The following is a 144179-nucleotide window of genomic DNA, read 5'->3' as shown; positions in this document are numbered from 1 at the left end:
CTGGGAATGTGATGAAAGAAATCAAAGCTGAAATAAATCATTCTCTCTACTATTATTCTGACATTTCACATTCTTAAAATAAAATGTTGATCCTAATAGACCTAAGACAGGGAATTTTAACTACGATTAAATGTCAGGAATTGTGGAAAAACCGAGTATAAATGTAGTTGGCTAAGGTGTATGTAAACTTCCGACTTCAACTGAATATTGAATTGCAATGTTTTCCACCAGATCCTCCAACCATTTGGGTTGGTAAAAAAAAGGGTGATCAGAAATAATGCAAGCAAGGTTATTTGATAGACTAATCAGTCTTCTAGCAAAAAAAATCTTTATTTATGTTTCTGCTGTGTAATGCAACCTGGGAAGTGGTCGTTTTTCAGATCAAACATCATTTAGTTTGCTTGAACAATTTACATTTCGGTTCAAGTAATCCCTAATCACCTCCGCTGTTACGACAGTGTGCCTTCATAAGGCAGTTATGACTTATAGTTCTATAGGTGATGTGATAGATCAGTGAGTGGTGACTTGAATGTCAAAGTGAAGTTGTTGATAAGTTACTGGAGATGAGTCCCATGGCAGTCCCATGGTCTAGTGGAGGAAATGTGAACCACTCGGTACGCATCACCCACGTCACTGGAAGTGTGGCCTCAGAAATATGTCAGCAGGGTGGGGCTCAGGCCATGTGTGTGGGTGGGTGTCATATGTCAACCCGTTCCCCGTGCTGGGTTGTGACTGCTGAGGGCCATGTGAGGGCTGTCATGTGATCAAGCGGCAGCCTCGACCTGACAGACACTGCCAGAACAGGAGCCTGCTAGCCTCTCAGGCAGCTGTCCAATAATACTATGGCCAGGCTGAATCACTGTTAGTTCTTTATGGTATACTGTACACTAGATACCGATAACTGCCAAAATAAGGGAACTCTTGAGTAAATGAGGGATACAAAGTATATTGAGAGCAGGTGGTTCCACACAGGTGTGGTTCCTGAGTTAATTAACCGATTCACAGCCCATCCTGCTTAGGGTCATGTATAAACATGCCCAGTTGCCCATTATTTTGGCTACCATAGAAGAAGAAGTCTCAGTGACTTTGAAAGAGGGGTCTCAAAGGAGAATAGGGGGTTTAAAGGGTGTGTGTGTGTGTGATTGCATGTGTGTGTGTCTCAGTCACCAGATCTCAACCCAAATGAAAACTTATGGGAGATTCTGGAATGGTGCCTAAGACAGCGTTTTTCCATCAAGAAAACACCAAATGATAGAATTTCTAGTGGAAGAATGGGGTCATATCCCTCCAATAGAGTTCCAGACACTTGTAGAATCTATAATGCGCATTGAAGCTGTTCTGGCGGCTCGTGGTGGCCCAAAGCCCTACTAAGATGCTTTATTTTGGCATTTACCTGTATCTCTTCACTGATTTATGATATGATACACATCATCAAGGCTGGGTAATGGCACAGTGGTAGTGGTAGTAGTACATGAAGCTAGGAATAGAGGAAGGATGGATCGATAACTATATTCCACTCTATTGTTAATTGCCAGAATATAGATGTTCTTCACATTTATTTGATTGAAATTTGAACCAGCTTTGGATACATTTTTTAGGTATTCGAAGATGTTCTCTGATACTGTGTGTTGGTCCAACCCGTTCCTGACAACCTACATACAGTACATTCAAATAGGTCTACTGTAGTTGTCATAGGACTCACAAGCTTTGCTTGCACTGCAGTGATCCACTGAAATCAATTGATTGCTGTTCTTTAGGGACAGGGTGGGCTGGATATTTTCATTATTTTCTTGGCAGGTTTCCAGGCCCTGGCAGCACTTAACCACACATGATGTGAATGGAAAATCCCATCAGCAAGCTCAATTCAGATGATTCATCTGGAGGAATCAAGCATTATTGACCCATCAGCTTTGCTGATGATAAATGAGGATACTTAATGATAGTCCAATCAATATTGTTCTGAAAAGCAAAATATCTTGGGGAGCCACTCCACTATTACAGTATCATGTGACAAGCACAAACTATGTTGAAAGGGTACAGTATATCCCAATCAGAAAGGACATAATTGAGTTGAGATTGACTGTGAACATTGCAACAGCACTACAGGAGATGTCTAGGGAAACTCCATGTATAAATGACAGGCCTGTGTAGACCAGTGCTAACTGCTAATCCTTTCTCTGGTCTTTGTTTTTCCTCCACAGTCTCCGGCCTCTCGTCTTCCCCCACCCCACCCAGCACCCCCACCCAGGCCCCTAGCCAGTCCATGCTGTTCCCCCAGGAGGTTCACCAGAGTGTCCCTGAACGTCTGGGCCGCTCCCTCTCATCACCCCCACCAGACACCGGACAGCGCCTCAGCCTGCCCACCTCTGCCAAGCCCTCTTCCTCTCCGATACCCTACGCCTTTCCACTGCCCCAAGCTACATCACAGCCAGTGAGTGATACCTCTTACTACCTACTACACCAACTGCTGGTTTAGACTGTGTGTTAGTGGCAGTGATAATTGATTGTGCAGTGAAGCAATATTGCAGGGTTGCCGAGGAAAAGTGGTGTAAGGGAGAAGCTGAGGTGATTTTCTGTGAGTCTCCTAGACCGGGGGTTGCCAACCTTTTTCCCCCAGGGCACCCTTTTTCACATTGTTTAATGCCCCCCCCCCCCCCCCCCCCCCTTTCAATTATTGTTATTAAATACAACACCAGCCTGATTTTTCTTTTATTTGAGGGACCTAGGAAAATGTTGTTGTTTAAAAATAAATTCTACATAGTTTAACAAGACTGATGTCTTTAAGATAAGAGGTAAGATAGTACTTTATTAATCCCCCAGAGGAACATTTTTGTTGCACCAGCCAATAGATATATTACCAATAAATACACCATAAAAACACAACAAGAACACACAGACACTAAGAGCAGCACATCATCAATGAATATAAAAATGAAGTGTTCGTGTTAAAAAGCCTCATAGCATATGGTAAAAAGGATTTATGTCTGCCATCAAACTGCAATGCTCCAGGCAGATACTGTGGAGGTAGCTAGTGTTGGCCTCTATACTGCTGAGCTTTTTGAGGATCCTCTTATCCAGGATGGGCTCTAGATTGTCCTGGTGGGTGCTAATGGTAGATCCAGTCTTCTTTGTGATTTTGTTTAGCCTGTCTCTAATGATGTTAGCCCCCCGAGCAGATTACGCTGTAAAACAGGACACTAGACACAACGCTATTAAAAAAACATTTGGAGCATTTTTGAGCAGACATCAAAGGATCTGAGCTTCCTCAAAAAGAATAGCCTTTACTGAGCTTTTTTGAAAAACCATGGAGGTGTTCTCTTTCCACTGCTGCTTACCGTCAATCACCACCCCCAGGTATTTGTACGAGTCCACCCTTTCCACAGTGATGATCACAGGAGATGCGCTCCTTCTTCCTCCTGAAGTCTATCAGCTCTTTGGTTTTAGACGCATTAAAAGCTCCAGGTGGTTTTAGATGCGCCGTGCCACAAATGAGGATATTTCCTCCCTGTGTAGGGAGTCATCATCCTTCGTGATGTAGCCTACAATGCCTGAATCATCTGAAAACGTTTGTAGGTGACAGGAGGCTTGGGCGTGCCGGCTGTCTGCTGTGTAGAGGGTGAAGAGGAATGGTGACAGGAGGCTTGGGCGTGCCGGCTGTCTGCTGTGTAGAGGGTGAAGAGGAATGGTGACAGGAGGCTTGGGCGGGCCGGCTGTCTGCTGTGTAGAGGGTGAAGAGGAATGGAGACAGAACCTTCACTTTTGTGGCACCTGTGTTAGTGATGATGGTTTCTGAGACCGAGTGGTTCTGTTGTCTGACCTGTTGCGGCCTGTCAGTGAGGTAGTCCATGAACCAGGTGATGGTGGAAGGATGTAACTGCATGACCTGTGGTTTGCAGGCTAGAAGATTGGCTTGGATATTGTTGGAAGGCACTGGAAAACTCTAATAGCATAATGCGAACTGCTCTCTCCAAGTGCATCTTCCACACCTATCTTGGCCTGGTTGGCAAACTGCAGGGAGTCAAGAAACCCCTGCACCTGCTGCTTAAGTTGTGCAAGGACCACTCTCTCAAACGCCTTCATCAACTGAGAAGTGAGTGCAACAGGCCTGACGTTGTTTAGCTCTGTCTCTTGGAGTTTTTGGGAACAGGCACAATGCAGGAGGATTTCTACTGTGTAGGTACAGTAGAGGTAGACAGTGACTGCATTTGTATTTATTATGGATCCCCATTAGCTGTTGCCAAGGCAGCATCTACTCTTCCTAGGGTTCAGCAAAATGAAGGCAGTTATACAATTTTAAAAACATTATAATACAACAGATTTCACAACACATTGTGGACCCTCAGGCCACTACTCTACATCACAAAATCCATGTGTACATGTGTGTATCGTGCGTATGTTATCATGTGTGTCTATGCGTGTGTCTATGCCTGTGTGTGTCTCTTCGTAGTCCCCGCTGTTCCACTAAGCCGGGTGGACACTACACGACTTTCACAATTCTAACATTGCTGAGCCTCTTACTTTAAACGGCCGTCTTTCCTCAAATCAAATCAAATTAATCATGCGCGCCAAATACAACAGGTGTAGACCTTACAGTGAAATGCTTACTTACGAACCCCTAACCAACAGAGAAGTTTCAAAAAAATATGCATCATAATTAGAGATAAAAGCAACAAGTAATTAAAGAGCAGCAGTAAAAAATAACAATATACACAGGGGTGTGCCAGTACAGAGTCAGTGTGCCGGGGACCGCTTAGTTGAGGTAGTATGTACATGTAGGTAGAGTTCATTAAAGTGACTATGCATAGATGACAACAGAGAGTGGCAGTGGAGTTGAGCAATGCGAGTAGTCTGGTTAGCCATTTGATTAGATGTTCAGGAGTCTTAGGGGTAGAAGCTGTTTAGAAGCCTCTTGGACCTAGACTTGGCGCTCCGGTACCACTTGCAGTGCGGTAGCAGAGAGAACAGTTTGACTGGGGTGGCTGGAGTCTTTGACAGTTTTTAGGGCCTTCCTCTGACACCGCCTGGTATAGAGGTCCTGGATGGCAGGAAGCTTATCCCCAGTGATGTACTGGGCCGTATGCAACTACCCTCTAGTGCCTTACGGTCAGAGGCTGAGCAGTTGCCATACCAGGCAGTGATGCAACCAAGCACGACTCAGGATGCTCTCGATCGTGCCGCTGTAGAACCTTTTGAGGATCTCAGGACCCATGCCAAATCTTTTTAGTTTCCTGAGGGGCAATAGGCTTTGTCGTGCCCTCTTCACGACTGTCATGGTGTGCTTGAACCATGTTAGTTGTTGGTGATGTGGACACCAAGGAACTTGAAGCTCTCAACCTGCTCCACTGCAGCCCTGTCTGAGAATGGGGGCATGCTCGGTCCTCATTTTCCTGTAGTCCACAATCATTCTCTTGATCACGTTGAGCACTACATGGCCAGGTCTCTGACCTCCTCCCTATAGGCTGTCTCGTTGTTGTCAGGCCTACCACTGTTGTGTCATCAGCAAATTTAATGATGGTGTTGGAGTCGTGCTTGGCCATTCAGTCATGGGAGTACAGGAGGGAACTGAGCACGCACCCTTGAGGGGCCCCTGTGTTTAGGATCAGCGTGGCGGATGTGTTGTTACCTACCCTTACCACCTGGGTGCGGCCCGTCAGGAAGTCCAGGATCCAGTTGCAGAAGGAGGTGTTTAGTCCCAGGGTCCTTAGCTTATTGATGAGCTTTGAGGGCACTATGGTGTTGAACGCTGAGCTGTAGTCAATGGCATTCTCACATAGGTGTTCTTTTGTCCAGGTGGGAAAGGGCAGTGTGGAGTGCAATAGAGACTGCATCATCTGTGGGGGCGTTATGCAAATTGGAGTGGGTCTTGGGTTTCTGGGATGATGGTGTTGATGTGAGCCATGACCAGCCATTCATAGCACTTCATGGCTACAGACGTGAGAGCTACTGGTCGGTAGTCATTTAGGCAGGTTACCTTAGTGTTCTTGGGCAGAGGCACTATGGTGATCTGCTTAAAACATATTGGTATTATAGACTCGGACAGGGACAGGTTGAAAATGTCAGTGAAGACACTTGCTAGTTGGTCAGCGCATGCTCGCTGTACACATCCTGGTAATCGGTCTGGCCCTGTGGCCTTGTGAATGTTGACCCGTCTAAAGGTCTTACTCACATCAGCTGCAGAGAGCGCGATTCCTGTAGTTTTTTGTGTGTTGCCTACGTAGTGGTGCGCACACTAAACGATCTGGCACAGACGGTGATCACACACTACAAGATTCTTCACTTGGATTCTCGATGCCATGCTGTCTGGCAAAATCTATGATGTGATTCGATTTACGTAGCTACAAGCTGTTGCTCAAAGCAGCCTCATAAACATTCAGTCAGACATTCACGCTTGCCATACAGCTTTGAAATATCTAGCCAACATTTTGAATTGAATAGCATTGCTTGTGAACTTCAGAGCTGTAACGATTTGTCATTTTGGCTTTGTTTGAAGGCAAGTACAAACACATACTGGTAGTAGTCATCACTCCTGCTCGAGAGTCTCCACATTCTGGGTGAAGCGAAACAACGTCATCTCACTGGCTTCTTCTCTGGCGAGCTGTCATTGGCTATTGCTGATTACCGTTCTCAAAACATGTCGTTGCATATCTCATACTACAAGAGCGTTGCAGATTTTGTGCCAATTAAAATCAAACCTGTTTGAAAATATCAGGACGTCTGGGACTGCTCAAAGACGAAATGTGCCTTTGGCCCGCTCACATTAAACGAGTGACGGCCGCGCGCCCCAAGTTGGCAATGACAAGGGGATTTTGTCTCCGATCTCACAAACTTGTCTGGGACAGCTAAAATGCCGGCCAAAATCATGTAGTGTACACCCGACAAAAGGTGTATTTTTATCTGTTTTTTTTACTGCCTGCATGAGTTACTTTATGTGGAATTGAGTTCCATGTAGTCATGGCACTATGTAGTACTGTGCGCCTCCCATAGTCTGTTCTGGACTTGGGGACTTTGAAGATTCAACATGTTAATACTTCTCACAAGTACAAGTAGTGATGAAGTCAAGCTCTCCTCTACTTTGAGCCAGGAGAGATTGACATGCCTATTATTAATGTTAGCTCTCCGTGTACAGACCTCTCCCCATTTTAGCAACTTGTCTGCTTTGACCATGACAGTTTTCAATCCTGGCAGTTTAGTCTCCTCAACTTGCTCAATTTCCACATTATTCATTACAAGATTTAGTCGAGGTTTAGGGTTTAGTGAATGACTTGTCCCAAATATTTAGAACTAACTTATTCCTTGCCATCCATTCTAAATCTGACTGTAGCTCTTTGTTAAGTGTTGCAGTGATTTCACTTGCTGTGGTAGCTGATGTTGGATGGTGTATCAATAATCCCTGTCATTGCAAAGATACAGGTGTCCTTCCTAACTCCGTTGCCAGAGAGGAAGGAAACCGCTCAGGGATTTCACCATGAGGCCAATGTTGACTTTAAAACAATTAGTTTGGCTGTGATAGGAGAATAACTGAGGATGGATCAACAACATTGTACTTACTCCACAATCCTAACCCAAATGACAAAGTGAAAATAAGGAAGCCTGTACAGAATTCAAATATTCCAAACCATGCATCCTGTTTGCAATAAGGCATTGAAGTAAAACTGCAAAAAAAATGTGTCAAAGAAATAAACTTAATGTCCTGAATAAAAAACATTATGTTTGGGGCAAATCACATCACTGAGTACCACACTTCATATTTCCAACCATGGTGGTGGCTGCATCAGGATATGGGTATGCTTGTCATTGGCAAGGACTAGGGAGTTTTTTTTTAAGATAAAAAGAAACTGAATAGACCTAAACGCAGGCAAAATCCTAGAGAAAAAACAGGTTCAGTCGGCTTTCCATTCTAATGTGTATTGACTCAGTGATGTGAATACTTATGCAAATGAGATATTTCTGTATTTCATTTTCAATACATTAGCTAAAATTTCTAAAACAAACTAATTTTCACTTTGTCATTATGGGGTATTGTGTGTAGATGGGTGAATGTTTTGTTTAATACATTTTGAATTCAGGCTGTAACTCAACAAAATGTTGCGGGGTATGAATACTTTCAGAAGGCACTGTATTTGATTGATTGAGGATGTGATATATTTTTTTAAAACTAATACTTCAAGTAACTGTCTGTCTGTCTGATTGAGCTATAGCACACACTACCCTGATAGTGTAAGTCAATACTTCATCACCATCTTTGGTTTTGTTGTTTGACTATAAGACCATGAGCCATAAGTATATCTCTCTCCTCACCTCTCTCTCAACACACACCAGGCTCTCCTCTTACCATAATCAAAGGAATGACTTCTCTGCCACTTCCAGTCTGGAAGCGTGTTAATGAAACAGCCCTCCATCTCTAATTTACATCCCCGTGTTTACCTACAGCGCGTTCCCTTCCCTGTTCCCTGTGGCAGTGCAGCAGCAGATTGGGATGGGATTCATGCCCGTGCTGATGCTGGGTTAGGCTGAAAATTGCTGTGTCACGATGAGGTATAGGGTGACTCTGGGGGGTTGGTTGGACATGCCAGGGGTGATCTTTCAGGGCTGTTTCTTCTACTGCACTGGATTAGGGTCTAATCAAGGGTCTAGGGGAGATGAAGAAAAACTTTTTTTTTAAGGATTTTGAATCCTCATATGCTACAAAGAGCACAGTATGGCGTATGGCTTGGCTCATGGTACGTGCCATGATGAAGTGTTTTGTTGGATAGGGAGGAAGGCAACTTGCCTCATTGATATTTGCATGTTAGCACTGTACACAGACGTATTTTGTTGTAGGATTATTTTGCTGCAGCACAGCCTCTATCTCTGCACAGTGTCTTAGTCATTGTGCAGTAGCCAGCCTTCTTCATCCCTTGCCATACGGATTTATTTTTATGCACTACCCATATACGTAAATAATTCTCTATTGTGCAAATTGTTTCATTTTAATGTCTTGCAAAAAAAGTTAAGGGCATAGAGAAGGACGGGGAATCCTTGGCTTCTGGCTGCTTGGCAACATAAGGGATTTCCTAATATGGTGAAAAGCCGTGGTTGTTTCGCATGTAGGATTCTAGTGCGGGATCATAATAATAAATGCAAATTGAACGAATTCCCTTGTCGTTCACAATCCACAGAATGCGCAAAAAAAACATATGCTTCCGAGCAGATACACTGTCACACGTAGCCTATGTCAGTCTGTTTTTTTAAATAAAAATATTTTTGCTTCGTTTTTTATCCGGAAGACTTCCGGTACTCTCCTTTGTTTTATTCAGTAGTATGATCCTACTGTAGGCATTGGCTGCTTGATTGCAGCCAAATACATTTAGGAATGTTCCACTAATACAGAGTTAAGGGGTGTGTAGTCTACTAATAATGTGCCATTACAGTTACTGGCAGGCACAGTGCTCCAGATATGAATTGCCCACAGTCTACAGTAGAAACTTGGACAAGGGCAATTGAATGAGTTGCACGCAGTACGTACGTTTTGTCATTGTCAGACAGACGGGGCTTGCTTTTCTTAATGTTGCCTTTGCGCAAGGACATTTAGCCTACTGGAAGTCTCTCAAAAAGATAGATGATTTTGTCATGGTGTAAAGTGGGATCAGTTATTGAATGTATATTGTTATTTTAATCTTAACTTTGCCAAACGGCGAGTGGTTGTGCGCCTGAAAGCGTGCGTCTGATGTCATATTGTGGTAGGTTTGGAGCGCGTTCTTGACTGTCTCTTATTCTTACAGAATTTCTACGGTTTATTCGAAGGCATGCTGGAGAAACTTGAACTAGACGATGATGGTGTTGGTAAGTGCATTTACGTAGTCGACTAGTCTACATTTTCATTTTACTTGATGGTGTTACGTAGCCATTTATTTGTCGTTTTTGCAATTGTATCCGCTTATAGTTGAAGACCAGGGCTCAATATGGAATGCAGCATGCTGATTTGTAAAGTGCTGGTGTGAATTGTAATGTGAATATTAATTCCATTACATTGGTGACACCGGTTGCTATTCACAGAATATGACGCTTCATAGGTTAAATTACTCCGGTTTTGCTCATTTTTACCAATACAACAAGTGTCATCCTGATTGCAAAATCACAATCCTTCACATTGAAGCCTTATTATGCAGGATGTGTTTTGATCGTAACCCAACTATTGCCTGGTGATAGCGCAAAGCCTTCTGCAGTCCTGTCTGCATGCTCTGTTGGAATAAGGGATCCCCCAGCCCAAGAGGTGGCATCATTGGTTCAGTATGAATATTCAGATGATCCGATATACACATTTGGTGTGAATATTTGTGTCTGTCTTTACAGCTGCTGAACCAGACAGTGACATTTACATGCGCTTTATGAAGTCCCATAGCTGCTATGACATCGTCCCCACCAGCTCCAAGCTGGTTGTGTTTGACACTGGACTGCAAGTAAGTAAGCCCAGCTCCTCCACATGACTACACGTTGACATCACCTTGGAGCCATCATGGATAAGGGACCATATTCAAAAAGCGCTTCAAAGTAGAAGTGCTGATTGAGGATTTTTTTTTTTTTTTTTTTGCGTTTTAGATCATAATGGATAAGACTGCATGGACACACGGGGCACCTGATCTTAGATCAGCAATCTGAGACACTTTCTGGCCAGGCCCAGACAGACACACAGGGTTGAGAATTCAGACTATGTATGAATACGTTTGAGTAGGCCTGACCATAACCTAACATTGAGCATCTGTATAGCTTTTGTTTATCTTACTAGGTTTGTCCACTGAGGGACATTCTTATGGCCATTGAAGTGTCTCCTTGGTTTGAAAGGCACTGAGAGGGGTTTGGTTAATGTTCCATGAGGAGAGCAGTGCTATTGCTAGTGCTAATGATTTGCCTCATAAAATGGTTAAACAGTAATCAGCCACTGAATCTATTAAACTCAAGGTTGTAGTTCCCTTATCTGAGTATGAAACCCCTTAAAACCAGAATGCTTTAGTGTTTGATTTGGATTTCAATTGAACACTTCCACATTTGTACAATATGTACAACACCACCTTCAGAACCTTGCCATCCATGTGTTTTTGTGCATGATTGTGGTCTTTTCTCACAGGTGAAAAAGGCTTTCTATGCCTTAGTGGCCAATGGGGTGCGAGCTGCTCCACTGTGGGACTCGGAGAGGCAGTGTTTTGTGGGTAAGAAACGCCTTTTGTGTATGACACACGTTCACATGAAATGCATTCATGCTTAATGCATTCACTGATGCGAACACCTATATCCACCAATGAATGCATATCAGGGCCATAGCCAGGGTCTGAGATTTAGTCAGGTCCGGGAAGAAAGTTGAAGCTCGTTTAATGCATTTCTATACAATTAAAACATTCTTAAAATACTAATTCAAAGAACAGCAAAAACAAGCAAAACCCCAGCCATTATCACATTGGTTGCTGTAGCGTCATTCACATCAGTCGATCTATAAACACACAGCCTGTTAGCCATATAGCTAGCCACTACACATTAACTCAGCACCAGAATTAAAAACTTTTTAGTTGTTCCAGTTTTACAGCTAATTTCCTACAATTCTACACATATTGCAATATTGAAAACTTATCTGAGTGAGACTAACAAAATGAATGGGGTTCCTGCAGGCCCTGTCGGTAATTCCTCTATGATTATTACATGTTTAGATAGCTGGCTAGACTCTAGACTAATTTACCCATCTAAAACATGTTAATTGACATGGGCTAATTGAATGACTGTCAGTGAGTGACACAACAAGAGTAAAACTGATGTTGCACAACCAAGTTTTGAAATTGCACCTTGTGTATTCTACTATTCTAACTCTCAAATTGAAACCCCAACTGAGTTCCAAATGTATATATATATATACAGTGCCTTGCGAAAGTATTCGGCCCCCTTGAACTTTGCGACCTTTTGCCACATTTCAGGCTTCAAACATAAAGATATAAAACTGTAGTTTTTTGTGAAGAATCAACAACAAGTGGGACACAATCATGAAGTGGAACGACATTTATTGGATATTTCAAACTTTTTTAACAAATCAAAAACTGAAAAATTGGGCGTGCAAAATTATTCAGCCCCCTTAAGTTAATACTTTGTAGCGCCACCTTTTGCTGCGATTACAGCTGTAAGTCGCTTGGGGTATGTCTCTATCAGTTTTGCACATCGAGAGACTGAAATTTTTTCCCATTCCTCCTTGCAAAACAGCTCGAGCTCAGTGAGGTTGGATGGAGAGCATTTGTGAACAGCAGTTTTCAGTTCTTTCCACAGATTCTCGATTGGATTCAGGTCTGGACTTTGACTTGGCCATTCTAACACCTGGATATGTTTATTTTTGAACCATTCCATTGTAGATTTTGCTTTATGTTTTGGATCATTGTCTTGTTGGAAGACAAATCTCCGTCCCAGTCTCAGGTCTTTTGCAGACTCCATCAGGTTTTCTTCCAGAATGGTCCTGTATTTGGCTCCATCCATCTTCCCATCAATTTTAACCATCTTCCCTGTCCCTGCTGAAGAAAAGCAGGCCCAAACCATGATGCTGCCACCACCATGTTTGACAGTGGGGATGGTGTGTTCAGCTGTGTTGCTTTTACGCCAAACATAATGTTTTGCATTGTTGCCAAAAAGTTCAATTTTGGTTTCATCTGACCAGAGCACCTTCTTCCACATGTTTGGTGTGTCTCCCAGGTGGCTTGTGGCAAACTTTAAACAACACTTTTTATGGATATCTTTAAGAAATGGCTATCTTCTTGCCACTCTTCCATAAAGGCCAGATTTGTGCAATATACGACTGATTGTTGTCCTATGGACAGAGTCTCCCACCTCAGCTGTAGATCTCTGCAGTTCATCCAGAGTGATCATGGGTCTCTTGGCTGCATCTCTGATCAGTCTTCTCCTTGTATGAGCTGAAAGTTTAGAGGGACGGCCAGGTCTTGGTAGATTTGCAGTGGTCTGATACTCCTTCCATTTCAATATTATCGCTTGCACAGTGCTCCTTGGGATGTTTAAAGCTTGGGAAATCTTTTTGTATCCAAATCCGGCTTTAAACTTCTTCACAACAGTATCTCGGACCTGCCTGGTGTGTTCCTTGTTCTTCATGATGCTCTCTGCGCTTTTAACGGACCTCTGAGACTATCACAGTGCAGGTGCATTTATACGGAGACTTGATTACACACAGGTGGATTGTATTTATCATCATTAGTCATTTAGGTCAACATTGGATCATTCAGAGATCCTCACTGAACTTCTGGAGAGAGTTTGCTGCACTGAAAGTAAAGGGGCTGAATAATTTTGCAGGCCCAATTTTTCAGTTTTTGATTTGTTAAAAAAGTTTGAAATATCCAATAAATGTCGTTCCACTTCATGATTGTGTCCCACTTGTTGTTGATTCTTCACAAACTAAAAATAGTTTTATATCTTTATGTTTGAAGCCTGAAATGTGGCAAAAGGTCGCAAAGTTCAAGGGGGCCGAATACTTTCGCAAGGCACTGTATATAGATAGATATAGTGCCAGTCAAAGGTTTGGACACATTTACTCATTCAAGTTTTTTTTTATTTGTACAATTTTCTACATTGTAGAATAATAGTGAAGACATCAAAACTATGAAATAATTCATATGGAATCATGTAGTAAGTTTAAAAAAAAGTAAAACAAATCTAAATATATTTTCTATTTGAGATTCTTCAAAGTAGCCACCCTTTGCATTGATGCCAGCTTTGCATGCTCTCAACCACCTTCATGGGGAAGTCACCTGGAATGCATTTCAATTAACAGGTGTGCCTTGATAAAAGTTAATTTGTGGAATTTCTTTCCTTAATGCGTTTGAGACAATCAGTTGTGCTGTAACAAGGTAGGGCTGGTATACAGAAGATATCCCTATTTGGTAAAAGACCAAGTCCATATTATGGCAAGAACAGCTCAAATAACCAAATAGAAACGACTGTCCATCCTTACTTTAAGACATGAAGGTCAGTCAATCCGGAACATTTCAAGAACTTTGAATGTTTCTTCAAGTGCAGTCGCAAAAACCATTAAGCACTATGATGAAACTGGCTCTCATGAGGACCGCCACAGGAAAGGAAGACACAGAGTTACCTATACGTTCATTAGAGCTACCAGCCTCAGAAATTGCAGCCCAAATAATAGCTTCACAGAGTTCAAATGACAGACACATCTCAACATGAACTGTTCAGAGGAGACTGTGTGAATCAGGCCTTCATGGTCAAATTGCTGCAAAAAAAACACTATTAAACGACACCAATAAGAAGAAGAGACTTGCTTGGGCCACGAAACATGAGCAATGGACATTAGACTGGTGGAAATCTGTCATTTGGTCTGATGAGTGCAAATTTGAGATTTTTGCTTCCAGCCGCCGTGTCTTTGAGGCGCGGTGTGGGTGAACGGATGTTCTCCGCATGTGTGGTTCCCACCGTGAAGCTTGGAGGAGGAGGTGTGATGGTGTGGGGGTGCTTTGCTGGTGACACTGTCAGTGATTTATTTGGAATTCAAGGCACCCTTAACCAGCATGGCTACCACAGCATTCTGCAGCGATACGCCATCCCATCTGGTTTTCGCTTAGTGGGACTATCATTTGTTTTTCAGTAGGAAAAAGTCTGACTGTTCTCTCTACTACCGCATGGCAAGCGGTACCGAAGTGCCAAGTCTAGGACAAAAATGCTTCTCAACAGTTTTTACCCCCAAGCCATAAGACTCCTGAACAGATAATCAAATGGCTACCCGGACTATTTGCATTGTGTGCCTCCCCCAACCCCTCTTTTTACACTGCTGCTACTCTGTTTATCAAATATGCACAGTCACTTTAACTATACATTCATGTACATACTACCTCAATTGGGCCGACCAACCAGTGCCTGTATGTAGCCTCGCTACTTTTATAGCCTCGCTACTGTATATAGCCTCGCTACTGTTTTTCACTGTCTTTTTATTGTTGTTATTTTTCTTTACTTACCTATTGTTCACCTAACAGCTTTTTTTGCACTATTGGTTAGAGCCTGTAACTAAGCATTTAACTGTAAGGTCTGTGGTATTCGGCGCACGTGACAAATAAACTTTGATTTGATTTGACCCAACACACCTCCAGGCTGTGTAAGGGCTATTTGACCAAGAAAGAGAGTGCTGCATCAGATGACCTGGCCTCCACAATCACCCGACCTCAACCCAATTGAGATGGTTTGGGATGAGTTGGACCGCAGAGTGAATGAAAAGCAGCCAACAAGTGCTCAGCATATGTGGGAACTCCTTCAAGACTGTTGGAAAAGCATTACTCATGAAGCTGGTTGAGAGAATGTCAAGAGTGTGCAAAGCTGTCATCAAGGCAAAGGTTGGCTAATTTGAAGAATCCAAAATCTAAAATATATTTAGATTTGTTGAACACTTTTTTTGGTTACTACATGATTCCATATTTGTTATTTCATAGTTTCAATGTCTTCACTATTATGCTACAATAAAAAAATAATACAAATAAAGAAAAACTCTTGAATGAGTAGGTGTGTCCAAACTTTTGAATTTCTTTCTTAAATGTCTGGAATTTGTGAGTATTGTTAGGTACTGTATACTGCATTGTTGGAGCTAGAAACATAAGAATTTTGCTGCACCTGCGATAACATCTGCTAATTATGTGTACAAGACAGATAAAGTTTTATTTGATTTATAGACCACATAAGATTAGACAACATGAATAAAATTTGGTGAACTGGTTCTACTCTTTTTGGCCATTTCTGGTGTTTTGTGGTGTGAAACTGAATGGGTCGAGCACAACACGTCAACTCTCTGTTACCCATAGCTAGACAGGCTACAAATGTTTTATCAATACGTCTTTTTTGTTGTTAAGTTTGCATTCAATTGCCCATCCCTGTTGCACATAACAAGCTTCCATTCCCCCTGTCACGAGGGAACTCATGGCTGATGTAAGATGAAATTGGCATCCCTGTTACGGTCAACCCTGTTACGGTCAACCCTGTTACGGTCAACCCTGTTACGGTCAACCCTGTTACGGTCAACCCTGTTACGGTCAACGCTGTTACGGTCAACGCTGTTACGGTCAACGCTGTTACGGTCAATGCTGTTACGGTCAACCCTGTTACGGTCAATGCTGTTACGGTCAACCCGGACACTTTATTTGACACTTAGGAACTTACTATAGTAATTTTTATTTAACCTGTTGAGATGGGAAAACGTGTTTTTTAATTAAGTTGTACATGTGCTCTTTTTTATTATTTAGATGAAGCTATATTACCCAAAAGGTATTTGGTGGAACGACCCAGATAACAATTATCTCCAGATTTAAATACGATGTTAGTCACTTTTGTTACGAGTCCTGGCCAGTCGAGCGTGATTTGTTGACATGAAGTCCGTTAGCAACCTAAAGCTTTACGACAGCTTCATGACAACCGTTAGTCATTCTGAAGGCATACATGTCTTCTCATTTCAGGAATGTTGACAATCACCGACTTCATCATCATACTACACAGATACTACAAGTCACCGTTGGTAAAGTTTGAGTTGACGAAACCATGTTGCGTTATGTTTGTTCAACATTTGAAACCTATGATGGATTTCTGTAGTTCTGTATTGTGTGTGTGTGTGTGTGTTTTTTATTTTTTATATCTATATAGTTGTGTTGTTTTATAGGTGCAAATATATGAGTTGGAAGATCATAAGCTTGAGACATGGAGAGGTATGTAAAGAGCTCTGGTTTATATTATAACATTAAACTAGATGTACCGAACGTTGAACTCCCATCGTCCCTCTCCACAGAAGTATATTTGCAAGAGACATTCAAACCTTTAGTGAACATATCACCCGAATCAAGGTAAGTTGTTACTGCATAACAATGTCTATTATGCAGTTGTGAATGTGTGCATGACTGTTTGCCATGTACAGTGGGGCAAAAAAGTATTTAGTCAGCCACCAATTGTGCAAGTTCTCCCACTTAAAAAGATGAGAGAGGCCTGTAATTTTCATCATAGGTACACTTCAACCATGACAGACAAAATGAGAAGAAAACAAATCCAGAAAATCACATTGTAGGATTTTTTATGAATTTATTTGCAAATTATGGTGGAAAATAAGTATTTGGTCCACTACAAACAAGCAAGATTTCTGGCTCTCACACACCTGTAACTTATTTTTTAAGAGGCTCCTCTGTCCTAAACTCGTTACCTGTATTAATGGCACCTGTTTGAACTTATCAGTATAAAAGACACCTGTCCACAATCCCAAACAGTCACACTCCAAACTCCACTATGGCCAAGACCAAAGAGCTGTCAAAGGACACCAGAAACAATTGTAGACCTGCACCAGGCTGGGAAGACTGAATCTGCAATAGTTAAGCAGCTTGGTTTGAAGAAATCAACTGTGGGAGCAATTATTAGGAAATGGAAGACATACAAGACTGATAATCTCCCTCGATCTGGGGCTCCACGCAAGATCTCACCCCGTGGGGTCAAAATGATCACAAGAACCAGAAATCCCAGAACCACACGGGGGGACCTAGTGAATGACCTGCAGGGAGCTGGGACCAAAGTAACAAAGCCTACCATCAGTAACACACTACGCCGCCAGGGACTCAAATCCTGCAGTGCCAGACGTGTCCCCCTGCTTAAGCCAGTACATGTCCAGGCCCGTCTGAAGTTTGCTAGAGAGCATTTGGATGATCCACAAGAAGATTGGGAAAATGTTATATGGTCAAATGAAACCAAAATAGAACTTTTTGGTTAAACTCAACTCGTTGTGTTTGGAGGGCAAAGAATGCTGAGTTGCATCCAAAGAACACCATACCTACTGTGAAGCATGGGGGTGGAAACATCATGCTTTGGGGCTGTTTTTCTGCAAAGGTACCAGGACGACTGATCCGTGTAAAGGAAAGAATGAATGGGGCCATGTATTTGTGAGATTTTGAGTGAAAACCTCCATCAGCAAGGGCATCGAAGATGAAACGTGGCTGGGTCTTTCAGCATGACAATGATCCCAAACACACCGCCCGGGCAACGAAGGAGTGGCTTCGTAAGAAGCATTTCAAGATCCTGGAGTGGCCTAGCCAGTCTCCAGATCTCAACCCCATAGAAAATCTTTGGAGGGAGTTGAAAGTCTGTGTTGCCCAGCAACAGCCCCAAAGCATCACTGCTCTAGAGGAGATCTGCATGGAGGAATGGGCCAAAATACCAGCAACAGTGTGTGTGAACCTTGTGAAGACTAACAGAAAATGTTTGACCTCTGTCATTGCCAACAAAGGGTATATAACAAAGTATTAAGATAAACTTTTGTTATTGACCAAATACTTATTTTCCACCATAATTTGCAAATAAATTCATTAAAAATCCTACAATGTGATTTTCTGTATTTTTTTTCCCTCATTTTGTCTGTCATAGTTGAGGTGTACCTATGATGAAAACTACAGGCCTCTCTCATCTTTTTAAGTGGGAGAACTTGCACAATTGGTGGCTAACTAAATACTTTTTTGCCCCACTGTATGTGGTTTGAATATACATACCTGCGAAGACAACGCCTGCATTTTCTTTTAATGTGCATTTTATGTTTGTCTTTGAAGCATATTTGATGCAGTGTATTCCCTCATCAAAAACAAGATCCACCGTCTGCCTGTCATCGACCCTGTTACGGGAAACCCACTTTACATCCTCACACACAAGAGGATCCTCAAGTTCCTACAGCTCTTTGTAAGTCTCTAACCATTACTGACAACCTGACATTAGGTTTTATGATAATACACACTAGTCCCATTGGGGAAGAATATAAGAAAAACGGTCTTTCTTGAAACAATAATCTGACAACTCTGCTTTTACTTGAACACTGCCCTTGGAGTTGGACAATAATCTGACAACTCTGCTTTTACTTGAACACTGCCCTTGGAGTTGGACAATAATCTGACAACTCTGCTTTTACTTGAACACTGCCCTTGGAGTTGGAGAAGAAGGTGAATAGAAACTGAAAGTGTCTCTCTCGCTATGTTGTGTTGTTCCAGGGGCGCGAGATGCCCAAGCCAGCCTTTATGAAGCAGACCCTGGGGGAGCTGGGCATCGGTACCTACAAGAACATAGCTTTCATCCACCCTGACACACCCATCATCAAGGCCCTGCAGATCTTCGTAGAGAGGAGGGTGTCTGCCCTGCCTGTGGTGGACGTATCTGGTACGTGTTACTGTAAAACACTTTGTGACAGCTGTTGTTCAAAGATGCTTTAAAAGATTCAGTTTAACTCTCGTGGTGAAGCCTAATGGTTATGTTTCAATCTCCTCACAGGGAAAGTGGTGGATATTTACTCCAAATTTGATGTCATAGTAAGTGGTTACTAAATATTGATGATCTTAATACATCTTGGTAATCACCTGACTTCCTCCCTCAACAATATATTGTGAATATTTTCCTTCAAAATAGATCCATATGAGTGTGTGTATGTATCATGTAGAACCTGGCAGCAGAGAAGACATATAATAACCTGGACCTCACCGTGACCCAGGCTCTGAGGCATCGCTGCCAGTACTTTGAGGGGGTCATGCAGTGCCACAAGCTGGACACACTGGAGACCATCGTGGACAGGATTGTCAAAGCAGAGGTGAGTTCTAACACACACGCCTCTTCCTCTCTTTTTCTCTTTCTCTCTAACTTTGTGTGTGTGTGTGTCAGGTCCATCGGTTGGTGGTGGTGGATGATCGTTCGGCCATCGAGGGCATCGTCTCCCTGTCTGACATTCTGCAGGCCCTGGTGCTCAGCCCAGCAGGTATAGACGCTCAGCATTCCTAACCCCCCTCATCCTACACCTGGACCCTGAGCTCCCTCCCTCCCCACCCACCCTGTCGTGCCCCGCCCTGTACCTCTCACACAGGTAGGACACAAACACAAACTCTGGCCCTTGCTGGTTGGCACCCACATGCGGATGGCACGTGCCTGTGCTCGTGAGCTGTCCTGTATTGACAACTTGTTATGGTGTAGTATGGGCTTGTCTGTGTCCTGTCCTTTCCTCCTACCCTCTGATTAAAATCGAATCAAATCAAATTGTATTTGTCACATGCGCCGAATACAACACGTGTAGACCTTACAGTGAAATGCTTCATTACAAGCCCTTAACCAATAATGCAGTTTTAAGAAAATACCTTAAAAAAGTAAGAGATAAGAAAAACAAATAATTAAAGAGCAGCAGTAAACAACAATAGTGGGGCTATATACAGGGGGTACGGGTACAGAGTTAATGTGGAGGCTATATACAGGGGGTACGGGTACAGAGTTAATGTGGAGGCTATATACAGGGGGTTCCGGTACAGAGTTAATGTGGAGGCTATATACAGGGGGTACGGGTACAGAGTTAATGTGGAGGCTATACACAGGGGGTACCGGTACAGAGTTAATGTGGAGGCTATATACAGGGGGTACCGGTACAGAGTTAATGTGGAGGCTATGTACAGGGGGTACAGGTACAGAGTTAATGTGGAGGCTATATACAGGGGGTACCGGTACAGAGTTAATGTGGAGGCTATACACAGGGGGTACCGGTACAGAGTCAATGTGGAGGCTATGTACAGGGGGTACGGGTACAGAGTTAATGTGGAGGCTATATACAGGGGTACCGGTACAGAGTTAATGTGGAGGCAAAATACAGGGGGTAGCGGTACAGAGTTAATGTGGAGGCTATACACAGGGGGTACCGGTACAGAGTCAATGTGGAGGCTATGTACAGGGGGTACCGGTACAGAGTCAATGTGGAGGCTATATACAGGGAGTACCGGTACAGAGTCAATGTGGAGGCTATATACAGGGAGTACCGGTACAGAGTCAACGCGGAGGCTATGTACAGGGGGTACCGGTACAGAGTTAACGCGGAGGCTATATACAGGGAGTACCGGTACAGAGTCAATGTGGAGGCTATATACAGGGAGTACCGGTACTGAGTCAACGCGGAGGCTATATACAGGGGGTACCGGTACAGAGTCAATGTGGAGGCTATATACAGGGAGTACCGGTACAGAGTCAACGTGGAGGCTATATACAGGGGGTACTGGTACAGAGTCAATGTGGCTATATACAGGGGGTACCGGTACAGAGTCAATGTGGACGCTATATACAGGGGGTACCGGTACAGAGTCAATGTGGAGGCTATATACAGGGGGTACCGGTACAGAGTCAATGTGGAGGCTATATACAGGGAGTACCGGTACAGAGTCAATGTGGAGGCTATATACAGGGGGTACCGGTACAGAGTCAACGCGGAGGCTATATACAGGCAGTACCGGTACAGAGTCAATGTGGAGGCTATATACAGGGAGTACCGGTACAGAGTCAACGTGGAGGCTATATACAGGGGGTACCGGTACAGAGTCAACGCGGAGGCTATATACAGGCAGTACCGGTACAGAGTCAATGTGGAGGCTATGTACAGGGGGTACCGGTACAGAGTCAATGTGGAGGCTATATACAGGGAGTACCGGTACAGAGTCAATGCGGAGGCTATATACAGGGGGTTCCGGTACAGAGTCAATGTGGAGGCTATATACAGGGGGTACCGGTACAGAGTCAACGCGGAGGCTATATACAGGGAGTACCGGTACAGAGTCAATGCGGAGGCTATGTACAGGGAGTACCGGTACAGAGTCAATGTGGAGGCTATGTACAGGGAGTACCGGTACTGAGTCAACGCGGAGGCTATATACAGGGGGTACCGGTACAGAGTCTATGTGGAGGCTATGTACAGGGAGTACCGGTACTGAGTCAACGCGGAGGCTATATACAGGGGGTACCGGTACAGAGTCTATGTGGAGGCTATATACAGGGAGTACCGGTACAGAGTCAATGTGGAGGCTATGTACAGGGAGTACCGGTACAGAGTCAATGTGGAGGCTATGTACAGGGGGTACCGGTACAGAGTCTATGTGGAGGCTATATACAGGGAGTACCGGTACAGAGTCAATGTGGAGGCTATATACAGGGGGTACCGGTACAGAGTCAATGTGGAGGCTATATACAGGGGGTACCGGTACAGAGTCAATGTGGAGGCTATATACAGGGAGTACCGGTACAGAGTCAACGCGGAGGCTATATACAGGGAGTACCGGTACAGAGTCAATGTGGAGGCTATGTACAGGGGGTACCGGTACAGAGTCAATGTGGAGGCTATATACAGGGAGTACCGGTACAGAGTCAATGTGGAGGCTATATACAGGGAGTACCGGTACAGAGTCAACGCGGAGGCTATGTACAGGGGGTACCGGTACAGAGTTAACGCGGAGGCTATATACAGGGAGTACCGGTACAGAGTCAATGTGGAGGCTATATACAGGGAGTACCGGTACTGAGTCAACGCGGAGGCTATATACAGGGGGTACCGGTACAGAGTCAATGTGGAGGCTATATACAGGGAGTACCGGTACAGAGTCAACGTGGAGGCTATATACAGGGGGTACTGGTACAGAGTCAATGTGGCTATATACAGGGGGTACCGGTACAGAGTCAATGTGGAGGCTATATACAGGGGGTACCGGTACAGAGTCAATGTGGAGGCTATATACAGGGGGTACCGGTACAGAGTCAATGTGGAGGCTATATACAGGGAGTACCGGTACAGAGTCAATGTGGAGGCTATATACAGGGAGTACCGGTACAGAGTCAACGCGGAGGCTATATACAGGGGGTACCGGTACAGAGTCAATGTGGAGGCTATATACAGGGAGTACCGGTACAGAGTCAATGTGGAGGCTATATACAGGGGGTACCGGTACAGAGTCAACGTGGAGGCTATATACAGGGGGTACCGGTACAGAGTCAACGCGGAGGCTATATACAGGCAGTACCGGTACAGAGTCAATGTGGAGGCTATGTACAGGGGGTACCGGTACAGAGTCAATGTGGAGGCTATATACAGGGAGTACCGGTACAGAGTCAATGCGGAGGCTATATACAGGGGGTTCCGGTACAGAGTCAATGTGGAGGCTATATACAGGGGGTACCGGTACAGAGTCAACGCGGAGGCTATATACAGGGAGTACCGGTACAGAGTCAATGCGGAGGCTATATACAGGGGGTACCGGTACAGAGTCAATGTGGAGGCTATGTACAGGGAGTACCGGTACAGAGTCAATGTGGAGGCTATATACAGGGGGTACCGGTACAGAGTCAACGTGGAGGCTATATACAGGGGGTACTGGTACAGAGTCAATGTGGCTATGTACAGGGGGTACCGGTACAGAGTCAATGTGGAGGCTATATACAGGGGGTACCGGTACAGAGTCAATGTGGAGGCTATGTACAGGGAGTACCGGTACTGAGTCAACGCGGAGGCTATATACAGGGGGTACCGGTACAGAGTCTATGTGGAGGCTATGTACAGGGAGTACCGGTACAGAGTCAATGTGGAGGCTATGTACAGGGAGTACCGGTACTGAGTCAACGCGGAGGCTATATACAGGGGGTACCGGTACAGAGTCTATGTGGAGGCTATGTACAGGGAGTACCGGTACTGAGTCAACGCGGAGGCTATGTACAGGGGGTAGCGGTACAGAGTCAATGTGGAGGCTATATACAGGGAGTACCGGTACAGAGTCAATGTGGAGGCTATGTACAGGGAGTACCGGTACTGAGTCAACGTGGAGGCTATGTACAGGGGGTACCGGTACAGAGTTAATGTGGAGGCTATATACAGGGGGTACTGGTACAGAGTCAATGTGGAGGCTATATACAGGGAGTACCGGTACTGAGTCAACGTGGAGGCTATGTACAGGGGGTACCGGTACAGAGTTAATGTGGAGGCTATATACAGGGGGTACTGGTACAGAGTCAATGTGGAGGCTATATACTGGGGGAACCGGTACAGAGTCAATGTGGAGGCTATATACAGGGAGTACCGGTACAGAGTCAACGCGGAGGCTATATACAGGGGGTACCGGTACAGAGTCAATGTGGAGGCTATGTACAGGGAGTACCGGTACAGAGTCAATGTGGAGGCTATATACAGGGTGTTACGGTACAGAGTCAATGCGGAGGCTATATACAGGGGGTACCGGTACAGAGTCAATGTGGAGGCTATATACAGGGTGTTACGGTACAGAGTCAATGCGGAGGCTATATACAGGGGGTACCGGTACAGAGTCAATGCGGAGGCTATATACAGGGGGTACCGGTACAGAGTCAACGCGGAGGCTATATACAGGGAGTACCGGTACAGAGTCAATGTGGCTATATACAGGGAGTACCGGTACAGAGTCAATGTGGAGGCTATATACAGGGGGTACCGGTACAGAGTCAATGTGGAGGCTATATACAGGGAGTACCGGTACAGAGTCAATGTGGAGGCTATATACAGGGAGTACCAATACAGAGTCAATGTGGAGGCTATATACAGGGGGTTCCGGTACAGAGTCAATGTGGAGGCTATATACAGGGAGTACCGGTACAGAGTCAATGTGGCTATATACAGGGGGTTCCGGTACAGAGTCAACGCGGAGGCTATATACAGGGAGTACCGGTACAGAGTCAATGTGGAGGCTATATACAGGGGGTTCCGGTACAGAGTCAACGCGGAGGCTATATACAGGGAGTACCGGTACAGAGTCAATGTGGAGGCTATATACAGGGAGTACCGGTACAGAGTCAACGTGGAGGCTATATACAGGGGGTACCGGTACAGAGTCAACGTGGAGGCTATATACAGGGGGTACTGGTACAGAGTCAATGTGGAGGCTATATACAGGGGGTACCGGTACTGAGTCAATGTGGAGGCTATATACAGGGGGTTCCGGTACAGAGTCAACGCGGAGGCTATATACAGGGAGTACCGGTACAGAGTCAATGTGGAGGCTATATACAGGGGGTACCGGTACAGAGTTAATGTGGAGGCTATATACAGGGGGTACCGGTACAGAGTCAATGTGGAGGCTATATACAGGGAGTACCGGTACAGAGTCAATGTGGAGGCTATATACAGGGGGTACCGGTACAGAGTTAATGTGGAGGCTATATACAGGGGGTACTGGTACAGAGTCAATGTGGAGGCTATATACAGGGAGTACCGGTACAGAGTCAATGTGGAGGCTATGTACAGGGGGTACCGGTACAGAGTCAATGTGGAGGCTATATACAGGGGGTACGGGTACAGAGTCAATGTGGAGGCTATATACAGGGGGTACCGGTACAGAGTCAATGTGGAGGCTATATACAGGGGGTACCGGTACAGAGTCAATGTGGAGGCTATATACAGGGGGTACCGGTACAGAGTCAATGTGGAGGCTATATACAGGGGGTACCGGTACAGAGTCAATGTGGAGGCTATATACAGGGGGTACCGGTACAGAGTCAATGTGGAGGCTATATACAGGGAGTACCGGTACAGAGTCAATGTGGAGGCTATATACAGGGGGTACCGGTACAGAGTCAATGTGGAGGCTATATACAGGGGGTACCGGTACAGAGTCAATGTGGAGGCTATATACAGGGGGTACCGGTACAGAGTCAATGTGGAGGCTATATACAGGGGGTACCGGTACAGAGTCAATGTGGAGGCTATATACAGGGAGTACCGGTACAGAGTCAATGTTTCAATGTGTGGGGGCACCGGTGTCAAGGTAATTGAGGTAATTATGTACATGTAGGTAGAGTTTGAGTGGCTATGCATAGATAATAACAGAGTAGCAGCAATGTAGGGGGGGGGGCTCCTCTGTTGTCTTGTTATTGTCTGCTTATAGTTTCAATAAAAGATTAATGATAATTGATGTAAGATAAAGTGTTTGCATTTCTGTGCTTTGGAAGGAAATGCATTTGCTGCTGCAGTCATAATGCATTTGGAATTTGCTGGTGCATCAGTTCCCAGAATAAAAAGTACAGTGAGCAAGACACATTATCTTTGATGTGAGACGTGATGAGAAAGAAACCTGAAGCATCTTGCACAACTCTCTCCCTGAAGCAAAGAAGCCTACTGTTATGTTGGGCATTAGCCTGGTCCCAGATCTGTTGGTGCTGTATAGGCAACAACTATTGTCGTTGCTATGCCATAACAACAACCATAAGAGTTGGCTATACAGCACAATAAGATCTGAGACCAGGCTAGTAGGATGTGTTATTGTGTTCTCACATGTCTGTCCTCTCCCCCTCCTAGATGCCTGCAGAGAGGAGGGCCTGCTGGAGTGAGAGGGGAAAAGCTGTGGGGACCACTGAGGTTGAAGGCTGTTATAGAACTTAGTATTCTACTTCTATAGCTTCAGACATGGGGCCCGGAGCCCTTGGTATTGATGCTCTAGACTTTGAAACCAGAAGGATGGGCTGGACTTCACTAGACTGGATTGGACTGATACGGGGATGTAAAGGGCTCTAATGCCCGAGGACCAGCATCTCTCTGTCTAAATGGAACTGGGCTTCATTCACTGTGGGAGGGTTATAGTAGGGTGGAATGATGACGCAGGGTGAGGTTGAGCCAGTCTGGAGACTGTGGCTATGTATATGAGAGCTATGTATATTTAGGGTTCTCTCTCTATCATGCTGCTCTGTCGTTGTTCCCAGCAACAGTGCCTAGTCACTCCCAGTAAGTTTTAAACCTTCAAGGATCAAGAAGATTGACCGATATGGTCAAAGCATCTTAGACTTGATGATACACACTTTTAGGAGAAATGGCAGGTTTTCATGCTTTACCTTGTAATGGTGGGAGGGTCTGTATTTTCATATGAGTAATATGCTGTGAAGAGAGACAGAACATAAAAAAAGGCCTTATTTTAAGACGTGTTTTGCCTGCTTTATGTACTTGCAAAGGAAAATGGCCGATTCTGAACTGCTCACTACTGGTCTCCTGTGCAGTGGCCAGAGTAACACAACTCTGGCAAAACTCATCTGTGTTCCATTACTGTAAACAACAACGTTTTGAAGAAAAGTGCCAGAGAAAGCTTTTTTTTTATTTAAGTTTAAACAAATTATGTTAAACTGACTACAGTTTAATATTCTCTTTGTAAATATGTGGCAGTAATATTCAGAGCAAGATGGACTACGTGTGCAAGCGATAAATGACACTATAACAGTTGTAAATGTTGTTCTTTACTTTTCTAAAAGCAGCTAAATAAACAATGACACTGTATTTTTATGTAATGTGTGTTGCTGCGTATGTTCATTTTTATGGTACATTTTCACCACCACATATTTAACTATTGTTTTATTTTGAGTTAGCAAGAAAGCCAAATTAAAAGTGCCTAGGTAAATACATTTGATATAATGATAATCCTAAATACATTGATGTAATATTTTGATAACCGCCATACACAATCATTTTAATGTCATACAGTATAACACATGTTTTATGCTCTTCTCTGATGAAACTTATTTGGTCATGGCTATAATGCCTTCAATGATAATCATCGTGGCATTGGATGTCTGAACACTGCCACCATCTAGTGGTTAGGAGCTGCACTGCAGGCATATCTGCACCTGTTCAATGATTGACCATCACGAGTCCTGAGAGTAGTCTTTGATGGCACCATAAGCATATTTAGTCTGAGGCTCAGAGGAGATCAATGGCAGTTTGTCTTTTCCCCCCTCTTGTCTTCGAAACTTCATGCTAGCAAATATTTGGAGGGCTCCTATGACAAATTGAAATGGAAGCAACATCCTAATGTGTAAAACATGATTTTAATATTTAAAGTAAACAAAATGTCTTCGGGCCATAGACAGATCAGCAAACACCACCAAGGTGCCCCTCAAAAGCTGTTCTACTTCAGCTTTTAAGCAAAGGATACTCCCAAAACATTTCCAAACACCAGCCACAAGATGACAGTGTAATATAAGCAGTATTTTTTTTATTTTTTTTTACCTTTACCTTTAACTAGGCAAGTCAGTAAAGAACAAATTCTTGTTTTCAATGAAGGCCTAGGAACAGTGGGTTAACTGCCTGTTCAGGGGCAGAACGAAAGATTTGTACCTTGTCAGCTCGGGGATTTGAACTTGCAACCTTCCGGTTACTAGTCCAACGCTCTAACCACCATGAGGTGCTAATGCTGCATTCATAACCAAGTTTACCACATACGACTGGGAAAATCCACTTCAACGCCACTCCTAGTCGTCATTACTAGTGGGTCATCTATCATCCCTGAGCTCCCACTTCTCCCTTAAGTGACCTCTTAAGTCACCTATTAATTAAATTACCATTGATAACAGCATTTCAGCAGTTAAATGTAACAAAATATTTATGAAAAAAAAATCTAATATAGTTTACGAACCCTCATTTGTTTACAAGCATAATAGCTGTACTTTTAGTTTATGGTTGATGCAACTTGTTGGCCATTAGCCAATCAGCGTTTCTTGAGTTCAAAGCATGTGAATGCATCCAACTGGTATTTACGACTTCACAACTGGTAATTACAATGCCTTCAGAAAGTATTCAGACCCCTTGACTTTTTTCACATTTTGTACAGCCTTTTCTAAAATTGATTCAATAGTTTTTTTCCCTCATAAATCTACACACAATACCCCATAATGACAAAGAAAAAAACTTTTTTAGAAATGCTAGAAAAATTATTACAAAATTTAATTTAAATGTATTAAAATTGAAATACCTAATTTACATAAGTATTCAGACCCTTCACATAGTACTTTGTTGAAGCACCTTTGGCAGCGATTACAGCCTCGAGTCTTCTTGGGTATGACGCTATAAGCTTGGCACACCTGTATTTGGGGATTTTCTCCAATTCTTCTCTGCAGATCCTCTCAAGCTCAGTCAGGTTGGTTGGGGAGCGTTGCTGCACAGCTATCTTCTCCCCCTATTGCTCAGTTTTTCCGGGTAGCCAGCTCTAGGAAGAATCTTGGTGGTTCCAAACTTCTTCCATTTAAGAATGATGGAGGCCACTGTGTTCTTGGGGACACTACTGCAGACATTTCTTCCCCAGATCTGTGCCTCGACACAATCCTGTCTCGGAGCTCTAGGGACAATCCCTTCAACATCTTGGCTTGGTTTTTGCTCTGACATGCACTGTCAACTGTGGGACCTTATATAGACGGGTGTGTGCCTTTCCAAATCATGTCCAATCAATTGAATTTACCACAGGTGGACTCCAATCAAGGTGTAGAAACATCTCAAGGATGATCAATGGAAACAGGATGCACCTGACCTCAATTTCATGTTTCATAGCAAAGGGTCTGAATATTTATGGAAAGGTATTTCTGTTTTATTTTTTAATAGATTTGCACATTTAAAAAAAAAAAAACTGTTTTTGTTTTGTCATTATGAGGCATTGTGTGTAGATTGTAGAAAACGTCAAGGGGTCTGAATACTTTCCAAAGGCACTGTATCACCTTCCCACTTGGTTATGAACACAACATAAGCACCATGTGCGTGTATGATAGATAGACACACTGTGAAGGCTAGTATAATGTCGTTTCGTGGCACTCCAAATGAGACGAGATGTTTTGCTCCAAATTCCCCAACAAAACAGTATTTATTTATAGAAATGACATGCCATGTATTACCAGGCAGTAGATACAGGCATCCGCTAGTCTGTGTGTGGAGTAAGAATGGTACTGTAAACTCAATGCATCTTCTGGACTTTACTACAAAGGTAAAACTATTTTTCTGGACACTGGTCTTAGATCAGTTTTACCCCCCTCCACTAACCAGCAGTGAGGATGAAATCTCGCCAATACCTTGTATCCTTAAAGCAAGATGGCTTATCTGCTTGCTGGCCCCCTCCTGAACTGACAGCCCATCACACATACACACACTGGACGTTCCCTTTAAAGTGTATGGGTGATTTAAAATTCTCCTTCTTCGGAGTGTCATGTATTTTATATGCATGGAGTGAGAGGAGAGTTCTCCTTTCATTCTTTCTCTCTCCCCCTCTGTCTTTTTCTCTCTCAGCATTAGTTTTACTGCATCATGCTTTTCAGTAATTGTGTGAAGGAGCACATGACCCTGGCCTTTGAAGACAAATGTGATATGAATGATGAGGGGAGAGTGTAAAAACCAGGCCTCGGGGCATTTGATTTTTACACTTGTCGCATTTAGCTGCACGAAAGAGCAGTCGGAGAGGGCGAGGACTGACTAGCTCTAGGTTTCAGAGGGTCGGCTTTGATGTCTTGTGGGGTGCGGTTGCTGTTCCTCTGCAGAGCCCCTAAGAATGGGAGGATGTGGGTCTCAGACAGTCATGTCTACCCAGCCACCCGTATGCACTGACTAGACAGCACACAGCAACACAGACAGGGAAAAGCACTATGATCACACCTCTGATAAAAGTCTCTTTCCCTCACACTCCCTCTCTCCCTCTCTTTCCCACACTCCCTCTCTTCACCTCAAACTCCCTCTCTCCCTCTCTTTCCCTCACTCCCTCTCTTCACCTCACACTCCCTCTCTCTCTCTCTTTCCCTCCCACTCCCTCTGTCTCTCTTTCCCTCCCACTCCTTCTCTCTCTCTCTTTCCCTGCCACTCCTTCTCTCTCTCTTTCCCTCCCCCTCCGCCTCTCTCTCTCTTCCCTTACTCCCTCCCCTTCTCTCTTTCCCTCCCTCCCTCCTTCCCACTCTCTCTCTCCCTCTCTTTCCCTCACTCCCTCTCTTTCCCTCCCTCTCCCTCCCCTCTCTCTTTCCCTCCCACTCCCTCCCCTCTCTCTTTCCCTCCCACTCCCTCCCCTCTCTCTTTCCCTCCCACTCCTTCTCTCTCTCTCTTTCCCTCCCACTCCCTCTCTCTCTCTCTCTCTTTCCCTCACACTCCCTCTCTCTCTCTCTTTCCCTTCCACTCCCTCTCTCTTTCCCCCCCACTCCCTCTCTCTTATTCCCTCCCACTCCTTCTCTGTCTCTCTTTCCCTCCCACTCCCTCTCTCTCTCTCTTTCCCTCCCACTCCCCCTCTCTCTTTCCCTCCCACTCCTTCTCTCTCTCTCTTTCCCTCCCACTCCCCCTCTCTCTCTCTTTCCCTCCCACTCCCTCTCTCTCTCTCTTTCCCTCCCACTCCCTCTCTCTCTCTTTCCCTCCTACTCTCTCTCTCTCTTTCCCTCCCACTCCCTCTCTCTCTCTCTTTCCCTCCCACTCCCCCCTCTCTCTCTTTCCCTCCCACTCCCCTCTCTCTCTTTCCCTCCTACTCCCTGTCTCTTTCTCTCCCATTCTCCCTCTCTCTCTCTTTCCCTCCCACTCCCCCTCTCTCTCTCTTTCCCTCCCACTCCCCTCTCTCTCTTTCCCTCCTTCTCTCTCTCTCTTTCCCTCCAACTCCCCCTCTCTATCTTTCTCTCCCACTCCCCCTCTCTCTCTCTTTCTCTCCCACTCCCCCTCTCTCTCTCTTTCCCTCCCACTCCCTCTCTCTCTCTCTTTCCCTCCCACTCCCTCTCTCTCTTTCCCTCCCACTCTCTCTCTCTCTTTCCCTCCCACTCCTTCTCTCTCTCTCTTTCCCTCCCACTCTCTCTCTCTTTCCCTCCCACTCTCTCTCTCTCTCTCTTTCCCTCCCACTCTCTCTCTCTTTCCCTCCCACTCCCCCTCTCTCGATTGATAGATGTAGTAGTGCACAGACATGGTGGATGAAACATTTGAGACAATTAAATAAAAAAATGTTAGTCACGTAATTTAATAGAAGTCAATCTTTGACTGCGTTTTTTATTTTATTCAGAATGTTAGAAACACCATCCTAATATTGAGTTGCGTTCCCTTTTGCCCTCAGAACAACCTCAATTCGTCGGAGCATGGACTACAATGTGTTGAAAGCGTTCCACAGGGATACTGGCCCATGTTGACTGCAATACTTCCCACAGTTGTGTCAAGTTGGCTGGACGTCCTTTGAGTGGTGGACCATTCTTGAAACGCATGGAAAGTGTTGAGCGTTAAAAACCCAGCAGTGTTGCAGTTCTTGACACACTCAAACTAGTGCGTCTTGCACCTACTACCATAACCCGTTTAAAGGCACTTAAATATTTGATCTTGCCCATTCACCCTCTGAATGGCACACATACACAGTCCAGGTCTCAATTGTCTCAAGGCTTAAAAAAATCCTTTAACCCGTCTCCTCCCCTCCATCTACACTGATTGAAGTGGATTTAACAGGGGACATCAATAAGGGATCATAGATTTCCCCTGGATTCACCTGAGTTGACCTTTGTATTTGACTGTCTCTATGCACACTCACAGGGCCCTACACACTACGCGCACTGATACTCCAACACACATACAAACACTCTATCATTAACTCACACACATAATATGCACATACATTTATACGGACTCTACACACACCCACTCACATACAATCATCATATACGCTGCTGCTAGTCTGTTTATCATGTATCCTGTGGCCTAGTCACCTTAACCCTATACATATCTACTTCTATCGATACAGTATCCTTACACATTGTAAATATGGTATAGGAACTGACCCTTGTACATACAGTGCCTTGCGAAAGTATTCGGCCCCCTTGAACTTTGCGACCTTTTGCCACATTTCAGGCTTCAAACATAAAGATATAAAACTGTATTTTTTTGTGAAGAATCAACAACAAGTGGGACACAATCATGAAGTGGAACGACATTTATTGGATATTTCAAACTTTTTTAACAAATCAAAAACTGAAAACTTGGGCGTGCAAAATTATTCATATGTTTATTTTTGAACCATTCCATTGTAGATTTTGCTTTATGTTTTGGATCATTGTCTTGTTGGAAGACAAATCTCCGTCCCAGTCTCAGGTCTTTTGCAGACTCCATCAGGTTTTCTTCCAGAATGGTCCTGTATTTGGCTCCATCCATCTTCCCATCAATTTTAACCATCTTCCCTGTCCCTGCTGAAGAAAAGCAGGCCCAAACCATGATGCTGCCACCACCATGTTTGACAGTGGGGATGGTGTGTTCAGGGTGATGAGCTGTGTTGCTTTTACGCCAAACATAACGTTTTGCATTGTTGCCAAAAAGTTCAATTTTGGTTTCATCTGACCAGAGCACCTTCTTCCACATGTTTGGTGTGTCTCCCAGGTGGCTTGTGGCAAACTTTAAACAACACTTTTTATGGATATCTTTAAGAAATGGCTTTCTTCTTGCCACTCTTCCATAAAGGCCAGATTTGTGCAATATACGACTGATTGTTGTCCTATGGACAGAGTCTCCCACCTCAGCTGTAGATCTCTGCAGTTCATCCAGAGTGATCATGGGCCTCTTGGCTGCATCTCTGATCAGTCTTCTCCTTGTATGAGCTGAAAGTTTAGAGGGACGGACAGGTCTTGGTAGATTTGCAGTGGTCTGATACTCTTTCCATTTCAATATTATCGCTTGCACAGTGCTCCTTGGGATGTTTAAAGCTTGGGAAATCTTTTTGTATCCAAATCCGGCTTTAAACTGCTTCACAACAGTATCTCGGACCTGCCTGGTGTGTTCCTTGTTCTTCATGATGCTCTCTGCGCTTTTAACGGACCTCTGAGACTATCACAGTGCAGGTGCATTTATACGGAGACTTGATTACACACAGGTGGATTGTATTTATCATCATTAGTCATTTAGGTCAACATTGGATCATTCAGAGATCCTCACTGAACTTCTGGAGAGAGTTTGCTGCACTGAAAGTAAAGGGGCTGAATAATTTTGCAGGCCCAATTTTTCAGTTTTTGATTTGTTAAAAAGTTTGAAATATCCAATAAATGTCGTTCCACTTCATGATTGTGTCCCACTTGTTGTTGATTCTTCACAAAAAAATACAGTTTTATATCTTTATGTTTGAAGCCTAAAATGTGGCAAAAGGTCGCAAAGTTCAAGGGGGCCGAATACTTTCGCAAGGCACTGTAGTATGCTTATTTACTTTATTGTGTTCTTGTTTTTACATCTTGTGTGTTTTTATCCTACCTTGTTATTTTTAGTATTCCATTGTTATTGATTACAGAATTTTTGGGGTTAGAGCTGGCAAGAAAGGCATTTCACTGCACTTGTGCATTGGACATGAAAACTTGAAACTTGGTCAGTCATGGAATGAGCAGGTGTCCCTACTGTTTTATACACTCAGTGTGCTGTATATCTATCACAAGCCAAAACAATACCCGACCACATGCAGAAAACACACATCTCAGACTGCAGGAAAGATGTGGTTTATTGGGAACAACATGATCCCAGCTAGCTTATTGTGAATACATACTTAGCAGTAAACAATGGTAACGCATTTCCTTCCACCTTTTAAGTGCCACAGGCTGAGGATTCTATTTACAATGCTACAACCATGGTGTCATGTAGGCTACAATCATTTAAACAGCATTACAGTAGGGGATCTGAGAAAACCATCACACAACTTTGAATTATGAACAGGTTAATGACTAATTATCTAAAAGGTCTGGACAAGACTACAGTACTGAAAACAATGTTTTTATATGTGTCTATGTGCATATCCATCGAGGGTTTATCACGAGTAGGGGGGATTCACAACTAATGTTATTATAGAAAAAGAATAGTGCCCGTGGTTAAGATGATATCATCTAGCAGGTAAAAAGCACAAGATGTGGAGACTGTTTTCTGCCACTACATACACGTGAGAAGGAATTCATAATTATGTTAACAATCACCGTACATACATATCATTAAAGCACAGGTGACCATATATACAGTTGGGTGCCACAGTCTCTACTGAAACGTTATGAACAACCTCAAGCAGGCTAATATTTACTGTGCCCCAAATGATATCCTATTTCCTACATGGGGCACTACTATTTACTGGAGCCCCACAGGCCCGAGTCAAAAGTAATGCACTATAAAGGGGATAGGCTGCCGTTTGGGACGCATCTTTACGACAACCCTTCCACAGAAATCCTGCAAAATCTGACTCTGACACTCTTTCAAAGGAGTGAAAGTGAATTGGCATGTGTTTATCTCGTCATGCTACATCTTCACATCCTATTAACACAATGTTACTTACAGGTTAACTTTGGTTTACAGCTTTCTATAACGATACTGTATCTGTGTGGCAGTTTGAAGCTGTGAGTTAAGTTAAATCAGGACTATACAGTATAGCAGCGATAAGCCAAAATTAACACGTCTTACACAGAAAGTCACTATTCAATCTTACGTTCGATACAATAGCAGCCCCAAATAGTGTATTGATCCATTAATAAAACTAAAGATACAATTTCTCTAGACACTTGAGTGTCTCCATGATCTTAACTTGTTGTCCCATCTATGATTTAAATATCTGTGTTCTGGTACCTCTCAATAAATACAAATCAGAAGTTGGTATATGTATCATTTGTCCTATTCTGATATACAGTAAATATGGGTATACATAGTGAATATTCATTCTGGGAAAACTTCAGATTCATTTAGTTTTTTTTGCATTGATGTAAGAAGACATTAAAGAAGAATGAGATTTGTTTTAGATTTTTTGTTAAAACAAAAGTGACAGTCTACACATGACAGTCTACACAGAATTTAGATGGTTCAACAACATGCTCTTTACACTTATCTACATAAACATATGGTGTGTGTGTGTGTGTGTGTGTGTGTGTGTGTGTGTGTGTGTGTGTGTGTGTGTGTGTGTGTGTGTGTGTGTGTGTGTGTGTGTGTGTGTGTGTGTGTGTGTGTGTGTGTGTGTGTGTGTCTGAAAGAGAGAGCAAGAGAGTACATATGGATAGTAAGGGCTATATTCAATCCAGATCTCCAGAGTTCAGCGCGAAAGCCCAACTGAAATATAAAGGTAATGTTCCCTCGTTGGCGGAGACGGCATTCACGGTAAAGTCTGTATATGTCGGCTCAGTCAGAAATGACCTTCACGTTTCTGCCACGCCATCTGCAACGCTTCAGCGACACGGTTTGAGTAGAGCCCTAAGCTTTTCCGAAACGCTAGACACACACATAAAACATTGTTGGAAATGATTGTTTACTCTGAAGAGATGTTGCGCTCTGTGCCAGCCGGTGCCAACCTCGCAAAGGGTGCTCAAATATCTCAGTTTACTGGGAATACAATGGACACCACTTCACTCCAACACAGTACAGAGTCCAACAGGGATTTTTCTTGCTGTGAGAGTTTGATACGGTTCGAGATACTGTGAGAGGTGCACACTGGGATTTACTGTGTCTCCAACATGGTCGTCCTAAATGTGGAATCAACCATCAACGTGGCCTGTGGGGAGGGCCTCTTTGTCCCCTAGCTAAGAGCCCAGCAACAGTAGCAGCTGGAGGACACATGTTCTAGGAGAATTGGCGGTTTGGTTCAGTCCCCTTACAGCAGTGGCTTGGCTTGGGTGAGGCCATGAGTTCTGGTCAGACATACTGTACAGGCAAGAATGGGGGAGAGAGAAACCAAGAGAGATAGAGAGAAAGATAAAGAGTACTACAACGAGAGGCAGTCAGAGACATCCAAAATGCTGACACAGTGAGTGAGTGACATGAGTCCAAACTGATCCATGCCTTTCTGGGAGAGTCAGTTCTTCCTGCAGATGAGACTGAGAGTGTCTAGCTTCTGGAGAGGGAGGCTCACTGTCCCTCTTATGTTTGTCCCCAAGCATTGTATGTTCCTAAAACTCCTTGTTATCTTTCTCTGTACCCACATTGACTTTCTCTCTTCTCTTTCTCCCTCTTTTTTTATTTCTCACACGTTCTCTTTCTTTCTCTCTATTTACCTCTCTCCCTCTATCCCTCTCTGATCTCGACTAAGCCAGAAACCCAGCTAGGTGGGATAATATTTTTTCACTTTCTGTCAGTAACATCTGATGATTATTATTATCTGACCATGCTGGTCATCTATGAACATTTGAACATCTTGTCCATGTGCTGTTATCTCCACCTGGTACAGCCAGAAGAGGACTGGCCACCCCTCATAGCCTGGTTTCTCTCTAGGTTTCTTCCTAAGTTTCTGCCTTTCTAGGGAGGTTTTCCTAGCCACTGTGCTTCTACATCTGCATTGCTTGCTGTTTGGGTTTTTAGGCTGAGTTTCTGTAGAGCACTTTGTGACATCGGCTGATGTAAAAAGGGCTTTATAAATACATTTGATTGATTGATTGATTTGATTGATAAAACAGGGGTTTGGGCTGCCAAAAGCTCTAACTAACCTGCTTTTCACTCCTTCAATGCCTCCCTCTATCCTCTACAATGCCTCCCTCTATTCTCTCTACAATGCCTCCCTCTATCCTCTCTACAATGCCTCCCTCTATTCTCTCTACAATGCCTCCCTCTATCCTCTCTACAATGCCTCCCTCTATCCTCTCTACAATGCCTCCCTCTATCCTCTACAATGCCTCCCTCTATCCTCTACAATGCCTCCCTCTATTCTCTCTACAATGCCTCCCTCTATCCTCTCTACAATGCCTCCCTCTATCCTCTACAATGCCTCCCTCTATCCTCTACAATGCCTCCCTCTATTCTCTCTACAATGCCTCCCTCTATTCTCTCTACAATGCCTCCCTCTATCCTCTCTACAATGCCTCCCTCTATCCTCTCTACAATGCCTCCCTCTATCCTCTCTACAATGCCTCCCTCTATCCTCTACAATGCCTCCCTCTATCCTCTACAATGCCTCCCTCTATTCTCTCTACAATGCCTCCCTCTATCCTCTCTACAATGCGTCCCTCTATCCTCTCTACAATGCCTCCCTCTATCCTCTACAATGCCTCCCTCTATCCTCTACAATGCCTCCCTCTATCCTCTCTACAATGCCTCCCTCTATTCTCTCTACAATGCCTCCCTCTATCCTCTCTACAATGCGTCCCTCTATCCTCTCTACAATGCCTCCCTCTATCCTCTACAATGCCTCCCTCTATCCTCTACAATGCCTCCCTCTATCCTCTCTACAATGCCTCCCTCTATCCTCTCTACAATGCCTCCCTCTATCCTCTACAATGCCTCCCTCTATCCTCTACAATGCCTCCCTCTATTCTCTCTACAATGCCTCCCTCTATCCTCTCTACAATGCGTCCCTCTATCCTCTCTACAATGCCTCCCTCTATCCTCTACAATGCCTCCCTCTATCCTCTACAATGCCTCCCTCTATCCTCTCTACAATGCCTCCCTCTATCCTCTCTACAATGCCTCCCTCTATCCTCTCTGCAATGCCTCCCTCTGTCCTCTCTTATTACATTTCATATGGGTCAAATGCAAAGAAAGAGGCTCCACTGCACAGTCCAACAGCTCTCTCTCAGATCTCTGCAGAGCAAGCTGCATCTGTGGCACCTAGATGGCGTTCTGATGAGACCTTGTATCTATACATGTATTTATAACGATGCTGTGTGTTCAGAGTTGAGTGATGCTCCTGGTATATTGCACTGTAGAAGCGGTGGGTGGACAGACACACCGTTCTGGTTAGTGGCGAACTCCTTCCATTATACATTCAGAGCTGCTGTTGTGTGGAGGAAGTCCTTTGAAGGTGGGTTGAAGGGGACACACAGTTCAAAAAGAGCTCCTCGCCCTAACAACCGGTGTCGGGGCCATCACCTTGGTGCAAGCGGTTGAATCATCAATGTCCTTGCACTCCTATTAGTAAATCCTTCAAGGGAGGCCTCAGGTGTAATATCTGCTTTCTTTTGCCACACCGACACATGCTACACAAATCTACACGAGCACACAAAGGTTTCATGCTACAACTAGTACTGAAGCAGGCCGAACAAAAAGGACACATGCCAACCTGCCCCTCCTCTCCCCTCTTGTCAAGCCCTCAGTTGTCTCTCCAAACATTCTGTGATTACAGTTAAACGGCACGGCTTTCATTACATGTTTTCTTCTCTGTGGGCAGTGACTGTTTCATGACATGTTTTCTTCTCTGTGGGCAGTGACTGTTTCATTACATGTTTTCTTCTCTGTGGGCAGTGACTGTTTCATTACATGTTTTCTTCTCTGTGGGCAGTGACTGTTTCATGACATGTTTTCTTCTCTGTGGGCAGTGACTGTTTCATTACATGTTTTCTTCTCTGTGGGCAGTGACTGTTTCATTACATGTTTTCTTCTCTGTGGGCAGTGACTGTTTCATTACATGTTTTCTTCTCTGTGGGCAGTGACTGTTTCATGACATGTTTTCTTCTCTGTGGGCAGTGACTCTGTTTCATTACATGTTTTCTTCTCTGTGGGCAGTGACTGTTTCATTACATGTTTTCTTCTCTGTGGGCAGTGACTGTTTCATGACATGTTTTCTTCTCTGTGGGCAGTGACTGTTTCATTACATGTTTTCTTCTCTGTGGGCAGTGACTCTGTTTCATTACATGTTTTCTTCTCTGTGGGCAGTGACTCTGTTTCATTACATGTTTTCTTCTCTGTGGGCAGTGTCTGTTTCATTACGTGTTTTCTTCTGTGTGGGCAGTGACTCTGTTTCATTACATGTTTTCTTCTCTGTGGGCAGTGACTCTGTTTCATGACATGTTTTCTTCTCTGTGGGCAGTGACTGTTTCATTACATGTTTTCTTCTCTGTGGGCAGTGACTCTGTTTCATGACATGTTTTCTTCTCTGTGGGCAGTGACTGTTTTATTACATGTTTTCTTCTCTGTGGGCAGTGACTGTTTCATGACATGTTTTCTTCTCTGTGGGCAGTGACTGTTTCATTACATGTTTTCTTCTCTGTGGGCAGTGACTCTGTTTCATTACATGTTTTCTTCTCTGTGGGCAGTGACTCTGTTTCATTACATGTTTTCTTCTCTGTGGGCAGTGACTCTGTTTCATGACATGTTTTCTTCTCTGTGGGCAGTGACTCTGTTTCATTACATGTTTTCTTCTCTGTGGGCAGTGACTGTTTCATGACATGTTTTCTTCTCTGTGGGCAGTGACTGTTTCATTACATGTTTTCTTCTCTGTGGGCAGTGACTCTGTTTCATTACATGTTTTCTTCTCTGTGGGCAGTGACTGTTTCATTACATGTTTTCTTCTCTGTGGGCAGTGACTCTGTTTCATGACATGTTTTCTTCTCTGTGGGCAGTGACTGTTTCATGACATTTTTTTCTTCTCTGTGGGCAGTGACTCTGTTTCATGACATGTTTTCTTCTCTGTGGGCAGTGACTGTTTCATGACATGTTTTCTTCTCTGTGGGCAATGACTCTGTTTCATGACATGTTTTCTTCTCTGTGGGCAGTGACTGTTTCATGACATGTTTTCTTCTCTGTGGGCAGTGACTCTGTTTCATGACATGTTTTCTTCTCTGTGGGCAGTGACCGTTTCATGACATGTTTTCTTCTCTGTGGGCAATGACTCTGTTTCATGACATGTTTTCTTCTCTGTGGGCAGTGACCGTTTCATGACATGTTTTCTTCTCTGTGGGCAGTGACTCTGTTTCATGACATGTTTTCTTCTCTGTGGGCAGTGACTCTGTTTCATGACATGTTTTCTTCTCTGTGGGCAGTGACTGTTTTATTACATGTTTTCTTCTCTGTGGGCAGTGACTCTGTTTCATGACATGTTTTCTTCTCTGTGGGCAGTGACTGTTTTAATACATGTTTTCTTCTCTGTGGGCAGTGACTGTTTTAATACATGTTTTCTTCTCTGTGGGCAGTGACTCTGTTTCATTACATGTTTTCTTCTCTGTGGGCAGTGACTGTTTTATTACATGTTTTCTTCTCTGTGGGCAGTGACTCTGTTTCATTACATGTTTTCTTCTCTGTGGGCAGTGACTCTGTTTCATTACATGTTTTCTTCTCTGTGGGCAGTGACTCTGTTTCATGACATGTTTTCTTCTCTGAGGGCAGTGACTGTTTCATGACATGTTTTCTTCTCTGTGGGCAGTGACTCTGTTTTATTACATGTTTTCTTCTCTGTGGGCAGTGACTCTGTTTCATTACATGTTTTCTTCTCTGTGGGCAGTGACTCTGTTTCATGACATGTTTTCTTCTCTGTGGGCAGTGACTGTTTCATGACATGTTTTCTTCTGTGTGGGCAGTGACTCTGTTTCATGACATGTTTTCTTCTCTGTGGGCAGTGACTCTGTTTCATGACATGTTTTCTTCTCTGTGGGCAGTGACTGTTTTATTACATGTTTTCTTCTCTGTGGGCAGTGACTGTTTCATGACATGTTTTCTTCTCTGTGGGCAGTGACTGTTTCATGACATGTTTTCTTCTCTGTGGGCAGTGACTCTGTTTCATTACATGTTTTCTTCTCTGTGGGCAGTGACTCTGTTTCATGACATGTTTTCTTCTCTGTGGGCAGTGACTCTGTTTCATTACATGTTTTCTTCTCTGTGGGCAGTGACTGTTTCATGACATGTTTTCTTCTCTGTGGGCAGTGACTGTTTCATGACATGTTTTCTTCTCTGTGGGCAGTGACTGTTTCATGACATGTTTTCTTCTCTGTGGGCAGTGACTGTTTCATGACATGTTTTCTTCTCTGTGGGCAGTGACTGTTTCATGACATGTTTTCTTCTGTGTGGGCAGTGACTGTTTCATGACATGTTTTCTTCTGTCTGGGCAGTGACTCTGTTTCATGACATGTTTTCTTCTGTGTGGGCAGTGACTCTGTTTCATGACATGTTTTCTTCTCTGTGGGCAGTGACTCTGTTTCATGACATGTTTTCTTCTGTGTGGGCAGTGACTGTTTCATGACATGTTTTCTTCTGTCTGGGCAGTGACTCTGTTTCCTGCTGTTGTTTGATTTGGGCCTTTGTTTTATGAAGTGAGGGTTAAGAAAGAGGGCTGTTTTTTCGAGAACAGGGAGAGAAAGAGAGAGAGAGAGGCTTTGAAGACATGCAGGTTGGGGATTCGGGATCGTCTCGGAGGGGGCAGAGTTGCCTTTGAAAAGAGAAAGTAGCAAGAGGGAGGGAGGACAAAAAGAGAGGGAGAGAAAAGGAGAACTCCTTCACTTCTGTGTAAGGTATGCTCCGATTGTAAGGCTTGCGGCCCCCAGTGCAGCCAGGCCGAAGACGGTCTTGATGGACGGCCACGAACAGAACACCGAGTCCCTCTGTCTGTCATAGAGCTCAACAAAGGCCTCCTGAGAGAGAGAGAGACAGAGAGAGAGACAGAGTTAATACAAGCAGTGTGTGTGTGTGTGTGTGTGTGTGTGTGTGTGTGTGTGTGTGTGTGTGTGTGTGTGTGTGTGTGTGTGTGTGTGTGTGTGTGTGTGTGTGTGTGTGTGTGTGTGTGTGTGGGTGTGTATTCTTGTGTTCAAAGCTAGCTGGGGGGTCTCCTTTGGAAGGGCCTGCATATCTCAACCCCCCTTGGATGCCATCCAACTCCAGTGTTATTACATGCAGGAAGCCAGATCCATTTCAAACCAGCTCCCCTCACACCCGTAACACCCCTCATGCTCACCCCCGGCAAAACTCTGAGGGCCCCTCATAAACACAACACACACACGAATGAACGGACACACACACACACACACACACACACACACACACACACACACACACACACACACACACACACACACACACACACACACACACACACACACACACACACACACACACCCTAGAGTACTCATGGACACAACCCAAGACAAACACTCCACATGAAAACATACACTGCGACCTATTGATGCCTTGATGCAAGCCACAGTATACTGTACATGGTCAGTCATTAATGGAAAACACTGCATAACAGCTGTGATGCTCCGTAGATGCTTCATGGTCCTACAACAGCCTGTTACTGGTGCAACTGCTTCTTCATAATCTCAATGAATACAGCCTGTTAAAATAAACGATCCCATATGTCCGTATCGTGTACAGTAGGATATTCACCCTGGCTTAATGTATTTATGGCCCATGTGCTGTATGAGGAAATCAAGACGTCCATTTAGAAGCCTTCAGGCCCTGATAGTGAGAACAGATAGATGGGAAGTTAGAGTATAGAGATCCCCCTTGAAGACCCCATAAATGGTTGGTGATGATGAACCTGTATCAAACTGGTCAACCCAAGAAGGAGTGCACCATTGGATATAGGAGGGGTCTGAGGGTTGGGGGGTGCAGTACTCATGATATTGTAGTGGTTTCTTCAGAGCTGAAGGGGGGCCATGTTGTTTATGCCCCTGCCCTATATTAAGTCCCTAAACCTAGACCGGTAATACATTGTCGTTACAGCAGTAGCACTAACCCTAGACTGCTTTAACATTGATAATCATATAAACAATTCATTTGAGATACAGTGGATTATAGGTACAAAACACACACCCATCACCTCAATAGTGGAGCACTACTGTAGCATGGCAGATAACCTGATTATGGGTGAATTCAATTGTTAACTTCAATTCAATTCTACATTATTAGTCCCCTGAGGGCTAAATTCTTTTCAGTCTGTCTTGATTCGATCAAGGCTCCATTTACCTACACACATTATGTTATTTACTATATGTAGAGCAAGACAAATATATGTTTGTTTCAAAATTGCCCTTGATCAAATAGAAAGATAAACTGGGCCATCTTCTATGAATAGTGTCACACTGTTAGAGAGTGTAAGAGAATATTTCCAGCAAACCAAGCCTCACAGGATGACTAAAAAAGGCAGTCTATTTCAAATGGCTACGGAAGACAAAAGTATTTCCTGACTCCCTCTTCTCTCCCCCTTTCCTTTCCTGTCACATTCCTGAGGCCAGGGGCCATTGAGAGTCAGGATCAGATCAGCAGTTTCTTCCCCTTAGGTGCTCTGTTATCAAAACACACAACCGTTCCTAGTCAGACACTATTCACTAAACCAACAGACATTTCTCCTATTGTTGCCATTGTTTGTTTATTTGTTGTTGCTGAAATTAGCACAAAATGAAAAAGGAGCTAATTGAAAAGGCCCCTACCCTCATTGATCAAATCAAATCAAAGTTTATTTGTCAAGTGCTCCGAACACAACAGGTGTAGTAGACCTTACAGTGAAATGCTTACTTACAGGCTCTAACAGCGCAAATTTGAGGTTGAACAAGAGATTAGGTGAACAAGAGATTAGGTGAACAAGAGTAAAGAAATAAAAACAACAGTAAAAAAGAGAAAAATAACAGTAGCGAGGCTATAACAGTAGCGAGACTATAACAGTAGCGAGACTATAACAGTAGCGAGACTATAACAGTAGCGAGACTACAACAGTAGCGAGACTACAACAGTAGCGAGGCTATAACAGTAGCGAGGCTATAACAGTAGCGAGGCTATAACAGTAGCGAGGCTATAACAGTAGCGAGACTATTACAGTAGCGAGACTATAACAGTAGCGAGACTATAACAGTAGCGAGACTATAAAAGTAGCGAGACTAAAACAGTAGCGAGACTATAACAGTAGCGAGACTAAAACAGTAGCGAGACTATAACAGTAGCGAGACTATAACAGTAGCGAGACTATAACAGTAGCGAGACTATAACAGTAGCGAGACTAAAACAGTAGCGAGACTAAAACAGTAGCGAGACTATAACAGTAGCGAGACTATAACAGTAGCGAGACTACAACAGTAGCGAGACTACAACAGTAGCGAGACTATAACAGTAGCGGGACTATAACAGTAGCGAGGCTATAACAGTAGCAAGGCTATAACAGTAGCGAGACTACAACAGTAGCGAGACTATAACAGTAGCGAGGCTATAACAGTAGCGAGACTATTACAGTAGCGAGGCTATAACAGTAGCGAGACTAAAACAGTAGCGAGACTATAACAGTAGCGAGACTATAACAGTAGCGAGACTACAACAGTAGCGAGACTACAACAGTAGCGAGACTATAACAGTAGCGAGACTATAACAGTAGCGAGGCTATAACAGTAGCGAGACTACAACAGTAGCGAGACTATAACAGTAGCGAGACTATAACAGTAGCGAGGCTATAACAGTAGCGAGACTATTACAGTAGCGAGGCTATAACAGTAGCGAGACTATAACAGTAGCGAGGCTATAACAGTAGCGAGGCTATAACAGTAGCGAGACTACAACAGTAGCGAGGCTATAACAGTAGCGAGACTATAACAGTAGCGAGACTATAACAGTAGCGAGACTATTACAGTAGCGAGACTATAACAGTAGCGAGGCTATAACAGTAGCGAGACTATAACAGTAGCGAGACTGTAACAGTAGCGAGACTAAAACAGTAGCGAGACTATAACAGTAGCGAGACTATAACAGTAGCGAGACTATAACAGTAGCGAGACTATAACAGTAGCGAGACTAAAACAGTAGCGAGACTAAAACAGTAGCGAGACTATAACAGTAGCGAGACTACAACAGTAGCGAGACTACAACAGTAGCGAGACTACAACAGTAGCGAGACTATAACAGTAGCGAGACTATAACAGTAGCGAGGCTATAACAGTAGCGAGGCTATAACAGTAGCGAGACTACAACAGTAGCGAGACTATAACAGTAGCGAGACTATAACAGTAGCGAGACTATAACAGTAGCGAGGCTATAACAGTAGCGAGACTATTACAGTAGCGAGGCTATAACAGTAGCGAGACTATAACAGTAGCGAGACTACAACAGTAGCGAGGCTATAACAGTAGCGAGACTATAACAGTAGCGAGACTAAGACAGTAGCGAGACTATGACAGTAGCGAGACTATGAGAGTAGCGAGACTATAACAGTAGCGAGACTATAACAGTAGCGAGACTATAACAGTAGCGAGGCTATAACAGTAGCGAGACTACAACAGTAGCGAGACTATAACAGTAGCGAGGCTATAAAAGTAGCAAGACTATTACAGTAGCGAGGCTATAACAGTAGCGAGACTATAACAGTAGCGAGACTATAACAGTAGCGAGGCTATAACAGTAGCGAGACTACAACAGTAGCGAGGCTACAACAGTAGCGAGACTATAACAGTAGCGAGACTATAACAGTAGCGAGACTATAACAGTAGCGAGACTACAACAGTAGCGAGACTATAACAGTAGCGAGACTATAACAGTAGCGAGACTATAACAGTAGCGAGGCTATAACAGTAGCGAGAATATAACAGTAGCGAGGCTATAACAGTAGCGTAACAGTAGCGAGACTATAACAGTAGAGAGGCTATAACAGTAGCGAGACTGTAACAGTAGCGAGGCTATAACAGTAGCGAGACTATAACAGTAGCGAGGCTATAACAGTAGAGAGACTATAACAGTAGCGAGACTATAACAGTAGCGAGACTATAACAGTAGCGAGGCTATAACAGTAGCGAGACTATAACAGTAGTGAGACTATAACAGTAGCGAGACTACAACAGTAGCGAGACTATAACAGTAGCGAGACTATAACAGTAGCGAGACTACAACAGTAGCGAGACTACAACAGTAGCGAGACTATAACAGTAGCGAGACTATAACAGTAGCGAGACTACAACAGTAGCGAGACTACAACAGTAGCGAGACTACAACAGTAGCGAGACTATAACAGTAGCGAGACTATAACAGTAGCGAGGCTATAACAGTAGCGAGACTACAACAGTAGCGAGACTATAACAGTAGCGAGACTATAACAGTAGCGAGACTATAACAGTAGCGAGGCTATAACAGTAGCGAGACTATTACAGTAGCGAGGCTATAACAGTAGCGTGACTATAACAGTAGCGAGGCAATAACAGTAGCGAGGCTATAACAGTAGCGAGACTACAACAGTAGCGAGGCTATAACAGTAGCGAGACTATAACAGTAGCGAGACTAAGACAGTAGCGAGACTATGACAGTAGCGAGACTATGACAGTAGCGAGACTATAACAGTAGCGAGACTATAACAGTAGCGAGACTATAACAGTAGCGAGGCTATAACAGTAGCGAGACTACAACAGTAGCGAGACTATAACAGTAGCGAGGCTATAACAGTAGCGAGACTATTACAGTAGCGAGGCTATAACAGTAGCGAGACTATAACAGTAGCGAGACTATAACAGTAGCGAGGCTATAACAGTAGCGAGACTACAACAGTAGCGAGGCTACAACAGTAGCGAGACTATAACAGTAGCGAGACTATAACAGTAGCGAGACTACAACAGTAGCGAGACTATAACAGTAGCGAGACTATAACAGTAGCGAGACTATAACAGTAGCGAGGCTATAACAGTAGCGAGAATATAACAGTAGCGAGACTATAACAGTAGCGTAACAGTAGCGAGACTATAACAGTAGAGAGGCTATAACAGTAGCGAGACTGTAACAGTAGCGAGGCTATAACAGTAGCGAGACTATAACAGTAGCGAGGCTATAACAGTAGAGAGACTATAACAGTAGTGAGACTATAACAGTAGCGAGACTATAACAGTAGCGAGGCTATAACAGTAGCGAGACTATAACAGTTGTGAGACTATAACAGTAGCGAGACTACAACAGTAGCGAGACTATAACAGTAGCGAGACTATAACAGTAGCGAGACTACAACAGTAGCGAGACTACAACAGTAGCGAGGCTATAACAGTAGCGAGACTATAACAGTAGCGAGGCTATAACAGTAGCGAGACTATAACAGTAGCGAGGCTATAATAGTAGCGAGGCTATAACAGTAGCGAGACTATAACAGTAGCGAGACTATAACAGTAGCGAGACTATAACAGTAGCGAGACTATAACAGTAGCGAGACTATAACAGTAGCGAGGCTATAACAGTAGCGAGACTATAGCAGTAGCGAGACTATAACGGTAGCGAGACTATAACAGTAGCGAGACTAAAACAGTAGCGAGACTATAACAGTAGCGAGACTATAACAGTAGCGAGACTATAACAGTAGCGAGACTACAACAGTAGCGAGACTATAACAGTAGCGAGACTAAAACAGTAGCGAGACTACAACAGTAGCGAGACTATAACAGTAGCGAGGCTATAATAGTAGCGAGACTATAACAGTAGCGAGACTATAACAGTAGCGAGACTATAACAGTAGCGAGACTATAACAGTAGTGAGACTACAACAGTAGCGAGACTACAACAGTAGCGAGGCTATAACAGTAGCGAGGCTATAACAGTAGCGAGGCTATAACAGTAGCGAGACTATTACAGTAGCGAGACTATAACAGTAGCGAGACTGTAACAGTAGCGAGGCTATAACAGTAGCGAGACTATAACAGTAGCGAGACTATAACAGTAGCGAGACTAAAACAGTAGCGAGACTATAACAGTAGCGAGACTAAAACAGTAGCGAGACTAAAACAGTAGCGAGAAAATAACAGTGGCGAGACTAAAACAGTAGCGAGACTATAACAGTAGCGAGACTATAACAGTAGCGAGACTATAACAGTAGCGAGACTATTACAGTAGCGAGACTATAACAGTAGCGAGACTAAAACAGTAGCGAGACTATAACAGTAGCGAGACTATAACAGTAGCGAGACTATAACAGTAGCGAGACTATAACAGTAGCGAGGCTATAACAGTAGCGAGGCTATAACAGTAGCGAGACTACAACAGTAGCGAGACTATAACAGTAGCGAGGCTATAACAGTAGCAAAACTATTACAGTAGCGAGGCTATAACAGTAGCGAGACTAAAACAGTAGCGAGACTATAACAGTAGCGAGACTATAACAGTAACGAGACTACAACAGTAGCGAGACTATAACAGTAGCGAGACTATAACAGTAGCGAGACTATAACAGTAGCGAGGCTATAACAGTAGCGAGACTACAACAGTAGCGAGACTATAACAGTAGCGAGGCTATAACAGTAGCGAGACTATTACAGTAGCGAGGCTATAACAGTAGCGAGACTATAACAGTAGCGAGGCTATAACAGTAGCTAGGCTATAACAGTAGCGAGACTACAACAGTAGCGAGGCTATAACAGTAGCGAGACTATAACAGTAGCGAGACTATAACAGTAGCGAGACTATAACAGTAGCGAGACTAAAACAGTAGCGAGACTATAACAGTAGCGAGACTACGACAGTAGCGAGACTATAACAGTAGCGAGACTACAACAGTAGCGAGACTATAACAGTAGCGAGACTATAACAGTAGCGAGGCTATACCAGTAGCGAGACTATAACAGTAGCGAGACTACAACAGTAGCGAGACTATAACAGTAGCGAGGCTATAACAGTAGCGAGACTATAACAGTAGCGAGGCTATAACAGTAGCGAGACTATAACAGTAGCGAGACTATAACAGTAGAGAGACTATAACAGTAGCGAGACTACAACAGTAGCGAGACTTTAACAGTAGCGAGGCTATAACAGTAGCGAGGCTATAACAGTAGCGAGACTATAACAGTAGCGAGACTATAACAGTAGCGAGGCTATAACAGTAGCGAGACTATAACAGTAGCGAGACTATAACAGTAGCGAGGCACCGGTCAGTCGGGGTGATTGAGGTAACTCCCTCTGATTTAGCTCGTCTGGTAGGCTCATGTCACTGGGCAGCTCGTGGCTGTGCTTCCCTTGTAGTCTGTAATAGTTTGCAAGCCCTGCCACATAAGACAAACGTCGGAGTCTGTGTAGTACGATTCAATCTTAGCCCTGTATTGTCGCTGTGCCTGTTTGATGGTTCGTCGGAGGGCATAGTGGGATTTGTTATAAGCTTCTGGGTTAGAGTCCCGCACCTTGAAAGTGGCAGCTCTACCCTTTAGTTCAGTGCGAATGTTGCCTGTAATCCATGATTTCTGGTTGGGGTATGTACTTACGGTCACTGTGGGGACGACATCCTCGGTGCACTTATTGATAAAGCCAGTGACTGATGTGGTGTACTCCTCAGTGCCAGGGGAAGAATCCCAGAACATATTCCAGTCTGTGATAGCAAAACAGTCCTGTATTTTAGCATCTGCTTCATCTGACCACTTTTTTATAGACCGAGTCACTGGTGCTTCCTGCTTTAATTTTTGATTGTAAGCAGGAATCAGGAGGATGGAATTGTGGTCAGATTTACCAAATGGAGGGCTAGGGAGAGCTTTGTACGTGTCTCTGTGTGTGGAGTAAAGGTGATCTAGAATTGTTTCCCCTCTGGTTACACATTAAACATGTTGATAGAAATTTGGTAGAACTGATTTAAGTTTCCCTGCATTAAAGTCTCCGGCCACTAGGAGCGCCACCTCTGGGTGAGCGGTTTCCTGTTTGCCTATTTCCTTATACAGATGACTTAGTGCCAGCATCCGTCTGTGGTGGTAAATAAACAGACACAAAAAGTATGAAAACTCTCTTGGCAAATAGTGTGGTCTGCAGTTTATCCTAATATACTCTACTTCAGGCGAGCAAAACCTAGAGACTTCCTATGATTTCGTGCACCAGCTGTTGTTTACTAATATGCACAGACCAGCGCCCGTAAAACTGCTGCCGTTTTATACCCTCCACCCACCAACACACACACCCTTCCATCCTTCTCAGCACAGGTGTGATTTAGTGTACGGGTGCCTCAGTCGCACCTCCTACTGTGAGGAATGTAGTATAGCTCCTCTTTTCCCACCACAGGAAAAACTGTTTGCTGCGACAACACAGACTGGTTGCCACCGGTTGCCACTACTAGCCGTTGCATGATACCTTCCTGACCATGGCATGATAATATTATGGCTAGCTAGACAAAATTGCAAAAAGGAAATGTGCATCTATAGCAGCAATAAATGATATAACATGTGGGGTTCCGAACAATGGATAATTCAAATGCAACAACTGACTAGACACTCCGTTTAGAAAACCCCAGAATGGTACTTTGTGTAATAACCTGAGACAGGGAGCGCCAGGGGTTGATGGGTAATGGAGTTGATGGGTCAGTCAGGTGGACATCATGAGACTGTGGCGTGGTACATCATGCTCTAATTATCTTGGTCAGCTCCCAGACACCAGTTAGTTTCTCACCATTACAGACATGTGACTACTGTTGAAAAACAACAACTAGAGGTCAGTTTCTCTCTCTCTCTCTCTCTCTCTCTCTCTCTCTCTCTCTCTCTCACTGCAAGGTCAGAGGAGACAGGGAAAGGGCCTTTAGCTTACACTCAGATAGTGAAATATCATTCTCCTATCCATGCAAGAACAAAAACATGACAAGTAGTTTGCCCTTCACCAAGACCATCTGCTAGCTTAAGGAGGTGAGGGACTGGGGAATCAGTCCAATGTTACATACAGTCTTTCAGCGCTGAAGTTCACCTAGAGTGCTTTGTTGATCAACACACACGGGTGCCAAGAATCAAACAAAAATCCGACCTTCTATCAGGCCCAGTAAATCTTTTTTTGCTTTATATTTATGACAACATTCACAGTGTCACGTAACAAATCCCTTGGAGACCCACAGCAGCACTCTCTGGGAAAAAGCAGAGAAACAAAATGAGGGGAAGAGAGGATCACTGGCTGCCACAGGCATGGGCGGCACCATGTAGCCACAGTGTCATGGTTACCCCTGTAGCATGCCACATCTCCTGATGCTACAATATGAGCTTGACGACCTGAGATTGACTTTTCCCACCAGCAGGGCTGTCTTTTCTTGACCTCTGATTTGCTTTTCTCATGATACAGAGCTTCAGCATTGTCTCTTAGAGAATGTCCCTCTAGACTGAATTTAACTCTACTCTCCCCAAGAGGGGAACAGGAAACTTCAAAATTCCACTCCAGTCCTGGGTATCCTGGGCTTCTCCTGTTCGTTATTGTGAATGGATAATTTGCCTACACTTGCCTTGTGTGTGGGAGATAAGGAATAGCCTTGTATGCTTGGCTGGCCTCTAGTCTCCACCCTCTCAGACAGACAGTTGATTAAAACACCACCAGGCAGCAAGGCCTTTGCCAAAACAGATAAATTATTAGGCAAGTTATCTCTGTTGTTTGGCTCACTGGCTAATTATGGCCAGCTTGGGAGTTCTCCTCTCCTCATTAGACCACAGAAAAGGAGGGATGAGAGAAGGCGGGATAAGGGGAGGAGGGATGAGAAGAGGAGGAGGAATGTGGGTTAAGGGTTAGACATTAATTAAAGTGCCTATATATTGTGGCTTCAGAGCAGCAGCCGCTAAACCAAGCGTGTCCCAATGCTGTGGGTCTACACAACCACACCATAAACATACTGCTTAGTACACTGCAGACACACTCAGACACACTACACCTCTCAGCTCTTACAGTGTCTTCTCTATGGAGGATCTGGCTGTTTACCCCCAAAGCGAATTCATCTAAGACAAAACTCTTACTAAAAGAAGGGGGGCAGAGAGAAAAAAAAGAGTCAGAGTAGGGTAAGTGTAGAAATACAGAAAAACAGAAAACATAGCAAAGCCTATAGGGGAGAATCTCTCATTGAATAGTGTGCTACATTTGTTTATTGATCAAGCAGGAAATCCTGCCTGTATCTATCTAGTTCTGTTTACCTAAACAGACGCAGCCCTATACTATCCTGTCCAATCCAGACACAATAGGTGACAAGAAGGCAACCTTGAGTCTGCGGCGACAAGGTCGCTCGGTGTGTGTAGCGTCTCTGGTGTCATCCATCAACCTGCTGCCTGCTGGGAAACAGATGACTGAGGACTTTTCAGACACACACTCATTACCCAGAAAATCCCCTAGCGTCAGCTGCACAGGACCAGGAACAAGGGACAATGTCTGAGTCCTTGGATAGCATCGATATTACACACAGAAGCAAATGATAGCCTGGTTATATAAAGTGACAAAAAAAAAAAGAGGTGAGCTATCTGTCGATCAGTCAGAAATCCACATTAAGTTGGGGTGGAAATAACAAAATAACTTAGACCATTTTTTTGGCATAGCTACCAAGGCATAGAGAGAATATTTAATGGTAAGAAAATAACTACTGTACACTGCTACTGTAGAGATGCCTGCTGAGGACAATGACATACTGAAAAACATGTTTTGCATTATGACAATATCCTTCCAACGGGACATTAAAAACTGTAATATCTTATGTTTCACCAAGTCGTGCCTGAATGACGACATGAATAACAAAAAGCTGGTGGGTTTAAAGCTTTTTCGGCAGGATAAAACAGCAGCCTCTGCTAAGACAAGGGGTGGCGGTCTATGTATATTTGTGAACAACAGCTGGTGCATAAAATCGAAGGAAGTCTCAAGGTTTTGCTCGCCTGAGGTGGAGTATCTCATGATAAGCTGTAGACCACACTATTTACCAAGAGATTTTTCAACTGTATTTTTCGGAGCTGTCTACATACCAACACAAACTGATGCGGGCACTAAGACTGCACTCAATGAGCTGTATACCGCCATAAGCAAACAGGAAAATGCTCACCCAGAGGTGCCGCTCCTAGTGGCCGGGGACTTTAATGCAGGGAAACTCAAATCCGTTCTACCTAATCTCTACCAGCATGTTAAATGTGCAACCAGAGTGAAAAACACTCTAGATCACCTTTACTCCACACAAAGCTCTCAAGGCACGGCACGGCACAAGGCACGACTCCAACCATCATTAAGTTTGCAGATGACACAAAAGTGGTAGGCCTTATCACTGACAATGACGAGACAGCCAAAAGGGAGGAGGTCAGAGACCTGGCCGTGTGGTGCCAGGACAACAACCTCTCCCTCAGCGTGATCAAGACATAGGAGATGATTGTGGACTACAGGAAAATGAGGACCGAGTATGCCCCCATTCTCAAGATTGAGCAGGTTGTCCACATCACCAACTAACTAACATGGTCCAAGCACACCAAGACAGTCGTGAAGAGGGCACGACAAAACCTATTCCCCTTCAGGAGACTGAAAAGATTTGGCATGGGTCCTCAGATCCCCCAAAAGGTTCTATAGGTGCACCATCGAGAGCATCCTGACTGGTTGCGTCACTGCCTGGTATGGCAACTGCTCGGCCTCCGACCGCAAGGCACTACAGAGGGTAGTGCGTACGGCCCAGTACATCACTGGGGCCAAGCTTCCTGCCATGCAGGACATCTATACCAGGCCGTGTCAGAGGAAGGCCCTAAAAATGGTCAAAGACTCCAGCCACCCTAGTCATAGACTGTTCTCTCTGCTACCACATGGCAAGCAGTACCGGCGCGCCAAGTCAAGGCCCAAAAGGCTTCTAAACAGCTTCTACTCCCAAGCCATAAGAATCCTGAGCAACTAATCAAATGGCTACCCAGACTATTTGCACCCCCCACCCTATTTTACACTGCTGCTACTCTCTGTTTATTATCTATGCATAGTCACTTTAATAACTCTACCTACATGTACATATTACGTCAATTACCTCGACTAACTGGTGCCCCCACACATTGACGCTGTATCGGTACCCCCTGTATATAGCCTCACTTTTTTATTTTACTGCTGCTATTTAATTATTTGTCACTTTTATTTATTTTATTTTTTGGGGGTATTTTTGGGGGGTTGGTATTTTTTCTTTAAACTGCACTATTGGTTAAGGGCTTGTACTACACCTGTTGTATTCGGCGCATGGGACAAATAACATTTGATTTGACGATACACAGGTAACTGCCAAAATAAAGGAAACACCAAAATTAAGTGTCTTAACAGGATGTCGGGCCAACACGAGCCAGAACAGCTTCAACACCTTGGCATAGATTCTACAAGTGTTTGGAACTCTCTTGGAGGGATGCAACACCATTCTTCCATTAGAAGTTCTATCATTTGGTGTTTTGTTGATGGTGGTGGAAAACGCTGTCTCAGGCTCCGCTCCAGAATATCCCATAAGTGTTCATTTGGGTTTAGATCTGGTGACTGAGACAGCCATGGCATATGGTTTACGTAATTGTCATGCTCATCAAACCATTCAGTGACCACTTGTGCCCTGTGAATGGGAGCCTTGTCATTCTATGGGGGTTTATCCATGCTAGCCACAATAATGGCCAAAGTAATGGCCTGCCCAGCATTTTGATACATGACCCTAAACATGATTGAATGTTAATTGCTTAATTAACTCAGGAACCACAGCCTTCCTTCATGAACTGGCCTCTGTAAAATGGTATAGAATCAGCTTGATCCTCTCTGTCGAAGACGCTTGGACCTTCTTTTTGATATTTTCAGTGGTATTGTGAACAAACACGCCCCCATAAAGAAACTGAGAATTAAAAACAGGTTCAGCCCCTGGTTCGACCGTGATCTTGCAGAGTTACACTACCTCAAGAATTGCATTTGGCGAAAGGCTCGGCACACGTATACTCAGGCTGACTGGATCTCGTTCAGGCAAACGAGAAATATGTGCACTCAGGCTATCTGGAAGGCCAAAGTTAGTTACTTTAAGGAGCAGTTCTCTCTCTGTGGGTCTAACCCCAAGAAGTTGTGGAAAACGGTTAAAGACCTGGAGAATAAACCCTCCTCCTCACAGCTGCCCATGTCCCTTAAAGTTGATGATGTGGTTGTTACTGACAAGAAGCACATGGCTGAGCTCTTTAATCACCACTTCATTAAGTCAGGATTCCTATTTGACTCAGCCATGCCTCCTTGCCCGTCCAACATTTCCTCATCTCCCACCCATTCTAATGCGACTATCCCCGAAGCTTCTCACTCTTTTCCCCCAGCCCCGATACAAAGTTTCTCCCTGCAGGCAGTCACTGAGTTCTAGGTACTAGAGGAGATCTAGAAACTTGACCCCAAAAAACATCTGGGTCAGATGGTTTAGAGTCTTTCTTCTTTAAGGTTGCTGCACCTATCATCGCCAAGCCTATCTCTGACCTTTCAAACCTGTCTCTCCTCTCTGGGGAGGTTCCCATTGCTTGGAAGGCAGCCACGGTTTGTCCTTTATTTAAAGGGGGAGGTAAAGCTGATCCTAACTGTTATAGGCCTATTTCTATTTGCCCTGTTTATCAAAAGTGTTGGAAAAACGTGTCAATGATCAACTGACTGGGTCCTTGGTGTCTATAGTATTCTCTCTGGTATGCAATCTGGTTTCCGCTCAAGTTTCCGCTCAAATAATGTGTTACTGCTACCTTAAAGGTCCTCAATGATGTCACCATTGCCCTTGATTCTAAGCAATGTTGTGCTGCTATTTTTATCGATACGGTAGACCATTCCATTCTTGTGGGCCGGTTAAGGAATATTGGTGTCCCTGAGGGGTATTTGGCCTGGTTTGCTAACTACCTCTCTCAAAGAATGCAGTGTATAAAGTCAGAAATTCTATTGTCTCAGTCACTGCCTGTGTCACGAACTGGCCATAGAGAGGCTTTTTATTCTCTATTTTGGTTAGGCCAGGGTGTGACTAGGGTGGGCGTTCTATGTTATTCTTTCTATGTTTTTGTATTTCTTTGTTTTTGGCCGGGTATGGTTCTCAATCAGGGACAGCTGTCTGTCGTTGTCTCTGATTGAGAACCATACTTACAGTGGGGCAAAAAAGTATTTAGTCAGCCACCAATTGTGCAAGTTCTCCCACTTAAAAAGATGAGAGATTCCTGTAATTTTCATCATAGGTACACTTCAACTATGACAGACAAAATTAGGAGAAAAAATCCAGAAAATCACATTGTAGGATTTTTAATGAATTTATTTGCAAATTATGGTGGAAAATAAGTATTTGGTCAATAACAAAAGTTTCTCAATACTTTGTTATATACCCTTTGTTGGCAATGACAGAGGTCAAACGTTTTCTGTAAGTCTTCACAAGGTTTTCACACACTGTTGCTGGTATTTTGGCCCATTCCTCCATGCAGATCTCCTCTAGAACAGTGATGTTTTGGGGCTGTTGCTGGGCAACACAGACTTTCAACTCCCTCTAAAGATTTTCTATGGGGTTGAGATCTGGAGAATGGCTAGGCCACTCCAGGACCTTGAAATGCTTCTTACGAAGCCACTCCTTCGTTGCCCGGGCGGTGTTTTTGGGATCATTGTCATGCTGAAAGACCCAGCCACGTTTCATCTTCAATGCCCTTGCTGATGGAAGGAGGTTTTCACTCAAAATCTCACGATACATGGCCCCATCCATTCTTTCCTTTACACGGATCAGTCGTCCTGGTCCCTTTGCAGAAAAACAGCCTCAAAGCATGATGTTTCCACCCCCATGCTTCACAGTAGGTATGGTGTTCTTTGGATGCAACTCAGCATTCTTTGTCCTCCAAACACGACGAGTTGAGTTTTTACCAAAAAGGTCTATTTTGGTTTCATTTGACCATATGACATTCTCCCAATCTTCTTGTGGATCATCCAAATGCTCTCTAGCAAACTTCAGACGGGCCTGGACATGTACTGGCTTAAGCAGGGGGACACGTCTGGCACTGCAGGATTTGAGTCCCTGGCGGCGTAGTGTGTTACTGATGGTAGGCTTGGTTTTTTTGGTCCCAGCTCTCTGCAGGTCATTCACTAGGTCCCCACGTGTGGTTCTGGGATTTTTGCTCACCGTTCTTGTGATCATTTTGACCCCACGGGGTGAGATCTTGCGTGGAGCCCCAGATCGAGGGAGATTATCAGTGCTCGTGTATGTCTTCCATTTCCTAATAATTGCTCCCAGAGTTGATTTCTTTGTTGTTGTTGTTGTTTTCTGCTCCCACAGTTGTTGTTTTTTTGTTCTAGTGTTCAGTTTCTTTATTAAATCTACCATGAACACGTATTGCTCTGCACCTTGGTCCTCTTCGCCTTCTTCCACCTATGACAACCGTTACAGCCTGTCACCAAGGGAGTGCCCCAAGGCTCAATCCTAGGCTGCACGCTCTTTTCAATTTACATCAACAACATGGCTCAGGCAGTAGGAAGCTCTCTCATTCATTTATATGCAGATCTCATACTCAGCTGGCCCCTCCCCGGATTGTGTGTTAAAAGCTCTACAACAAAGCTTTCTTAGTGTCCAACAAGCTTTCTCTACCCTTAACCTTGTTCTGAACACCTCCAAAACAAAGGTCATGTGGTTTGTTAAGAAGAATGCCTCTCTCCCCACAGGTGTGATTACTACCTCTGAGGGTTTAGAGCTTGAGGTAGTCACCTCATACAAGTACTTGGGAGTATGGCTAGACAGTACACTGTCTTTATATCAAAGCTTTCCACATATCAAAGCTGCAGGCTAAAGTTAAATCTAGACTTGGTTTCCTCTATTGTAATCACTCCTTTTTTACCCCAGCTACCAAACTAACCCTGATTCAGATGACCATCCTACCCATGCAAGATTAGGGAGACATCATTTATAGATCAGCAGATAAGGGTGCTCTCGAACAGCTAGATGTTCTTTACCATTCTGCCATCAGATTTGCCACCAATGTTCCTTATAGGACACATCACTGCACTCTATACTCCTCTGTAAACTGGTCCTCTCTGTATACCGTTGCAAGACCCACTGGTTGATGCTTATTTTTAAAACCCTCTTAGGCCTCACTCCCTCCTATCTGAGATATCTACTGCAGCCCTCATCCTCCACATACAACACCTTTGTGCTGTTGTCTGTGCCCTATAATATTTGTACCATGTTTTGTGCTGCTACCATGTTGTGCTGCTACTATGTTGTGTTGCTACCATGTTGTGTTGCTACCATGCTGTGTTGTCATGTGTTGCAGCCTTGCTATGTTGTCTTAGGTCTCTCTTTATGTAGTGTTGTGTTGCCTCGCTTGTTGTGATGTGTGTTTTGTCCTATATTTATATGTTATTTATTTTAATCCCAGCCCCCGTTCCTGCAGGAAGCCTTTTGCCTTTTGGTAGGCCGTCATTGGAAATAAGAATTTGTTCTTAACTGACTTGCCTAGTTAAATAAAGGTTAAATTTAAAAAATGTATTTTTTTTTAAAACACCTGTGTGGAAGCACCTGCTTTCAATATACTGTGTATCCCTCATTTACTCAAGTGTTTCCATTACTTTGGCAGTTACCCGTACCTGCTTCCATTAATGGCAATTATCATTGCTCGTCTTACCATGATTACCGATGATAAAGCGACAATATTGTATAAATAAATTATGTCACCAACCATGCTGGGGTGTTTGGCCATATGTATGTGTTTTAGGTAGTTGATGCACTGCTGCTGGAAAAAAATCCCATGGAGCAAGTGAACTACAAACAGACTATCTGCAAAGAAAATCGTATTGGACTCGCAGTAGCGCCGTAACGCTGGCTAGCGTGTTAGCTCGATTTGGGCCTACCCCCACATCAAAGCTAGTTAGCGTTGCTAGCTAACAACTCAGAATAATGACCAAACTCACCCCTGGATGTGTCAATTGTCAACAACTGACCCAGAAAATTGCTGAATTGGAGGGTAGAGTGTCTATTCTTCATCAGATTTAAGAAGATGAACAGCTGATTGACTCTTTGCTTGAGTCAGGCAAAAATGTTGTGAACGAAGCCACTTGCCCATGGCTTGTCAACGCGGCCTTGGAGGAGCCTGCGGCTGTGAGACGTGCTTTGGTCCCGCTGGAAGAGCCTTGGCCATTAGGAGCCATGGATTACTGTATGGAAACCAAAAAACTGGCAGGAAAACGCCAAGGCAAAGTGATGCCTTGGAACTGGGAAACAGATACCGGGTATTGGAAGAGTTGGAGATTTCTGCCGCTGGCCACAAAGGCACAAACAACTTTGCCCGGAAGCAAGTGGACCCCTGCCATCTAAACCATTTACAACGAAACAGCTCTATAACTAGCCCCAAACAACTTTCTAGGAGGAAGATAACTCAAGAGAGACGCAACTTTAAAAAATGTTTACCAAGCAGTAGTCCCACTGTCCTTAATTGTGGGCTCATCTAGGATCCAAAATGTTTCTATTAGGAAAGCAGAGACCATCTGTTACCCGGGTGACCGGATCCAGGACATTGACTGTATGATCCCGCTACTCATTAGTGAACACCCGACTGCTTCAGCTATCACAGTCCATGTAGGGTCAAATGATATTAAACTACAGGAATCTGAGCAACTTAAATGAATCACTGATTCATACTGTACTTAGATCAGGTAAACAGTGCATTATTTCAGGTCCACTCCCGTCTCCACGCTCTACGGATAATAATTTCAGTCGTATACGCCAGCTGCACATCTGGCTTAAAGGTTATTGTTGTTCAATAGCATACAATATGTGGCCAATTTTACAGCTTTTCTACATCGACCAAATGTATTTCTCCAGGATGGATTACATCTGAATAGGTTTGGTACAAGCGTTCTCTCCTCAAACCTGGCTCTCACTATAGCCTCATACAGGGCATGTGAGAATTGACCATGTATAGCCATGGGGGTTGATACTCGGAATTGGTTGATTCCCCATCAGACTATAATCACTGCTCCCCCCATAGCTTTAAATAGCTCTACAGGTGCTGCTAACATGGATGAACCTTTCGATGGACTGTTATGTTATTGTTACACTACTATCAAGGTACCGTGTTGCCACTTCCTCGCACAGGCAGAGGGGTATTGTTAGAAGTAATCTCATCTCCATCCAACTCAGGCCTGTCAGTAGCTGCACGAGGAAGCGTAGCTCATCTAATATTACCGTGAATGCTCCATCTGATATGAGCTCTCAAAATAGTGGCCTTGGAATTATTCATTTGAATGCTAGAAGCTTGATCCAAAAGCTAGATTTGATTGAAATACTGGTCTCACAATCACATGCTGACATAATGATTATATCTGAATCCTGGCTGTATGTCTCTGCTCCAGACTCAGATGTTCTGTTAGCTGGGTATAATGTCTACAGAGCAGGCAGAGTGGGTAGAGGTGGAGGTATTGCCATATATGTTAAATGCAACCTAGATGTCACTGTGTCCATTTCAACTTCTGTTCTGAAACAGTATGAATGTTTAGTTCTGAATGTGGTCCTTGGTCGTAATGCAATATTAACGCTAGCGGGAGTTTATCATCCACCCTCAGCTCCGGGATCTGCTCTATGCAAATTGTTTGAGTTAATGTCTAATTATGCAAACTCTGAATTATTGATTATCGGAGATCTCAATCTGGACTGGTTGATGCCAGCATCGTTTAAATGAAAAGACATTTGAAACGAACTAAATCTTACTCAACTAATAACTATACCTACCCATCCTAATTCAAAAGACCCCCCAAAAATATACATTAATAGACCTTATCTTAACAAATACACCTCACAAATATATAGCTAGTGGGTTATTTGCTAATGACATCAGTGACCACCGCCATATTGCATGTATCAGAGATACTAGGCTAAAAAACCCTGACTCCCGTATAATTCTAAAGATAAACTATAAACACTTCTCAGAGCAAGCCTTTATCCATGACCTTTATTACTCAGAGCTTGTATCCGTAAACTGCATAATGGACCCAGTTTTAACGTTCTCTTTCTTTTCATCAATTTGTACCTTCATGGCTGATAAGCACTCCCCGTTAAAGTGACTTAGGGTAAAACATCAAACTAATCCTTGGTTCTCCTGTGGTTTGAAAATCCTTTTTTGGCAAAATAATCAAGCATGGGCCTTGGCGAGGAAAACTGGTGAAACAGCTGATTGGCTGCTTTTTAGGCAATTGAGAAATAAATGGACCGGAGGAATAAAAAAGGCAACATCTAGGTATTTTCTTGATGCTCTGACAGAGTCTGCTGGTGATCCCGCTAAATTCTGGAAAACTGTCAACTCACTTAAACCAGGAAACTCCTCGACTTCCCTGCCGAAGCAAATTACATCGGAATCTGTGATCATCAGTGACCGAACTGAAATTTGTGATGTTTTTAATAAGCATTTTATTTCTGCTGGTTTTCTTTTTGAAAGAAAAAATGGCCAACATGATCCTGACCGGTCTATTGTTTCAGTCCCTCGACCTTCAGCTGATGTGGAAAACAGTAGGCCGTTTTTTTTATTTTCCAAAAGTCACGGAAGATGAGGTCTTATCTGCACTATCTGCTATAGATTCTAAGAAATCATTAGGCGCTGACAATCTGGATCCATATTTACTCAAGTGTGCAGCACCTATAATTGCTGGTTTAGTGACGCATATCTTTAATCAAACATTTGTCTTAGGAAAGATTCCTAAATCTTAGAAAACAGCTTTTGTTTCACCACTCCTCAAGGGAGGTGATGGTAGTGAGTTGGATAATTATCAGCCCATCTCTCCTGTTTGGCTAAAATTCTAGAGTCATTGGTGAATAGGCAACTACAATCTTCTTTAACTGTTAACAATACTCTTTCTAGTAATCAATCTGGCTTCAGACCTAAACACAGTACTATTACGGCCACTGTACGTGTTGTAAATGATATTACTAATGCCCTAGATAATAGAAAGTACTGTGCCGCCTTGTTCATAGAATTATCTAAAGCTTTTGACACTGTAGACCATGCGATACTTTTGGGTAAGCTGTCGTCAATAGGACTGGAATTGGATGCCTGTCGTTGGTTTCATGACTATCTAAAGGATAGGAGTCAGGCTGTTAGAGTCGACGGCATCCAGTCGGAGCCATTGGAGTTGGTTAAAGGGGTCCCACAAGGTTCTATACTTGGTCCATTACTGTTCACTCTCTACATAAACAATATCGGTGATGAGATAAGAAAATGTCAAATTAATTTACGTATATGCTGATGACACTGTCATGTACTCTATTGCTTCAACGGCTGACCAAGCATTATCACTATTGGAGACAGATTTTAAGGTATTACAAGGGTATTTTATACAGCTGAAACTTGTTTTAAATGCAAAGAAACACATTTTATGATTTTTAATAGGTTCAAAAAGTTGGTTGAAAATACACTTGCACTTACGAGCTTAGATGGTTCTCGAATTAATCAGGTCTCTGCATATAAATACTTGGTGATATGGTTGGATGATGAACAGTCTTTTAAAATGCATATTGACGAACTTTGTAAACGGCTAAAAATCAAGCTTGGCTTCCTCTATAGAAACAGGACATGTTTGTCCTCTACAAATAGAAGACAAATTGTGCAAGCTACTTTTATGTCTGTTATAGATTATGGAGATATTATTTACATGCATGCTACGGCATCAACACTTAAACCGCTGGATGCTACTTATCAATGCGCACTTAGGTTTATTACGGGTGCTAGCTACAGAACTCACCACTGTGTTTTATATCAAAATGCGTGTTGGACTTCGCTGTCCGTGAGACGAGAACAACATGCTCTCGTGTTTGTCTATAAAGCACTTCTGAATAAACTGCCTTCTTATTTATCATCACTCATCAATATTAGAATTAGAATTCCTAAAACCAGGTCTCAAGCATGGATTACACTTGAGGCCCATGCAATGTCCACAGAGTTGGGTATGGCTGCCTTTTCCTGTTACGCTCCTTGCCTATGGAATAGTCTGCAGACTAACTTAAACTTCAGACTCTTGTCCCCCTGTCGCCCATTTTAAATATTTATTGGAGGACTTTTATTGTTGTATTGGTTGTAACTGTTTTGTGTAATGCAAGTTATTGTGCTGTTAGTAGAATAACCTGTGTGTAAATGTAATAGGTTGCTGTATTTTTTTGTGTTGTCTGTGATCATTTTGTTTGTCTGGTTTAGTTTTTTAATCATTGTACCTAAACTGTATGTGTAAACATGTATACGCATGGCCCAGCTGTAAAAGAGACCTTGGTCTCAGTCTGTGTTCCTTGTTGAAATAAAGGTTAAAAAAAAATGTAAACTCTCTCCTGCCTCCAAAATAACCTGCAAATGGCCCTGCTGATTCTCATAAATATTCAAATATGTGTCAGCAGCATCGGTGTGTTTACAAAACAGTGAGCGCCCACGGCTCTTCTCCTTCTCTCCTGGAACATGTAACTTGATAGCCCAGTAAATCACCAGAGGCTGTCAATGACAGTTCTCATTTTGATCATCTCCATTAATACTCTTTTAACTCCATCAGCAGGCCAGGAGAAATCTATTTTCTACGCTTTATGCATGTGACATATTGTTTTACGGGAGTCAGGAGGGGAATAACTCTTGAGGCCTAAAGCACATTCTGGATTTATGTTGTTCATTGCTCAGAAAACAAGAGTGAAATCAGTTCCTATTAAGGTAGGTGGATGACAGACATAGCTGGCTCTTTCATTATCTTATCAAATCAAATGTATTTATAAAGCCCTTTTTACATCAGCAGATGTCACAAAGTGCTTGTACAGAAACCCAGATTAAAACCCCAAACAGCAAGCAATGCAGATGTAGAAGCACGGTGGCTAGGAAAAACTCCTTAGAAAGGCAGGAACCTAGGAAGAAACCTAGAGTGGAGCCAGGTTCTAAGTGGTGGCCAGTCCTCTTCTGGGTGTGCCAGGTGGAGATTATAAGAGTACATGGCCATTAAGGCCAGATCGTTCTTCAAGACGTTCAAACGTTCATAGATGACCAGCAGGGTCAAATAATAATCACAGTGGTTGTAGACTAAAGGGTGCAACAGGTCAGCACTTCAGGAGTAAAATGTCAGTTGGCTTTTCATAACTGAGCATTCAGAGGTCAAGACAGCAGGTGAGGTAGAGACAAAGAGAGAGACACCTTCACGAGTGACGTCTCAGTACTATGATGGGGTCTAAAACCAGACTGGAGCATTTTGTATCCATTATTTGTGTTTAATTTTTCGGGTCAAGGTTTTGGTTTATCAGGAGAGGCTTTATTACTGCCACTTTTAGTGAGTTTGGTACACATCCGGTGGATAGAGTGCCGTTTATTATGTTCAACATAGGAGGGTCAAGCACAGGAAGTAGCTATTTCAGTAGTTTAGTTAGAATAGGGTCCAGTAGGCAGCTGGAAGGTTTAGAGGCATGACTATTTTCGTGAATGTGTTAAGAGATACAGGATTAAAAAACTTAAGTGTCTCTCTTGATCCTAGGTCCTGGCAGGTCTGTGCAGACTCAGGACAACTGAGTTTCGGAGAAATATGCAGATTTAAAGAGGAGTCCGTAATTTGCTTTCTAATGATCATGATATTTTTATCTAAGAAGTTCATGAATTCATCACTGCTGAAAAGAAGGCCATCCTCTCTTGGGGAATACTGCTTTTTAGTTAGCTTTGCGACAGTATTAAAAATACATTTTGGATTGTTTTTATTATCCTCAATTAGGTTGGAAAAGTAGTCTTTAAAAGCTGGTTGGAAGACTTACAGTTCGGTGGAGAGTCATTTCCGTTCCAATTTTATGGAAGCTTGCTTCAAACCACAGGTATTTTCTGTATACCAGGGAGCAAATTTCTTGTGAGAATTTTTGTTTTGTTTTTAGAGGTGCTACTGCGTCTAGGGTGTTACGCAAGGTTACATTTAGATCTTTGGTTAGGTGGTTAATTGATTTTTGTACTGCAACGTCCTTGGGTAGGTGGGAGTCTGGAAGGAATCTTTGGGTTGTCTGAGAATTTATAGCGTGGCTTTTGATAATTCTTGATTGGCGTCTGAGTAGATTATTTGTTGTAATTACAAACGTAATAAAATGGTGGTCCAATAGTCCAGGATTATGAGGAAAAACATTTATATCGACAATATTTATTCCACTGGAATTGTACAAATATTTTTTTTTATTATTTCTACAAATAACCTTTATTACCCTTGACTGAACTCCAGTATAATGTTATTATAGTGGGACCTGTATTGTTATAGAATCCATTGTATGAGACATCTTTGAGCAGTGTGACCATGTGGGCCCAGGGGACTGAGTGTGGGTGGATGCAGATGGACAGCTTCTCCTCTCTGATTGGTTTGCTTCCAACCTTCTCCTGTCCAGGGTGGGTGGATTGATTTACAGGCGCTCTGCAGCACTCCTTAGCCTACGCTCTGAGCTCAGAGAGCATATAATTTACAGGTACTGTGGGAGACCGTCTCTGAAAATACAGTACAAGTACAGATAAAAGACATGCGTGGGCAAGTCAGACCATACCTTCCTCTTATAGTCTGTCTGACCTCTCTCAGTAGAGAGGCCAGCATCCCAAAGTCACACCTTCACTGTTGACGTTGAGACTGGTGTTTTGCGGGTACTATTTAATGAAGCAGTCAGTTGAGGACTTGTGAGGCATCTGTTTCTCAAACTAGACACTCTAATGTACTTGTCCTTTTGCTCAGTTGTCCACCGGGGCCTCCCACTCCTCTTTCAATTCTGGTTAGGGCCAGTTTGTGCTGTTCTGTGAAGGGAGTAGTACACAGCATTGTACAAGATCTTCAGTTTCTTGGCAATTTTTCGCATGGAATAGCCTTAATTTCTCAGAACAAGAATAGACTGACAAGTTTCAGAAGAAAATGCTTTGTTTCTGGACATTTTGAGCCTGTAATCGAACCCACAAAATGCTGATGCTCCAGGTACTCAACTAGTCTAAAGAAAGACAGTTTATTCCTTCTTTAATCAGGCCAACAGTTTTCAGCTGTGCTAACATAATTGCAAAGGGGTTTTCTAATGATCAATTAGCCTTTTAAAATGATAAACTTGGATTAGCTAACACAACATGCCATTGGAACACAGGAGTGATGGTTGCTGATAATGGGCCTCTGTAGATATTCCATAAAAAAATCTGCCGTTTCCAGCTACAATAGTCATTTACAACATTAACAATGTCTACACTGTATTTCTGATCAATTTGATGTTATTTTAATGGACAAAAAAACGTTTTTCTTTCAAAAACAGAAAAATGTCTAAGTGACCCCAAACTTTTGAACGGTAGTGTATACAGTATAACTGCATTCAAATAAAAAAAATAAGGGACATTTTACAATAAATTGAATACCTCAATTCCCACCAAAATCACTGAACTCATTTGTCCATGCCACCAAAATGTTTTATGTGACATAATTCCATCAATATCTGATGGATTATAAACATTCTAAATGTTTGGAGTATCTTTATACATTGTCTTACTGTTGCATTTCTTATAATTGTTTTTAAAACTTTTTAACAATTTCGATGACCGTTGCTACTGAAAGGAACACAGCTCACTACTCATTGCCGTGGGAAGATGTTTTGAGTCGGGGGTCGGGGGTGCAGTGGGGGGGGGGGGGGGGGGGGGGGGGGGAATTCCCCTTTATAATAAAGCATTGCATGCATCTATCATCTAATTTGCATAGTGGCATACAGTTGAGCAGAAGCGTTTACATTTTTTGTTGTTGCAGTGTCCGAAAAAAAAGGTGGCCTTTTTCCCCCCATACAATTCTACTTCCTTTACATGACTGGTAACATGAGTAGAATGTTTCTAATGTCACACAAATGATCAACATGACATTCTGACATTTACAAACTGAGATCCATAAAAAATGACCTTGTGGTGAATGCAATCATTAGCTCAGGCCATTTAAAAGAGGCGAGACACAGATTATACAATATTAGGTGGAAATATAATAGGCTACTAACAGTATAGGCTACTAAATAAACCTTCCAGTGACACTGACTCACCCAAAGACAAAGATAACATGAATATCATATGTTTTCTCACTGGTGATGGCTGATGTGCTCATGCCAATATCGCTAGGCTACTATGTTTTGGTAGTTTCTACAGACAGATTAGACTAGTCTTCTCTTTTCAGTCATTCGCTTTCCAAACAACGTTTTTCCCGCAACTGTATTTAGATTATATTTCTATGGCGCTTGCTGCCCAAATTGTGTCTCTCTAGTATTTGAATAATTTTATTGCTTTCTGTACAAATTTATTTCAATTTATCAGAGGGTGCTGCAGCACCTCCAGCACCCCTACTTCCTGCAGCTATGCCACTGCTAGTCTTTCTCGCTGCTATAAATAACAGCCGGCTGGATGGCCAGGTCAGGGCTGAGGGCAGTTGCTGCCCAATCTAATAAAGCTGCTCTCTCTCATCTCCCCATCTCTGGAGCTTTGGCTGTTTAAAAGGCCAGCGATGACGTGTGAGGAGGAAAGGAGAAAGTGGAACAGAACAGGGTAGCTGAGTCACCATGTACTTCCCCCCGGGGGAGGGGGGAGGATGAGTGAGGTTGGGGGTGGTGTTGTGAGTACAGGAAGACTGCCACTTTTTGTGTATTTTGCTATGCCCAGCAGAGTGGATGGACTGATAGCTTGTTTTGCGATAACATCTGTTGGCTTTTACAATCAAACCATGGGAACCACCTAAAATCAGTCAACTATGGTCACTTTGCCTGGGTTAGGTGCATGAAAAGATTATGCCTAACTTCTTTTTTTATTTTTTACCGTTCACTTGGACAAGTGAAGGCAATCTTGGAACGAGGTACTTAGTACACCAAAGTGGTATGTGTGGTACCTGAAACACTAGACGTCCTAAATTGTTCAAGAAATGATTAGAAACAAGGTTCTAGAGCTAGAGCTGCATGTTCCCAGTTCCACTCTGCACTCCTCATTTCCTGCCAACTCGCTTTAAGCCTAAATTCAGTTCTTAAGGAACGATAGCACAACAAGGGGGCTGGATCCAAAACGATTGACACAACACTGTGGCAACTGAGTGAGCGTGGGAGCCTCCCGAGTCATGGCCAAGCCCCAGTGTAGTTCAGATGGAGGGCCTGATACGGCCTCACAGACCGCGGGAACTAGAAGATTCCCAGGTGGCCTGTGGCTTCCGTTGTGACAAGTACGCCCTGTGGGAGAAGTTCATTTCCTGTGACAGGGGCTCCACCACACTCTCCTCATGCCAGGTCGCAATTGTAAATGAGAACATGTTCTCAACTTGCCTACCTGGTTAAATAAAGGTGAAATAAAAATAAATAAAAATAAATGCCTTTTAAGGACTTATGATTTTGGTCCGTCCTTCAGGCCACGCAGCACACCGCCCCTGTAGGCTTCTCTTGTATGGTCATTGATGCTTATTACACAACTTATAAGCAGAGACAGTGCTAAATGTGGACACCTAAAATAAATCACTATTTCGAGGCCCCTGACTTACGGGAAACAATAAGTGTTCTCTGGCTTAATCTAATTTAGCAGGCCTGAGCGGAGTTCCCACATCCGGTTTTTAAGTGGAAAAGGAAGCTAAGTTGAATTAGCTGTATTCCTGAAAACCGGACGCATCCGGTTGTTAGCAACTCCGTTAAGGGTGCCCCTGACTAAACCCTCAGCAGATCATTTGCTGTGAGATCACTTCCTGTGGGGTGAGTGTGGAGATGACATCACTGTCTGGTTTGAGGCTGTATGGTTTCTCTACTGCAATAAGCCAGCCATGATCCATGGCCAAATCAAAGAGGCTGTAATATGTTCCTGTAACTAAGGGAGGCCTCCAGGCTAGCTAAACACTCAAACTAATACCATGGAGAAAGGGTGGAGGCACAGCTGGAGTGAGCTCGAGCTAGGGTGGGCTATGATCTGCTAGAGTGTTTAGGGTTTGTAGGCCTACCTATAACCAGTTAGGCTAGCAAATAGACTACACATGCAGATCACATTCAAAGATAGCTTGCGCAATTTAATACAAACAGCTTGTAATATACAGTACCAGTCAAAAGTTTGGACAGACCTACTAATTCAAGGGTTTTTCTTTATTATTTACTATTTGTAGAATAATAGTGAAGACATCACAACTATGAAATAACACATATGGAATCACGTAGTAACCAAAAAAGTGTTAAACAAATCCAAATATAATTTATATTGGAGATTCTTCAAAGTAGCCACCCTTTGCCTTGATAACAGCTTTGCACACCCTTTGCATTCTCTTAACCAGAATCATGAGGTAATCACCTGGAATGCATTTCCATTAACAGGTGTGCCTTGTTAAAACTTAATTTGTGGAATTTATTTTCTTCTTAATGTGTTTGAACCAATCAGTTGTGTTGTGACAAGGTAGGGATAGTATACAAAAGACAGCCTTATTTGGTAAAAGACCAAGTCCATATTATGGCATGAACAGCTCAAATAAGCAAAGAGAAAAGACTGTCCGTCATTACTTTAAGACATGAAGTTCTGTCAATATGGAAAATGTCAAGAACTTTGAACGTTTCTTCAAGTGCAGTCGCGAAAACCATCAAGTGCTATAATGAAACGTGTTCTCATGAGGACTGCCACAAGAATGGAAGACCCAGAGTTACCTCTGCTGCAGAGGATAAATTCATTAGGGTTACCAGTCTAAGAAATTGCAGGCCAAATAAATGCTTCACAGAGTTCAAGTAACTGACACATCTCAACATCAACTGTTCAGAGGAGACTGTGTGAATCAGGCCTTCATGGTCAAATTGCTGCAAAGAAAACACTACTAAAAGGACACCAATAATAAGAAGGGACTTGCTTGGGCAGAGAAACACGAGCAATGGACATTAGATAGGTGGAAATCTGTCCTTTGGTCTGAGAAGTCCACATTTGACATTTTTGGTTCCAACCGCCGTGTCTTTGTGAGATGCAGAGTAGGTGAATGGATGATCTCCGCATGTGTAGTTCCCACCGTGACACATGGAGGAGGAGGTGTGATGGTGTGGGGGTGCTTTGCTGGTGAAACTGTTTGTGATTTATTTATAATTCAAGGCACACTTAACCAACATGGCTACAACAGCATTCTGCAGCGATACGCCATGCCATCTGGTTTGCGCTTAGTGGGACTATCATTTGTTTTTCAACAGGACAATGACCCAACACACCTCCAAGAGAATGATGGAGTGCTGCATCAGATGACCTGGCCTCCACAATCACCTGACCTCAACCAAATTGAGATGGTTTGGGATGAGTTGGACCGCAGAGTGAAGGAAAAGAGGCCAACATGTGCTCAGCATATTTGGGAACTCCTTCAAGACTATTGGAAAAGCATTCCAGGTGAAGCTGGTTGAGAGAATGCCAAGAGTGTGCAAAGCTTTCATCAAGGCAAAGGGTGGCTACTTTGAAGAATCAAAATTTGTTTAGCACTTTTTTGGTTACTACATGATTCCTTATGTGTTATTTCATAGTTTTAATGTCTTCACTATTATTCTACAATGTAGAAAATAGTCAAAATAAAGAAAAACCCTTGAATGAGTAGGTGTGTCCAAACTTTTGACTGGTACTGTATGTTTTTTTATACACACTCAAAAGGTAGTGCGGTGTTTGCTTACCAGAGTAAATGAAATCAAAAGTGAGTTACTTATACCCCTCTGTTTATGAGGTTTGGTAAGTAGCCCACATAATCATCATCCAACAGAGACATCTAAGTCAGTGTAGGAGAAAGTATTAGCTAGAACATCAAAGATAGACAGCCGCTGTATCACTGAGTGTCTCCTTTCATTACAGCGATGTCTTGTAATGCAGAGCAAGCCTGTAATGAGCTCTCGTCAGTTTTGGCAACAAGATAGCAGAGGGAGTAGTTTACCTGACTTGACTGGTGTACATGAGGCTGTGGTTTCAGGTTCACCTTTTGGGATCTGTAAATGAGAGAGGCCACCGTCTAGGATGAGGTTCTAGGATCTCAGATGACCCGTTATAGTCAGGTAAAACAATAATCATCATGAAGTAGGCTCTCCCTCTGGAACTGCTTTGAAGTGGTGAGGAGACGAGCTAAGATTCACTAGGCCTGGGTCTGAAATGGCACCCTATTCCTTATATAGTGCGGGCCCTGGTCAAAAGTAGTGCACTAGGAATAAGGGAAGGAAATTACGGAAAGCTGAGGGACTGCCCACAGAAGTTGGCGATTTACCGCAGACTGGAATTCTGGAATGCGTAACAAAGCTGTCTCTCCTTCTCGGAACATGAGGTCATAGTCAAACGGGGGGATGGGGGAGGAAGAATGTGTTTCACATAAAACAATCTTCAGACTGAGTTTCAACCTCCCAGTGTTTGCTATGCCCTTCGGCCATCTTTTTATGCTATCTGGAAGGACATAAGCTTGACCAAAGCAATACTTATTCAGTCGTCCAATATTGACAGAAACTCTGTTAACATCAGTGCAAACGATGTCCATAATGCCAAAGCAAACAAATTCTATGTTCCCTGCTAAAACAAAATACCTCCCCCCCTCGCCTTCCGCCTGGGAAACAAGGGATAAGTTCACCAACCCCTCTTTCTCTCTACCCTTCTCACTCTGTCTTCAGCAACCAGCTGATTTTAATCCCAGGCCAAGGGAAAGGAATGAGAAAAATGCATTGATGTGAGGAGACAAACAACTCCACTGTGTGTCTGAGCTGAGGGGGCTGATATGATAACTATTCACCCTTTAGATAAGCAAGTCTTGCTGCCTTCCTCCCGCAGATGAGTTAGCTAGCTAGCTTGCTGCCCATGAAGAACATCGCTTGGCTAACCACTACAGCAGAATTACACAATAAAACATGATAGGCCCTAGTTCAAGGCGGGCCAACACTCCTCGATGGTCTGGTTTGATGTATCAAGAGAATAAAAAGCAGCAAGGACAGAAAGATACACGACACGAGTACATATTTGACTCGCATTTCTTGAGCCCTGGTGCAACTTTCTTCTGCTGAAACCAAAAACCTGAATAGTCTTCTCCCTAAAAACCTGAATAGTCTTCTCCCTTTGGTTAGCAATTTCTCCATTTCTTTAAAGGAGCCTACCGGGACAATGACCTTCAATGTCTATGTGAAGAGAGTCATAACGGAAACAGGCCCAGCACCTCTGATGAATGACAATAAATGGTCTATTGTGACCTTATAAGTCTAGTGTGAAGGAGTGTGGAGAGCTAGCTAACAGGGTGGGTGTCACTTTCACAATCGAGTGAGGTTCGAAGCATTTTCTCAACAGCTCCCTGCTCCCTGTTAGACAAGTAAGAATCCTTGGGACATGTCAATGGATTGGCAACAAACTGCCTATTGGCTGTGTATTTAGAGGCCAAATAAAGAGCTCTAAAACTGAAAACATCTCAACTAAAATGTTTGCTCTTCTCAGACCAAGTGTTAATTCAAATTGCTTGACACATTTGGAAAACTGAAATTGAGACTGCTTTTGGACCACAATCAATTTTCTGATTATATGTCATCATTTGTTAACATAATTATTGCCACTTTGTTATCAGCAGAAGAAACTGAGAGGAAACAGATGACTCTTGTCAGATGACTTTTGACATTGAAAAACAAGTTGGGCATACAGTACATTACACAACCCACTAGGCACACACTGGTTAAATGAATGTTGTTTCCACGTCATACCATTGTATTGACAATGAATTTACGTCTGTGCTCAGTGAGAAGTGTGTTCCAATTCTCTGTTTGGCATCAGTTAACCATATCCTGCCACCATTTACCCTGAACCTATATGCCGTCCCTTTCTGGCTGTGCCAAGCATTTACCCTGGTATTAAGCCATCCATCTCTCACTGGCCATGCCACCCATTGCCCTGGCATGGCACTAGCTGTCTCTTTCTGGTCCCGCAGCTTGTGTGTCTGGATGCTGGCAGCCCTCTGCCAAGCCCTCCCTAGGCCAGAGGACCCCAGTGCCTGTGTGATGTTGTGGAGGATGGAGCTCCTGTTTAGCCTGTGGTCCTGTAATCCTGTAATTAAGCCACTATGAACGTCAGGATGGATGGATAGATAGAGGGATGATAGAGCCAAATGAGTAGCCGACTGATGCCGTGTGTTTTCTCTAGTAAGAATATAAATCAACTGATGTGTCGTGTTTTCTCTAGTAAGAATATAAATCAACTGATGTGTCGTGTGTTTTCTCTAGTAAGAATATAAATCAACTGATGTGTCGTGTGTTTTCTCTAGTAAGAATATAAATCAACTGATGTGTCGTGTTTTCTCTAGTAAGAATATAAATCAACTGATGTGTCGTGTTTTCTCTAGTAAGAATATAAATCAACTGATATGTCGTGTGTTTTCTCTAGTAAGAATATAAATCAACTGATATGTCGTGTGTTTTCTCTAGTAAGAATATAAATCAACTGATGTGTCGTGTGTTTTCTCTAGTAAGAATATAAATCAACTGGTGTCGTGTGTTTTCTCTAGTAAGAATATAAATCAACTGATGTATCGTGTGTTTTCTCTAGTAAGAATATAAATCAACTGATGTGTCGTGTGTTTTCTCTAGTAAGAATATAAATCAACTGATGTGTCGTGTGTTTTCTCTAGTAAGAATATAAATCAACTGATGTGTCGTGAGTCTCTTGAGTGTTCTGTACTTGTGACCTAACGCAAGGCCCTCTGGAAAGTCAACAACATTTAAAAGAGAAAGGATATTGGTTGTTTTTTTTTCATTACATTGGTTGTTTTTCCTTTGAAACACTGCTGCTCACCACTAAGTGTCATAAAATAGCTGAGAATATAAATGAAACCCTTTTATGGGTCTTATTACTGACTTAATGAACTTGTGTTGGTAATATTCATGGCCGTAAACCCTGTCTAGACGTGTCTATGGGCTGTTCGTATTCTTCTTGTTTGGTCCTAACAAGCAAACAGGAGCACTTCAAAACTGGATCAAGACATAACAGGGCTGTATGAAGTTTCTCTGTGTCTTAAGCCGCATGCTGAACAGACCAGCGTAACATAGAGGGGACAGCTAGTGCTGCCATCATCATAATACTGCAGTGGCAGAGTCTATCCCCTCCACTCCTCCACCCTCCTCTTGACAATGGCAAGATTCTTAGATTAAATATGCACTATGCAGAAATCGCTCTGCCATTTCCTGGTTGCTAAAATTCGAATAGTTTGACGATTTTCAGTTTAAGTGGCAAAGCAAGCAAGTATAGTGTAGAAACTCATTGCACAATTTAAACCACTGTCAAATATATTTTCTATAAGCAAAAACATTGTATTTTCAGTTGTTTGAAGCTGGTGTACAAAACCCAAAATTAAAAGACGCAAAAACAAAACTTAAGAATGGAAAGCATAGAAATAGTGTGCATACAACAGATCTACAGCTTCTAAGACTTGCTTTTAAGTAGAATGATGACATATCTATAACTCACATTTCTATGTGGATTTGGTTGGGTTGCCCAAAAAGTTACATATGGCAAATGTAACATAATGTAGACCCTTCAGAATAGCATAGTGGAGAGATTCACATCAGTTTCTCTAAATGCAGTAGACATCTTCTAAGAGCCTGAGGGTACCAACAAAAGGAATGTTCTCTTATTCAATCTGATAGGATCTACTTGTACTGTGGGTGAGCAAAGACATGCACGAGAAGTTTACGTGAGTGGAGTTTACCTGATCTCTGTGCTATAACTTGGCGTACTGTACCTGTACCGTACGTAGGAATGTTGCCCCAGCGAGCTTTCATCTCTTTGACATCACACGCGCATCACTTTCCCCATACTTCAAAACCAATCAGCTGCCATCAAAGGTTACTGCCAGAGGGGGGAGGGGGGCAAGCCCGCCAGAAATCACAAGCTGCTACTGTCATCATGCCAAAGCTGTCAGCTTAAAAGTGCTAAAATGCTCATCTACCCGTCCCAAGGTCTTTCTCATACAAGCATTGACATTCTTTCCTCTGTATTTTTTTCAGTCCGAAGGAGAAAAAGGGATCGTACTAGCCTCCATTTAAACATTCCTGTGTAACACAACTTGAAGGTGAATGTTTTGCAAGGTTAGATGCATCCTTCTTAATGAGACCAAGGTTAGATGCATCCTCCTCAATGACACCAAGGTTAGATGCATCCTCCTTAATGAGACCAAGGTTAGATGCATCCTCCTCAATGACACCAAGGTTAGATGCATCCTCCTCAATGACACCAAGGTTAGATGCATCCTCCTTAATGACACCAAGGTTAGATGCATCCTCCTTAATGACACCAAGGTTAGATGCATCCTCCTTAGTGACACCAAGGTTAGATGCATCCTCCTTAGTGACACCAAGGTTAGATGCATCCTCCTTAATGACACCAAGGTTAGATGCATCCTCCTTAATGACACCAAGGTTAGATGCATCCTCCTTAATGACACCAAGGTTAGATGCATCCTCCTTAGTGACACCAAGGTTAGATGCATCCTCCTTAATGACACCAAGGTTAGATGCATCCTCCTTAATGACACCAAGGTTAGATGCATCCTCCTTAGTGACACCAAGGTTAGATGCATCCTCCTTAATGACACCAAGGTTAGATGCATCCTCCTTAATGACACCAAGGTTAGATGCATCCTTCTTAATGAGACCAAGGTTAGATGCATCCTCCTTAGTGACACCAAGGTTAGATGCATCCTCCTCAATGACACCAACACTAATCTCTCAAGTTGTCAAATCAATCAAGTAAGCAGTCAATCAGTCAATCACCTAAAAAGTCACAGTGATTGACCTAGTTTTGGCCATCAACGATAATCTATTTTCTGGAGGAAAGTTTCCTCTATTACAAGAAATCACATGGAGAAAGAGGAGAAAGAGGAGAAAAGGATTTCTTCAGATGTCCATGTACTGCACGACACTACGGTGCTTATTTACCAATCACCCCAATGTCTTTTGGAGGCATACTCTGTTCAGTATTTCAAGGAAATGTCAATAATGCCATGCTGTTTGGTAATGGCCAGTGTTGCGCAGTGGATCGTGGGATTTCCCCAGCAGTGGAGGCTGGACTGGGCTGTCGTGGCTGGAGCTGTATCGCCATGGGGCCATCTGCCCCCCCCCCCCCATGGCTCACATGTCACTCTGTGACAAGACAATATTATTGATTCACACCAATACATCCGCTTCTGTGTGTGTGTGTGTGTGTGTTTTATGCGTGTGTGTGTTTTATGTGTGTGTGAATGGCTACTATTTGGTCAGTGAACCTCAACAACGGTTTGGCTTACTCTTCATTGTGTCCCTGAGAGATCATGGAACGGCTATGATAAGGCACATATTATTGATTGTACATTGTACAGCGGTAGCCAATAGCCATGGTTGCCCTAGAAATAATGAAAAATATGACATTTTCCCTGCCAGCCTTTTTGGAACAGGTCCCAAAATATCTTGCGTAGCCAGCTACTGGGCAGAACCATTCAACCTTCCCCACGTTGATATATAATGGGACATTGGAGTTTGCCCAGTGGCAAAGTCAACTTGCGTCTCAATAGACCCCCTCATTATCTAGTTCCAAGCGTAGATAGAAATATGGAACAATCTTTTTTATCTCCAACTTCAAATAGTTCATTAAAGGCACATAGATTATTTTAAGTAGGTAGGGTTTCTGTGTTGTTAGTGGTAGTGGTGCCACGATACCGTGCAGTGTTTAATTCATACAATTAAAGCGCTAAGGGGAGCAGTAATAGAAGTAATAGCAGCACATCTATATTTAGAGGCCTCTCACATGGCCCTGCATTTTTCAAGGATCTCTACTGTCACCTGACACTGCAAGTCAGGTCTTGAGGTAATAAGCGAATGTGTGTGTTTGTGTGTGTGTGCGTGTGTGTGTGTGTGCGTGTGTGTAAGATATCTCCCCATCACTACATCAGCAGCCCTGGGGCTCTATTTGATGGACATCCATTTAGTGTCAAGAGTTTATGGTGCCCATATATTATTCATCTATGGTAGTGCCTAAGAGCAGAACAGCACAGCATAATGGAACAATAGGTCAATAGACACAAGCACACATAAACAACCAGGTTAAATACATAGTGCTCTTGACACACACACACACATGGAAACAGACACACAATCTACTGCTCTGGTGGTCTGTGTATGAACTATTCATGGCCTGGCCTGAAGCGATTGTCCACGAATGAACAAACCGTCCAGCGCCGTCCACACCCTTGGCTGTTCTGGTCACTCAGGAAAGCTACACCCAGGACCTCTCTCATTATTTATGTAGTCAGTTCCTGAGCTGCAGACATTCCAATGGCTCTCCTGAGAAGAGGCAGAAATAAGCACAGGACAGGAGGGGTGTGGAGGGCCTGGGGGAGAAGAGAGGAGGCAAAGGACCAAAGGTCATATCCTCTCACACTGAGAGTGCACTGTAAAAAAAGGCTACTTAACCAATTGCTTAATCAGCATTATTCTGTGAATTGAGTAGACTTCAAAAGGACAAACATTTGACTTAATGTGTTAAAGTTTGTGAGATGCAGAGTGGGGGAAGGGATGATCTCTGCATGTGTGGTTCCCACCGTGAAGCATGGAGGAGGAGGTGTGATGGTGTGGGGGTGCTTTGCTGGTAACACAGTCAGTGATTTGAAATTCAATTTAGAATTCAATTTAGATTTAGAATTCAAGGCACACTTAACCAGCATGGTTACCACATCATTCTGCAGCGATACGCTATCCCATCTAGTTTGCGCAAGTGGGACTATCATTTGTTTTCAACAGGACAATGACCCAAACACACCTCCAGGCTGTGTAAGGGCTATTTGACCAAGGAGAGTGATGGAGTGCTGCACCAGATGACCTGGCCTCCACAATCATCCAACCTCAACCCAATTGAGATGGTGTAAAGGGTGCGTGCAGGTGGCAGAGAACCAACTTGGTATAAACGGAGTTGTTTAATAAGTGCTCACAAAACTCAGAAAATCAAAATATACAAAATAATAAAAGTGGGTACAAAACCCGTCACACACCAGAACATAACTTGCACATAACATACAATCAAACAATCACCGACAAGGACATGAGGGGAAACAGAGGGTTAAATACACAACATGCAATTGATGGGATTGGAACGAGATGTGAAGGAAGACCAGACAAAACCAATGGAAAATGAAAAATGGATCAGCGATGGCTAGAAAGTCGGTGACGTCAACCGCCGAACACCGCCCGAAAAGGGGAAGGACCGACTTCGGCGGACGTCGTGACAGATGGTTTGGAAAAGCAGCCAACAAGTGCTCAACATATGTGGGAACTCCTTCAAAACTGTTGGAAAAGCATTCCTCATGAAGCTGGTTGAGAGAATGCCAAGACTGTGCAAAGCTGTCATCAAGGCAAAAGGGTGGCTACTTTGAAGAATCTCATTTTGATACTACATGATTCCATATGTGTTATTTCATATTTCTGATGTCTTCACTATTATTCTATTATAGAAAATAGTGAAAATAAAGAAAAAGTAGGTGTGTCCAAACTTTTGACTGGTACTGTATATATATATTCCAGTAGACGGAAACAGCCCGGTGTACTTGAGATTATTCTGGGCAGTCATTCATTTTGATTCTGGGCTGAGTCCGACACCCGATTCCGGGCCGATTCCTCATTGCTAGCTGGGTTAAGTCTGATTTGGATATAGTTGGCTGTTTTTGCTGCATAACATGTAGAAGTTGTCTCTTTTCAGTGTTAGAAGAAGTGACTGCTAAATGCTAAGTCCCGATCGTATAATATGCTTGGCATAGCAGCATACAGAAATCGTTGACGGTATTCAAATGTGTTTTTTACCTGTAATGTAATTGATTGGTAATGATGTCATGAACATGTGTTGGGGTTAACATCCATGAAACCATTATACTCCAATTTTACCTCAACATTGAGTGAAATACATACACAGTTGAAGTCGGAAGTTTACATACACCTTAGCCAAATACATTTAAACTCCGTTTTTCACAATTCCTGACATTTAATCCCAGTAAAAATCCCCTGTTTTACGTCAGTTAGGATCACCACTTTCCTTTAAGAATGTGAAATGTCAGAATAATAGCAGAGAGAATAATTTATTTCAGATTTTATTTCTTTCATCACATTCCCAGTGGGTCAGAAGTTTACATATACTCAATTAGTATTTGGTAGAATTGCCTTAAATTGTTTAACAAGGTCAAATGTTTCGGGTAACCTTCCACAAGCTTCCCACAATAAGTTGGGTGAATTTTGGCCCATTCCTCCAGACAGAGCTGGTGTAACTGAGTCAGGTTTGTAGGCCTCCTTGCTCGCACAAGCTTTTTCAGTTCTGCCAGCAAATTAGCTTATCAGAAGTTTCTAAAGCCATGACATCATTTTCTGGAATTTTCCAAGTAGTTTAAAGGCACAGTCAACTTAGTGTATGTAAATTTCTGACTCACTGGAATTGTGATACAATGAATTATAAGTGAAATAATCTGTCTGTAAACAATTGTTTAAAATATTACTTGTGTCATGCACAAAGTAGATGTCCTAACCGACTTGCCAAAACTATAGTTTGTTAACAAGAAATTTGTGGAGTGGTTGAAAAATGAGTTTTAATGACTCCAACCTAAGTGTATGTAAACTTCCGAGTTCAACTGTAGAAACAATAGCCTAAATGTAGACGCATTTTGCTGGAGGGCAATGAGTAGACTTGGGATCTTTCCCCCATGGCTCTTTCCCATATGGATTTCCATTGCAATTCCACGGTTTTGGTCGAGTTCGATTGACCTCTTTACCACATCTATTGCGAGTGTACCCGTGACTTTAACAGTGAAATTGGCAGGGTTAGAGGTTCCAAGTTCTATTAATTATATTTCTATGTGTGCTGCTGCTGCATTGTTGGGGGTGTTTTTTGCCTAGGCAACCGAAGACTCGTTTGTTTCAGCAAGGAGCAACAAAGTTTAATCACTTTGTTAAGAGTCCATGTTATGGCCGATACAGACTCGACCGCACGAATGCCCGGCCATCCCATCTACAGTCAGCTGTTCGTTCCACACAACAACATTCTGTTTTTTTAACGGTAATGACCGTTGGTTTTTTTTCATGACGGTCTTCATCCATAACCGTCAGTTACATGGATATACTGTAATTGTGCCAGCCCTAACTAAACCAATTATTTAATCAGCATTATTATGTGACTTGAGTAGACTTCAAAAGGACGAGAACTTGAACTGATGTGTTAAAGTGTGTTTGCTCAACACACTCTGCTTGAGTCAGCCAAATTTGACCAAGCTTGTTGAGTAAAATTACAAATTAATGTTTGCTCAAAACAACTGAAAACCATGCCCATCATTATCATATTTCCCAGCATGCTTTCTTGCAGGTAGATTTTTCAGAATTGTTTGTTTCAATACCTGTTTTTGCATGTCATTTGATTGGTTGATTAACCTTATGCTACACAAACATAAATAACATACATTTTTCTTTACTAATCCAATCTGTTAGTAGTTGGACTTATTGCGCTCGTTACTGAAATGGCTGTTTAAAGTTAATATGATTTAAGTAGTTTCATTAAGGAATCTTCCTTACCCCAGCAGTCATTCTGGATGCAGGTTGTGGGTGATTAAAAAGTTCCAATTGATTGCTATCCTCACTCTGCCTAGATTCCAATAGGAATTACACATCACTTTGCAAGGCAACATAACTTGACTTGCAAAGTGATGTGGCCTGTAAACCAGTAGTTTCAGACCACCATGTTAGGGTGTAACTAGGCCCTTAAAGAAAGGCCTGATGATATATGTAATGTATTGCCATAAACAATTTTATTTTAAAGATAATATATTCACTTAGACAGTAAAACCATTGAATACAACAACCATGACTCTGTCGCTAAGAAATACAGTCATGGGTGGTAACTACAGTTCACTTAAAAGGCAAGGCACTCTGGGAAAAATGCAAATAAGGTAGAATTAGGGATGCACGATATATCGGTAAGCATATCGGAATAGGATGATATTAGCTAAACATGCCAGCATCGGGATGTCTAGTTTAACGACAATGTGCAAAGCCGATGTCAAAGCTGACGTGCATACCTATATAACATATAGCGTAGGTAGATGATGTAATGACGCCACGTAAAATGTTGCGCTACACGTGCAACACAGCATTCCTAAACTAGCCCACAATGTCAGCTGTGTGGATCGAGCAGTCAACAAGTCATGCAGTCATTTGAAAGAGTAAGAACATTTCAGCGAGACAACTCAAAGGCAAAATCCATTAACGCCAAGATAATGGAATTTATTGCCTTTGACAATCAACCGTTCTCTGTCATGGATTATGTTGGCTTTCGCCGACTTGTCGAGCACCTCGAGCCCTGGTACACACTACCAAGTAGGCGCTATTTTTCAGATGCTGCCCTACCGGAGTTACACAGTATTGTTGAAACTCACATCCATGAGCTACTTGCTATGGGCATCACTGCTATTAACTTCACAACTGACATTTGGACCAGAGATGTCAGCCCCATGAGCATGCTGAGTCTGACAGCACAGTTAGTCGATGAGGATTCGTACTGATGAAAGCCGTATTGCATGCTCAAGAATGTGCTGGTTCTCATAGCGCTGCAACCATTTCAATGGCATTCGAGAACATGTTTGAAACTTGGAAACATGAACACACACCTACCTCCATTCAAACAACTGACTGGAGAAATAAGCTCATCAACTGCGTCTGCATCAGACATGATACCATCTGTCATGGCATTGAAACACCTGCTGTGAACAAGCGATTCGGTGGCATTCTCTCTGAGCCTCTTTACTGTGTCGCCACCATGCTCGATGCTAGGTACAAGGACCACTACTTTGATGCAGACAAGAAAACTGGGTTTACGTGAAATGTTAGACACAGCCGAGCTGGACAAAATGGAAATGGACAAAGTGTGTGTGTGTGTGTGTGTGTGTGTGTGTGTGTGTGTGTGTGTGTGTGTGTGTGTGTGTGTGTGTGTGTGTGTGTGTGTGTGTGTGTGTGTGTGTGTGCGTTTCAACTATTTAACTATACTAGAATGCTTAAAAGGCTGCTAAAATGTTCAAGATCAGTTATCGGTATCGGATTTTTTGGCAGGGAAAATATCGGATATCGGAATCGGCCAAAAATGTCATATCGGTGCATCCCTAGATAGAATATATTCTCAAATTGAACTGTATACTCAACATAAAATTCTTTGTTGTTTCAGCTATATTCCCAAATGTTGAACAAACTCACAATCCTATTGCAGCTTGGTGCATTACAGTTTTTTACAGTGTGTATTCATGTCAGAGAGACCTGGCTCTATCAGTGCGAAATGTTTTTGAGATTACAGCATCTGACTCTCTCTCTTTCTTTCTTTCTTTCTCTCTGCTGATGAGTGGAAACAGAGTGGCAGATGTTGAGCGACTGATGCCCAATCAAACTCTGCTTTCCGCACTACACTCCGCAGAGGGGTACAACAGAGGGGGTAAATTTGGCTGCTCCGGCATAGCTCATACATGCTTTTTAAATCTCCCTTATACAACCCCAGTCCTATAGTCCATCATCCCAACATTTAACAATAGTTTTGGGGTTGATTTATGTTTAGAAAGCATCTGGATCTGTTGATAGCTGTATCAGGCTTCTGAAACCCCACCGATCATCTCTGGCTAATGGCTGCACGTTCCCATTCCGCCATGACATCAAACTAAAACGTATCAACCTCTGGGGCTTGAATGGGCAAGAATGGACTCTATAAACCCATCTGTCAGGATGAATGGCCGATGGCACCAAATGACACTCGGAAACATGGACATTTTTCGGAAATGAGAGTTGCAGTTGGTTGACTGCGGGTAGTGATGAGAGTTTTTTTATATATATATTTTTCCCAATTTCCCGAGAGCCCTGGTCAAAAGTAGTGCACTATTTATGGAATAGTATTCCATTTGGGATGCACCCAGGTCTCCATTGTCAGCTCGGCGCAGGAGAAACAGGTTCTCCCTTCCATCCTGTGCAGGCATGTCACCCTGATGGAGATTAATGACTTCCCAACTGTCCCTGTTCCCCTCATCCCCGAACAGAGGGGGAAAGGGAGAGGAAGAGATGAAGGGGAGCAGACAGACCATATGCCCACAGCAGCACAGTATCCTAGCAACACCTCCCCGCTCAACCCCCTTATCCTGATTTTGGTAGTACTCTCTCCAGGACTGACCCAGTCAAATTTGTTCTACATTATTACAACAAACACCTGCCCTTAGACAAGACCACCTGGTTCACAGTACTCCTTGAACGACCCCGTCCGTGGTGTTTGGACTGGCCCGGGTGAATTCTTCCTGTCCCCCACCCTCCAATCACCTGCCTCTAACTCCCTCATGATGGGTCTTCCAGGTGCTCTCATCCATCCTCTACCCCTCCTCCTACTGTATGAAAACCCAAAACAAAGGTAGTAATTAGAAGTGATATCATCTTCTGCACATCTATCACCCAAGTGTTTAATTTGCCATACTGTAATAATTTCGCCACTATGGCCTATTTATTGCCTCACCCTCCCTTATCCTACCTCATTTGCACACACTGTATATAGACTTTCTCTATTGTATTATTGACTGTATGTTTGTTTATTCCATGTGTAACTCTGTGTTGTTGTTTGTGTCGCACTGCTTTGCTTTATCTTGGCCAGGTCGCAGTTGTAAATGAGAACTTGTTCTCAACTAGCCTACCTGGTTAAATAAAGGTGAAATAAAAAATAAAATAAAAAGAAGTGAGAGTGGAGTTCGGCGTCTTTAAATAAACTCGGAACCTTTTGTGAACCAGACTTTAAAAAATACCAAAAAAACATTGACCAATGTTAAGCTTAACCCATTATTGTTGCAATTGTGTTAACTGTAGTCCTGGACAAGCTGTGTGACCTGTGTTGTATTTTAGCCGAGTACATTTTGGCCAGACTCCCCTCCTCCCCCTCAGCTAGACTACTCCCTGCGGTTAAGTGTGTCAATTCAGAAGGAAGTTGGCAGTCGTCTGCCATCCAGGGCGCCACTATCCAATCGCTCATTATTTACCGAAAGTCCCACAAATAAACACAGGTGTACCTCATCCACACGTGGGTGGACACAGGGCCTAAACATTATGTCTACTGTATGTGGCACTGTCTGTCTGGCTCAGAGACCTTATTATCCAATCAAAATAAAGGCCCTTTTAACCAGCTGCAATTACTCTCGCCACAAAAGACAGGAAATAGTACATTTATCCAGGTGAAAGAAGGAGGACAAAAAAGGCACAAAGACAACACAACACAAACTTAAGAGCAGGGACCAAGGTGAATCTGAAGGAGTTGGGGTATGTGGGAGAGTAATGATCACGACCGAATGTGAGCCATCCCAACCCAGATGGATTACAAACAATTGAGACCTTGTTATAGTTTTTGTTTTGGGGAAGGTATATATTCGGCACATACACCGGTGATTCCAGACTCAACAACGGCCAGTGACCCATACCTATTTAGAGCTTTGAGACTGTCTCCAAAATAACAGGAAGCATGCGAGTGGCTGATGGACATGTTTTCCACACCACTCTCATGTGTCTAAATGTCACTAGGTTAATTAACTTCCCACTTCTCTCTGTTTTTAGAGGAGAGGAAAACATCAACATGCAGATTGAATTACCTCAGAGTAAGACACACAATGGCACAATGTTCCCTACTTATGCCTGGTGACACTATACAACCTCTGCTAGTTAATAATCCACATTCATTCCAATACCTTTTAGAACATTCAGTATCTACCTTTGATCTACAGCGGAACACTAACCTGGTTTGGAATATACATTATGGTGATCTTTATAGACACCTTTATTGCTCAGTATATACAGTGCATTCGTAAAGTATTCAGACCCCTTGGCTTTTTCCACATTTTGTTACATTACAGCCTTATTGTAAAATTGATTAAATATATGTTTCCCCTCTTCTATCTACACACAGTAGATATCTACTATCTACACACCCCATAATGACAAAGCAAAAACAGGTTTTTAGGAAATTTTGCAAATGTATAAAAAAAAATGGAAACTGAAATAGCCCATTTACATTGTTATTTTGACCCTTTTCTCAGTTGTTGAAGCACCCTTGGCATTGATTACAACCATCACTCCTGTGTTCGAAAGGCATGTTGTGTTAGCTAATCCAAGTTTATAATTTTAAAAAGCTAATTGATCATTAGAAACCCTTTTGCAATTATGTTAGCACAACTGAAAACTGTTGTTCTGATAAAAGAAACCATGTGCCATGGAATCGGTACATCGAAAATCTCTTCCCATTTATTTTGCAACCTGTCTGGTGCAGCTGTCAACATTTTTGTCCTTAAACGAAACTGGTATTAGTTTCTATTTATGCCAATTCCTTTCAGCCAATTTGTATCTTTAATATATGGCAGGCAAACAAGTTCTCTACCTTCTCCCTTTTCCACTTGCCTCCTCCATTTTTGTGCTAATATTTGGATTGAGCAGATATTCCCATATATTTTCAATAGCTGCATGTGACATAACTCCTCCGTTTATTTTCATTGAATATATCATTCATAAATATAATAAACATTTTAAACATTTTTATTCATCAGTATATTTGAGTTGAACCATAACATTTGTTGTACTATTTGTTCCATAATTTCTGCAGGAGAAAACTGAAATTGTAAACAGCTTTGTATGGATTGATTCTTAAAAATACATTTTTTTAAATTATTTAGTCGGAAATGAGAAGCTGTAATGTGTATAAAGGCAAAAAAAAAGCAATTATTGAGCAAAGGATGAGCCTTAATAATCTACTGGAGAACCATTTTGGGTTTAAGTATAACTTATGTATGAGTGAAGCTTTTAGTGAGAGGTTTAAAGCTTTAATATTTCATCAAACTCATATTCATTATATAAATAGGCACGTTTAATTTTGTCTGGCTTAACATTCCAAATCAAATGAAATATTTATGCTCATATGTTTTAAAAACGAGTCGTCTGGAGTAGTAAGTAAGTTAACTGTGATAGAAGCAAATAGTTAATCAATCCGATTTTTCCATAAATAGACAAGTTTTTACCTCTTCATGGTTGCAGAATCTTATCTATTTTTGTTCATTTATAAGTTTGTTTATATTTTTTGAGATGTGAATACCAAGCATGTCTACTTCACCATCCGCCCATTTTATTGGTAAACTACAAGGTAGTGTAAACACTGTATTTTTTAACGATCCAATACATAATATGGTACACTTGTCATAATTAGGTTTTAGTCCAGAGAGGCTAGAAACGTGATCAAGATCTTCAATGAGACTGTGCAGGGATCCAGATTGCGGACTTAGGAAAAAAATTGAGTCATCAGCATACATTGACACATTTGTTTTTATCCCCTGGACTTCTAACCCCTTGATGTTCTTTTTCGGTAGCCTAGTGGTTAGAGCGTTGGACTCAACCGGAAGGTTGCACGTTCAAACCCCCGAGCTGACATGGTACAAATCTATCGTTCTGCCCCTGAACAGGCAGTTAACCGTCATTGAAAATAATGCCTCCCGGGTGGCGCAGTGGTTAAGGGTGCTGTACTGCAGCGCCAGCTGTGCCATCAGAGTCCCTGGGTTCGCGCCCAGGCTCTGTCGTAACCGGCCGTGACCGGGAGGTCCGTGGGGCACAATTGGCCTAGCGTCGTCCGGGTTAGGGAGGGATTGGTCAGTAGTCTCATCGCACACCAGCGACTCCTGTGGCGGGCCGGGCGCAGTGCGCGCTAGCCAAGGTTAGTAACTACAACAATTAGATACCACGAAATTGGGGAGAAAAAGGGGTAAAAAATTCAACAACAAAATATATATATATATATATATATATATATAATTTGTTCTTAACTGACTTGCCTAGTTAAAGGTAAAAAATAAAATAAAAAATAGCTAGCATTTCAATAATAATTAATAAATAAATAATAAACAAATAAATAATTATGTAGACAACGGACAGCCTTGTTTTACTCCTCTTAAAAGCTCAATACTTTCTGAGAAGTAACCATTATTTACTATTTTACATCTGGGGTTGCTGTACATAACTTTAACCCATTGTATAAGAGATTCACCGAAATTAAAGTAAACCAGGCATTATATATAAATTCTAGTCGTACTTTATCAAATGCATTTTCAAAATCTGCTATGAAGACGAGGGGTGGTATCTTTGATGTTTCATAATGGTCAATTGTTTCAAGTAATTGTTGTATATTATCTCCAATATATCGTCCGTGTAAAAAACCTGTCTGATCTGGATGAACAATATCTGGTAAAAACTTGTTTTATTCTACGTGCTATGCATTTCACCAGAATTTTCGCAAGTGTAAGAGGCCCCCCGTTTTTTAAATGGACTGGATCTTTATACTTACCACCTGGGTCCTGCTTTAGTAGTAATAAAATCAGAATTTCATGTTGAGTACCTGAAAGTCTACCATTTTTGTAGGAGTAAATAAAACATGCTAATAATGGATATTTGAGTACATCAAAAAAGGTCTGATTATTCCTCTACTGGTATACCATCAAGCCCTGGTGTTTTTCCAGACTGAAAAAAATGTTATTGCCTCAAAAAGTTAATTTTATATTATTATTATTAGGAAATAAATCCTTACAGTTAACATCATTCAGTGGAAATGGAGGAGAATGAAAAGAAAACATGCTTAAACTATTTTGGTTCCTCTTTCAAAATGTAATCTGGTGAATCATGGATGACTCCATCATTTGTATCGAGTTTCTGTAAATTCTTTTTGATAGCAATTCTATGTTGAAGATTCAATAATCTATTTTTAAATTTTTCACAATTTTCCATCCAATTTGTTTTAATGATGAGTATTGTATTGAATGGCCTCTAAAAGTACATTTAAAAGTAAGGGGATCTGCTGTACCTATGTTGTGCAAAAAAAGTATATTATTTAATCAATAAGATTCGATCTGCCAAGCCATTACAATTATACCTGGCTATACTTATTTCCCCACTTACCATAACGATACCAAAGTTTCAAGTATACTTACCACAACCAATGTTTGTAAACTTCCCATTAAAAAGGACCATGATGATTAAGTGTCCATATAGATGTCCCATAATATTTGCACTGTTAAGCATACTGTAGCTGCAACTCCAATTGTCCTCATATTCCACCCACTAAAACCTACCCCCATATCTGGGTCTGTTGTCACTAAGACCTTCTCCCTGACTCATGGCGCACATTTGCATCCTAAGGTAAACCCTTGGCTGCCAATTGGTGTTAGGCCAGAGGGAAATAACATAAATATCAATGAGGGTGCTTTTTAAGAGAACTAACCAAATAACATGGATAACAGTCAGAAAACAAGAAATAGTAACAATAATACATCATAATAATAGAAATAACAACAGCACAATCTTATAAATGCATGCTCACATTTAGAGAGTCCTAGCAAGACTATAAGCATGTCAGCCCAGCCTGCTCAGTTCATTCGATTCAATTGTCCTAAATGTTTTGAAAAAAATGAAGAGAAAACTACCTATATACATTGCAAGACCAGTTCTTAATGTCCATCACATCCTCATTATATCCTGTTTAATTCTTAGAAAAAAAAGGAAGAAGGAAAAAAGGAACATTGATTCTAATGCCAGCTAATGGCTGCAAGTAAAACATTGTCTTAGGCATCACACTGCACATAAAGGAATACCCAAGTTTAACTTACAATTGACTCTGAAACACCCATGGCACGATAGCCAAGAATACATGCAGTATTGACAATCCAGAGCAAGTAAACCAACCCTCTCTCCACCCATACACATTATTTTTTATTCCAGGGTCGTTGCTCTCACACATTGGCTGTTGTTTGCAGGCCAAAATCATTAGGATCAAGAATATAAAAGGTAGCGTAGATATCTTATATACCGAAATATATAATATACCTCTCACTTAGAGAAGTACTACCAGTGGTGGAAAACGTACTCAATTGTCATACATGAGTAAAAGTAAAGATACCTTAATAGAAAATGACTCAAGTAAAAGTGAAAGTCACCCAGTAAAACACTACTTGAGTAAAAGTCTAAAAGTATTTGTTGAAGTCAGAAGTTTACATACACTTAGGTTGGAGTCAATAAAACTCTTTTTTCAACCACTCCACAAATTTCTTGTTAACAAACTATAGTTTTAGCAAGTCGGTTAGGACATCTATTTTGTGCAAGACACAAGTAATTTTTCCAACAATTGTTTACAGACAGATTATTTGACTTATAATTCACTGTATCACAATTCCAGTGGGTCAGACGTTTACATACACTAAGTTGACTGTGCCTTTAAACAGCTTGGAAAATTCCAGAAAATGATGTCATGGCTTTAGAAACTTCTGATAGGCTAATTGACATAATTTGAGTCAATTGGAAGTGTAACTGTGGATGTATTTCAAGGCCTACCTTCAAACTCAGGGCCTCTTTGCTTGACATCATGGGAAAATCAAAAGAAATCAGCCAAGACCTCAGAAAAAATATTGTAGACCTCCACAAGTCTGGTTCATCTTTGGGAGCAATTTCCAAACACCTGAAGGTACCATGTTCATCTTACAAACAATAGCACGCAAGTATAAACACCATGGGACCACACAGCTGTCATACCGCTCAGGAAGGAGATGCGTTCTGTCTCCTAGAGATTTATGTAATTTGGTGGGAAAAGGGCAAATAAATCCCAGAACAACAGCAAAGGACCTTGTAAAGATGCTGGAGGAAACCGGTACAAAAGTATCTATATCCACAGTAAAATGGGTCCTATATCGACATAACCTGAATGGCCGCTCAGCAAGGAAGAAGCCACTGCTCCGAAACCACCATAAAAAAGCAAGACTATGATTTGCAACTGCACATGGGGAAAAATATCGTAATTTTTGGAGAAATGTCATCTGGTCTGATGAAACAAAAATAGAACTGTTTGTCAATAATAACCATCATTATGTTTGGAGGAAAAAGGGGGAGGCTTGCAAACCATGAAACACAGGGGTGGCAGCATCATGTTGTGGGGGTGCTTTGCTGCAGGAGGGACTGGTGCACTTCACAAAATAGATGGCATCATGAGGAAAGAAAATTATGTGGATATATTTTAGCAACATCTCAAGACATCAGTCAGGAAGTTAAAACTTGATCGTAAATGGGTCTCCCAAATGGACAATGACCCCAAGCATGTGAGTGGTTAACCTAAGACAGGGAATTTTTACTAGGATTAAATGTCAGTAATTGTGAAAAACTGAGTTTAAATGTATTTGGCTAAGGTGTATGTAAACTTCCAACTTCAACTGTACTTAAGTAAGAAAAGTCTGTGTGTAGCTAGTGCAGAGGAGTCAGGCGCAGGACAGCAGAGATGAGTAAATGAAAGTAACTTTACTCAAAGTCATCAAAATACAAGAGAATTACCAAGCCCACTGTACGGACCACAATACAACAAACAATCACTCACAAACATACATGGGGAAACAGAGGGTTAAATAATGAACAGGTAATTGGGGAATTGAAACCAGGTGTGTAGGACAAAGACAAAACAAATGGAAAATGAAAGGTGGATCGGCGATGGCTAGAAGGCCAGTGACGTCGATCGCCGAACGAACGAGGAGAGGGACTGACTTTGGCGGAAATCATGACATTAAGTATCAAAAGTAAAAAAGTATAAATCATTTCAAATTCCTTTACTAAGATGGCACCATTTTCTTATTTTTTTAAATGTATGGATAGCCAGGGGCACTCCAACATTCAGACATAATTTACAAACGAAGCATGTGTGTTTAGTGAGTCCGCCAGATCAGAGGCCGTAGGGATGACCAGGGATGTTCTGTTGATGAGTGCGTGTATTGGACCATTTTCCTGTTCTGCTAAGCATTGAAATGTAACAAGTCAGGGAAAATGTATAGAGTAAAAAGTACAGTATTTTCTTAACAAATGTAGTGAAGTAAAAGTAAAAGTTGTCAAAATTATAAATAGTAAAACAAGATACCCCCCAAAAACGACTTAAGTAGTACTATAAAGTATTTTTACTTATGTACTTTACACCACTAAGTGCTTCCATAAGCCAGTTATTGTGTTAGTTCTACCATTAACTTTAATCAGTTTATCCCAGTGTTAACCAGCCTGCCACACACTAATAGAGACAACAACCATGTTGACAATACCTAATCCATTTGATGGTGTGTATCGGAACAATAATAATCCTTTACATTTTTTATATTGAGATATATTTTTTAAATGTAAAAGGGTAATAACACCAAATATTTTAGGATCGTATAGGCCTACTGTCCTGTTGGAAGATGAACCTTCGCCCCAGTCTGAGGTCCTGAGCACTCTAGAGCAGGTTTTCATTAAGGATCTCACTGTACTTTGCTCCGTTCATCTTTCTCTAGATCCTGACTAGTCTCCCAGTCCCTTCCACTGAAAAGCATCACCACAGCATGATGTCGCCACCACCATACATCACCGTAGGGTTGGTGCCAGGTTTCCTCCAGACGTGATGCTTGGCATTCAAGCTAAAGAGTTCAATCTTGGATTCATCAGACCTGAGAGTCCTTTAGTTGCCCTTTGGAAAACTCCAAGCGGGCTGTCATGTGCCTTTTACTGAGGTGTGGTTCCGTCTGGCTAATCTACCATAAAGGCCTGATTGGTGGAGTGCTGCAGAGATGGTTGTCCTTCTGGAATCCCTGTCAGAGTGACCAATGGGTTCTGTGTTACCTCTCTGACCAAGGCCCTTCTCCCCAATTGCTCAATTTGGCCGGGCTGCCAGCTCTAGGAAGAGTGTTGGTGTTTCCAAACTTCTTCTATTTAAGAATGATGGAGGCCACTATGTTCTTGGGGACCTTCAATGCTGCAGACATTTTTTGGTACCTTTCCCCTGTGCCTCGACGCAATCCTGTCTCGGAGCTCTACGGACAATTCCTTTGACCACGTGGCTTGGTTTTTGCTCTGACATGCACTGTCAACTGTGGGTCCTTATATAGACAGGTGTGTGCCTTTCCATATCATCTCCAATCAATTGAATTTACCACAGGTGGACTCCAATCAAGTTGTAGAAACATCTCAAGGATGATCAATAGAAACAGGATGCACCTGAGCTCAATTTCGAGTCTCATAGCAAAGGGTTTGAATACTGATGTAAATAAGGTATTTCTCTTTTTGTTTTTTTACATTAGCAAACTATTATGGGGTATTGTGTGTAGATTGATGAGGAAAATGTTTATTTCATCCATTTTTGAATAAGGCATTATCGTAACACAATGTTGAAAAAGTCAAAGGGTCTGAATACATTCCGAACGCACTGTGCCTAAGATGTCTGAGAACACCACATAATATGAGCTGAATTATAAACATCAGGGAATTTTGCCCCTTGAAAAGTAAAACTATTATGATAGTGTCTGTTTGCATTGTCAGTTGGATCTCTGCAACATTCTTAATTTAGCATGAACCGTATTTGTATTTATATTACATTTACAGAATTTATGTGTCATTTTTCTGGCATGACGTGAAGCTCACTCACTTCTCTATAGCCTCTGACGTCACATCAGAGACCACGTTTTTTGGATGTGCAATTTTCGCCACTGATCACAAGGCCCTGGCAAAATGACCCAGAAAATTGTTTACATGTACTTTCCCATAATCCTGAATTATCCATTGGATTAAAAGATTCCCTTCAGTTCCCATGGATATGGCACATGAAACCCCGTCGTCTCAACCTCAGTCTTGAAACATTACTGTTTATGCTGACCTACATACAAAAGTACATAGTTAGACTGGGATGTCGGGTATCAGGCTCCAGAGACCTCTCACACACAGACAGACATGGCAGCCACAGCCCGATCCACCATCCCATGACCAAAGGACTCCAACTGAACCGAAATGCACTGGAGGGTGCACGTTACATGTTAAACATACAACCTGGCTCTAGTCTGTGGCTCTGTACTCCTGGGGGCCCCTCTCTCCTCTCTGTGCTTCCCTTTGATATGTGGCACAACCTGACACCTTCAGGGGCAGAGGAGACTCAAGGGGAATGTTAAACGCTCCATCCTTTAGAGATGAAATGCTCCACATAAATCATTGATTAGCCTTCACCCCTCCCATACCCACCCCCATCTACCACCTTGCTTCCTGGCTAGATAGCTGAAACGGTGCAAACGCATGTTATTTTATCATTAATAGCACTTCTGCCAATTAGGGACACATTTTTGGCGGTTTGGCCTTATAAATGTAGAGCTGTAGAGGACAGCAGTCGTAAAGGGGTGGCCACATTGTTCATCTTCAGAGGGGAAATAGTAGTAACAAAAGAAAAACAGAACAGAGGATGTTGTGTGGCTGGTAGTGGTGGATGTGCATACTCAGATATTTGGTGGTAAATGCATTGTGTGTGTGTGCGTGTGTGTGTGTGTGTGTGTGTGTGTGTGTGTGTGTGTGTGTGTGTGTGTGTGTGTGTTCGTGTGTGACTGTGGATCCAAATCAAGTATCCAAAATGTGTGAGTGCGTGTGTACAGTATAGATTTAGCATGGGGATCTCATAGTTTTTTGGTCATGTAGATCTCTGATAAGTGGTCCTCATCTCTTGTCCTGTCTCGCCCGGGGCTGGTAGCCTACACTATTAACTTGATGTCACCCTTTCCCCTGACGTGTGTCTGTCCTGCTCTGCCCTGCCATGGATGTGGAACTACACAGATATAATGATCCTATCCTACTAGTGCCTCAGAGAGCAGTACAGACTGCTCTATGCTGATAGCCTGTCACAGACATCTATGTGTGAAAGCAGTATAGTGAATAACAGCAGTATAACAGGCATGGGCTATAGGACAAAATAAACAAAATAACATTTAATATGTTTTGTTGTCACATACACCGGTTACGTGCAGTGAAACGTTTGGTTTTACCCCCCACCCAGGAATATATCCCCCACCCTGGAACTACAGGGCATCTGCCACTGATGGCTACAGTCGACGGAGGCGGGTTTGAGCGTAGGGAGGTGTGACAGCGACGGTAATATTTCATTGGCCAGACGTGCTAGACAAACAGCCAGAACATCAAATCGGGAAGACTAGTAAATTATGTCGTTCATATCCAGACGTTCCCTCCGCATCATGCTTAGGCTAATGTAAACTAAAGCAGTAGATTACACATACCCATCCCCCGTTCTCCTGAATCCAGTTGAGCAGTGGTCCATTTAGATACTCTGTCATCCACACCGCGATGTGATCCACCTGCGACGTCATCTCCTTGTTCACGCATTCCACGCATATTGTGCCCCCGAACTCGAAGAAGGCGATAATCCGTCCCCAGTTAACCCCATCCCTGAACAGCTCGTCTATCACCTCTCTAAATCTCCTCTCAGCCGTGGAGGATGTAAGATACAGCTGGTGTGACATCTCTGCGAAGTCGGGCTGGTACAGTCTTTCGAGTTCGTCCCCGGCCTCACGCAAAACTCTGTGAATAGCTGCATGCGGGTCCGGTTGGGAGAGCCATTTGGAAAGACGAGGGACGCTGCCCGGTCCGGCGTTATTGGCCCCGTGGCACCGCCGTGCCAAACCCGGCCGAGGAGAAATCATCGACCCATTATTAGCAGCACCTTCCTCCTCCTCTGCATCCTCGAAATCCCACGCATATCCTCGTTTCAAGAGTTTGTGACAAATGTACTTTTCCACTATAAAGCGGTTGTCGTCGTTTGCCATTATGATTGCCACTGATGACCTCCAAAATCCTCGTTTTTAAGAATAATACATCATAATTGTATATATGCACTGCATCGCACAATACACCAGATCAAACGAAAAGTGTATTTCTGAGAAAATGTTCTGTTCCAAGTTTTTAGGATAGCCGCCTACAATTGAACGGTGCAAAACGAAACACTGGAAAGGGAGCGATATTCGTGGATTGAAAAACGGCCCCTTCACCCAACTAGGCTGAAACCGTGAAAAGTCCAAATATAAACCACGTCAGAATTTCCAAATGTTCCCAATTGTGCTCTCAAAATAAAATATTCGAAGCGTTGGTCAAAAAGTGGCGACAGTTCCCTTCTCTGTAGACTCCAAATCTAGACAGCCAGAAATACGGAAGAGATAAAAAATATTCTCCATATGCACATAATGTACACTACAAATACATGACCGAAAATCTACATATGAAGGTCAACGTCGCATGCATCCAGAATATGATACCGAAAACTATTCCAGCGGCGTTTTACGCATACAGAGAGACGTTTTGAGTGAGGAATGTATGCCACAATTGCTGCCTGTTGTACACTCTTTGCTGCTTTGCTGGTGAGGTATTTCTTGTGTCAGGGGCGTTTCTAGGATTTGAAGACATTAGGGGCTTAGCCCAAAGCCAGTAGGGGGGTCCGGGGGCATCCTACCCTGATAAAAAAATAAGGAATTTCAAGAGCTAAATGCATTAATTTGGTGCACTTTGAGATGGACATTGAGACATTAGAACATTGAGAGATTAGATATTTTTCAGGTAACTTGCACTTTCCCACCTGCCATAGCAGACACTGCCAGTACTTCATTACAGAAACTATGTGGGTCTCTCTACTGGAACACTCTCTACTCTTTACTCTGGAACACATACAGTCACTTCAGAAAGTATTCACACCCCCTGACTTTTTCCAAATTTTCAAGTTTAAAATTGAAGTTTAAAAGCCTGATTAAATTTAGATTTAGTGTCACTGGCCTACACACATAATGTCAATGTGGAATTATGTTTTAATTAATTTTAGACAAATTAATTAAAAATGAAAAGCTGAAATATCTTGAGTCAATAAGTATGGAATGAAATCATCAACAGTGTCCAGATCCATTGGATGTAGTAATCACAATATAGTAGCTATATCAAGTAAAACCAAAGTTCCAAAGGCTGGGCCTTTGGAGATCATACAAGAGGTTTTGTAGTGATTCCTATGTTGTTGATGTAAAGACTATTTGTTGGTCCGTGGTGTGTAATGAGGAGCAAACAGACGTTGCACTTGACAGATGTAATTGCTTATCCTAATTACTAATAAGCATGCACCCATTAAGAAAATGACTGTAAAAACTGTCAAATCCCTGTGGATTGATGAGGAATTGAAATATTGTAAAGGCAAAAGGAATGGCAAATAAGTCTAACTGCACAACCAATTGACAAACGTACTGCAAATTGAGAAATCATGTGACTAAAAAGAAGAAGAAACTACACTATGAAACAAAGGTAAATTACATAAAGAATGATATTGCCAACCGCAAGATTAGCACATTTAGGCATGACATTCCAGCAACAAACGCTGACACTACACATCCAAGTATATCTGACCAAATTATGAAAGACAATAATTATAATTTTGAATTCCATAAAGTGAGTGTGGAAGAAGTAAAAAAAGTTTTGTTGTCTATCAACAATGACAATGCACCGGGTCTGACAACTTGGATGGCAACTTACTGAGGATAATAGCGGACGATGTTGCCGCTCCTATTTGCCATATCTTCAATTTAAGCTTACAAGACAGTGTGTGCCCTCAGGGCTGGAGGGAAGCAAAAGCCTGTTACCAACCCATAGAACTGTTTTTTTTAACTGTGTTTGATAAGATTGAATGCTATTTTATAGTAAACAAATTGACAACAGACTTTCAACACACTTATAGGGAAGGACATTCAACAAGCACAGCACTAACACAAATGTCTGATGATTGGCTGAGACAAATTGATGATGAAATGATTGTAGGGGCTGTTTTGTTACACTTCAGCTTTTGACATTATCGATCATAGTCTGCTGCTGGAAAAAAAATTGTGTTATAGCTTTACACCCCCTGCTATATTGTGGATAAAGAGTTACCTGTCTATCAGAACACAGAGGGTGTTCTTTATTGAAAGCCTCTCCAACATAATCACGGTACAATCAGGAATTCCCCAGGGCAGCTGTCTTGGCTCATTACTTTTTTCAATCTTCACTAACAAAATGCCACTGGCTTTGAGTAAAGCCAGTGTGTCTATGTATGCGGATGACTCAACACTATACACGTCAGCTACTACAGCGACTGAAATGACTGCAACACTTAACAAAGATGTGCAGTTAGTTTCAGAATGGGTGGCAAGGAATAAGTTAGTCCTAAATATTTCAAAAACTAAAAGCATTGTATTTGGGACAAATCATTCACTAAACCCTAAACCTCAACTAAATCATGTAATAAATCATGTGTAAATTGACCAAATTGTGGTGACTAAACTGCTTGGAGTAACCCTGGATTATGGTCAAAATGTATTGATACAACAGTAGCTAAGATGGTGAGAAGTCTGTCCATAATAAAACGCTGCATGGACTCATGGGTTCATTCATGTGGTCAGGTGCCACAAATAGGGACTTCGGAAAATTGCAATTGGCTCAGAACACTGCAGCACGGCTGGCCCTTGGATGTACACAGCGAGCAAACATTAATAATATGCATGTCAATCTCTCCTGGCTCAAAGTGGACATGTTGAAAGCACCGAGCTGTCTGTCAAGCACACAGCTCAGACACCCATACATACCCCACAAGATATGCCACCGGAGGTCTCTTCACAGTCCCCAAGTCAGGAACAGATTATGGGAGGCGCACAGCACTACATGGAGCCATGACTAGATGGAACTCTATTCCACATCAGGTAATTTATGCAAGCAGTATAATCAGTTAAAAAAACAGATGTGTTACATATATGTGTTAGAGGAGTATGGGCCTGAGGGCACCCACAAATGTGTTATGAATGTATTGTAATGTTTTGAAAATTGTATATCGGCCTTAACATAATAAATACAAAAACAAATACAAAAGTACTGAACCCCTTTGTTATGGCAAGCTTAAATAGGTTCAGGAATACAAATGTGCTAAACAAGTCACATAATAAGTTACATGGACTCACTCTGTGGGCAATAATAATGTTTATCATGTTTTTTGAATAACTACCTCATCTCTGTACCCCACACATACAATTATCTGTAAGGTCCCTCAGTCGAGCAGTGAATTTCAAACACAGATTCAACCACAAAGACCAGGGAGGGTTTCCAATGCCTTGCAAAGAAGGGCACCTATTGGTAGATGAGTAAAAAAAAATAGAAGTAGATTTTGAATATCCCTTTGAGCATGGTGAAGTTATTAATTACACTTTGGATTGTGTATCAATATACCCAGTCACCACAAAGATACATGGTCTTGCCTAACTCAGTTGCCGGAGGGGAAGGAAATCATTCAGAGATTTCACCATGAGTCCATTAGTGACTTTAAAACAGTTACAGAGTTTAATGGCTGTGATAAGAGAAAACTGAGGATGGATCAACAACATTGTAGTTATTGCACAATACTAACCTAAATGACAGAGTGAAAAGAAGGAAGCATGTACAGAATCAAAATATTCCAAAACATGCATCCTGTTTGTAATAAGGCACTAAAGTAAAACTGCAAGAAATGTGGCAAAGAAATTCTGAATTCAAAGCCTTAACTTTGTGGCAATTCCAACCACTCTTCATATTTTCAAGCATGGTGGTGCCTGAATCCTGCTATGGGTATGCTTGTCAACAGCAAGGATTAGGGAGTTTTTTTAATTATAAAATGGAATAGAGCTAAGCACAGGCAAAATCCTAGAGGAAAACCTGGTTCAGTCTACTCTCCACCAGACACAGAAAGATTAATTCACCTTTCAGCAGGAAAATAACCTAAAACACAAGGCCAAATCTACACTGGAGTTGGTTACCAAGAAGACAGTTAATGTTCCTGAGTGGCTGAGTTACAGTTTTCACTTAAATCTGCTTGAAAATGGTTGTCTAGTAATCAACAACCAATTTGACAGACCTTGTGTCAGGATTTGGCCAGGATTTTTCCGGTTTTGGCCACTAGATGCCCCCATTGTGCTTTTTGACCCTTTTGTTTTCCCTTGTTTCCAGTTATTATTTGCACCTGTGCCTCGTTTCCCTTGATTGTATTTAAACCCTTAGTTTTCCTCAGTTCTTTGCTCTGTGTTTGTATGTTATCACCCAGCCCCAGCAATGCTGTGAACACTTGGATAATTTTTTAAAGAATAATGTGCAAATATTGTATAATCCAGGTGTGCAAAGCTCTTAGAGACTTACCCAGAAATAGAAGCTGTAATCGCTGCCAAATGTGATTCCAACATGTTGTACACTCAGTGTATTTCTGGCATAAAAAATGATCTGTAAAACGTTACTTCATAGCTCTAGAGGTGTGGTTATGGACATTCATATCAGACTGAAACGCAATCATTTGGATGTTCTGTGTTTTGCTCTTTCTTCCAGTGTGTCTGTGTATCTCTCGCTCAATCTCTGTCTATATCTATCTATACATTCCCTGACAGGGCAACACAGCTCCTAAATCCTCATGCAGTCTTCCTGATGATCTGAGGGAGCTACACTACCGGTCGAACGTTTTAGAACACCTACAGTACTCATTCAAGAGTTTTTCTGTACTTGTACTATTTTCTACATTGTAGAATAATAGTGAAGACATCAAAACTATGAAATAACACATATGGAATCATGTAGTAACCAAAAAGTGATAAACAAATCAAAATACATTTTATATTAGTGATGACAGCTTTGCACACCTTGGCATTCTCTCAATCAGCTTCACCTGGAATGCATTTCAGTTAACAGGTGTGCCTTCTTAAAAGTTCATTTGTGCAATTTCTTTCCTCCTTAATGCATTTGATCCAATCAGTTGTGTTGTGACAAGGTAAGGGGGTATACAGAAGATAGCACTATCTGGTAAAAAACCAAGTCCCTATTATGGCAAAGAGAAATGCCAGTCCGTCATTACTTTAAGATATGAAGGTCAGTCAATATGGAAAATGTCAAGAACTTTGAACGATTCTTCAAGTGCAGTCGCGAAAACCATCAAGCGCTATGATATAACTGGCTCTCATGAGGACCTCCACAGGAAAGGAAGGCCCAGAGTTACCTCTGCTGCAGAGGATAAGTTCATTAGAGCGTTGTGTCTTTGGCTATGCCGGATTAAGTGATATGACATGCTATTCTATAAAATAATTTCTCCGTAATTACTATTACCTGATTGAGCTAATCATGTAAATGTAATTAACTAGAGAGTCGGGGCACCACAAAATAATATTTACAGAGCTGTTATCTTCCGAATAAACTCTTAAAGACCTGGTAATATTTTACATCAATAGCAGTCAATATTAATCCTCACCTTAATTCAGTCTCATCTGAAAGTTGTAAATTCTTGGTTAACTGCACAAACCCTGGCTAACAAGTTGAATCAGCAATACAAAATTGGGTTTAAATATTTATTTGCTAAATACCTAACTAATCACACAGAATTACACATACACATAATTAATCATAACTTGATTACAAATTACATCATAAAGGAAAATGTCCCTAGCGGGCAGAACAGATATGACAGCTGTTTACACCAAAGAAAAGGGTGTAACGGCCGTTGTCGGTGGAAGAAGGTGAGGACCAAGGTGCAGCGTGGTATGTGTCCATATTTATTAAATTAACACGGAAAAAACAAAGAGAAACAACCAAAAACAGTTCTGGCTGGTGCAGACACACAACAGAAAGCTATCACCCACCAAACTCAAAAGAAAACAGACTCCCTAAATATGGTTCTCAATCAGGGTCAACGATTGACAGCTGCCTCTGATTGAGAACCATACCAGGCCAAACACAGATATAGCAAATCATACAAAAACTAACATAGACAACCCACCCAACTCACGCCCTGACCATACTAAAACAAAGACATAACAGAAGAACTGTTAAAAGGTCAGAACGTGACAAAGGGGCTGGGTTTGGGTGAAAGAGCGGGAAGACTGAGGGACACGGGGCGAAGCTGTGCTATCGTAAATACAGTATCTTATGCATTCTAAATTACCGCCCATTTGGAAAAGGAAAATGCAATAAATATTTACTCTGAGCTGCGCTTCAGTAGGTTGGTGGTAGATGGAAGGCCGTGTTGCCCAACCGAGTCCTTTGTCCTTGGTGGTCTCTGGTGGTCAATTGGATACGTTGTAGTAACGTCGTTAAGTGGTAGACTGTTCCTTCGTAACCTGCGTTTGCAGCTGCTGTTGCTAACTCAACGGCTAGGAGGTATCACTTCTGAAGTGAAGAAGAGTTCAAAGTTCATACCATTCGCAACCAAAGCTCATGCTGATGTTGGCTTCATTCTGTAGTTATTATCTGAACCATTCTGACATTAGACCGTCATCCTCACATCCTCGGAAGAGGAGGATACATTGTCGTCAAGGCTTTATATAGGAAGGGAGAGGAGGGCTTGTTTGAAAAGTTTTATAGCCCATGTCCCTTCACAGGGGCGGGCCACTGATTGAGCAGAGCCCTAACCTTATGAAAACCCAAATCTCACATTGTAGAAGCTAAAATCACGTCATCCCATCACGAATAATGTAATATTCAAACATTTAAATTGAACAACAATTCCATGTGAATCCGATAACTCTGATGTGTAGACTTTCCACTGTAGAGTTTATGTCATCTTATCATTGATGGGAATGAACTGACATCATATTCATTAAGTACCACTGCATATGTTCAATTGGTCGGATTAACAGAATACAGTTATTTTCCCCCAACCTTCTGATGTTCCCAGAATCTCTATGTTAACCAAGGGGTTTGCAAATGTAACATCAGTAGGGTAGAGAGAGGAAAAAGGGGGGAAGAGGTATTTATGACTGTCATAAACCTACCCCCAGGCCAACGTCATGACAAGGACCACCACAGGAATGGAAGACCCAGAGTTACCTCTGCTGCAGAGGATAAGTTCATTAGAGTTACCAGCCTCAGAAATGGCAGCCCAAATAAATGCTTCACAGAGTTCCAGTAACAGACACATCTCAACATCAACTGTTCAGAGGAGACAGCGTGAATCAGGCCTTCATGGTCGAATATCTGCAAAGAAACCCCTACTAACAGACACCAATAATAAGAAGAGTTTTGCTTGGGCCAAGGAACACGAGCAATGGACATTAGACCCGTGGAAATCTGTCCTTAGGTCTGGAGTCCAAATGGTTGATTTTTGGTTCCAACCGCTGTGTCTTTGTGAGACGCAGTGCGGGTTAACGGATGATCTCCGCATGTGTTTTTCCCACAGTAAAGCATGGAGGAGGTGTTATGGTGTGGGGGTGCTTTCCAGCATGGCTGCCACAGCATTCTGCAGCTATACGCCATCCCATCTGGTTTGGTTTTAGTGGGACTATCATTTGTTTTTCACTATGACAATGACCCAACACACCTCCATGCTGTGTAAGGGCTATTTTACCAAAAAGAAGAGTGATGGAGTGCTGCATCAGATGACCTGGCCTCCACAATCCCCAACCTCAACCAAACTGAGATGATCTGGGATGAGTCGGACCGCAGAGTAAAGGAAAAGCAGCCAACAAGTGCTCAGCATATGTGGGAACTCCTTCAAGACTGTTGGAAAAGCATTCCAGGTGAAGAGAGTGGTTGAGAGAATGCTAAGATTGTGCCAAACTGTCATCAACGCAAAGGGTAGCTATTTGAAGAATCTCAAATATGAAATATATTTAGATTTGTTTAACACTTTTTTGGTTACTACATGATTCCATGTGTTATTTAATTGTTTTAATGTCTTCACTATTATTCTACAATGTAGAAAATAGTGAAAATAAAGAAAAACCCTTGAATGAATAGGTGTTCTAAAACTTTTGACCGGTTGTGTATACTAGCTACCTGCTGCCCAGGCTGTTCTGTTCCCCTCATGGAAGATGAAAGTCCACTACTCAAACAGAATATGTAAAACCTCACATCCACCCACAGTACACACAGTAGCCCCCCAATAACCACCCGGCTGCACACACACACTGTACATCAAAACTGAAACGCTCCGTAATGGTACAAAACATCCCCTCCACTCAACATCTGTAAACACAGGAGCCAGGGTTGATCAACTGTAACCATAGGTTGTGTATGTATCTAGGCTGTGCAACCCTCAGCAACGGAATAATGTAAGCTCATAATCCAAACAAAGCAAACACAGATACACAAATACATTTTTTACAATTTAGTCATCTAGTTAAGTGGTTCTCAAACTGTGGGGCGTGTCCGTGGTTGGGGCGGGAGGTCCCAACAAGCCCATGTCAGCTAATGTTTTTTAGCCTATAGATTTTATCACATGAATTCACATTAGACATGGCAAAATGTGAAGAATTGCAAAGTTAGTTTTAAAACTACAAAAATGTTTTCTGCACCCCATGACAGAATGTGTAGAATTGAGTGAAAAGGTTTGGGAACTCTTGATTTAGCAGTCTTATGCAGACCTACTTACAGTCAGTGCATTACACTATGTATACTTATACATATGGTATACGTTAGGTTCCATACCAGTGCATTAACAAAGCCTAAAAGCTTTCAAAAGAGGCCTGTGTTCAGTAGCCTACTGAGTGCTGAAAAACATTTATTTTTAACCTAAAACAGAGATCTAGATGGGCATTGGGAGGAAAAACCCCATCTAGAACTAAAACAGGACACATTGTAAAAGAAAAAAAGATAAGAAAAAATGACATTTTCCAAAGTTATTTATTTTGTTTTATTATGTAAGAAAATAAGACAAAGCAACATTGTTCTACTCCTTACATTTTTATTTTCAATGGCACACAAGGTGAAATTCTTACCCGTTTGGCAAAAACGAAACAGAACAAAACACAACCAATATAATGGGAACAGAAGTGGAATGCATCATGACAATTTTCAGTAGGACTGTACTTATCAACTCTATATAATCTTTTAAATATCTCTGGACGACACCAACGAATGGGAAATCTAGAGCATTTTAAAACTTGGTGGTAGTGTTTTAACATATTGTGAGGATAGGCTTAATTTGCATAGCTTAAGTGTTAAAAAAAAAATAGCTTTGCCCATGAACTACATATTATACCAAATGTCTATGAACTACAACATTAATGTGTTGCTAAAAGCAAAACAACTCACACAGATGATAAAATGACAGGTAGACACAGAAACCTTGCTGGACAGTGACAGTATGCCTTGAACCAACGTCAAATGAGAACCTCAGAGTTGAATCATGCATTCTCACTTCCGACATTTTGGTTTTGAGTAAGGCCTTTTTGTACAAAAACTAAACTGGAATTGACGACAACAAAAAAACACGGTAAAACAGTTGGCATTTTCATCGAAAAATCATATCAAATTAACTGGTAAACCACAAGAGGCTCAAGTCAAGTTTTTTTTCTGTGGATGAAATTGGATTATTTTAGCATTAACATCTGTAGTTCTCTCTTAAGGCTTGGAATGGGTCCCCACAATTGTCGTGCTTGACTGCATTACAAACTATTTCTAGGATAGAACAGAGAAGCAACATCAGACAAAATACATCTCAAATAGTTGCATCGTACTTACAGAAATGGTCTCTTAATACATCTTGGCATTCAAATATTGGTGGCTTTTCAAGAGATGATGTATATTTTCTGATTTGTAGCGTATTGTTTGTGTTAAAGTGAAGCACATTCTCCACACAGTTGATCGATGGAAGGAAGACTTGCATGAGCTCGCATTTTCCTCTTTAGAGGACTTCAGGAGGGATCTGTGAATACTTAGAGGCAAATAACAATCAGATAGGAACGCATTGGATGACGTCCACAGTGACTGTGTATGAAATGTCAAATCAGATAATACAATAGCACACAGAGCTCCTCAATGAGCTTGCCAGTCCCTCTTCGTCTCTTGGCCTCTATATAAAATACAGCTCTGGCGCCCTCTCTAGGCCCAAGCGGACTTTGCTCGAACCTGCGAGTCACACCCCACGCCTGGTCCTGACACCACCCCATCAATCTTATTAAGGAGGCAAAATATGTACACAGATCACATATACAAAGACCCTCAACCCCCTCAGGAAAACAGGAAAGAGCGGTCATCAGCTGTTAGTGGATTTGTTCTCCTACTACATCGTATGACTGTCCCATGCTGACCTTTAACCTGTCGCTTCTACCTCAGGTAAAAACACAAATAAGATGGCGTGAAAGTGACAGGCAAGTAAGAGGAATACATTACAGAGGAGGTTTCTCTTTTTTCCCAGCCACCACCAGTGTCCAATGACTTTTCTCTCTCCCTGGAGTAGGCTGGGTCAGTGTATAGTCCTTCAAACACATTGTAAAATAACATTGCAATAAAATCTCTCCCATCGGCTTCTTCACAAAGCCCCTACATGCACAGCACACACAAATTCCTTTGTACTTCCACATACAATCTCTCTACCTGAAAATGCCTTGGATGTTTATTTCCGGGAAGCAAATTAGATTTTTGCATTGCCCTCTTGCTATGCCCTCTCTCATACTGTTTTTATTTTATTTAACCTTTATTTAACTATGCAAGTGAGTTAAGAACAAATAATTTTTTACAATGACGGTCTACCCCGACCAAACCTGGACGACGCTGGGCCAATTGTGTGCCGCCCTATGGGACTCCCAATCACGGCCGGATGTGATTCAGCCTGGATGCGAACCAGGGACTGTAGTGTCGCCTCTTGCACTGACATGCAGTGACATAGACCACTGCGCCACTCGGGAGCCCAAAATGACTAAAATCACCTTGAAGTTTAGTTAATGCATCCACAGCATGGGCCAAAACACCACACGACATAGACAGCACATGGAGGGGCCAAAACACCACACGACATAGACAGCACATGGAGGGGCCAAAACTTTGGAAGGCGGAACAGAACGCATTTGGTGAAGATAGAGTTTAAGGTGATTAAGCTAGCTTACTCAGAATGGTCTGCATGACATACAGTATTGTTTGCGTTGGTATTTTGTCAGACTCTTGGTAAAGGAATTGCAGGTCAACATGCTGACATAATCTGTCAGACTGGTTATCCCTTACTTACCTCACTGCATGGAAGGAAAAAAAAGTAATGTCAATGGAATAATGACAAAATGGTTGCCAAGGATGGTATGTGTTACATCATCGGTCAAGTGGAAAAGACATCTGCCATCTTCTTTACTTAGATATTATCACTGGTGGATGAGATGACTGGCCATTTAGCCTACCCAGGGTTGTGCCCTCTAGGGGAGAAGGGGATGGGAGAGGAGTGGTGGCTCGGTTGGGTTCTTCAGTGGCTACGACTCTGGGAGGATGGAGAGGCGGGGGAGGGGGTGTATGAGGGAGGAGGTTGGGGTGGGCGTGTTACTCCCGCTTGTCCGCTGCTTTGGACTGCTCCCTCTCGATCATACAGCGACGCACAATGCTGTCGAAACTCCCCAGGTAGAACAGAGCGACGGTCCGGAACAGCCCCATGGTCACGATCTGCACAGAAGTCACATTAACATTATGAGCCCTAGTCACTATTCACGATCACCAGAGTTAGACAGGAACAGACAGTTTTGGGACAATCTATTATTATGTTATAATCATAAAATATAACTTCATTATATCTCTATGATTATAATAGATGTGTAATAGATACAAAATTGCTTTGGTAAGTTGATTGTTGAGGATCAGTTAACGCATGTTTACCAAAAGACCCCAGAGTAATACCCTGGGTGCGTTGTAATGGGACCGTGACAGTACCATTCCTGTACTGCTGTTACCTGCTGGAGGCCCTCAGAGATGGAGGTGACAGGTGACATTCCACAGGTGAGAGCCGAGAGCATGTAGCCGTCAGGCCCCACAGAGATGTTGAAGTTCCCCTGCTGTAGGGGTCACAAAGACATGGCCGTCCGAAAAAACGCTTCATCACACTTCTAGAGAGCCATTCTCTCTATAGTCCTGACTGGAAGGGTTGTACTGATAAGGCTTTTTGTGTTGGCCTAAGGCAGAGTAAATGTGATGGTGACAGTTGTTAAGAACGCAGTCTCTTACCACAGCATCCTTGACCACGGTTTTAGCAACCTGCTCCGGCTGAGTCCCCCCAGACGTCTCGGAGATCAGTCTGGTCTCTAAAGGCTGTGGAATGGACAAAGAGAGAAAATATAACGCGAGGCGTCAGAGTAAAAGACTAAAGAGAACTTTCCACTTTTTCATGAGGAGACTTACCTTCGTCCTATTCTCCTCTGCTAGTCCTGATGTGTCTGTGTCAGGGGGGGTAGGCCACCATTACATAAATGTTATTTGGCTTCATCTGCATGGAGGAGTAGAGGAAAGAGTACATTCAATTAGCCACAGAGAGGCCTTTTGGCCTCCAACCTGGGTAGGAGGAGGAACTAAATACTACCCACTTCCATCTGCAGGGACTCAGCCAGACCACCAAGGGCAAACTTGGACGGGGAGTAGGCAGTGTAGCCAAACAGGCCGATCTGGCCAGCCTGGGAGGAGACAAACATGATGAGTCCCATCCTCCGATACACACTGCCCAGGTAGTTCACCTCCATCAGACTCTGTTATAGACAAGGGAATGAGCACAAAAAGTCATTCATGATGTATTACTATTATTATGAATGAAAACTGAGCAATACCCATACTACTGGAGCAAAAATAGTCCTGCAATATGTTACGTGTTATATGTCTGTGCAGTTTCCATAGTAATAGCATTTCTCTGGAGGGAGGCCTAATGAATTCAGACCCTTAACAAGGCATGTGACCAGCAGTGGAATGGCAGGATGAGAAGGAGCCAGGCTCCTTCCAGGAATTGTAATGAAGCCAAATAAATATACAGAACAAAAATATAAAACGCAACATGCAACAATTTCAACGATTTTACTGAGTCACAGTTCATATAAGGAAATCAGTCAATTTAAATAAACAAATGAGTCATTAATCTATGGATTACACAGGGGAGGGCATAGGCCCACCCACGGGGGAACCAGGCTCAGCCAATCAAAAAGAGTTATTCGCCACAAAAGGACTTTATTACAGACAGAAATACTTCTGTTTCATCAGCTGTCGGGGTGGCTGGTCTCAAACGATCTCGCAGGTGAAGAAGCCGGATGTGGAGGTCCTGGGCTGGAGTGGTTACATGTGGTCTGTGGTTGTTAGGCCGGTTGGATGTACTGCCAAATTCTCTAAAATTACGTTGGAGGCGGCTTATGGTAGAGAAATTAACATTAAATTGTCTGGCAACAGCTCTGGTGAACATGCCTGCAGTCAGCATGCCAATTGCATGCTCTCTGAAAACTTGAGACACTGTGTTGTGTGACAAAACTGCACAATTTAGAGTGGCCGTTTATTATCCCCAGCACAAGGTGCACCTGTGTAATGATCACGCTGTTTAATCAGCTTCTTGATATGCCCCACCTGTCAGGTGGATGGATTAGCTTGGCAAAGGAGACATGCTCACTAACAGGGATGTAAACACATTTGTGCACAAAATGTTTTGAGAGAAGCTTTTTGTGCGTATGGAACATTTCTGGTATCTTTTATTTCAGCTCATGAAACATGGGACCAATACTTTACATGTTGCGTTTATATTTTTGTTCAGTGTACATTAGGATGTGAACAGCCACATTTACCCTTGGTCATTATCTTAGTATTGGAACAATCCCTTCATGCACACACTTGTGAACACACACACACACACAATATAATTTCCCTTCGGTCATTATCTCTGAATCTGGACAATCACTTGACTGTGAGAGAGCGAAGAAACCTGCCACCTCTTTGGCCTTGAATTAAACCGCTCTCTCATTCTTCCACTGCAATCCAATCTGCTGCAGACCTAGACTGCATTCTCATCTTGCCTTATGGTTTGCTAACTGCATCTTTAAACTAAAAGCTGAACCCTCGATTCCACCTTCAGACACACATCAAACCCATTGACTCTTCAGTCTGGGAATCTAAAATCTTCTCTCATTGCCTATTCAGAGTTAGTTTTGGCACAACATCAATGTTTTCTGAAGCACATACTGTAGGGGTTGGGTTTCTGTGTTCACCCTTCCAGCCCTGTATGTCTATTCCCCTGGTTAGTTACAGTAGCCTCCCCAACCTACTAGTTACCTACTTACTCTGAAGCGCTCCACCTCCACCTCCTCAAACTTCCCAGAGAAGGACGTCCCAGGACAGTTCACCAGCATGTCCACCGGACCAAGCTTCTCTTGACACTAAATGGATTAAAATTACATTGATGTTGTCATTTGTAATATACAAAAGTTCAAATCACCAATGTTCCCTCAAATTTGTTTTCTGTATCTGAGCAAATTTCAGGTCTGCTGAGCTCAAACTTGAACCTTGTGAAAATTCTGTGTAACTTTTGGTACACATTTACTGTGAACACTGAGGCTGTACCCGCTTTAAGTTCCAGTTATAACAGTGGCCAAGTAGGCTACTGTGGCTATTTGATCATAATGTAGGACTACCAGAGTGGACTACCATCAAAAACAATGGAGAAAATGCATCCCATAACATTTTAACATGGAACTAGCTGTTTTATCATTCAGCCTCCAGTAGCAGCCAATGTGTGGTGTTCAAAGTAGGCCTACATTCCATGAGACTTTTGGACAAAAAACATGCAGGGCTTGACATTAACCTGTTTATCCACTTGTCCTTCAGACCAGGAGGTGACTGGACATTGTGTTGTTTGATGCAAGAAACCAATTACAAAATAAAATGCATTATTATTCCCATACCATTATTACAGAGAATCAGACAAATTATTCTACCCTCTACCTATTGGCTACTTAGCTTATTCAAGATATGTCTCAAAATACAACACTACCCTTTTAGACAGAAAAATAATTATTTACCTGACATCTTTACCTGACTTTACCTGCATACGTTTTGTGCCCTTGTAGGAAGCAACCACTCCCCCATTGCTGAGTAAAAATAAGCTATAACTGGGCTAATAACTCACTTACTAGAAAATAATATGAATAGATGTGCACACGTGGCTACATGCAGCTCTCGCTTTGATCTCAAAACAAGCGCATCTACTTGCGAACACTCATGCTGTGAACACAGTCCTGTTCAAAGTGAATGGCACAGATCCACATATGGCAATGGTCTATTTGCATATTGGGATAGTGCATCTCTGGTTATGGCGCACCGGATTGGTAGAGTATAGGTTGTGCCTGTCAATGCAATAGAATCCTACTCCAATGTGCTCTGCCTACAAGAAAATCTCTTGCACAGTTAGTTTTGTTTCGGTATGTTGCATTGAACGTGTCTGATATTACGTTGATTCGATCCCAATTCTCACAGTAGAGCGAAACATTGATAGTGTTAACTAAAAGGTAAAACCTAGAAAGTTGAGTGAAGTTCAATCACGTGCCTCTCTGCGGGGGCTGATATTTCCTCTGCGAAGCAGTCACAGGAGAGCTGTGCTCCTGCGAACAACTTGGAGGGAAGATTGCCTGTCACTTGTGATTTGCCTGCTTAATCACACTTTCCACCTGTCTGTAGTCCTTGGACACATCAACTGATATGCAGAGCACAACCTGAGTGGAAGAGGAATGCGAATACCAAAACAGTCAGTGCTCGTGTAAGAAGTTGCTATTGTGATCATTAGGGTCAATATTTTATCATTTACTTGCATCCAAAAAAAGAGCCTTGCCTTTCTTCTTCCAGGTTGTACTAAAACATGTAGCTATGTAATACATACCTGATTATCATTAATCGCACATTTCTCTACTTCTTTTTTCACCTGAACCAATTTACTCTAAATAAAAGGACAGGCTTGATAAATGTGCTGTCTGGGTGAAGAACAGGGCAAAAGAGTCAAGGACATTGATGTTTTTTATTTTATTTCTGCTAACCTCGTCTCTTGCCACTAGTGTGATGAATGCTCCTTGTCTGTAGCACTCCATAGCAATGCTTTTCCCTATTCCACTGGAGCCTCCAGTGACCTGCAGGTTGAGAGGTGGTAGGTGAGAGAGGGGCATTCCTTCTGAAGTTAAATACAAGGGCTGTGCCCCGGGGGTCAAAGTCCAACATATATAGGTAATTATAAACTGGCTGGTTTGAACCCTGAATGCTGACAGCTGTGGTATATCAGACTGTTTTACAATGGGTATGACAGTGCATGTATTTTTTACTGCTCTAGTTACGCTGGTAACCAGTTTATAATAGCAATTAGGCACCTCGGGGGTTTGTGTTATATGGCCAATATACAATACCCTCTCGTGCCTTAATGCTTAATTATAAATGTGACTTTTGCAAGTTAGTACATGCGTTTCTTTTACACAAATGTCCTGGTTTTGACTAGCTTTGACTACCTACAGATGCAAACCACAGATGCCAGTATTAAAATACTAGTTTTCACTTCTAACTAGAAAACTGGTGTGTTACTAGCTGTCAATTCATTGTAGGTGTGCCGTAGACGAGATGAGCTATCTGTTGCGTGCACGCCCAGTTTCTTAGGAAATGTATTCACCTGCAACACCTGCCGTGCAATGGTCACTTACCACGACGTGGGTCCCATTTAATTTGAGAGGTTTTGGGCTAATCAAAGGGGACATCATATACAACAGCAACACGAAGGCAACGATGAATGCAGCAACGACTAGAAGCATGATAAAAGGCAAAAGGAGCCACCAGGAATTGAAGAAAAGCCCATCCGTGATCGTTGAACTCAACCCTTCCTCATAGTACATGGGTGAAACTGCCAGTTTGGTTAGCTTAGTAGCTAACGTTCGCTTTTGGACTCAGTTGGAGAGAATCGCGGGGGTGGCGACAGAGGAGGAGTTTTCTAGCAGTATGTTTGGCAGCGAGTCAGAAGCATTTCTCCTCAAACCAATCGCTGTGTTGGACTCACTGAGTTATAAGGTGGATCTTGCACTCTGTTCCTGCCGAGCTGCAACATAAACCAAAACGACCGCTGTGAAACAGATAAGAATAACGAAGTACTTCCGGGTCACGAATTTTTAAAACATTTTTAAAACAAGATTTCCTTCCTGTATGCGTTGTAAATGCACAGTATGTTGTGACACCGTAAAATGAGAGTCATTATACTCAGCAGTATTTCTAGGTTCCAAATCCACAACGTTTAGACCCAGAGGACCGTCACTGCGCATTTTGCGGCCAATCAGTTTAAATCCAGTAGTTTTTTTTCATGCTGGACATGCATATTCCATCCTACACCATTTTCAGTACCTTGTGTCACTTCTAGTTTCCAAATCCACAGTTCGGTGGGTTTTATGCTGGACTACAACCCCAAAAGGCGTATTGCCGCCACCGACTGGACGGTTTGAAACTAAAACAAGGTAAAAAAAAAAAGAATATCCCTTCGTGATAGTGAAACTAACTTTATCCACCCAAATAGCAATAGTACATTGACAAAACAAAACTCCAACCTCTTCCTTCTTTCAATTCTCCATATCTCCCTTCTTCTCAGGCTCTACGGCTTGTGATAATATTCCATGTAACTCCTTCGCAGAGAAGTCTTTCAGCCCCAGGATCCGCTCTCACAATGATATCTATCTACCTGGACCTTCTCACCACCTTGGCAGGAGCATTTATCACCATAGCTATAAAGTCCACCCTAACCTTTAAAATGTCAGGATCCTTCTGGTGAAGGCCTACACCACCATGGACTGGTCAAGTGCACCATTCACACCCTCAATCCTTTTAGCAGCTGCTGCATATGATATGCTCTGGATAGACTTTGGCCACCTCATTCTCTTTCACCCTTGTGGGGCATTTGAAACATGTGGCTTCAATCTTTCCCACCACAATTGCAACATGTCACTTTCATAACACATAATATGATATTTTCCACAAGTTGGACATCTCGGCTTCTCCCTTCTGCAAACACTTGAAACATGACCAAAAGCTTTACAAATATCACACTGCATTGGTCTTAAGATAAATGCTCTGACTCTGTAGTTAATATACCTTATTAACTGCATTTGAGTAGGGAGAGAAAAAAACAAACAGATTCTCTTCACTCCTGGAATATTTTTCATCTCTTCAACATCTACTTCCCATGAGACTCCAGGTATAACCCCCCCTGAGGAGTGCCCTGCTTCTAAGAGACACACACGACACTTCAAACTTAACAAATCGGGTGAGACGAAACACACGTTTCTTCTGATCCTTAGAAGCAAAACAAATCTAAACCAGCCCGACTCTCTTGATCCTAACACCCTTCACTCTACCCAGCACTCTGTCCTCCAGTATGGATATCTCAAATGGATTCCTCAAGATCAGTAATTCGATCATCTGCTCCTCATTTACAAACCGTACTCCTACAAGATATGAAGTGACATTATCACTGTACTCTACTTTTCTCTGTTTTCCTTTCTTTTTGACAATATTCCAATGCTCCTTGATTCTACCGCCATTAGAATCCACTTCATCATCCACTTTTGGCATCTTTCTGAATAGATGCGTGGCCTAAAATCCCAAATCCACAGTTTACACCTAGAGGAGCGTCACTGCTCATTTTGCGGCCCTTAAAGAGTGGTCAATCAGCTTAAATCCAGTAGTTTTTTTTCTCCAAATTGCACATATATATTGCACCATACACAATTTCCTGTATATTGTCACAGTAAAAGTGGGGTCCATTGTACCTGAGAGCACTTGTAGTTTCCAAATCCACAAAGTTTACACTCTGAGGAGCATCTCTGCTCATTCTACAAACAAATAATAAGATTATTCAAAAAATGAGGATACAATTTGGTTAAAATTAAAAATATTTAAAAAACTTTATTCATCAGTGAATTAATCAATAACTTTTGTGAAATTGATCATCGATATTAAAACAATATTTTCAAATTATATGCATTATCCTATTCATCTCATGGGCTGAGTGAACTTACTGGGCATAACCTGGTTGAATCAGGTTGTGAATCAACATAGTTTCCACGTCATTTAAAGAAGAAAATATATTGGATGATTGTGGTGATAGTAGCCTGTAGGAACATGATCATACTAGGCTACTGCCTCATATTTTATTAGTCTAGCAAAACACTTGACCTGATGCACGTTTTGGCACGTAAGTCTGGCATATTTAAACGTATAAAGTCTGTAGCATTCTCATCATTAGGATAATGTAGGTCATTTACAGGTATGCCAGTCTAAAATAGTTAATTTATTGTTTCGTAATAAAGATATTGTCCTGAATTAGTAATTCAGCAGGGTTATTGCGACAGTACAAAAGTGCAGACTGGACCCTGTTTTTACGGACACAAACAATAAATCGTTTTTCCTGTACAGTGCCATATTGTAACGTGTATGCTGGGAATTGGGAAGCAAGTACAGGGAGTGAATAATTTAATAAATACATCAACGATAACACAAAAAGCGTACAGACATTAAACACAAACAGAGTAAATAAGGCCTGGGAAACAGAGTAAATAAGGCCTGGGGAAGGAACCAATGGGAGTGACAGATTATAGGGAAGGTTATCAAGAAGGTGAAGAAGTCCAGTTGAGTGAGGCGCTGGTGCGCGTAACGATGGTGAAAGGTGAGCGCAATAATCAGAAGCCTGGTGACCTAGAGCGCCGGTGAGGGGGTATACGTGACACGTATAGTGTCCGGGCACCCCACCTTAAGCTATTTGACCATAGTAGAAGTCCAGCAACACTTCCTATAACCTAGATTTTGTTCTAACTAATCTGCTTTGTACAGATAATTGTGTATGTTACAATATGCATGTCCAATATGTAACACGTACTGCATTACTGCGACAATGTACAGGAAATGATGTATGGTGCAATATGTACAGTGCATTTGTAATGTATACAGACAGACCCATTGACTTTTTCCTCATTTCGTTACGTTAAAGCCTTATTCTAAAATTGATTAAATTAAAACATTTCGTCATCAATCTACACACAACACCCCATATATAAAAAAAACATACCTTATTTACAAAAGTATTTGGACCATTTGCTACGAGATTTGAAATTGAGCCCAGGTGCATCCTGTTTCCATTGATCATCCTTGAGCTGTTTCTACAACTTGGAGTCCACCTGTGTTCAATTCAATTGATTGGAAATGATTTGGAAAGGCACACACCTGTCTAGGTCCCACAGTTGACAGTACACGTCAGAGCAAAAACCAAGCGATGAGGTAGAAGGAATTGTCTCTAGAGCACCAAGACTGGATTGGGTCGAAGCACAGATCTGGGGAAGGGTATCAAAACATTTCTGCGGCATTGAAGGTACCCAAGAACACGCTTGTAGCATCATACCCAAGAAGACTTTAGGTTGTAATCGCTGCCAAAGGTGTTTCAACAAAGTACTGAGTAAAGGGGCTGAATAATTATGTAAATGTGCATTTTTGTAAAAATATATTTTTTAGCTTTGTCATTATATTGTATTGTGTGTAGATTGGTGAGGGGAAAACATCTATTTGATCTATTTTAGAATGAGGCTGTAACGTAACCAAATGTGTAAAGGCGTCTGAATTTTTTCCGAATGCACTGTATTTCCAATATGACAGGATGATAGCAGTGCAAGCTATGTTATGTGTGATATTGTGAGGTGCTATACAAATTTGACAGTGGCAAAACGGGGACTTCAAATAGGCCTATCGCATGTGAAGGGAACTGTAGCCTACTGTTCAGATGGGTTTAATGGAAACTGAAATCTGGACACTGACTATGTCTAACCTCTCTCACATAGCCTTTAAAATTAAAGGCTAACTTCTCGATGCAAATTTCTTTCAGTAAAATAATACACCAAATCTAGGCTACATTTTGGAACACCTGTGAGATAGGGGAATGAGTAGACAAATACAGTGGGTTGATCATTAGGAGCAGGAGTCAATAAGCTGTCATTACATACTTTGGAAACACAATTATCCAAACAACCCTTAGAGGCAAACCGATCACAAGGAGGTGGTTTGTTTTTTTCAAATTCATTGTCAGTATTACACATTATTTTGCTTTCCACCAGACACTGAGATTATTTGACCTTTCAGCAGGACAATAACTTAAAACAAGGCCAAATCTACACTGGAGTTGCTTACCAAGAAGACTGTTGACTGGTCGAGTTAAGGTTTGACTTAAATCTATGGCAAGACAAATAATTTGACAGAGCTTAAAACATTTTCAAAATAATAATGGGAAGATGTTGCACAATCCAAGTGTGGAAAGCTCTTAGAAAGCTCTTAGACTTACCCAGGAAGACTCACAGCTGTCATTGCTGCCAAAGGAGCTTCTATAAAGTATTGACTCAGGTGTGTGAAGAATCATGTAAATTAGCTATTTCTGTATTTAATTTTTGATACATTTGAAAACATTTCTAAAAACATGTTTTCACCTTGTCATTGTAGAGTATTGTGTGTAGATGGGTGGGGTCATTTTTTTTGGAATGCATTTTGAAATCAGGCTGGGGGCGGCAGCTAGCCTAGTGGTTAGAGCGTTGGACTAGTAACAACAAGGTTGCAAGATTGAATCCCCGAGCTGACAAGGTAAAAAATCTGTCGTTCTGCCCCTGAACAAGGCAGTTAACCCACTGTTCCTAGGCAGTCATTGAAAATAGGAATGTGTTCTTAACTGACTTGCCTAGTTAAATAAAAGGTAAAAAAAGAAAAGTGGATTAAGTCAAGGGGTATGAACACTTTCTGAAGGCACTATGTCTGTATCCTCATGTGGAAGACTGGGTTTGTACCCGGGTCATCTGTGAGCCACAAGAATGTGTTAGGCTTTAGATGAGTAGTCTATCATTAGCTCGCGCCCACGCACTCTCTCTCTCACACACACATCTGGGATGAGTCATCCTGTTATTTGCTAGAAAGAGTTTAGTCAATGTGACTCAAACATTGTGTATTTCACTGACTATATAAATCAGTATTGTGAATTTGAACATATTGCTAAAGACATCTGTTTGGTATTTCAGTTGTTACAGATATGCTGATAGGTGAAGCATCGCCACAACGCGTAATATTTTACTACGAACACTGCAGCAGAAGCAGACTCCTTCCTCTGCTACAGGGGTGCAACTTTAACTGGGAAAATGCCCCCCCCCCCCCCCCCACACACACACACACACACACACACACATTCTGAAATTGCATTTTTATCCCCCCAGTTTTATCATTGTACTGTGATACAAAAAGGGGCATTGGTGTGCTTTAGGAACATGTGGATACCTCCGAGCATGCGGACAGGCTGTGTGAAGGTCAAGCTTCCCAAAGGTTGGCTTATAGGAGAGATGGCACGGGGCAGATGAACAGAGGCACAAGACCTGTGACTTGCTTTGCTCTCTGGAGCAGGGCTCCTTTTGAAAGGAGGGATTACTGAGGTGGAGTAACTGAAACTGACAATACATTGTGTCTGTGACGCCTGCCGTTTGGTGAGACGCAGACCTGGTGGTGAAACTGGGAAGACATTGTCCTTTTTGAAGCAGTCTTTACCTGATAAAGCCATGTTAAAACATGGCAGTTATTCAGTGAGAGCTGCAGAACCCAATATGGTGTTTCAGATGCCAAGCTTATGGTCATTTTTCAACAGTGGGTAGGAGGGAGATTCCGAGATGTGTGCAGGAGTGCATGGGGCAAAGGAATGTTTAGTATCTGTGGGAAGAAAAAACCTGTCAATTGTAGGGGTGCCCATATTGCTGGGGATCAGAAGCGTCCAATGTGAGACAGGTTGAGATTGTCAGAAGGATCAGAAGGGGTCACATGCTGAGGCAGTTAAGAGAGTAGAGGATGATGGGTCAAGGGTGAGAAGTATGCCTTTGCCAATACAGAGTGATACGAATTTGTGCTTCAGTAAGGTTGGCTTTTTAGATTTCATTGCCGTAGTTATCAGCTGTACAGCAGAAATGGAAAGTGAATCATAGAAAATAGATGTTGTGGTGGCAGAAAAATAGATGTTTTACTACAGAAAAGTAAGGCTACAAGGTGTGTTGAACAAAGTGGGCCTGGTGTAGTATCAGGTAGAGTCAAAGTATTGGAACGGGATGGTTATTTTTAATAGTGGTATATAGGTTTAGTTGGTGGTGGAATTTTTTTCCTTTTCTTTGTGTATGTAACGTGATTGAACACACAGTAGGTGGCGGCATGCACAAACAAAATGTGCAAACGCCATGATACCAAAGAAGAAGAAACTTGAACAGAGGCAGCTGTGTGTGTAGTGCAGTGTTGCCATGTTTGCAGTTTTGCTGCCATTTTGGGCTACTTTAAAAACAATGTCGCGGGTGAAAATGTATTGGTTGTGGGTTTTTGGGCTATTTCTAAGTTGCACCATGGTATTTCTCTTAAATACACTACTGTTCAAAAGTTTGGGGTCACTTAAATGACCTTGTTTTTGAAAGAAAAGCACTTTTTTTTGTCCATTTTTAAAATGACATCGAATTGATCAGAAATACAGTGTAGACAATGTTGTAAATTACTATTGTAGCTGGAAACGGCAGATTTTTTAAATGTTGTATCTACATAGGCGTACCGAGGCCCATTATCAGCAACCATCACTCCTGTGTTCCAATGGCACATTGTGTTAGCTAATCCAAGTTAATCATTTTAAAAGGCTAATTGATCATAAGAACACCCTTTTGAAATTATGTTAGCACAGTTGAGTATCTGGAGCATCAGCATTTGTGGGTTCGATTACAGGCTCAAAATTGGCAGAAACAAATAACTTTCTTCTGAAACTGTCTATTCTTGTTCTGCGAAATGAAGGCTATTCCATGTGTGAAAATTCCAAGAAACTGAAGATATCATACAACGCTGTGTACTACTCCCCTCACAGAACAGCGCAAACTGTCTAACCAGAATAGAAAGAGGAGTGGGAGGCCCCGGTGCACAACTGAGCAAGAGGACAAGTATATTCGTGCTTCTACACCTGCATTGCTTGCTGTTTGGGGTTTTAGGCTGGGTTTCTGTACAGCACTTTGAGATACCAGCTGATGTACGAAGGGCTATAAAAATAAATTTGATTTGATATTCGTGTCTAGTTTGAGAAACAGAAGCCTTACAAGTCCTCAACTGGCAGCTAGCTTCATTAAATAGTACCCGCAAAACACCAGTCTCAACGTCAACAGTGAAGAGGCGACTCCAGGATGCTGGCCTTCTAGGCAGAGTTCCTCTGTCCAGTGTCTGTTCTTTTATCCATCTTAATATTTTATTTTTATTGGCCAATCTGAGATATTACTTTTTCTTTGCAACTCTGCCTATAAGGCCAGCATCCCGGATTTGCCTCTTCGCTGTTGATGTTGAGACTGGTGTTTTGCGGGTACTATTTAATGAAGCGGCTAAGTCTTGAGACAAGGCCAAGGACAAAGTCTACTTCTGGAGAAATCCAGATAAAGGCCCCGCTCCTCCTCTCCATGACAGACGCAGGAAGGAGGCCGCTTACTTCTATCCACCCCCATCTGACCAACACACTACAAACAGCGCCTCATCCGCTTCCAGTGCCAGTTTTTTTTTTATCCAACGAGAGACTGGGCCAACGGAAGGGCGGAGGTAGCCGAGGACACGCGCACCGACGAGATGCCGCACCCGACGAGGTAAGAAGAAACGACTACCAGAGGCAGAGGGGACCGTTCACACAGTCCCAGAACCCACGAGTCTGTGTCTTCAATTTATCAAGCAAGATATTGAGCCCTGCCCATGTCTCCTTGCTTAATAAAGGGTTTTCTTTTGTGCCCTCAACTCAGTGCAACGATTTCAATGACATGTCTAAGTTTAGAAACATCTGTTTAAGGGGATACTTTAGCTCCTCTAATCGTGATATTTCTACTGAACATGTAGGTTGCTCACCTGCACATACTCCGACTTCTTTTAGAAGCAAGAGTTATTTTATACCTCCAGCCAATCGCAATCACTCTATCGAGACATATTGCAGACTTGTTGAAAAAGATGTTGCTCATCTCCTTAAGAACAAACAGGAGTCCAAATCTTTCCATGATTTACCTAAGGATGAAAACCAAGCTTTGCTTGATTTACAATCCGATACGACAGTCCTTACCCGCCCTGCTAATAAGGGTGGGTCGGTTGTACTCATGGATATGACAGTTTATGTACATGAGTGTCATAGACAGCTGCTTGACAACACCTTTTACAAGAAACTCAGAAGTGACCCCACTTCCCAATTTCAGAACAGTATCTTTACTGTCCTAGATGGGTATTTAAGTTCTGGTCAGATAACCAAAACAGAACACAGCTTTTTGGCTATTCAACACCCTACAATTGCTACTTTTTATACTTTGCCGAAATGACACAAGAATGTTACAAAACCTCCAGGGCGTCCTATTGTAGCGGGCATTGATGCAGTAACGGCCCTTCTATCGACTTTTGACTTTTTTATTAGACCACTCGCACAACAGCTTTGTAAAGTACACCAGCAGTATGATCTCTATTATTGAATCTCTTGATCTTCTCCCTGATAATACCTTGTTAGTTACTTTTTATGTTGAGTCGTTATACACGAATTTCACACGAGGGCGATATTGAAGCTATGGAACATTTTCTTCTGCAACGTGACTCTAATGAACTACATTCCAGTGCATGCACTGGCTGAAATAGTACTCGCACACAACTACTTCATGTTTCTAAATTATTTCTTTATTCAGACGAAGGGTACTGCTATGGGATCCCCCATGGCTTCTAACTATGCTAATTTGTATGTGGGTTACATGGAGAAACAGTCCATTTTCAATCCTCAAATGTTTTCTTGCCTAACATCATTATTTGGAAACGGTATATTGATATTTTTGTTCTATGGAGGGGTGATGCAAAAGAGCTCTTAACTGTTGTTCTGAGCATCTGAGATTTACTATGCAATCTGACACACGTCAAATCAGTTTCCTTGATTTTCTGATATTGTGTGAGGATAATGTTCTATACACTGATCTTTACAGGACACCTACAGATCGTAACATTTGAGGGCTGATAGTAGTCACCCGCTTCACTTGAAAAACAGTTTGATCTATAGCCAATTCTGTCGAATCAAAAGAACAAAAAAACAATCAGATTTCAACAGAAATATGGCAGAGACGCAAATAAATTTCAAGGAGAGGGGGTACAAAAATGGTCAGATTAATACTGCCATTTGAGAAACCGAAACAAAATCTTTTTCAAGAACAGTCTCGCAAAAATAACCATTATTGCTTTCTAACTACCCGCTATTCAAAGTGCTCTGAACAAATTATGGGAATCGTTCACAAACATTGCCACATTCTAAGATCCGATGACAGTATCGGTAATGTGTTTTCGGACCCTCCCTTGGTCGTATTCTCGCGGGGCAGAAATTTCAGAGATCAACTGGTAAACTCTGATTTACCACCCCAACGTCTATTTGCGCCCCACCTGGATGGAGACTACACGTCTAATGTCATGAATTGTATACAGTTGAAGTCGGAAGTTCACATACACCTTCGCCAAATACATTTAAACTCAGTTTTTCCACAATTCCTGACATTTAATCCTAGTAAAGATTCCCTGTCGTAGGTCAGTTAGGATCAACACTTTATTTTAAGAATGTGAAAAGTCTGAATAATAGTAGCGAGTGATTTTATTTCATCACATTCCCAGTGGGTCAAAAGTTTACATGCTCTCAATTAGTATTTGGTAGCATTGCCTTAATTGTTGAACTTGGGTCAAACGTTTCGGGTAGCCTTCCACAAGTAAATTGGGTGAATTTTGGCCCATTCCTCCTGACAGGGCTGGTGTAACTGAGTCAGGTTTCTAGGCCTTTTTGCTCGTGCACGTTTTTTTCAGTTCTGCCCACAAATTTCTATAGGATTGAGGTCAGGGCTTTGTGATGGCCACTCCAATACCTTGACTTTGTTGTCCTTAAGCTATTTTGCCACAACTTTGGAAGTATGCTTGGGGTCATTGTCCATTTGGAAGACCCATTTGTGACCAAGCTTTAACTTCCTGACTGATGTCTTGATGATGCTTCAATATATCCACATCATTTTCTGTCCTCATGATGCCGTCTATTTTGTGAAGTGCACTTGTCCCTCATGCAGCAAATCACCCCCACAACATGATGCTGCCACCCACATGCTTCAGGGTTGGGATGGTGTTCTTTGGCTTGCAAGCCTCCCCCTTTTTCCTCCAAACATAACAATGGTCATTATGACCAAACAGTTATATTTTTGTTTCATCAGACCAGAGAATATTTCTCCAAAAAGTATGATCTTTGTCCCCATGTGCAGTTGCAAACCATAGTCTTTTTTTAATGGCGGTTTTGGAGCAGTGGCTTCTTCCTTGCTGAGCGGCCTTTCAGGTTATGTCAATATAGTTTTACTGTGGATATAAATACTTTTGTACCCGTTTCCTCCAGCATCTTCACAAGGTCCTTTGCTGTTGTTCTGGGATTGATTTGCACTTTTCGCACCAAAGTACGTTCATCTCTAGGAGACAGAACGCGTCTCCTTCCTGAGCGGTATGACGGCTGCGTGGTCCCATGGTGTTTATACTTGCGTACTGTTGTTTGTACAGGTGAACGTGGTGCCTTCAGGCGTTTGGAAATTGCTCCCAAGGATGAACCAGACCAGACTCTACAAAAAAATTCTGAGGTCTTGGCTGACTTCTTTTCATTTTCCCATAATGTCAAGCAAAGAGGCCTTGAAGATAGGCCTTGAAATACATCCACAGGTACACCTCCAATTGACTCAAATTATGTCAATTAGCCTATCAGAAGCTTCTAAAGCCATGACATCATTTTTTCTGGGATTTTCCAAGCTGTTTAAAGGCATAGTCAACTTAGTGTATGTAAACTTCTGACCCACTGGAATTGTGATACAGTGAATTATAAGTGAAATAATCCGTCTGTAAACAATTGTTGGAATAATTACTTGTGTCATGCACAAAGTAGATGTCCTAACTGACTTGCCAAAACTATAGTTTGTTAACAAGACATTTGTGGAGTGGTTGAAACACTTAGGTTGGAGTCATTAAAACTTGTTTATGTAAACTTCCGACTTCAACTGTGTGTGAAAAAATAAACTGCTCAAAAAAATAAAGGGAACACTTAAACAACACAATATAACTCACACTTCTGTGAAATCAAACTGTCCACTTAGGAAGCAACACTGATTGACAATCAATTTCACATGCTGTTGTGCAAATGGAAACGACAACAGGTGGAAATTATAGGCAATTAGCAAGATACCCCCAATAAAGGAGTGGTTCTGCAGGTGGGGACCATAGACCACTTCTCAGTTCCTATGCTTGCTGGCTGATGTTTTGGTCACTTTTGAATGCTGGCGGTGCTTTCACTCTAGTGGTAGCATGAGACGGAGTCTACAACCCACACAAGTGGCTCAGGTAGTGCAGCACATCCAGGATGGAACATCAATGCGAGCTGTGGCAAGAAGGTTTGCTGTGTCTGTCAGCGTAGTGTCCAGAGCATGGAGGCGCTACCAGGAGACAGGCCAGTACATCAGGAGACACGGAGGAGGCCGTAGGAGGGCAACAACCCAGCAGCAGGACCGCTACCTCCGCCTTTGTGCAAGGAGGAGCAGGAGGAGCACTACCAGAGCCCTGCAAAATGACCTCCAGCAGGCCACAAATGTGCATGTGTCTGCTCAAACGGTCAGAAACAGACTCCATGAGGGTGGTATGAGGGCCCGACGTCCACAGGTGGGGGTTGTGCTTACAGCCCAACACCGTGCAGGACGTTTTTCATTTGCCAGAGAACACCAAGATTGGCAAATTCGCCACTGGCGCCCTGTGCTCTTCACAGATGAAAGCAGGTTCACACTGAGCACATATGACAGACGTGACAGTCTGGAGACGCAGTGGAGAACGTTCTGCTGCCTGCAACATCCTCCAGCATGACCGGTTTCGCGTGGGTCAGTCATGGTGTTGGGTGGCATTTCTTTGGGGGGCCGCACAGCCCTCCATGTGCTCGCCAGAGGTAGCCTGACTGCCATTAGGTACCGAGATGAGATCCTCAGACCCCTTGTGAGACGATATGCTGTTGCGGTTGGCCCTGGGTTCCTCCTAATGCAAGACAATGCTAGACCTCATGTGGCTGGAGTGTGTCAGCAGTTCCTGCAAGAGGAAAGCATTGATGCTATGGACTGGCCCGCTCGTTCCCCAGACCTGAATCCAATTGAGCACATCTGGGACATCATGTCTCGCTCCATCCACCACAGACTGTCCAGGAGTTGGCAGATGCTTTAGTCCAGGTCTGGGAGGAGATCCCTCAGGAGACCATCCGCCACCTCATCAGGAGCATGCCCAGGGAGGTCATACAGTCACGTGGAGGCCACACACACTACTGAGCCTCATTTTGACTTGTTTTAAGGACATTACATCAAAGTTGGATCAGCCTGTAGTGTGGTTTTCCACTTTAAATCCAGACCTCCTTGGGTTGATAAATTTGATTTCCATTGATAATTTTTGTGTGATTTTGTTGTCAGTACATTCAACTATGTAAAGAAAAAAGTATTTAATAAGAATATTTCATTCATTCAGATCTAGGATGTGTTAATTTAGTGTTCCCTTTATTTTTTTGAGCAGTATATATATATATATATATATATATATATATATATATATACATACATACATACATACATACATACATACATACATACATACATACATACATACATACATACATACATACATACATACATACATACATACATACATACACTGCGTATTGGTCCAAGTGGCGGCGGCTGGCGTTCTGACCTGTGTCATGCTGTGTGGAGGCTAGGGGCTTCTGTCACCCATGATGGAACATCTCATCCAGGACAACCCTCTTTGTGTATCAGATGGGTGAAACTGTGGCAACACTGGCCCGAGGCTGCATGGGAAAGTTGTTGCTCTGGACTGTGTTGACTACTCTGTCTCCCATCCCATGTACCAGAATGCTGCTATTGGCGAGGACATACTCACCTTTACCGTTAAGGAGTGGCTACAGGTTCTACCAACAAAATACTCTAGCCCACTGGTACCGTTAAGGAGTGGCTACAGGTTCTACCAACAAAACACACTCTAGCCCACTGGTACCGTTAAGGAGTGGCTACAGGTTCTACCAACAAAATACTCTAGCCCACTGGTACCGTTAAGGAGTGGCTACAGGTTCTACCAACAAAACACACTCTAGCCCACTGGTACCGTTAAGGAGTGGCTACAGGTTCTACCAACAGAACACACTCTAGCCCACTGGTACCGTTAAGGAGTGGCTACAGGTTCTAGCCCACAGGTACTGTGGAAACCATGATCTGTTCTGTATCTTACACACGGAGTTAAATGTAATGGAGTCTGTCGCACATGTTAAAGGTTGACATTCGTACAAAGACCTGGACATTGCAAGACATGACGGCTTTGTCAACCTGGTAGCTACTGAGAAGAGACCGGTGGTCTCACCAACAGAACACGTACACAAACATTTATTTTGTCAGGGGAACCTGGTTTGATATACAGTAGTTGATACAGAGCTTTCTTGTATTCTGAATAAATCCAATATTGTTGTGGGGGGGGATGCCAGAGGGAGGTGCTGCTTGTGGAAGTGGGCTTCTCATTTGACTATTACATGGAGTAGAATTTTGTAGACAAGGTCCTCAAATATCATCCCCTTATATCACGCCTAGACAGCCTGGGATACAGATACAGGTTGGTGGCACTTACTGTAGGTGGCCTCCAGATTGCAGGTCTGCCTATGACCAGAGCAAGGCAGCTGGCTAGGTACTGCTCTGTTTCGGCGGTTATGGGCAGCAGTAGTTTTGTGGAAGAGAACGTGCTTTTTTGTTCCCGTGAGTGTCCTTGTGTCAACGACCCTTGAAATGGTTGGGTTCTTTGTAATGTGATTGGTGGATTCAATAAAGTATTAGCAGAGATAAGGATGTAATGAGTGTCTGGTCTGTGGAATGGGGCAGATTTCTATGAAAGTCTCAGAGGAAAGTGTCATCTCTCCGTATGCATATGTCTGTAAACCTTTACATATAGCAGTTGTTCTATATCTATATTAAGCTCTTATCTTTGGGTTCAGGATTTTCCACACCTTGAGCAAAATCAATTACTCCTAAAAATGTGTATCTATTTACTTTATGCCAAAGCTGGGTGTTAGGCCAAGATAGAGCTGTACATTTACTGCTATAACCTCTTTCTCCTCACCTCCTGGCTCTTAGCACAGTGAAATTGTTTACATACTGATAGACTGCAACCTACTATTGTGTATTTCTGTCTATTTTGAATTTTACTCCCTGACTCCTAATCTACCGATAACTTTGCTTGTTTGTTATCACTGCAACAACACCATGGTATGTTTGTGTCAACTTTCTGTTATTTAAGCTATTTTACCCTAATTTACGATTGTAATTTCAACAAAAGATTAGATTGGGTATGACCAATCTTTTTGAGGTCAAGGCGAGGACAACAACAACTGCTTCAACATAATACCATGACATCATATTCCTGCATGCAGCCCACATTTGATGATGAGTATCCTCACACAGTTGTGATTGCTTGAGCTGGTATAGGGTGATGTGGTGCTGAGGTCTCTAAAGATTACATTCCTTAAGTTAAAGAGTCAAAGAACTGAACAGTGCTGGAGAACGGATGTTCCACTTCCAGGCAAACACAAGGGAGAAAAAAAATGGTGGAGGAGAAGTTAAGGGGGAATCCCCTGAAGCACTGTTGTAACACAGACTTAAAGTAAGATACTCCAAATAAAACATACAAGCCAAATATTCATATGAAACTGTCTGGAAATGAACACATTTAAAATAATTGGGGTAATTGTTGAATAACTTAGACTTTCATGACTTTTTATTCATGAAAGAAACATGCTTATTTGTGATCAACACAATTCTATTAATGGGTGTAGATACATTATACTGTGTAAACCAACTTTTCTCACATTTTAAGAAATTATCATATGCAAAACATTTTCTGAATTAAAACCATGGCCAGTTCAGCTAGCTGACCAGTAAACTTGGCAGTGCATGAAACACATGTAGTGACTTTGCACTTTTTCTTCATATTTACAGCCCCACCCCCAGCCACATGTTCTGCCACAGCTACAGTAGTAGGTGCAGCAGAAAACAACATACCATGGCAGCGTGCTACTACACTCAGTGGTGATTTTCGAATGTAAATCTTGCCCTGAAGTCAAGTTGTCACAGTTTCGAGTTAAGTTGTTTTGAGCGCGGCACAAATCATGTTTCATTGGCAGCATGGCCAATGTCGAATGTTTATCATTTTAATCTTGGAAATGAGCCCCTTAATCCCAGATTTGGGACCGCACAGCCACTGTCACTGATTCCTTCCAAACCACTCATTGTTGAATTTGCGATTATCCAACTTGTGTAATGTTTATGTCCAATGGCTGATGAGTACGGATACATTTTATCTATAATTTCTCTTCATTATTTCTCTTCATATGACAAGGATTAAAAAGGTTTTGCCAGTAGATTGTCGACTTGATTCATGACGATGACTGCTAGCTAAGATCAGTCCAATCAAAGCTACTGTACATATAACGTGATTTGACATCATTTTATCTGTGGCCAATGACCTTGAGTCTTCTTGGATGGGCACTTCTAATGAAACTCTATGGCAGCACCCTTAGACTTGGCGGTGATGTAGTGTCCCCATGAGTGACAGAACACTGAGCCAATCACAGCGCAACGCTCTGTATTTTCTGATGGCTTGCCCCACCACCACAGAAAGCATTGAGCTAGACTGAAACACCTGCTTTTTGGAGCTGCCCTTACTCAAGAAAACAAAAAAGAGACCATGTTTTCATGCGGTTTTATTAACTCAATGATATATATTTTTTACATTGTTTGGAAACTGATATGTGACATGTATTAATGCCAAAATAACATGAAAAAAGGCAAGCCCTTTTGTTACTAAATATATAGTTGACCTTCTCCAGTGAGCCAAACAATCTGGACAGGAGTGCAGTTAAAGAAATGCACGCATTTGAGGTAACGTAAGGTGACGATGAGTCATTGTCAAACTCATTTTTGGTCAAACAAGACTGAAAGAAGAGAGAGTGGTGGATAAATCAGAATTAGTTGGGTAACAAGTAATTAAGATGTCTTATCTGCATAATATTCTTATGTGATATACTTTTTATTAGAATGTATTTCTAATGACTCTGGTGTTGGCAGTTGCATTTCTTCCCTCAGCTGGAGCACAGTCAGTTGGGACCCAGAGAGGGGAGAGGTCAGGCTTGTCTTTTACATGTCTCTGGCGCTATGCAGAATATCAGAAAAGGAAGAGGACAGGAGGGAACATTGGCTTCATATGTGTCTTTACCTATTCTTAAACCATGTGAAGGGATGGCATGAGTACCTTTTGAATTTTGTTCAAACAAGACTTCCTGTCCACAAATATTTGAACTCATCAGTCTCTCCCGAACTGTGGACATGATGGTGTGGTTTAAACTGTAAAATTGAAGTATTCTGCAATTACATAACTCCATTTGGGGTGTTTCCAAAGTAGCCTTCAACTGCACAGTTCAAATACCATCTATTCTGATCAAAAATATAAATGCAACATGTCAATTGTTGGTCCCATGTTTTATGAGCTGAAAAAGATCCTAGAAATGTTCCGTATGCACGAAAAGCTTATTTCTTTCCCTGTCAGTGACCATTTCTTCTCTGTCAGTGTGCTGGGGACAATAAAAGGCCACTCTAAAATGTGCGGTTTTGTCACACAACACAATGCCATAGATGTCTCAAGTTTTGAGGGAGCATGCAATTGGCATGCTGACTGCAGGAATGTCCACTAGAGCTGTTGCCAGATAATTAAATGTTAATTTCTCTACCATAAGCCGCCTCCAACTTTGTTTTAGAGACCTCACAACCACCGACCACGTGTAACCATGCCAGTCCAGGACCTCCACATCCGGCTTCTTCACCTGCGGGATCGTATGAGACCAGCCACCTGGACTGCTGATGAAAATGTGGGTTTGCACAACTGAATAATGTCTGCACAAATCGTCAGAAACCATCTCAGTGAAGCTAATCTGCATGCCCGTCGTCCTCACCAGGGTCTTGACCTGACTGCAGTTTGGCGTCGTAAACAACTTAAGTGGGCAAACGCTCACCTTTGATGGCCACTGGAGAAGTGTGCTCTTCATGGTTGAATCCCGGTATGGCGTTTGTGTGGGCGAGCGGTTTACTAATGTCAACGTTGTGAATAGAGTGCCCCATGGTGGTGGGGGAGTTATGGTATGGGCAGGCATAAGCTACAGACAATGAACACAATTGTATTTTATCGATGGCCATTTGAATGCAAAGAGATCATGATGAGATCCTGAGGCCCATTGTCGTGCCATTCATCCGCCACCATCATCACATCATGTTTCAGCATGATAATGCACGGCCCCATGTTGCACGGATTTGTACACAATTCCTGGATGCTGAAAATTCAGTTCTTCCATGGCCTGCATACTCACCAGACATGTCACTCATTGAGCGTGTTTGGATGCTCTGGATCGATGTGTACAACAGCGTGTTCCAGTTCCCACCAATGTCCAGCAACTTCACACAGCCATTGAGGAGTCGGACAACATTCCACAGGCCACAATCAACAGCCTGATCAACTCTATGTGAAGGAGATGTGTCGTGCTGCATGAGACAAATGGTGGTCACACCAGATACTGACTGGTTTTCTGATCCACACCCGTACCTTTTTTTCAAGGTATCTGTGACCAACAAATACATATGCGTATTCCCAGTCGTTCGAAATCCGTAGATTAGTGCCTAATGAATTTATAAAAATGGACAGATTTTCCTTATATTGTGTTTTTATATTCTTGTTCAGTGTATCTACATGGGTGTGGCCAGTACTCCTACTCATTATTTTTCTCAGATGCACCTCATGTGCTGTGGTGTCTGACAGCCTGACTGATTATAATCGGATCCAACAGAATTTGTGTTTTGTAAGAGACATTTCATATGGGTGCAATTAAGTGCATTTTCTGTTTAATAGCTTTATAAACAAGTGGAGTAATTGCAGATAGTTTCAGGTATGCCCCCCCCCCCCCCTCCTCTTTACACCCTGTTATCTTGTCTCCCTTCTGTTTATAGTAGCTCATGTTGAGGAAGAGAGGAGGAGGAGGAGAGTGGCGCGTGACTGCTGAGAATGTCCAGCTAGTGTGTCTGAGCATTTCCCCTCGACTCTGCCCTCTGTGTCCATGGTAACCAGACGAATTCAGAATTCACACCATGCAGGCATGTTTCTATACTGTAAGCTGCTGCTGTGTTACAGTGGAGGAACCAGTTCAGTTGCAAAGCTGCTTATTCATCCCCTGGAGGTGAATTATTTTATTACAACTAGTCTGACACTCCTAACCCTCCTTATCTTTAGCACGTATTGATTATCTATAGCAGGGCACTTTTGTTTCAGCAGCTTTATGCTTCAAACTAATCATGGCCTAGATTGAAGACCATTTAATATTCAGTTGATGAGTCAAATCAGTTGTGTTATAGATTGTGTATCTAAGCAGCCCATACATATATTTATGCATAACTGAGAAAATAGTACGGTGTCAATGGTGTAAACAGGAAAGGTGATTGGTTGAGAGGGTAGGAGAACTAGCCCAAGGTGGCTGAATGCTTAGAGGTAACGTCGGCTGAGAACATATCAGAACACACGTTTTACCCACCGGGGCATAGACTGAAGGGGTTTTACTGGTCAAAGCTGTGGAACTGTGAGTCTATTCATAGGTAGTTTCATATTGATGTTATGAATTTATCAATGATCATTCTTCCCTGACTCAAATGGGCCCCTCACTGATGTCTTACAGCCGTTGCTCTGCCTCTGTCCATGTTCACATGGTCATTATGGTTAGGTGATCCCTACTTCGTGATGGGTAAATGTCCTCCTCAGAAGTCAGTTACAAACCCTTCTGCTGATTCTAAGTAGTCCTGGCACGGACATTCTAGCACCTGCAATTCAATACTGAAATTGAATAGGAGTGGCATGCCCCATCTTTTCTTATGCCAGTCTCCATGTATCCAATGGTATCCTAAGGGCCAACAAGAATCCAAGTGCCAGGCCAGTGGACAGAAATACTAACGTGACGTTACACAGACCGTAATGTTTTTAAAATGTTTTCCACTATAATCACTGTTCTACACTTCATGCGGTGACAACCGCAGTTTGGTGTATTTTAAATGTTTTATATAACACATTCTAAGGTGTCCAATCAAAAACGCATCTTTTGAACAATGGGTAAAATGTCAATTGTGTTGATACTCCTCTACGAAAACAAATGGTCCAAAACCTCAGTTAAATTTTTTTTTAAAGTCAGTTAAGAACAAATTCTTATTTACAATGACGGCCAAACCCGGACGACGCTGGGCCAATTGGAATCACAATCACAGCCGGATGTGATTCAGCCTGGATTCGAACCAGGGACTGTAGTGTGTCGCCTCTTGCACTGAGATGCAGTGCCTTCGACCGCTGCGCCACTCGGGAGCCCATGTCTCATATCATAATCCGTTCAATAGTTATTAAAGAATTTTACCCTTGTAATGGGGTGATGTCATACAGATTACTGACAGGATACTAACTTTTAATCAAAGGGGAATTGTGGGAATTTAATTGGCGTTGATCGTCATTCATTACTAATGCCTGATGTGTTTATACATTCCTGTCACGTTAACTGATTTGGAAGGTGGCTGCATGTCCTGGAATAATGTCACGTCTTCTTCAGCTCTGTATTGTCCAAGTCTTATTTTTCATATAGCTGATGTTCCACTCTCCGAACCCTCAATCTCACGTTACAGATCAGTAATACACAGGTTGCACAGATTGTCGGTTTTCCACAAGCAGATACATATTTTATCAACATTATATCAAAGGAAAACGCCGTTCCGTGACATTTTCGAAAAATAAAAAAACTAATTTTGTGAATTTATGTCAACACATTGCAGTGAATATGAAAAGGGCATCAACCAATTGACATTTGTCAATACAATGCAACTATCCTTCACTCCCTCGACCCTCTCTCTTCTATCATTCATTTTTTTTCTCCCTTTTCTCTCCCTTTGATTGATTGAAGATAGACAATCACATTATAAAGCCCTTTTTACATCAGCAGAGAACAAAGTGCTATACAGAATCCCAGCCTAAAACCCCAAACAGCAAGCAATGCAGATGTAGAAGCACAGTGGCTAGGAAAAACTCCCTAGAAAGACAGGAACCTAGGGAGAAACCCAGAGAGCAACCAGGCTCTGAGGGATGGCCAGTCCTCTTCTGACTGTGCCGGGTGGAGATTATAACAGTACATGGCAAAGATGTTCAAACGTTCATTGCTTCTTTAATCAGAACAGTTTTCAGCTGTGCAAACAATTTCAAAAGGGTGTTCTTATGATCAATTAGCCTTTTAAAATTATAAACTTGGATTAGTTAACACAACGTGCCATTGGAACACAGGAGTGATGGTTGGTGATAATGGGCCTCTACGCCTATGTAGATATTCCGTTTAAAAAATCTGCCGTTTCCAACTACAATAGTCATTTACAACATTAACAATGTCTACACTGTGTTTCTGATCAATTTTATGTTAATTTAATGGACAAAAAAAACATGCTTTTCTTTCAAAAACAAAGACATTTCTAAAAGTGACCCCAAACTTTTGAATGGTAGTGTAGGTTTTAAGATGTTTTCAGAAGATGGGCAGTAATACATGAGTACTCTCACTATGAGAGTAGTGACAGTATGAACCCTGGGGTACACTAGTAGTGAGATTACATGAGTACTCTCACTATGAGAGTAGTGACAGTATGAACCCTGGGGTACACTAGTAGTGAGAGTGCCTGCGCCACTTGTCTTCCAATAGTGAACGCTGTCTAAATGATTTATTCTCATTTTGCTGTTCCTGTCTGGAAGTCAATGTAGCGGCAGTATTAATTTTCTCCTGCACAGGTTGTTTAATTAACTGTGAATAGCTTGAGGTGGAAAACTGTTTATTTACTTTGGCTAATAAAAAGTGTGATGCATGTTTATATTCATAATAGCCATCACACCTTTGTGATAGTCTGCCACAGAGGTTGGTTTTGCTCTTGACATATTGAGGTTGTCAGAGCTGACAGTGGTTGGGGTGAGTCAGTGAGTTATAATTATTCAGTCTGTTTTTCAGTAAGTTAACCACACAGGTGTAAAAGAGAGGAGAGGGAGACAACAGCAAATTTTCAGATACCACCCGAACCCTACTAATTCCCTCTCCTTTATGTGTGAGGAAACCATGAATAAGGTTGAGCGAACCTGCTGGTTCCATGTGAAAAGCATCTACTAATAGTTTTTCGATAAAAATAACAGCATTCTCTGTGCGCTGAAATGTATAAATGGTTGAGAACTAGGTAAATGAGTAACATGTTTAGATTGTAAATATACAGTCGTGGCAAAGTTTTGAATGACAAAAATATTAATTTCCACAAAGTTTGCTGCTTCAGTGTCTTTAGATATTTTTGTCAGATGTTACTATGGAATACTGAAGTATAATTACAAGCATTTCATAAGTGTCAAAGGCTTTTATTGACAATTACATTAAGTTGATGCAAAGAGTCAATATTTGCAGTGTTGGCCCTTTTTCCAAGACCTCCGCAATCTGCCCTGGTATGCTGTCAATTAACTTCTGGGCCACATCCTGATGGCAGCCCATTCTTGCATAATCAATGCTTGGAGTTTGTCAGAATTTGTGGGGTTTTGTTTGTCCAAACGCCTCTTAAGGATTGACCACAAGTTCTCAATGGGATTAAGGTCTGGGGAGTTTCCTGATCATGGACCCAAAATATTGATGTTTTGTTCCCCGAGCCACATGGTAAGGTGCTCAATCATGCTGGAAAAGGCATTGTTCGTCACCAAACTGTTCCTGGATGGTTGGGAGAAGTTGCTCTCGGAGGATGTGTTGGTACCATTCTTTATTCATGGCTGTGTTCTTAGGCAAAATTGTGAGTGAGTCCACTCCCTTGGCTGAGAAGCAACCCCACACATGAATGGTCTCAGGCTGCTTTACTGTTGGCATGACACAGGACTGATGGTAGCGCTCACCTTATCTTCTCCGGACAAGCTTTTTTCCGGATGCCCCAAACAATCGGAAAGGGGATTCATCAGAGAAAATGACTTTAGCCCAGTCCAATCACTGTACCTTTTGCAGAATTTTTTATTTCACCTTTATTTAACCAGGTAGGCTAGTTGAGAACAAGTTCTCATTTGCAACTGCGACCTGGCCAAGATAAAGCAAAGCAGTGTGACAGACAACACAGAGTTACACAATATCAGTCTGTCCCTGATGTTTTTCCTGGGGAGAAGTGGCTTCTTTGCTGCCCTTCTTGACACCAGGCCATCCTCCAAAAGTTTGCGCCTCACTGTGCGTGTAGATGATCTCACACCTGTCTGTTGCCATTCCTGAGCAAGCTCTGTACTATATCCTTGCATGTGAAGCCCTTTTTGTGCAAAGCAACGATGATGTCACGTTTTTCCTTGCATGTAACCATGGTTGACAGAGGAAGAACAATGATTCCAAGCACCACCTTCCTTTTGAAGCTTCCAGTCTGTTATTTGAACTCAATCAGCATGACAGAGTGATCTCCAGCCTTGTCCTCGCCAACACTCACACCTGTATTAATGAGAGAATCACTGATGTGATGTCAGCTGGTCCTTTTGTGGCAGGGCTGAAATGCAGTGGAAATGTTTTTGGGATTCAGTTCATTTGCATGGCAAAGAGATACTTTGCAATGAATTGCAATTCATCTGATCACTCTTCATAACATTCTGGAGTATATGCAAATTGCCATCATTCAAACTGAGGCAGCAGTCTTTGTGAAAATTAATGTGTCATTCCCAACTTTTTGCCACGACTGTACGTAGCAATTGTTTTAGCTTGTTTCACTTTCGTCTAGCATCCGGAAAAATCAAGTCCTATGGAAGCAAAACTTCAACTCATATCAACGAGACGTATTGGGGTACCTTTTCCACAGTGATGTAGGCTATAAATAACTATGCTGTTATTAAAAAATGTTGCATGCCCTCATAATTTTCAGGGATGAAATGGAGACCCAAGCTTTAGGCTTCTGTAGCACTGAACCTGCCGAGTTGATAAATGTGCTTTTCTAAGTTTTAGTTTACAATTTGTATCATGTTAAATATTAGCCCCTGTCTGGAGCCACCATCAGTAATTCCCACATACAACTGTCACATTAGTGTTAGTTTCCTTCAATTTCACAACCGGCTGTGATTGGGAGTCCCATAGGGCGGAGCACAATTGGCCCAGTGTCGTCCGGGTTTGGCCGGTGTGGGCAGTCATTGTAAAAAATAATTTGTTCTTAACTGACTTGCCTAGTTAAATATTTACCTTTCTTTCCTCAGTCACGTCTGTGTAGTTGTTTTCACTGAACGTCGCATTAGAGAATCATGTCAGACTAACATTGTGCATTTGGGCACAGGGAGTCTTGTTTGACCAGACATGATTTGACAGTGAAGTGTTTGTGTAGTGAATACTCAAAATGTGTGGATTCACCTGTCGCAATAAACCGGAATTGTGGTCACAGGCAGGCAATGGTCATACACGGGTAGGCAATGGTCATACACGGGCAGGCAATGGTCATACACGGGCAGGCAATGGTCATACACGGGCAGGCAATGGTCATACACGGGCAGGCAATGGTCATACACATGCAGGCAAACAGGCAGGTGAATCAAAACTAGGACTGAAGGCTACAACTGGTTCTCACAAACGAGCTAGGAAAAGGCTTGGTAGAGTCAAAACGAACAATGCCTCAAAAGGCACAAACAGAATGAACTGAACTAAATAAGGAGCTGATGAGACCAGGTGAGTAACTAACAGGTGAAATCAATGAACAAAAATGAAAGACAGGGCTACGTTCAAGAACACAACGAAACAGAACACAAGGTTGTCTAAGAAAATAAATACAGAACCTTACAGTTTGACACTCACCATTAGGAATGGTAAGGTATTACAGCCACACCTGTGGTCACGAGTCATAACGTCAGTCAAATTCCACGTGACTGTTTAGTCACGGTAATTAGGCTTCTCCAAGCTCTGATGCTGCTGATGGTCATTAGTAGCCTACCAAACTTGCTAACTGCCTGGTACTCAACACTATTGTCCCTCTAATCACTCTGACATTAATGCAAAAAAATGTTTTCTAATCAAACACTTCATGAGAGCCCATGATCTGTTGAGCAACATTTTTATAGGCTATGCAATTGCGTGAGAAAACAGTGGGGGTCTTTATTAAAAAGAGGATCCCATCAGCTTTCTATAGGCTTACTATATTTATTTCTCAACTTTCCTAATATTAAGCACATTGCTTATCTTTACAACAGTAGAATAGCCTACCTGGCTGGAATGAAAATGAACCATGGGGAAAAGCGTCCTCCATTCGCTATTTAAGTGCATAGATGACATGTATTTTTTTCCCCTGCCCATTTCGATTCAGGTGCATGATAATGGTCCATTCTAAATCAAAACTAATTTCACACATTATTTAGTATATGAAAAGACCAGATTAAATCAAGAATAGTGTGAAGGGTGACAAATGTAGCCCATCACTTGTGAATGATGCCCAGCTTAAAGCAAGAAACACTGCCTGTTTTTTGGGGGGACTTTTTCATATCATATTTGCACACCTCATGTAGCCTAGCCCATAGGCCTATATATTTTGATAAGGTTTGTATCACAACTAAAGTAGCCAAATAACTTCCTAAATGAAGCACATTAATCTGTTTTACAAGGGGTGTAGAGCCTAACTGGCATATAGGAAACACGTGAGTTTCAAGTTTGGGGAAGTTCAATCTTCATGGGCATAGTACCCGACCGACGCATCATCCGGGGTCAAACTATCTGCCCTCCAGGACACCTACAGCACCCGATGTCACAGGAAGGTCAAAAAAGTCAAAGGACATCAACCGCCTGAGCCACTGCCTGTTCATCCCGCTATCATCCAGAAGGCGAGGTCAGTACAGGTGCATCAAAGCTGGGTGCGAGAGACTGAAAAACAGCTTCTATCTCAAGGCCATCAGACTGTTAAATAGCCATCACTATCACAGAGAGGCTGCTGCCCTATATACATGGCCGGTGATTTCAAGTCTAATTTAAAAAATGACTCATCTCATATGTTTATACTGTATTCTATTCTACTGTATTTTAGTCTCTGATATTGCTCATACAAATATTTATACAGATGAAGTTAGAAGTTTACATACACCTTAGCCAAATGCATTTAAACTCAGTTTGTCACAATTCCTGACATTTAATACAACTAAAAATAACCCATTTTAGGTCAGTTAGGATCACCACTTGATTTTAAGAATGTGAAATGTCAGAATAATAGTAGAGAGAATGATTTATTTCAGCTTTTATTTCTTTCATCACATTCCCAGTGGGTCAGAAGTTTACATACACTCAATTAGTATTTGGTAGCATTGCCTTTAAATTGGGTAGCCTTCCTACAATAAGTTGGGTGAATTTTGGCCCATTCCTCCTGACAGAGCTGGTGTAACCGAGTCAGGTTTGTAAGCTTCCTTACTTGCTCACACTTTTTGCAAATGTTCGATAGGATTGAGGTCAGGGCTTTGTGATGGCCATTCCAATACCTTGACTTTGTTGTCCTTAAGCCATTTTGCCACAAATTTGGAAGTATGCTTGGGGTCATTGTCCATTTGGAAGACCCATTTGCTACCAAGCTTTAACTTCCTGACTGATGTCTTGAGATGTTGCTTCAATATATCCACATAACAAACAAAATACTTTTTTGCAAATCTATTAAAAATCAAAACAGATACCTTATTTACATAAATATTCAGACCCCTTGCTATGAGACTTAAAATTGAGCTCCGGTGCATTCTGTTTCCATGTTTCTATTTCAGACAATTAGAAACAAGATTCTCTGGTCTGATGAAACCAAGCTTGAACTCTTTGGCCTGAATACCAAGCATCACGTCTGGAGGAAACCTGGCACCGTCCCTACGGTGATGTATGGTGGTGGCAGCATCGTGATGTGGGTATTGTTTTTAGTGGAAGGCACTGATACCTGGCACTAGTCAGTAGAGGGAAAGAAGAACGGAGCAAAGCACAGAGAGATCCTTGATGAAAATGTGCTCCAGAACGCTCAGGACCTCAGACTGGGGTGAAGGTTCATCTTCCAACAGGACAATGACCCTAAGCACATAGCCAAAACAATGCAGGAGTGGGTTCGGGACAAGTCTCAGAATGTCCTTGAGTGGCCCAGCCAGAGCCCGGACTTGAATCCGATCGAACATCTCTGGAGAGACCTGAAAATAGCTGTGCAGCAACGCTCCCCATCCAACCTGACAGAGCTTGAGATGCTCTGCAGAGACAAATGGGAGAAACTCCCTAAATACAGGTGTGCCAAGTTTGTAGCATCATAGCCAAGAAGATTCTAGGCTGTAATCTCTGCCAAAGGTGCTTCAACAAAGTACTGAGTAAACGGTCTAAATACTTATGTAAATTCAATATAATTTTTTATTTGTAATAAATTAGCGGAAATTTCTAAACTTGTTTTTGCTTCATCATTATGGGGTATTGTGTGTAGATGGATAACAAAAAAAGTTCATAACATAACGTGTAGCATTTTATAAATTAGTTAATAAGAGCGTTCCAAACCTTTCTGATAATAGGTTTAGCAAAATGCATTCACTCTGTGTGCAATAGCAAAATTCTTGCTTTGAAACTGGTCTTAGCTTTCTTGACCTTTTTTAAATTCAAAACAATGACCGTAAGCTACTTAATTCTACATTGTGATGAAGCCAGCGCCGATGCAGAAAAAGATGGTCAAGACAATGGTGTCTATGGAGAAAAACAAAACAAGAATGAATGGACAGTGGAGTTTAAACTACAGCAACACTTTACATTACAGTGCCCTTAATACTGTGTTACTACTCACGTACCCATGTAGCAGACATGAGTCAGTAATGGTTGCTTAGTCACGTGATTGCCTGTGCCCCTTCGGGCCAGTAGGGAACTTTCTCTTGTTCAAGATGATGGTTTCTCACGTTACAATTAGTGTAAGTATTGTATTCACTCATTGTTAAGATGTACTTACAGCAGTAACCTTAACGCTAAGTGCAATGTGGGTACAGTGTAACAATTTACTACACTTGTTATACTGTGATTATAATAAATAGTAAGGGCACTAACGTAAAGTGTAACCGCACTTACACATGCAGTGAGGACAATACATAAAGAGTGGTACTCAGTGATGTGTTTGTGTGGTCAGGACTGTATAAATGCCAAAGGCTCTATTGCAGGAGACGTATGGGTTTATATACAGACCTGTGAATTAATTACCTAACTCAGTTGACAGAGAGGAAGGAAACCGCTCAGGGGTTGTAATGGCAAGCCTAAATAAGTTCAGTAGTAAAGATGGGACTTGTTAAGCACATAAGTTGCATGGACTGTGTGCAATGAGTGTAACATGATTTTTAAACGGACTACCTAATCTTTGTACCGAACAAATACAGAAATTGTAAGGTCCCTTAGTCAAGCATTGAATTTCCTTCCCAACTCAGTTGCCGGAGAGGAAGGAAACCTCACAGGGATTTCACCATGAGGCCAATGGTGACTTAAACAGTTAGAGCTCAATGGCTGAGATAGGAGAAAACAGAGGATGGATCAACAACATTGTCGTTACTCCGCAATACTAACCTAAATGACAGAGTTAAAAGAAGGAGCCTGTACAGAATATACATCCTGTTTGCAAAAAGGTACTAAAGTAAAACTGCGAAAATGTGGCAAAGTGTAGTATTCAGGAAACGTCATGTTCTGAATACAAAGCGTTGTGTTTGGGGCAAATCCAACATCATACTAATCACTGAGTACCACTCTTCATATTTTCAAACATGATGGTGGCTGCATCATGTCATGGGCATGCTTATTGTGAAGTTCATGTTAAGTATCCCTATATTTCTGTTATTACGGTGCTATCACTGTTATTAGTACGCCTGCACAGTAGTCTCACAAGAGATGGACCTGGCCTGGGTGCAATGGCAACTGTGTACTGTGGAAATACGGTGAAGTAAATGTTGTTAAACTGGAACCTAGTCGTTGTGTCATTTGTGTTAACACTTATCATGGCAAGGACTGGTGAGTTTTTATTTTATAAAAAACAAACAGAATAGAGCTAAGCACAGTATCACGTTTTGGGGAAGACTCATATGCAGACAGTGTCGCAAGCAAAACGACAGGTCAAGCAAGGACAGGCAGAGGTCAGTAATCCAGATCAGAGTCCAAAAGGTACAGAACGGCAGGCAGGCAGAATGGTCAAAACCGGGAAAACTAGAACCAGACAGGAGCACGGGGGAACACACTGGTAGGCTTGACGATCAAAATGAACTGGCAACAGACAAACAGATAACACATGTATAAAAACACTGGGGATAATGGGGAAGATGGGCGACTCCTGGAGGGGGTGGAGACAAGCACAAAGACAGGTGACACAGATCAAGGTGTGACACAGGCAAAATCCTAGAGGAAAACATGGTTCAATCTGCTTTCCAGACATACCTTTCAGCAGGACAATAACCTAAAACACAAGGCAAAATATACACTGAAGTTGCGACATTGAATGTTCCTTAGTGGAACATCAGTTAGTTATTAGTTATTTTTTTAGTTATTTTTTTTTACATAACATTTTTTTTTACCCCTTTTCCTCCCCAATTTCGTGGTATCTAATTGTTTAGTAGCTACTATCTTGTCTCATCGCTACAACTCCCGTACGGGCTCAGGAGAGACGAAGGTTGAAAGTCCTCTACACAACCCAACCTACACGATACACAACCCAACCAAGCCCCACTGCTTCTTAACACAGAAGCCAGCCAGCCGCACCAATGTGTCAGAGGAAACACCGTCCACCTGGCAACCTTGGTTAGCGCGCACTGCACCCAGCTCGCCACAGGAGTTGCTGGTGCGCGATGAGACAAGGATTTTCCAATTGTGCATCGCCCCACGGACCTCCCCGTCGCGGCCGGTTACGACAGAGCCTGGGCGCGAACCCAGGGTCTCTGGTGGCGCAGCTGGCGCTGCAGTACAGCGCCCTTAACCACTGCGCCACCTGGGAGGCCGCCTAGTTATAGTTGACTTAAATCACCTTGAAAAACTATAGCAAGACTTCAAAATGGCTGTCGAGAAATCAACAACCAACTTGACAAACGTTGAAGAATTTAAATATATGTAAATATTGTACAATCCAGATGTGCAAAGTTCTTAGAGACTTACCTAGAAAGACAAAGCTGTAATCGCTTCAAACATGTCCATACATCTCCACCCCTCTCCAGGTGTCATCCATCTTCCCCATTTATACCCATGTTTTCTGTTTGTTGCCAGTTTGTCTTGTCAAGCCTATCAGCGTTTTTCCCATATTCCTGTTTCTCTAGTCCCCTCCCCCCCCCCCCCCCCCCCCCCCCGTTTTCCCGGTTATGACCATTCTGCCTGCCCTAACCCTGAGCTTTCCTGCCATTTTGTACCTTGTGACACTGCCCTGGATTACTGACCTCTGCCTGCCCCTTGACCTGTCGTTTGCCTGCCCCGTTTTTGTAATAAACTTTTGTTACTTCGAACTGTCTGCGTCTCCTCCTGAGCCGTGCTAACCGAACTGTCTGCGTCTCCTCCTGAGCCGTGCTAACCGAACTGTCTGCGTCTCCTCCTGAGCCGTGCTAACCGAACTGTCTGCGTCTGGGTCTTCTCCGTGATAAGTTTCTGTATGTCATTTTATTTTTACATTTGCAAAAAATATATAAACACATTAACCTTTTTCGGGGTGTAAATAGGTGAGGCACTATACAACAGATCAGCTAGGAAAAGCTCAGGAGTGACTGGTTGGAGTCACTGCTATAAAAATGGTTACACCATGCGCTAACCTTAGCACAATATAAGTACAGTGTACCAATGGTTAATTACAATACGATTAGAGTAATAATTAAACTAACAAGTGCACTAATGTAAAGTGCACTACATAGATTTGTTTTCTTACTAGGAAACTCAAACACTAAACTTACTGTGGTGTCCAGCTCGACCAACAGGTCCAGCTTCCTTCAGTCTAGGGCATGCTGAAATTAGAGTTTTTTTTTGGGGGGGGGGGGGGGGGGACTATTTAGTCAATTTTAGAACACGGCTGTAACATAACAAAATATGAAAAAGTCAAGGGGCCTGAATACTTTTCGAAGGCACTGCAAGAACAGCACTTAGGTATGCCACCGCCATGGTATATTGGCCCTATATCACACTTTGTGATATATCACACACCGTGCTCCTCTTTCCTTATTGCTTAATTATAACGGCACCATGCATTAGACATTCAGTGTCACCAAAATATGGTGACGGTTCTGTCCCCCCCATGTCATCCTAAACCATCTCAAAGTTGTACTCACTAGCTTCAGCGTTGGAAAGGGAGATGCTAACACTGCCCCACTCCAGGTCCAGTTTGAGATCCTTGGGCATGTCAAGGCACACAACGTAGACCTTGTGGTCCTCAAAACATGGCACACACTTCCCAGAAGAGGGAGACGAGGTCAGGGAACAGTCAAGAAGGGCAGACGTTTCAGTACTTTGCATCCAAAGTTTGTCATCGCTCATGGAATTGAAAATCTTTTTTACATCTTGACACCTCTCAGTCATGCAGATGAAACACAGAGACAAGTTGCTCTGAGCTGTAGAGAGAGATGTATTCACACCACCTGGGGGAAGAGGGATTACTTTAACAGAGCATTTGGAGGCTTGGGCCTAGACTCATCAGGCAGATCATTACAACAAGAGACAAAAAAAAAAAAAAAAAGTGTCAATTGTGAGGTTTTTGTTTTACATTTATAATAAAAATGTACACCACAATTAACAATACAACTGTATAATTTTAACTAAATGGTGAGATCTCTGGGTGCCCTATAGCAGAGGCCTTGTAAATATTCAGACAGAGGTATTTTTCCTTATTGACTAGCTAGAGCATACTGTCTGGCTGATGGTTCAAACTTATTGCTATTCAATATGGCCTCCCTTATATGGGCTTCCTGTAGAGGAGATTACAGTAACATTCCAGATTGATAATAATATTACACCGATTTAATCTATTTGGTCAGGCTATCATGTCAGGGAAAGCTACTTCAATGCCAATAAAAGTCAGTCTAAATAAGTTAACACAATGTGAACACATGCATAGCAGTATGAGGACAGCTCACCTGTGGCATAAGACTGTGACACCAGTGACACAAGACATGCTACTGCACAGAGAAATGGAACTGAAATAAAGCAAACAAGAGCTCATGCATGTGGGTTATTTTCAATACCCATGTCAGCTCCAGACATTGGTAAAAAAAAAAAAAAAAAAAAAAAAAAGCTGTTGAAATTAAATGATAATAGGAAATCAACAAATTAATCTCAGGCTATAGTGCTTTTTAAAATGTACTATAGATCACAACAGGGAAGTGGTAGGACAGGGATCAACTACAGTTCATGCCATTTAGTCAGAGGTGATGATGCATATTTAAAGCCCTGGTGAGAAATCTAAGACAGCAAAACTGAGGTCAAAATATTGAGGAGAGGTGTGTTCACTTACCTCTCCAATCCATTTGTTCGAGCTGTGGAGAAGATGATTAACAAAATGTAAAAAAAATTGTTATGTAAAAAGTAGGGAAGTACATCTACAGCAGGTGTTTTATACAGGGAATATTCTCTGCGTTGTATATTAATCACCATAAATCTCTACAGATCTCCAATACTCTATCGTGGTTTCCGCATCCCCCTGACCTCAGTCCAACTATATTTCTCTAAAGATGCCGCAAATCCCAAATCAGCATGTGGACCAGCTATATGGAATTACATAATTTGCGTGAGAAAGACTGATGCTTTTTCACCCCGTGACATTTTTGAAGTTGCAGGACTAAGCTTTTATAATAAAATAACAAATAGAAAGGAAACCATTTGGTACGACCCTGTGATATGATTCAACAAACACATGCATAAGCCTAGTTATATAGTCTATACTTTCCTTTAAAGGGGCTATCAGCAGTTTCTACATCCATTTTTGGACTAAATTATTGATCAATACAGTGCCTTGCAAAAGTATTCACCCCCTTGGCATTTTTCCTATTTTGTTGCATTACAACCTGTAATTTAAATGGATTTTTATTTGGATTTCATTGTGTTGGGTTGTGTATCGGAGGACGCATGACTTTCAACCTTCGTCTCTCCCGAGCTCGTACGGGAGTTGTAGGGATGAGACAAGATAGTAGCTACTAAAACAATTGGATACCACGAAATTGGGGAGAAAAAGGGCTAAAAAATATATATATATTTTTTTTGATGGAAAAGTGGTGCGTGCATATGTATTCACCCCCTTTGCTATGAAGCCCCTAAATAAGATCTGGGGCAACCAATTACCTTCAGAAGTCACATAATTAGTTAAATAAAGTACACCTGTGTGCAATCTAAGTGTCACATGATCTGTCACATGATCCCAATATATATACATATGTGTGTATATACATATGTGTGTATATATATGTGTATATGTATATATATACATATACATATGTGTATATGTATATATATATATACATATACATACATACATATATACACATATACATATATACATATATATATACATATATATACATACATACATACATACATATATATAT

The 144179-nt window shown here is 42.3% G+C and overlaps 2 protein-coding genes and 1 pseudogene across 8 annotated transcripts in view; 1 reads left to right on the top strand and 2 right to left on the bottom strand.

Moving 5' to 3' along the window:
* Positions 1-27102, top strand: part of LOC100653470 (5'-AMP-activated protein kinase subunit gamma-2) — a 56399-nt gene extending 29297 nt beyond the window's left edge. For 3 of the 7 annotated variants that reach the window (XM_036966449.1, XM_036966450.1, XM_036966451.1), the window contains 13 exons: positions 2202-2431; positions 9762-9822; positions 10333-10439; positions 11105-11186; positions 16464-16522; positions 16664-16709; positions 16790-16844; positions 18582-18708; positions 19014-19179; positions 19291-19328; positions 19457-19603; positions 19675-19768; positions 26126-27102. In XM_036966449.1, the coding sequence (XP_036822344.1) occupies positions 2202-2431; positions 9762-9822; positions 10333-10439; positions 11105-11186; positions 16464-16522; positions 16664-16709; positions 16790-16844; positions 18582-18708; positions 19014-19179; positions 19291-19328; positions 19457-19603; positions 19675-19768; positions 26126-26157 (1244 nt within the window). In that variant the 3' untranslated portion in view covers positions 26158-27102. Of the gene's footprint in view, positions 1-2201; positions 2432-8690; positions 8721-9342; positions 9498-9524; positions 9639-9761; positions 9823-10332; positions 10440-11104; positions 11187-16463; positions 16523-16663; positions 16710-16789; positions 16845-18581; positions 18709-19013; positions 19180-19290; positions 19329-19456; positions 19604-19674; positions 19874-26125 lie in introns of those variants that run through there. The other 4 variants (XR_005040215.1, XM_036966452.1, XM_036966453.1 and 1 more) reach the window with 4 other exon arrangements.
* Positions 27103-38866: 11764 nt separating this feature from the next.
* On the bottom strand, positions 38867-95073 carry LOC110508652 (apoptosis regulator Bcl-2). Its single transcript, XM_036966199.1, has 2 exons — positions 93920-95073; positions 38867-41835 (listed from the first exon to the last, which is right to left on the bottom strand). Exons 1-2 carry the CDS (start codon positions 94463-94465, stop codon positions 41701-41703), a joined length of 681 nt encoding a protein of 226 aa, XP_036822094.1. The 5' UTR covers positions 94466-95073; the 3' UTR covers positions 38867-41700.
* An 8290-nt stretch (positions 95074-103363) lies between these two features.
* On the bottom strand, positions 103364-112743 carry LOC110508651 (annotated as a pseudogene).
* Between the last annotated feature and the right edge of the window lie 31436 nt (positions 112744-144179).

This window comes from Oncorhynchus mykiss, chromosome 28 (assembly GCF_013265735.2).
Source record: "Oncorhynchus mykiss isolate Arlee chromosome 28, USDA_OmykA_1.1, whole genome shotgun sequence".
Taxonomy (NCBI): Eukaryota; Metazoa; Chordata; class Actinopteri; order Salmoniformes; family Salmonidae; genus Oncorhynchus; species Oncorhynchus mykiss.
The sequence above is the reverse complement of the archived record's forward strand: the minus strand, read 5'-3'. Positions and strand labels throughout refer to the sequence as shown.

Excerpts from the sequence above, each read along its gene's own strand:
- LOC110508652 (XM_036966199.1), bottom strand. The coding sequence starts at position 94,465 with ATGGCAAACGACGACAACCGCTTTATAGTGGAAAAGTACATTTGTCAC. Across the intron at positions 41,836-93,919 it reads TTCAGGAGAACGGGGGATGG|GAGGCCTTTGTTGAGCTCTA; the intron begins GTATGTGTAATC and ends TCTCTCTCTCAG.